Source organism: Centroberyx affinis, unplaced genomic scaffold, assembly GCF_046629955.1.
Source record: "Centroberyx affinis isolate AG114_WGS23_722 - 3 ecotype Tasmania unplaced genomic scaffold, CSIRO-AGI_Caff_v1 ptg004377l_1, whole genome shotgun sequence".
In the NCBI taxonomy this organism is placed as follows: Eukaryota; Metazoa; Chordata; class Actinopteri; order Beryciformes; family Berycidae; genus Centroberyx; species Centroberyx affinis.
Window position 1 is genome coordinate 10,923 of NW_027282070.1, and position 143,594 is coordinate 154,516.

The 143,594-nt window shown below is 41.4% G+C and overlaps 8 protein-coding genes across 14 annotated transcripts in view; 1 reads left to right on the forward strand and 7 right to left on the reverse strand.

The window, feature by feature from the left end:
* Positions 1-2,416: 2,416 nt before the first annotated feature.
* ccl36.1 (chemokine (C-C motif) ligand 36, duplicate 1) lies at positions 2,417-4,561 on the reverse strand. The gene is made up of 3 exons (XM_071543789.1): positions 4,373-4,561; positions 3,542-3,653; positions 2,417-2,839 (listed from the first exon to the last, which is right to left on the reverse strand). The coding sequence occupies exons 1-3, from the start codon at positions 4,443-4,445 to the stop codon at positions 2,743-2,745; spliced, it is 282 nt and encodes a 93-aa protein (XP_071399890.1). The 5' UTR covers positions 4,446-4,561; the 3' UTR covers positions 2,417-2,742.
* Positions 4,562-4,766: 205 nt separating this feature from the next.
* tbc1d14 (TBC1 domain family, member 14) lies at positions 4,767-52,180 on the reverse strand. 2 transcript variants are annotated; one of them, XM_071543787.1, is made up of 16 exons: positions 52,145-52,180; positions 51,658-51,814; positions 46,946-47,741; positions 34,223-34,346; positions 21,465-21,589; positions 20,055-20,137; positions 18,996-19,113; positions 17,773-17,879; positions 15,733-15,813; positions 15,372-15,460; positions 13,837-13,908; positions 12,093-12,221; positions 11,353-11,462; positions 9,944-10,202; positions 8,731-9,002; positions 4,767-5,153 (listed from the first exon to the last, which is right to left on the reverse strand). In XM_071543787.1, exons 2-15 carry the CDS (start codon positions 51,704-51,706, stop codon positions 8,946-8,948), a joined length of 2,199 nt encoding a protein of 732 aa, XP_071399888.1. In that variant the 5' UTR covers positions 51,707-51,814; positions 52,145-52,180; the 3' UTR covers positions 4,767-5,153; positions 8,731-8,945. The 2 variants fall into 2 exon arrangements, with proteins under 2 accessions (XP_071399888.1, XP_071399889.1); XM_071543788.1 differs by lacking the exons at positions 46,946-47,741; positions 51,658-51,814; positions 52,145-52,180 and adding an exon at positions 40,881-41,135 and having other exon boundaries at positions 4,769-5,153.
* A 1,630-nt stretch (positions 52,181-53,810) lies between these two features.
* kiaa0232 (KIAA0232 ortholog) lies at positions 53,811-73,316 on the reverse strand. 3 transcript variants are annotated; one of them, XR_011696852.1, is made up of 8 exons: positions 68,033-68,146; positions 64,752-65,334; positions 64,160-64,300; positions 62,223-62,292; positions 62,020-62,104; positions 58,538-61,860; positions 58,195-58,303; positions 53,811-57,161 (listed from the first exon to the last, which is right to left on the reverse strand). XR_011696852.1 is itself a non-coding variant. In XM_071543799.1 (8 exons), the coding sequence occupies exons 2-8, from the start codon at positions 64,986-64,988 to the stop codon at positions 57,145-57,147; spliced, it is 4,035 nt and encodes a 1,344-aa protein (XP_071399900.1). In that variant the 5' UTR covers positions 64,989-65,334; positions 73,285-73,316; the 3' UTR covers positions 53,811-57,144. The 3 variants fall into 3 exon arrangements, 2 of the variants coding, with proteins under 2 accessions (XP_071399900.1, XP_071399899.1); XM_071543799.1 differs by lacking the exon at positions 68,033-68,146 and adding an exon at positions 73,285-73,316 and having other exon boundaries at positions 58,485-61,860; XM_071543798.1 differs by having other exon boundaries at positions 58,485-61,860.
* A 15,197-nt stretch (positions 73,317-88,513) lies between these two features.
* Positions 88,514-89,685, reverse strand: LOC139664822 (protein S100-P-like). The gene is made up of 2 exons (XM_071543797.1): positions 89,488-89,685; positions 88,514-88,741 (listed from the first exon to the last, which is right to left on the reverse strand). The coding sequence occupies exons 1-2, from the start codon at positions 89,623-89,625 to the stop codon at positions 88,610-88,612; spliced, it is 270 nt and encodes an 89-aa protein (XP_071399898.1). The 5' UTR covers positions 89,626-89,685; the 3' UTR covers positions 88,514-88,609.
* A 4,182-nt stretch (positions 89,686-93,867) lies between these two features.
* LOC139664821 (protein S100-P-like) lies at positions 93,868-95,069 on the reverse strand. Its single transcript, XM_071543796.1, has 2 exons — positions 94,835-95,069; positions 93,868-94,142 (listed from the first exon to the last, which is right to left on the reverse strand). The coding sequence occupies exons 1-2, from the start codon at positions 94,973-94,975 to the stop codon at positions 94,002-94,004; spliced, it is 282 nt and encodes a 93-aa protein (XP_071399897.1). The 5' UTR covers positions 94,976-95,069; the 3' UTR covers positions 93,868-94,001.
* Positions 95,070-96,867: 1,798 nt separating this feature from the next.
* On the reverse strand, positions 96,868-117,224 carry LOC139664820 (uncharacterized). Of its 4 annotated transcripts, none has more exons than XM_071543794.1 (5): positions 117,152-117,224; positions 116,544-116,936; positions 101,816-101,929; positions 100,382-100,488; positions 96,868-97,100 (listed from the first exon to the last, which is right to left on the reverse strand). In XM_071543794.1, exons 1-5 carry the CDS (start codon positions 117,210-117,212, stop codon positions 97,020-97,022), a joined length of 756 nt encoding a protein of 251 aa, XP_071399895.1. In that variant the 5' UTR covers positions 117,213-117,224; the 3' UTR covers positions 96,868-97,019. The 4 variants fall into 4 exon arrangements, with proteins under 4 accessions (XP_071399895.1, XP_071399896.1, XP_071399894.1 ...); XM_071543795.1 differs by lacking the exons at positions 116,544-116,936; positions 117,152-117,224 and adding exons at positions 102,776-103,165; positions 103,885-103,987; XM_071543793.1 differs by lacking the exons at positions 96,868-97,100; positions 100,382-100,488; positions 101,816-101,929 and adding exons at positions 105,051-105,977; positions 114,502-114,565; positions 115,052-115,402 and having other exon boundaries at positions 116,540-116,936.
* Positions 117,225-124,910: 7,686 nt separating this feature from the next.
* LOC139664825 (uncharacterized) lies at positions 124,911-127,775 on the reverse strand. Its single transcript, XM_071543800.1, has 4 exons — positions 127,733-127,775; positions 127,081-127,467; positions 125,929-126,045; positions 124,911-125,817 (listed from the first exon to the last, which is right to left on the reverse strand). Exons 1-4 carry the CDS (start codon positions 127,773-127,775, stop codon positions 125,654-125,656), a joined length of 711 nt encoding a protein of 236 aa, XP_071399901.1. The 3' UTR covers positions 124,911-125,653.
* Positions 127,776-134,633: 6,858 nt separating this feature from the next.
* Positions 134,634-143,594, forward strand: part of LOC139664819 (equilibrative nucleoside transporter 2-like) — a 15,856-nt gene continuing 6,895 nt past the window's right edge. The window contains 4 exon segments of the mRNA XM_071543791.1: positions 134,634-134,790; positions 141,247-141,306; positions 141,555-141,636; positions 143,548-143,594. The exon segment at positions 143,548-143,594 is cut by the window's right edge and continues 99 nt beyond it. Of these exon segments, the coding sequence (XP_071399892.1) occupies positions 141,275-141,306; positions 141,555-141,636; positions 143,548-143,594 (161 nt within the window). The 5' untranslated portion in view covers positions 134,634-134,790; positions 141,247-141,274.

Consider the following 143,594-nt stretch of genomic DNA (forward strand, 5'->3'; position numbering starts at 1 on the left):
GAGGAAATACATTCATGACGAGTGAAAACGAGTCCAAATTTTTATAAAAACAATATTACAATTAAAATATTAAAATCGCTATTAAAATAGCCTATTTAATTCAAGCTCGCTGGGCCACTCGGAGGTTGCTTCTGGGCCGGATGTGGCCCGCGGGCCGCCAATTGAATAGGCCTGATATACAATATACAGCAGTGGTTCTCAACGTGGGGTTTGGGGACCACCAGGGGTCCTTGATGGGGTTCCAGGGGGTCCCCAGCAAATTGATGAATTGTTAAACTTCAGCATTATTTCATTTACAAGAAGTCAACCAAATTAGAGAATGTAGAAGAATGACTGTTCTGATCATAGTTTCTCTGTTATCTCTCTACCTACAACACAGATAGTCATGGAATTCTGGACAAAATCATATCTAACAATAAAAATATTCTCAGATTTAGGTAGAGAAAAAATCTTATCAAATGGGGGTCCGTTGCCCCAATGTGTACTAATTTAAGGGTCCTTGATATGAAAAAGGTTGAGAATCACTGCTACTGTTTGTAAAAAATATTACAACTTATCACAGATTAAAGGAAACTTCAGCACTTACATGGCTGCTGACTTTGGGCAGCGTTCATCAGTCAGGTAATACGACTGGATGAGCTTTTTGTTCACTCTCCTCGGGAAGAACTTGAGACAGCAATCAAGCACACCAACAGGAAAAGAACCAGAAGAACCAAAAGAACCAGAAGAACCAGAAGAACCAGAAGAACCAGAAGAACCAGCGATTCTGTTCGCTGGTTCTTGACTGGTCACCGGTGTTGACGTGGTTCCAGTTACTTTTTGATAGTTCACTCTTGGTGGCTGTGTCTCACGGTGTTGATCACTCAGTGTTGACGACTCGGTCAACTTTTCAGCTGCAGTTTGCTGACTTGTTGTTGGCCAGGCTGTCTGTGACTCAGACGTTGTCCAGTGAGACTCAGATAGCTCACCTATACAAAACTCCATCTCACCATTTGTTTGTTTCATGTCTGCAATGGAAAAAAAAAATAGGTTTCTCTGCCACTATCAGCTTGTTAGAACAGAACATAGCCACATCTACGACAGCTAAAGAAATAGATGCAGAGGCTTTACTCCTCAATTAAGTCAACTGTTATTATTATATTATTATTACATAAAGTTATTTAAAAGGATCAATTGCCACTAAAAGTTGACTTACTGGAAGAAGTTGTGTGTTGAAGTATGGTGGATACCATTAGGATTCCTACGACCCGAGGAGACATCCCCCTTAGCTGAGTTTCACAGGCTTTTACTTTAAAGAGACATTAAATAGATGGTATATTGATGAAGGGTTGGTATATATGCCAACACAGGATGTTGGGGCGGGACATAACGCAGGGAGGAATCATCTGTGACTGTATTATTGGTTGAAATTTTTATGTACGCCTACTGGTACGCTATTAAGTAACCACTAAAGATACACTGTTTTCCAGGAAGTAAAAGTAATGTCATTTTGATATAAAAATACAAGAAAAAAAATGGGGCATTTCTTGTTAAATAGGTGTATATTATGACATGGAAAATATGCTAAGAAGGTGAAAAAGTCATTTTTTATTTCATTGTGACTAAAAATCTCTCCTCTCCCTCTTGAACATAGCGACGTGGATGCTAGCTGGTTTTAGCTAACGTTAGCCACCATGTCGGGCTCAGTCCCAGTGGAGCTTGCCTGCCGTCTCTGGGGGAACTTATTAGGGACATGTTGCACAGCATGCATGTCCTTTTCAGCTTGTGAATTTCCTCAACTTTTGTTACTTTTTGTTACTTCAACAGCAAGATCGATGTTTATGTTCTCAGATGCTGCCATTGTGCACCCTGCAATACTTCCAGGCTTCTTGTTATCGCGCCATCATACTCTATATCCCGCCTACAGCAACTATCCAATCAGAGTGTTTGGATTCATTATTTCACCTACAGCAACTATCCAATCAGAGTGTTTGGATTCATTATTTCACCTACAGCAACTATCCAATCAGAGTGTACAATTAGAGAATGTAGACGAATGACTGTTTTGATCATAGTTTCTCTGTTATCTCTCTACCTACAATACAGATAGTCATGGAATTCTGGACAAAATCATATCTAACAATAAATATATTCTCAGATTTTGGTCAGAGACAAAATCTCATCAAATGGGGGTCTGTGGCCCTAATGTGGACTAAATTAGGGGTCCTTGATATAAAAGAAAAATAGATGTGACAGTGATTCATCTGAGCCGGTTCCAGCTGGACCCTCTTTAGTTTTTAATGATCTTATCTCTCCTGACCTCTACTTTACAGAGTCTGTTGCGTCAAAGCAGCAGTTTGTTCCAGACATCTTTCACAAACCTCAGAACATTTAAGAGCTCAGAGGACGAGAAAATTGAGAACTGAAATATCAAGAATGACGTTTACAAAACTGTTTATTAACAGCAGATTTAAAGGATCTACATCGTTTGCAACACAAAACATAAAAAAGGAATTACAAAAAGACATGATAAAGTTAGAGAAAGTGCCAGTCTATGCTCAAAATGATTTCTATATTCGTAAGCTCAATGCTGTTATTTACCTATTGCAAATTTGGAAATTCATACCAAAATCATGACCATATGACATCTAAAATGTTAAACATACATTTCACAGTATATGACCAGGTAAAGCGAAGAAAGCCAGTGTAACATTACGGAAGGAAGATTTCCTTTGAAAGGCTGCATTTTTTTCTCCATTTGTTTTAAAAGTCCTTTTCATCCAGACTCTTCATGATGCCCTGAACCCAGGAGAGACTGGGATCCACGCAGATGTGCTTCCGTTGCCTTACTGTCACCATACTGAAAGAACAAGAAAAAAAACATAATGCAACTGATAATTACAACATTAGAAGATATTAAGTAGAAATACTGGAATGAAAGTATGAAAATATATTAATTATAGCCTGTATGGAGAGTGTACACAATAAAAGCAGCAAAATATAGACAAAGATTTAAGAATAATATGAAAATATGGGCCTACCAAACATGAAATATATGCAGTATGGAAATAAATGAAAAATGATATATATATAAAAAAGATGCAATATATCACAAATGAAAATACACAAAGCAAATATATAAATTCAGAGCATATACACTATACAGCAGTGGTTCTCAACGTGGGGTCCGGGGACCAGCAGGGGTCCTTGAGGGAGTCCCAGGGGGTCCCCAGCAAATTGATGAATTGTTAAACTTCAGCATTATTTCATTTACAAGAAGTTAACACAATTAGAGAATGTAGAAGAATGACTGTTCTGATCTTAGTTTCTCTGTTATCTCTCTACCTACAACACAGATAGTCATGGAATTCTGGACAAAATCATATCTAACAATAAAAATATTCTCAGATTTAGGTAGAGAAAAAATCTCATCAAATGGGGGTCCGTTGCCCCAATGTGTACTAATTTAAGGGTCCTTGATATGAAAAAGGTTGAGAATCACTGCTACTGTTTGTAAAAACTATTCAACTTATCACAGATTAAAGGAAACTTCAGCACTTACATGGCTGCTGACTTTGGGCAGCGGTCATCGGTCATGTAATACGTCCGGATGTGCCTTTTGTTCACTCTCCTCGGGAAGAACTTGAAACAGCAGTCTTCCGGACCGTTTCCGTCTGAATAAAGGAAAATCCGGTCATATATTTGCAGGGTGTTTTTGAAAATTTGTATTTTTTTCCCAGCTATACTTCATCATATGAACTAGCAATGGTGAAAAGAAAATTTACATCAATTTGATTTTTTTTTATAAATTTCTATATTAAAAAATGCAAAAAAAAAAGGCTAATATGGTTTAATTAGCTAATATTGAAATGGAAAAACTCTGACAATGTAACTATGAATTAGAGACCATAACACTTCACTACAGCCCAAAAAGAATGTTTAGAAAAAATAGGGAAACATCTTTAAAAAAATGTATCAAATTTTGAATTTAGGCCAAAACGAGGGCTTAATGTGGCTAAATGACCTAAAATCAAAATAGAAAAATTCATATTTAATTCTGGCATCAGAGGGATACAAGGAGACACTGTGGGGAAAATTTCAAGTTAAAGGTAAATCAATAACATGGTGAAAAAACTATGACAAGATCCCCAATTGAAAATGAATGGAAATGATTGAGCTTAAATGTGGCTTAATCACTATATTAATTCATAAAAAAATCAAATTGATGTAAATTTTCTTCTTTTTTCACCATCGCTAGTTCTTATGGTGCCATATACCTGGGGAAAAAAAAAAAATTTTTTCACCAATGTTAAGTATTAAGTATTAACCCTTTCACACAAGTCTTTTAGAATGTCCCCAAGTGTCTAAACTACGAATCAAAAGGTCATCTCACTGTTGGCCGCGGCTGAGGAGAACAGCACGACTCCCAGGATGCACAGCAGCAGAAAGACGTGACCGGTCCGCATGATGATGATGAAGACGACGACGAAGAAGAAGAAGAAGAAGAAGAAGACCCGGACCGAGGCGACGACGACTTCTTCAGCCGCAAAACAAAAGAGCTTCTAAACAAAAGGCAGCAGGGTCTGTCGCTTATCAAGTCCAACAATCAAAAGGGAGAGGTGGTAGGATGGGGGTGTGGGGAGGGGGGGGGGGGGGGGAGGATTGTGGTTTCAACCTGCATGTGACAAAAACTTTCCACTCCGCTTCAGAAGGTTGAGAGATAAAAAAAGAAAAGAAAAAAACCAAAAAAAAACCTAAGTGGTATATTGCAGAGCAAATGCTGTTGTGGTTTAGCCCATAGTGGATCGATCTCACAGCTTTGGCTTTGTTATACTCAAGCATGACAGGGTAAAAAGTCAAAGACAAAGCTGCACTATCACACACCTCAATAAAAATTCTTAGTCATTGTGAAATATGATATTTTAAAAAGGACAAATCCACGGCTATCGGTGATGTACCTTGGTGGTGTATTTTTTCCCACAATAGGCCAGAAGGATTTTTCCTTTAAATCGCAACAAAGACGCACTGCGCTGTTCCTCTGGTTGAATATGTACAGCTCTTTATTTAATAAAACCACAGTTTATATACATTTCAAGTGAGATAGTCGCATGTTGACCCTTCTGCCGACTCCATTCATACCCATCGGTCCGGTCCTCTACAACAGAGATGGGTCTCTTGAAAAAAAAAAAAAAAAAAATCAGACGATGCAAAACAAAGAAAAGCTCAAGAAATTAAAGACATCCAGCAAATCAAACAGAACGATTAGCAACAATACATCTTCATATTCAAATATTTCTTTTTTTTTTTTTTTTTTAAACCACTGTGGATGGTACAGTATTAGGCCATTCTGTATTCCAATATGAATTTTGTGATAAAGGGGCCGGAATAAGCATGTAGTGTTGGTAGGGCTGGGCGGGGTCAATTCATACATACACCAGCCTTCCCTGTAACAGAGCAACTTACAGTTTCTCATTTTAGAAACGCCACATAAGACACTCGTACACATAAAACGCACACACACTTCTAACATTGCGAACTGGTCACTTCTGCTGGTCACCGTATTCACACACACACACACACACACACACACACACAAAGAAAATCTAACCATGGTGAACTAAAAGCGAGCAATGACGTTGTTAGGTATTTTAACGTGAGGCACAAATCAAAGGCTTATGTGCAAAAAGCTTTATTGCAGTACTGCGGTGCTTCACCACACTGGCGGGCGGGAGGGGGAGGGGGGGGGGGAGTGGGAGGAAGGAGTGCATCCAGAAAAGTGATCAGAAAGTCTGCTGCACAGGCTTGAGGTGAAGCAGACGCTCAAAAACACACACAGTACCGACCTTGTATTTGCAGCATAGTCTGCAAAACAGGAGAGTCTGTATGTTAGCAGCCCAAAAACTGGCCCGAGCCAAATTGATGATGCGTTTTTAACCGCCTGGAGGCTCTACAAACGAAAAGGGGCATTGCTACTTTTTTTTTTTTAGGAATAATCCTTCAGTACATTCACGAACACTTAGTGGGGATCTGGCCATTTAAGAGAAGAGAATCTGCTCTCTCATTACTGCGCCTTATACTTTAAACCCAAAGATGCTGTGTTTTTACTTCAGCTGTGGAAAACATGACTCCGGTCTTCTTCGTTACATGAGCCAAAAGGCATTTCAGAAAACATAGTGCAGCCCCTTCGGTTATTCAGTGGCGACGAGAGACGCTGAGGCAAAAAAAACGGAGAAGTCGCCGGTATCAGCCTTCAGATGGAGGGCGCAAAAAAGGAAAGAAAGCAGCTCTCCGTCCAGAGCGCTCCGTTGCACGCGAAATCAGTAGCACAACACAATTTGGTGAAGCAGCTTCACGACCAACAATATGCGTTCACACTGCGAGCAAAACAAGTCCATTCGTTTCTTATTGGCCGCGAAAGGTTGCCAAGGGTTGAACTTTTCATAGCTAGCGAAAGATTTCTGCGCTTCTTTGTTTTCCCATCGATGTGATTTGATTCCAGCCATTCAAAGCCTCCCACAGCTTTTATTTGAAAGACTGCAGGAATAAATGTCTCAAAAGCGATGCTTGCATCTAGGGCTGAACGATTTTGAAAAAATATCTAATTGCGATAATTTTGACTGATATTGCAATTGCGATATGATTTGCGATATTAGAGGGTAATGATCATTTTTACATTATTCTCATTTTCATTGAAAAACGTATTAAAATGATTATGGTGTGATTTTTGCGGGGATCTGTACCAAACAAAGATGTTTTCTTAAGTCTGTAGAATATGATGTGTAGGCCAGGACATCTCTGCAGCACCACAATATTTCATTTAAAATGGTATTTTGACACACATTTCACCTTTAACAAATATTGCACCTCCTGCAATTTGAAAATTGCAGTAGGCCATATTGCGATTTCGATAAAATTTCGATTAATTGTTCAGCCCTACTTGCATCTATCGTGGAGCCAATGGTAAGATGGCAACTGAGTTTTTTGTTTATTTTTCATGAATGCCATCTAATTAGTGCTTGATAGCTAGCTATGTTAACTGATCAAAACTATGTAACGTTATGAAAGGCAATACCAAAGCAGCGAAAAACACGATTTGCCACAGACAACTACACAGAGCCAATCTGAGCCTCTGGCCCCGCCCACAACTGGTACAGAACAGAGCGACCCATCAACTAAGTTGCTCACGGTGTGAACGCACAGTTAGGTTAGGTTAGGTAGGTTAGGTTAGGTTAGGTTAGGTAGGTTAGGTTAGGTAGGTTGGGTGGGCAGGGTCTCAGCAACGAGCCTTCATTTGACAGGAACATGGGGGAGAAAACGAGGCCCGTTTCGGTCCAATCGCGCTTTCCACAAATATTAAATAATCATACAAAGATGAGATTGTCTCCTAATAAAGACATTGCACTCACACCAAGACATCAGGAAACATAAAAACACCAAAGTAAAGAGCTGAAATGTACCCGAAACAAAAGGGAGGGAGGGTGGGGGATGTCGGTGTCTAATATACTGTGTGTTGTTGCGGTGTCAAACAGCAACAGGCACACACACTGAACAATCTCAGCATCTACTCCAGTTTCCTTCGACATAAATATACTGTAAAACATTTTTACAGGCAGCTTATGACCTCTTTTAAGAGGGTTAAAACATTTCATTAAAAGTAACATGGCGCTCTCAGAGACACTACAAAACTCGTTTTAGGTGGTTGACCTAAAAGAAGGTATGTGCGGTATTCTGCTGAACCTTCATGGATCTAAACTCCCAAGCCTCCTTTCAAGTGATGTTTTATTCATCCCGTAAATAGCAGCCTGAGGCTCATCCTTGGGGATAATTTACTTCATGGAATGGTGCGGAAAAACAAAAACAAAAAAAAAACAACCCAACAGGAGAACGACGTACACATGAAAACCACACTGAGGTCACGACAGGCAAGACAGCAAAGGCTAAAATCAAATCTCAGCATACCTGAAGGAATGACAAAGGATGGAGGGAAGGGAAAGGGGGGTAGATTGGGCAAACTGGAGACAAAGAAAGACATAGAGAGAGAGAGAGAGAGAGAGAGAGAGAAAGAGAGAGAGAGAGGCATGTTCCACTTGGCATTTCAATGATTCAATGAATGATTTTTGAGATCTATGCATGAATATGTCATCTTCTTATCATCATCCTGGGTTTCAGTGGAGAGTTTTAGTGTCCCATGATGGTCTAAATGCTGTTTCAGAGGCTTTTCCACCCTGACAAGCTTTCATCTGGGGGGAAACACTTCATCTTTGCAAATTTTTTGCCATGAAAATGGTCAAATACGATACTGAGTATCAGTGCAAAATGCCGGTTATTGTTCGATCCACAAAAAAAAAAAAAAAATATCTGTATCATTGCTCCAAAACCCATTTCGGTCAAAACAACAAAAATGAAATGACAAGCGGAACCGTTGAGCCAGAGAGGCAGAGAGAGAAGTGAGGGGAAGATGAGGAAAGAGAAGAGGAGGATCCAGTTAGGTCACTGGTTGGGTCTGTGGACACCCTGGGTCGGCCCGGGGGTTTCTGGGAGTGTGTGGTACATTCTTCAGCCTCTGCTCAGCTGCGGTCTCCGGGCCGCGGGCCGGGCCTCTGAACGGAGGAGGGGGGCGGCGGTGGTGGGAGTTTTATAAGGCCTCGTATTCCCTTTCGCCCGCCCCCCTCCTCATCGCTTACAGACCCCCCCCCCCCACCCACCCCACCCCCTCCAGGGTTCTGGTTTACCACAGCGACCGGGTCGAACCCGCCAAACCCAGAACCAGATGTGTCCCGGGTTCAACAAGGACCTCCCTTAGGTCTAGATTGGGTCTAGGTCCGTCGCGGTGGGTAGGCGTCCCGTACGGTCCGGTCCGGTCCGTAAGAAGGTCCGGTTCAGTTCCAGTTTCACGGAGGCTGGAGGGGGGAAACTGGTCGAGTCCTTCAGTGTGTGATGGTTTCGGTGGATCTTCTGATCTCAGCTCAGCGCTTCAGCACCGGGCTGCCTCGCTCCTGGTCCTTCTGTAAGGCCTGCAGAACCTGAGGAGACGAGGGGGAACACGAGTTCACAGGTATACCACACTGATCTGTATACATGAACAATGCATGCAGCAGGGGAGGGGTCCAAGTGTTAATCATACACCGATTTCAAGCCTCCAATATCCTATTTTTGGGATATAGGAGGGATGGGACAATATGATTATCTCACAATACGATGTGATAAATAAAAGTTCAACGACAACAAAGTCTGACTGTGCAGAATCATGTTTATTTCTGAGCCACAAATCTTTCTAGCATTGGCATTGGCGTGCTAGAATGTAAACAACGATTTAAAAAATGTCATTACAAAGTGACAATAAAATCAGCTTGTGAAATTGTGATGGTCAAGTGTCTCATTTGTGATTACTACAGTAGAATAAAATGGAGCTAATATCGCGATTCATTTTTCTGCCCCGACGATACGTATTGTCACATTTTTGTATTGTGATATATTGAATTTCGATATATCGTCCCATCCCAAATAGCAGGCATCACCTAGCATGGTTGAAATAATGGTGATGGTCCCAACTGGTGATGATTAGGGCTGCAACTAACGATTATTTTCATTGACGATTAATCTCTCGGTTATTTTCTCGATTAATCGATTAGTTGTTTGATCTATAAAATGCCAGAAAATGGTGAAAAATGTGGATCAGTGTTTCCCAAAGCCCAAGATGACGTCCTCAAATGTCTTGTTTTGTCCACAACCCAAAGATATTCAGTTTACTGTCATAGAGGAGTAAAGAAACCAGAAAATATTCACATTTAAGAAGCTGGAATCAGAGAATTTTGACTTATTTTTCTTAAAAAATTACTCAAACCGATTAATCGATTATCAAAATACTTGGCGATTAATTTAATAGTTGACAACTAATCGATTAATCGATTAAGCGTTGCAGCTCTAGTGATGATGATGACTTTCAACCGTCCGGTGAGCGTACCTGCCCCCACTTCCTGTTGCGGCTGGTCATGTGTACGGCGGCGATGTGCTGGAAGAGCTGCTCGGCGGGGACCAGGTCGGGCAGGCGGGTCAGGAACTGGGCCATGTGGATGAAGTCCATGCAGGTCAGCACTTCCTGGTAGAGGCGCAGCAGGCCCATCGCCGTGCGGAACAGGAACTCCTCGCCGTCTCGGCAGAACACGTCCCACACGCGGCACGCCAGGTCCAGCGGCAGCGACTTGCTGTACAGCGTGAAGATCCTGGAGGGAGGGAGGGAGAGAGAGAGAGAGAGAGAGAGAGGGAAGAAAGGAGAGACATGTCGGTTTTGTGTTAAGATGCTAAACAGAAAAAAAGAAGCGCAAATGCAAAATGGAGAAAAGAAACAATCACACTTCTGTTTTTTGGAATACTCTATCTGTATACTATCTATATACTGCAACGTTATTAAGTACTTTTACTTTACCACCATTCTAGACTTGCACTTACTAAAAGTTTTACTTACTAAAAGAGTTTTAAGTAATGGTCATTATAACATTTACAGGGAATCCCTTCCAGCATCAAAGGCATGATCACCTTTTGCTTTAAGATTTGACCCAAGAACAGCCAACAGAGACTGCTCAGAGGACCCAACAGTAAGGACACAACAACTTAAATCTTTTGTTTTAAGTACATCAACCAGAATGCCAGGTTTGTACGGCAGCTTTGTGCATCACAGCACCCAAAATTATTATAGAACTGCAAAAAACTGCCTGGATGACTGTTAATTTACCTGGACAGTCTGCCCTAATGTAATCAACACATGGGAAACATTGATTACTCTGTTGAAGTGCATCAGCTTGTGTAGCAGAAATGAAGAACACACACTCCCCTCATCTCTATAGTGAACTGTTCTAGACATTTCCACAGTAGGTGGGTAGAGACCACTGAGCTAGCCCCTTCCTACACAAACACACATACACACCCACACCCCCCCCATCCTGTGTTCTCAGAAACATCACACCTGACATTCTGAAACCATGACAAGCCGCACGTGGGTAAAAGTGTTAATGCTTCAAGATGAAGAGACAGGGCACTCGATGCACACGTGGACAGCACAACACTAGCTGACATTTTGGCTCCATATTGTTATTAATCTAGGTGTGAAATGACACAATGACTAGTGGTTAAAGTATTTGAGGCTATTTCCAGCCATATCATATGCACAGTTAAGGAACCGCAGCCCTTTTTGTACATGGTTCCCCTCATTTCAGTGTGCTAAAAAGTCTGCTATTTAATCTTGTAGTCCTTGTCTCATTTCTAAAATGTAAAAAGACAGAATGACACTCACATTCGAGAAGAGATAAGAGGAACAGTGGAGAAACGGGAAAAAAGGAAGAGTATTAAGAATGAGAGGAAGAGCGCCAGACTCACCAGTCGATTAAATAAATATCGGGGGTCAAGTTGTTTTTCTTGAAATGTGCAAAGAGCTTTGGTAGGTTTTCTTCAAAGAACACTTCAAATGCCGCAAAGTAAGTCAACATCTGTGGAGAGGGGAGAAGGTGGTCTCAGAGTGCGGCAAACACACACACACACACACACACACACAACCCACATGGTTCTGCTCAACATGCAGCACAGTGAGTCATCTACAGCGATGGACGACAGCGTGTAAACCTGAACAATATGTAAACAGCCTGTGGAGTGTGTGTGTGTGTGTGTGTGATGCGATGTGTGAGTGGTTGGTCAAGACTGTGGAAGCCCTCGTGTTTATATCTGTCAAAACAGAAAGTGGTGGTGATTTCTCGGGTTTCCACGTCAGACAGCAGAGAGTGTTGGTTTTAATTAGAACTGGCTATCGAAAAACAACACTCACAGCAATTCTATATGAACTGGTTTGGTATCGGTGTTGAAATGCATTGAAAAACACTGATAAGCTTCCAAATGTACAACTGTCAAAATTAGATACAAATTTTTCATCACGTTTATGAGCATTTATAATGAGGAAATCAATTGAGTGTGGTGTTATAGTGTTAAGAGAAGCAGATGGCATGTACAAATGTAACAGAAAGTGTTTTATGTATGTGTGCGTTCCAGTTTTTACGTGAGAGTGTGTTTGTGTGGTCGTGTGTGTGGTCGTGTGTGTGGTCGTGTGTGTGTGTGTGTGTACTGACAAGGCTGTGGTCGACTCTAAAGAAGGCCATCTGACAGGGCTTGTTGAGCAGGTTGGCAAAAGCTATGAAGGCATCGGCCGTGTCCAGGTTTAGGATCAGCACCGCCGCGATGAACGACATTCCCTGCACCTAAACACACACACACACACACACACAGTATGGACACACACATGGAAACACACAAAAAAGAATTGTAAGTCATTGTAAGAAACCATTTACCTATTTAAGTGAATGAATTTTGCAGAGCAGTGTCATTGATCCAGTGCTAAATTCACGCACTGTGTTTAATCTAACTTGAAGCCAGACAGTTTTTTGTTTTTTTTAACAACCCATCATGTTTTTTGGCCACTTAAAACAAGAAAACGGAACGCTGACACAGAGAGAACTTGTGCAAGCAGCTGCATACACACGAGTTCATGGGTTGGGGTCAGTGCAGGAAATAAACAGTCATTTCTTAACAAGTACACAGCGTGGGGCTGTGGCAAAGGAGCAGCAACGCAAACCACAGCATCTATAAGCACAGCATGGCGCTTCAGAAGCACAAACAGCAAGCCAATACCAAGCGCAATGTAAAGAGACACCTTGATGTTTAAAACATTTTGATTCAGGAAAGCCATCAAACTTTATTTATGCGCCGGTTTTAAATCACAGCGGTCTAATGAGAGGATTCCGGGCCGGCCGACAGCTGAGATGAGTTTTAAATTAGGTTTATGCTGCAGGCTCCAGGGTTTAATTAAAAACGCAGCAATGTGTCACAAAGTGCTTCACTATAACGAACACAGGCAGACACGGACGCAAACGTCAGGAGGAAGGTCAGGGCTGCAGAGGGAAACGCGAGGCTGAGAGCAGACAGAAATGAGTCACTTATGAGGAGGCTCATGGACGGCTTTTCCCCTTGGAGAGGAAAGAGGGGCGGAGGGACGGAAGGAAAGAGGTTGAGGTTTGTTAACCCGGTAAATCACCTGCACTCTTTGTAGCGCTGGGCGACACGTTTCACAGCACTGGGAGCGAATTAAATGCAGAACAAAGATATCTGCTTGTATCACTAGTGAGCCTTAAATCCAACTGTCAAACGAATTTTGACTGAACTTTTGAAATTAGATTAGAGTGAATGGATAGGCTTCCACCAATTGCAAACATTTCCATTGGTGTTTCTGTCAACAAAAAATAAATTCTTCTTCTCAAACTTTTTTTGGGCGATACTGAGGAAATGATATTGTAATTTGCAGTTTCATCAGCTTTTCTAATTGTATACATCATAATTTCTATAAAAATACTTGGATGGAAACCCAGCGGGTGCAGAAAAAGTTGGGTTTCTGTCAGTGATGATGTGTAAGGTCGGCGTCTGCTGCAACAACGCTGTTAAAATTCATAACAGTCCAGGCTCTGTTGCTCAAGGCCATTCATTTTAACAGCAACACCGGATGAAGTACAAAACCATTTGTCAGTTTCAAGGACGGAGACTCCAACTACTGTTGGTGAAATGAATGGGCCTCTATGACAGAAACTGTTTGTATCTGTCAGTGTTATGAACCTGTGGTGGCCATGCATACAAAACTAGAGCCATAAAACGCGATATTAAAAGTATAATAACTGAGTTGATGTATTAATGCGTGCTAAAGTATCACAATGGCATTTAATGCTTTGCTCAAGTGTATACTTCAATTAATAAGCCAGCGACAGTGACAGCAGAGAGGCTGTGTGTGTGTGTGTGTGTGTGTGTGTGTGTGTGTGTGTGACTTACGTAGCCGACGTCTGGCCGGTAACAAGTGTACGCTCCCAGGATGCTGTGCAGCACATCATAGTAGGGCCCGCCCTGATGGTACACACAGAGGAAATTAAGACAGTGGAACACACACACACACTCTCATCACTCAGAAATTCCACTGTCACATTTTACTTCGATGCGAGCCAACCTGAAGCAATGCCACCGCTCCTGACCTTCGCTGAAAATTAAATGAGTGGGCTTGTTGTTGGCTAAAATTAGCTCAAGTAATTTTGTTGTGAATTATGACGAACTTTCATGACCTTTGTGAAGGAAACACAGCAGAAAGTAATAGGATACAGCAAAGAAAATAGAATAAAAACAGAAGAAAAAAAATATATCAAATGGTGATCACTATTTTGTTTGTCTTGTTTATATTATGTTCAATTATTTTTTTCTTCTTTGCTGTATTCTACGATTTGCTGCGTGCAATATTATGCACTAAATAGCAATGGAAACACATTCATCAAATAAATTAACGTCTTGGCATGATCAGCTAGATAAATGGTTCAATTTCAGGTCAAAAGTGGCCTTGGACATCCTGAAATGTCTATAAAATATCTGTCCACTGAATCTGTCATTGAATGTTTAAGATGACAATTGTGGTTTTATGGCCAGTAAGTGTTGCATTAAAATATTGTCACCTGACACTAAACACACAACAACAACTTGCCCGATCCAAATCAATTCCTGAAATACTGTTTCTACTTTTTTTGTGCATGCGTTTTGTTCTTGCATTCAAGAAGCCTGTTTATTCGCCTCAACTAATCAAACTAATCCAGCTGCAAGACATCTGAATCAAACTAATCGCCACATTTCCTCCTTTTTTATTGGTATTGAACAGATTAAATCCAACCAAAGAGGTGGCAATATTAACAACATGAGAAAAAAAGAGGGATGTTTTATCTGAAAAGTTTATTTCCAGAGGGTATGAATGAGGACTTTACAGTCAAGAGTTTGTATCCTTTTACTTATTCTTTTAATTGATTTTTTTAAATCTATTTATTTCTTTTTTGTTCTGTAACCTTTTAAATGTTGTATCCTCCTGTGCCCTCTTGTCATAAGGGAATAGGAACCTGTGGGACCGCACTTTTGCTGAACACTTTACTGAATCTTGCTGGTAACTAGTGGGTAGGCTTTTGGTTTGTCACATGACCACATCCTCTGTTCCTGTATGTGTTAGTAATCTATTGGTCGTTACTCCCATTGTCTCTTATTCTACTGGTTGATTTTAGTGTGCTTATGTGTATATATATATATATAGGCTTTTAGATGTATTGTTTTACAAACCCTGACGAAGGCCACGAGCCGAAACGCACTGGTTTTTACTAATAAATATTTGTCCTCAGTACTGCAAGTGTTGCTGGAATCTATTCTTCTCCAGTGTTACCAGCCCAGTTGTGCCAGAATACTTTCATCATTATTATCTCATTCTTCGACAGTCAGATGGAAACACTGCTAGTGGTCCGATGGGAGAATATATTGTTGGCGGTGGCTGAGCTTCTCCCACTGACCTGCTGGAAGATACAGAGTTGGGGGAAAGTCCTGGAGATGTCCAGCTTGATCAGCTCCAGGCTCGACTCCCGGTCCGACGAACCGGCATCTGCCAAACCGGACGGGGAGAAAAGAAGAGAGGAGCACATTGAGAAACACGCAGGAAAAACAAAATAATTTACCATCTCTGACTACTGGATGCTGCGTATCAGCATGCTTGGAAACATACTGAAAGATGCAGATGTGATACCCAAGTAACATCAAAACGCACTTAAGATTTTATCTTTGCCTGTGATGAGTATAAATCAGATTGAGCGGTTGAACATTAAAGGAGAAAGCGAGAAAAGGCAAAGGAGAGAGGGGTTTCTGCTCTTCCTCTACCTTCAATTTCAGTCTCTGAGGCGAGCGCTGGCATGTTCTTCCACTTCTCTTTAGCCCGGGACAGGCAGATATTATACAGCTCTGCAGGGACACATAACAGTACGACAGCAGAGTCAATAGAAGATAAGGGGGAAGGAGAGAGGGTAAAAAACAGAGTAGAGAACATGATGACCTGACAACTATTGCCAGGCCTGGTGATTAAAGGATCTGGTTCTTTATACAACTCTCTAGAGCAGTGGCACTAATAGTGATTAAAGGATCCAGGTCTCCCTCTGCTGCAGCAGACATTCATTGTGTTAGAGTATGCTGACTCTAATGTGCTAATTTCCTGCTCTCTGCTTTGACCTGTGGCTGCCCTCTAGTGATGAGATGCTGGATCTACATAATGAGGTTTCTGCAACCTAACATGGAGCCGGGCACTCGCAGCACTGACCTCGTACTCACACCAACAGATTAATATTCATGGTGGAGAAAGGTGACTACAGGCCATGCTGAATAGGCTTTCTGAGCTTGCTGTGAGCTGAGCCGAGTGCTGCAGTTCAATATGAGCATGTATTTATTTATTTATTTATTTATTTTAGAAACAGCAAAAAATATATACATATTGGATTGATTCTGCCTGCTCGAGAATAACAGCAGAACTTTGAATACACAGGTTCATCTATTATTTCACTATACCAATCAATATTTAACTTGTATATTAAAAATGGTTAACAATAGAATGCTACATTATTATTAGTAGCATTAGTAGTAGTGAGAAAAAATAGCAGCAGTATTAGTAGCAGTAGTAATAGTAGTAGTAGCAGCAGTAGTAGTAATAGTAGTAATACTAGTAGTAGCAGTAATAGCAGCAGCAGTACTAGCTGTAGTAGCAGTGTTGGCAGTAGTAGTAGTATTAGTAGCAGTAGTAGTAATAGTAGTAATACTAGCAGTAGTAGCAGCAGCAATAGCAGTAGTAGCAGCAGTAGTAATAGCAGTACTAGCTGTAGTAGCAGTGCTGGCAGTAGTAGTAGTATTAGTAGCAGTAATAGTATTAAAACTGCTTCTAAACTAAACTAAATCTATCTAAACTGAAGGAATACTGTAACCGAGCTTCTACTAATGAAAAGAATGACCACTTTGAAGGGTGTGTGTGTGTGTGTGTGTGCGAGGGTGTGTGTAGAGTGCTAATGTGAGGGAATGTGCTCCATTTAAAAGGCTCAGTAGGATAGTGCCGTGTGGGCTAGCTCAGCAGTTAGCTAGCTTGTGAGCCGAGTGCTTATCTGCAAGTAGCCTTGAGGGTGTTGAGGAGCTTAAACACACACACACGCAGTTTGTGTGACTAGAAATTTAAAGTTGGTGTTCCTATTGAAAGTGGAGCATAAATTAGCTCCAACGAGTGAGTGTAAGGTATGTGTGTGTGTGTGTGTGTGTGTGTGTGTGTGTGTCCATCCTGAGTCAGAGAACTCATTGAAATGCTGCTCATTCCCTCTTGTACTGGGGAAGCATTGGACCATGTTCCTTCTTAATGGACACACTCTCCCTTCCTCTCCCATATATCTCACTGCCGTTGTTATTCAATTACAACGACTGAGACAAATTGGTACACCCATCTGTGTGTGTGTGTGTGTGTGTGTGCCTGTGCCTGTACACACATGTGCTCTGATGAAGGAGCCAATACAGCTTTGCTATACCAACTAAAAAATAGGCCACAATGGTGTATTTTTAAGTGACGGCTATAACAGAACAGAATAGAATACAACTTAATTATCCAACCTAGGCTAGAAAATAATGGTTGGCCTCATCCATGGCACAACAAAAACACAAAACGCAACATGCAGTAACATGACAGATGATAGTTAGTGCTAAACAGTACATGACAATCAAAGGATAACAGCAAATGCAGTTATGGTGATTCATTGAGCTTTGTTGAGCAGGTCGACTGCACTAGGCACATAGGACCTCTTAGATCTGACAAGCGTATTCTAAAACACACACTCTCCCTCAGACACACACACACACACACACACACACACACACACACACACACGCGGGGTGTACCGTGGGTGATGTTGAGGTCGTTGCCGACAGCCAGGCTCCAGACTTTGCCTCTGACACTGGGGGGGACGCCCTGCCACCACAGGTCTCTCACTCGCCGAGACGTACACCTGGGCAGGGGGGAGGACAGGAAGAGGTAAAGGAAATGAAGAGAGAGAGAATGAAGTTTCGCACCTTTTAGGGGACGTGTCAGGGCGTTTTCAAAACCTATAACCCGTTAGCTTTGGCCCGAATCGGCGGAGGGGTTGTTGCTTTGCCGCATTTACGCATCGGTTCAGTTACGTTTCATACAGCGGACCATAATTTATCACCCAAAGCCAGATGGTGGTTCCTTCACTGGTTAGAAATTTGGAACGGGAAAGGACTTCATCCAGGGAAAGACTCGTCCTTAACCCATAATGTACAATGCTTCATGCTGTTGGGTGGGATTACGGTCGGATCACAAAAGACCTCCACGGCTGGTTTGGAAACATACCGAGAAACTTTCCTCTCAGCAAGGTCTTGGTTGATTGGTTTGCATTGCTCTGTTCTCATACTGTATGAACCAAACTCAGGGCCAACAAAAGTATTAACTGCTCTAAACCAGCAAAGTGTAAAAATGCCCTTACAGACTCTGGGCTTTGTTGCAATCCATGCCGTGATTGTGCATGGTGGTTGATTTCTGAAGAAACAGTCACTCATCCAGTCATTTAGAAGTCAATCAGCTGAGCTAATATGAACAATGAAAGCGTCTAATCTGACGTGAAGTTTTCTTCAAAAGGAACCTGTCCCATTTTCAACATTTATTTTCGGCGACAGGTCCAGTCACATTCATGAATTTTAGCACACTGCCTTCAAATCACAAAGCAGGCAGGGAGGAGGGATACATTAATTTTTTTTTTTACTACCAATATCCATTTAGAGACCTAAACTATTGGCCAACACAGAGTAACAATCCAATCCACTATTATGTTGAACAATACAGACTCACACCACTAGTTTGGGATCATTTGACATTTGAATGGCGGGGAAATTGTCCAATACCTAAGCCTCCTACTGGCCCAAGACCCAACCAGTAACCGCATTGATAAATTCCTTGTGGCAACAGAGAACTAAAGTACGCTCCAAATTCTATTAAAACAAACTTTTCAATCAAAGGAAAGTGGCTCTTATTGGGGAAATCATTTGAAAATCAGTAGTGGTAGCCTACATCCCTAAACTCAGTCTTTGGGAGTGTCTGTACTCACAAGGTGCTCCAGTTAGGCAGGATCTCCTGGTTCCAGGTCTGGGCGGCTGTGCCGATGCTCTCCTCCAGCTTACACCTATCCTCCAGCTGCTTCTTCCTCTTCTGAGCCTCCTTCAACTCTACGGGGCGGGAGGGGGAAGAGGAAGAGATGGTTAGAGTGAGTAGAAAAAGAGGGGGAGAGAGAAGGGGTCAAGTCTCAACGAAGATTGCCAACAGTCAGTGAGAACTGAGAGAAGACCTGAGAGAAACCCAACTCGTCATCAAGTCATCAAGTGTATAAAAATCTGCAAAAGCCAGTCGTTAAGTGTATGATGTCCAGTCTTTTTACAGTCTGTCCAGTCCTGTAGTGTGTCCCCAGCTTTAGCGAAACGGGGAGAGAAAAAGAAATCGCAGGTAGTAGGTAATGTAACATTCCTATGCTGACTTCATATGTAACCTTTGACCCATATTTTAGTTTTAGTTTATCTGAACCTGTGAATTTCATGTGATTTTATATTGCTTTATATGGTTTTTTTGTACTGTAATGTTTGTTATGTGTTTTTTATCTTGTGCTGTGATCAGGGCGTCCTTGAAAAAGAGAACTTGCTCTCAATGGCCCTCCCTGAATAAATAAAGGTTTACATACATTTACACCTTAAGTGCCTAAAACTCAAGAATACTGAATGTGCTTCACCATTATCAGACTCAATTCTAAAGTAACATCTTCTCACATATCTGTAAGCTTGGAAGTCTCACAGATCATTGACCATGGGGCCTTGGCAAAATAATAACTTGTCTTCTAGAAGAAGCTGGTCACCTCTTATTACGCATCTCGGAAAAATGTTTCAGCCAGTTCAGTCATGTCTAAGGATTGAAAATGAGTGTTTTTCGTAGCCGGGATGGATGTCTGTGCTCAGCCTCTGATGATCCAAGTCTAAAACGGTTCCGATTCACCCTGGTGGCTGCGAGAACGGTTGCTAGGCGAGACGCGTTTACCGCGGTTCCTTTCCACGGTTTATCAGTGGAAGAGAGGAAGGGCAGTTATAATGCAGGGATGAAGGGAGCTGGAGCGGTTCCTCACCTCTCTTCTTGGCCTGGGCCACCATCTCTTCATACTGCTGTCTGTGTTTCTGTGCCTCCTCGGCTGGCTTGGCAGGCAGATTACTGCAACACACACACACACACACACACACACACACAGGGAAATGGGTGAGCAACTGAGTGTGTGTTTTCTGAGCTCTTTGTCTTGCATTATTCATGGTGACCAAGCTTGTGGGATATGAGGAGGGGAAAAACATTCACAGAGAGAGAGAGAGGGAGACGGGATGGGAGCCCTTCACTGACCTTGGCCTACTAGCCGATTGATTATGAGCTGAAGTCTATTCTCAGCTGTGCAGCCTCAATAAAACACACCACTTACTACACAGCTGCATGTCCCACTGTGGCTACAAAATGTATACTTCCCCCTTGACTTTTTGCACATTTTATTTCAAAATACATGTATTTGGAAAGCTATTCAAAGTACACAATAGGCAATTTTGTAACATATTCTGCATCTTTAGGTAATAGTAATGCATTTTGAATATTTTCTGCTGCAGAATGTAGAATACCTGTGTCACCTATTTGATTCCAGTTCTTGTGGTCTTACACTATCAGACTATACTTGTATATATATAGTGATGGAGGAATGATAGAGGGTACACTCTAATCTTACTAAAGAAATCAAAGACACTATACTTGTATGTACATTTCCATATATTTTTCAACATTTTTCAGTATGTTGATAGTGGGAGGTCACATGTGGCAAAGGGCATGAGGATTTGAACATACAGCCCATATCAGCACCATGTGGTATACACAAAGATACCCTGGTGTTTCCGCTGTAATTTTAGCATCAGTTCCATATCTGTCCCTGTTTTGTTCTTATGTTACCACTTATGGCTCCAGTACAGTTTGCTGTGCTAAAAACAACTTCCTTAGCTTACTTTATCACAATAAAAACATGAAATCTAAACACAAAGACAACACTTCTTTGTGTTCATGCTGTGGCAGAGCACCACAGCTGAACGAACACTAAAGCCCAGAATATCTTCAGAATGCAGAATGCTACAAAGCAGGGTAATGGAGCCAGGCTCAGGGAGGGCTATTAAACTTTCAGCAGTGCCTCTCTCCTACCGACGGCCCGTCTGTGATACAAACAAGGAGACAATACAAGCTGGAATAATACTGTATGGGGGGGCTAATGACCCAAGAGGGAGGGAGGGGAGGAGGGAATGAGGGGGAGATGGAGACGGAAAGATGGAGAGATAGACAGAAATAGACTTGTTTCTGCGGTCTGATATCCAAAACCCACTAGCAACGAGAGAGAAAAGAAAGAAGGTGAAAAATGTGGGATAGTATGATTGTAACGGCCCACAGACAGGGCTCAGCCTACCTGTAGGCCCACTAACAAGGGGTGTGTGTGTGCGTGTGTGTGTGTGTGTTTACGTACGCAGGTCTGTCCTCCAGTATAAGTGCGGTGGTGGAGAGGGGCTCAAAGTCCAGGTTTTTCCTCACACTCTGCCTGGGAGACGGTGGGTTGCCAGGTCCAGCTCTGCCACTCTTTGTTTCATATTCCTGACAACAAAACACAACACACACACACACACACATTAGACACAGCAATACACATATGGACAGAATGGCTTCTGGCACAGAACATCACTGAAGGCAACCGTAAGTAAAGCCAGCATTGAGAGGACCACAACATCCCACGCACCAAAGCCTAAAGCCCTTTTAAAATCAAGGGCATAGGATTCATTTGTTTCTTATAACATTGTGAAGATGTCATGATGGAAAAACACACACAGGCACGACAAACACATTACAACACATATGCAGGAAGTGTTGTAATGCAGGCCTCATTAAACCAAGACCATGTAGCATCTGTTGTACATACAGTGGATATCAAAAGTCTACACACCCTTTCGAATTAGAGTTTTTATTGCCTTTTATTGTCAGAAATTAGTAGCGTTTTGTTTTTAACCTCAATTCTGCTCGTTAATATATCCAAATGAAAGTGGAAAAAAAACAGATTAAATGGGTTTTCATTTCAGGTCTCAAGGCAAAGACAAAAACTGCATCCTCACAACTCATTTTGCGGCAAAAACAACAACAACTTTAAATTAAAATGCACAATTAAAGAGAAACCGACTCGCTTTTGAGGTCAGTTTCATCTGGGCTATGTTTAGTTTCACATTGCTGGCAATGAAGGGTCATACGTAGCAACAATATCCACACACACCACCCTCCCTCCCCCCACACACACACACACACACACACACAGTGAAAAGAGAAAATGTGTGGATTAGTTGCTCTATATTCCATTGCACACTACTCACAGCCAATAGAATATGCATGCAGATCCATAGCCGGGGAAAATTACCACGAGGGCAACAGATGACCTCAAAACTAATGCTGTGGCCAGACACATATTGTTAGAATTTAGAGAGGAGAGGAGAGGAGAGGAGAAATTGGAGTGGAAGGAAAAAACTGCAGAGAGGGATATGTTGCATTTTTGATTGCCTTTCTTCAGCACTGTTAAAGCAATGAAGACATTAGGTATGAGAAGAAGAGGATAGGAAAGGAGATGAGAGAAAAACACATTTAAACCATTTCATTGCCTCTAGAAAGTCTGTTTCAGACTGGAGTATGTACACACACACACACATACATACAGAAAAATCTCTTGACAACCTTGTGAGAAGGCTTCCTCTTGCCCCAGAGCATTTGTCAGCCAGGGTCTAATGAGTGTGTTATGCCTCCTCTACCATAGAGAGTGTGTAGGCCTATAGAGAGCGGAGGCCATGTGACACTCAAGCTGTTCAGAGCTGAGGCCACACAGGTGGTTAAACACAAGGCAAACTATCAGCTGACGTACAGGGTGTCTGTGGTGTGTGTGTGTGTGTGTGTGTGTGTGTGTGTGTGTGTGTGGTGGCCATAAGATTAAAGCTTGGAGCTTAAATCCACATCGGCATTAGGGACCAGACAGAGCACAAATAGGTCAGGGAAGACCTATAGAAGAGAGGTAGTCTAAAGATAGAGGGACAAGATCCTAGGCATTGCCCTACTAGTTAATTAGAAAGCTAAATAGGGCAAGTTCAATCTATGAGCACACACACACACAGACACACACACAGCCCACTGTCTCTCCAAAATGGCCTCCAGTGTGTGGAGCTGGTTAATAATGCAGGCTGGGGACTGCAAACGATCAGCTTAACACTTTACTGCACCAACAGGGACATTCTCATCGATTAGCCAGCACAAGCTACAATACAGGCAAGGAAAATCTATTAGTACAATAGGAGTCTGCGTGAATGTGTTCTCACAAGCACAATGCATGTATGTGAGCGATGAAGCCTAGGCAAATAATCTGGTCTGAGTGTTACGGTCCATTGTACTACAGCCTGGCTTCCATTGCCCTTGGGGGACAAATGAAAGTAATTGAATCCGGCTGAATTTTTAGACTGGACATCATAGGCAAAGGCAGTGGTTAAAGGGAGGGGGAGAGAGATAAAACGACATAAGTCTACCGTGAGAATAACAATAGTGATAGCCTTTATTCGTAGGGCACCTATGAAAACAGGTAGAAAGTGCTTTACGCGATGATTAACAATGTAATAAATAAAGCGTACACAGTGAAATAAAGAAGAAAAAGCGATGAAATACAAAGACTGAATGCAAAGAGTACTTAAATCATGAATAAAAACAGAAAAAAGCAGCAAAAAGCACCAGTGTTTTTAAAAGGAGAACGCAGAGTTGTCAGGTTGTCCCAGAGCCTAGAGAGCTCAGTCAGTCTTATAATGTTCAGCTTGGACTGTACAGGGTCTGAGAGGGGGTTAAAAGTTCAGAAATATCACTCGGTGCTAGTCTAAAACCTGCCTTAAAAGGTGATCAATAAACCGCACTGGTACACGATGAAGTGGAGCTAAAACGGGGGGAAACATGCCGTTTTTTCTAAGTTCTTCATGAATGAGTGACTGGAGTTAATAGGCTGTTTTGCTGGAGCAGGGCTTCAAAAGGGCGCTGCTGTAGGTGACGGCTCACAGCAGGGGGTTTAGTTTAATAAGAGGGGAGTAAACAGAAAGCAACAATCACTGGTACTTGCTCTCCTTATCGGGCCGAGAATAAAAGGGGAGGCCACGCCGGTAAAAAGAAAAAAAAGGAAAGAAAAGTAGTTGGCCACATTTCAAAGGGTTGAATCATAGCGAGCTGCTCGAGTGTGGTGGGGAAATAAAAAAAAAAAAAAGAGATAAGAGCAGAGCAGAATAACTAAAACATCTCTTGAGACCCGAGCTTCAAGGGGATAGAGGTTGGGAGGGGAAAAAAATGAGGGAAGATAAGACAGAGAAAGAAATGAAAGAGGGATGGTGGAGGAAGAGAATGAGAAAGAGGAGGAGAGGAGGATAGGCTGCTAATGGGAAAACCATTTCATCGTCCCCGGAGAATTGAGGTGATTCATAGGTAAGGCTGCACTGAGCACTGGGCTGCTGAGAGTAGACTGCTCCAAAGAGGGTGAGTCACCACTCTCTCATATATATATACACAGTATATGAGAGGGAGAGAGAGAGAGAGGGAGAGAGAGAGAGAGAGAGAGAGAGAGAGAGAGAGAGAGAGAGAGAGAGAGAGAGAGAGAGAGAGAGAGAGAGAGACATCACATCCCTTCCCCCTTCTCCCTCACGTCCCATCCATGCCCTCTCTTTCTTCCCCTCTTTCCATCCATCCAGCCATCCGTCCCTCCCTCCTTCCTCTCATCCCTTTGGCTCAGCGGTTTATGTACAGTAGCATTCTGTTGAGTATTATCGCCATGCTGCAGATTTGGCCCCAATCACCATCATGCTGAGCGGAGGACATATTTCATAGGATAATAAAACAGGGCTTATTGCTGACATGTAATTGCGATAATACCAAAGCTGAGTCTTAACCCCCCAAAACACACACATCAGATGTAGGAAAGCCCTTACTGGGGAAGCATCATCCATGCCATTTCTGGCCTCGACTAAACCACCTAGAAATATTGATTTTACTCAAAGGAACTGTGAGCCAGTTTGACTTTGGTCAATGTCAAATAGCTGTGTAACATAAGCAGTATGTCTGCAGGTTTTACAAAGGCAAAATTAGGGCCTTTCAAAAACAATAAAAAGGAAATATCAGAGAAAAGACACATGGAAATGTTGATTAATGCAAGTGTGACCAAAAACATGTTTGTCAAATCGTATGCTGTGTGGGTCAAACTTACTCTGATCAACTATAGGTGCAAATAATGTAATACAACCTAAGAAAATGAAACTGACTCTTGGTGAAACTACACAATTCATGTTCGTTTGCCTTAATTTGCGCTCTGCCTCGACTGAATGTATTGTGTCAATACCACTATATAGTTTCATACGGGCATCAAAAGGAAACATAATTAAAACATAAGCCTGTCATTAAATGTCAAAATAAATAAGACCTCAAATAACTGTATTTAAGACGTTTTAATACTTTTTAAGGTTGTGATTTTTGATAATTTAAGACTTTAAGGACCTGCAAATTCCCTTTTGCAGGTGCTTAGACTCTTTTGCAGGTGCTTAAAAGATAGTTTCACTTATGGGAATGCTGAGCAAGTTTGTGTTTGGTCAATATAAAGTAGCTGTGTGCCTGGGTTTACATTAACATAGGACTCAACAGGATATACTGCTGCTAGGTTTAGACAGTGTGCTCTTGAGGACAGAACTGCAGGTCGATAGTTAAAAGAAAGGTTATGTTTTGCAGCCTGGAAATGATTGGATACTGCTGAGAGGAGGAGGGGGGAGGAAGAGGAGAGCGGAAGCGAGGTGGGGGGGTGGGGCTGGGGGGGTGGTCTGGCATCCCTACAGCAGCACTGCAGGTACTCCCAACAAGGTGAAACAGAAGAAAGGAGGTGTGTGTGTGTGTGTGTGTGTGTGTGTGTGTGTGAAGCTACACTGGGATGTACCAGAGAAAATGTGGGTGAATGTGGTGCGAGTTAAGAGAAAAGCGGAGCTAGAAAGAAAGCGAAGCGAGTGGCGTTAAGGGAATCACAAGTGTGTATGAGTGTGTGTGTGTGTGTGTGTGTGTGTCGCGTGCCCCCTACAAGCATACATCCGTATCAGAAACACACCCGTCTTGGTAATGGGAGCAAACCGATCGCTCCCACTTCCGAAGGCGACGCCATGCGGGGAGGGGAAACACATTAACTGATTAGCAGCGTTGTCAAAACAATCACGCGGGACAGATGGTGTCGCGGCAAGACACTCGACCCGAATCCACTAAAAGCTAACCACAATTATATTCATCTGGCGCTCAGCACAATCCGGTACCGAGTTAGCACGGCGCTCGCACCGATACAGCTAGTCCTGCTGCTGAACCAGCACTGAGGCAGACTCGCCGTATCGCACGGACTCTGAATGAGTCCGAAAGCCGGCCAAGGCTAGGCGAGGCTAGATGCTAAATCGAACAGATAGAAATGGAGGGGGAAGGAAGGAGACTCTCCATTCACACTAATGTTAAAAGCCACAATTTCTTGTCTCTTCCTACTGAAGCTCTCATAACTTTTCCTGTATTCTAACATGTTTGCCTTGTCCTCTGTCACATGTTTTGTTGGTATTGTTAAGAAACAAATGCATGACCTTTAAAATCACAACAATGTGGCAGAATTCCTGGCCTGTTAGCATTCTGCGACCTTGAATCAAGTCACATTTCCATGGTCATGCAACAGAAACAAAGATATGTAACACTTGTGCTTCGAAACATTAACTGTGCAAAGGTGAGAAGCCCTTCCCGTCCCCTCACTTCCAGGAACGGAACTTTTTTTTTTTTTTTTCCTTTTAGCTGCTGGAATGGCAACCGTATCCCAGGGCAACTCGTCACCGGGGGAACCTGCTTTGTCACGCCGGCTTTCCAGTAAAGTTCTCTAATGTCCTGGTAATGATGCAAGAGCTCTCTGCGTGCCTGGCTGCACCGGCTGAATGACTAGCTGCCAGGCTGGCTGCTAATGGGACTTTAGGGTTTGAACTCAATATACCGGGAAGGAGTCGGGAGGGGTGACTTCAAGTCGTTTTCTGGATCGGGTGACAAAACCGGTCAAGTATCGGCGACGTAGCATGTGACATCCGGAGATGTAGCGGAGGGTAAAGCAACCTCATGTCAGTTAATTCACCTTTATATTTGTGGAATAGAGTTTACACTACACTTTCTGGATGGAATGAGGTAATTTCATAGTATACATGATAGTACGAGGATAGGTTCTTTTAAGGAATCTATGCATTTCTGAAACTAGAATTGAGTTTTGTTTATATTGATGGACGTTTCCCTTTTGATTATCACTAGCTGGAGGTCAGAGGTTACCCACCTTTTTATTTACCGCTACATCACTAGTCATGTGGCTATATCAGGGGCCAGTTGCATAAACATAGACCTAGTCTTAGACTTCAATGTGACCTTATGTCAAACTTAAGTAATAGACAGTCTTAATTAGCCTAGTCCAACCTAAGAATCTAAGATCAGTCTAAGGCTTAGACTAGTCTTAAACTAGCTTTATGCAACTGGGCCCAGGTCTATTTGTGAATGTTTTTTTATGGCCGTAAAAAGAAGACACACATGGGAACGCGGGGATACAAATAGGGGGAGACTGTTTCTGCGGGCCACGATTCACAAGAAACAAATTGTGACAGTGCAGATGAGACACACTGCTGGAGGCAAGTTAAGGGGATTTCCAGCAGGGACTAAACCACAGGAACTGCTACAATGTGCTATGAGGAACAAACGCTGTCTTGAAAAAAAAAAAAAACACACTGCTGTCACAACTGTTGGTAGAACTGTCCATCCGCGCGGCCTCGGATCATCGCCTGTGCGACACGGCCTCATGGAAATGCCACTTGGCTTCGGGATCATGTAAGCTGAATGATGAAATGGGCCGCAGCGGGGGTGCTTAGCCTGGTTTCACCGCATGCCAAACTCACGACTTTTAATTGAACGCTGCTGGAGGCAGTTCCAGGATATTTTGGAAAGCTCATTAACTATAGTACAAAGTGTGGATGAGTCAGTTGGCTTGTGTGTGTGTGTGTGTGTGTGTCTCAGCTTGTGTAATTATCTCAAATCACCTGACAGAGTTCAACGATCAGATTCATTATCGAAATTCCTCTGTCTCTCGCATCGGGTACCGCCTCAGACCCACTCGCCATTTCATTTAGAGTTTTACACATTTAGCTGATGCTCTTATCACGATTCCAGTGATATTCAATGACAGAAACAAGCTGATTGAAATATGTCATTATTTCTCAGCAAACTGAACTCGCAAGCATTATAGTTTAAAATCTCACCAGTATCCACAGTGCTGTTGTGGTGAAGCGTAAGAGAGCATCCATTAGTGTCACTTAGAAGTCGGAACACAATGTCAAGAAAGCAGCTTCTTCCGAGACAGGATAATCTGCAACAGCTAATGACACCTGAGATCTGATACAGTATCGTTGATCTGATGTGAGCTTTGAATACATTTGAATTCATTTCAAATGATATTTGAATTTGCATGTTTTTCATTTTCTGTGGTGTGTGTGTGTGTGTGTGTGTGTGTGTGAAGTGTGGGGGCACAGCTGGCCAATGGATGCTGTTCTCAAAAGCATAAAGGTCACTTTAGTTTCTCTCTGGGAGGGGACAAGACATAGTATCACTCCAGACAACACACACCGCACACTCACACACACACACACACAACAGCTCAAACCCTGACACTTAAATTACCGTTTCCACAAGGGGGCTGAATAGTATTTTGTCAGGAGGGCTGTACTGAAAAGGCTGAAACGGCAGCTTTGTTATACAATATTCACCAAAACAGACAAGACAGAAAACCCATCAGCACGGACCTGTTTTACAGAGAAAGAGAAAATAAACTGACTGCCATTGATTCGGCTGTCAAATGAGCTCAGTGTCTCCTTTAACTGCGTTGGGGGGGTGGGGGGGGGGGATAGCAGCGGCAGGAAATCCCTTGACACACTTTAAAAAAAAAAAAAAAAGCCACAATAGAATAGCGAGACCGCGCTGTCACACCGCTGCACGTGCTTCTGTTGTACTAAGCCTGGGGGGTGGGGGGGGGGGGGGGGTCATCATCAAACTTCAAACTAGGTGAAAACAAATAGAACTCGTCGCTCGGCAGCTAATCTTTCTGGAGGAAATGAACTGAGATAGAGACAATTGATGCCTCCCCCCCCCCCCCCACCTCCCCAACCTCCCCAACCTCATGCATAAAGGGGCTATTATGTGAAGTCCGAGCTGTCCTCTCCCTCTCTCTCTCTCTCTCTCTTTCTCGGTCTGACTCGCTCTATCAACCCCCGTCCGTTTCTGCCAGACGAGAGTGAGAGACAGTGGGTCGCCGAGCTCGCCCACTTGTCCTCACGTCCACACACACACACACACACACACACACGCACACACAGCGAAAGCTCACTCACCATGAACGCTGCAGTTCCGTTCAGACGGCACAGACCTCCGGTGTGGGGGGGAGGGGGGGGGGGTTCGTTTCTAAACCCTAGCCTAGCGTCATGGCTGCTCCCGAGGGCTCACTCCTGACAACGGGACACCCAGGAGCGAGACGAGGAGGAGGAGGAGGAGGTGGAAGAGGAAGAGGAAGAGGAGGGCATGGGGACAGCCAAACTGCCGACGGAGGGACACACCCCGCACTGGAAACGATGCAGCAGCAGCATGATACCCCTCTATCTCTCTGCCTCTCTCTCTCTCTCTCTCTCTCTCTCTCTCACTTTATCCCTGCCTCCCTCCCTCCCTCTCAGCAATGACGCTACACTGAGCAGCTCTGCATCAGGTCTATCGTTACTCTGTGTGTGTGTGTGTGTGTGTGTGTGTGTGTGTGTGTGTGTGTGTCAGCGAATCAGCACCGTCGCTGCGCTGAACGGAGCTCGGCGCTCTCCTATGCCCTGGCAGCCATTCTAATCGACCCCAGAGTGACGGATCCGGTATCAGCCCGCTGAGCCCTACTGCTCTCTTAATCTGCTCCAGTCAGGGCTTTGAAAGAACGGCAGAGGGTAATGTGCTGTTACAAGCTGTTCAGCTCATGTGAGGGTCCCCCCCCCCCACCCTCCATTCCCCCCCCCCCCTCCATTTTCCCCCCATTCTCCTCGTTTCTCTCTCTCTCTCTCTGCAGTAGTTGGCTTATCAACGCAGCAATGTGCTGTAATCAAGTCATTGTTTTCTTAAGCCCGGCTCTATGGGGATGGAGGGAGGAACCGGGTCAATGGGGGTAAGGTTAGACTGATATCGGTTTGTCGATATATGAGACAGACATGGAGCTTTTGTTAAAAATCGGCCAGCAAGTGTCGTCCACCTCTGATATGATGGATATGATTTTAATTAGGCTTGGGCGATATCCAAAGTTTAATATCGCGATACTGTCCTGCCAAAATATACCGATATGTACGTATGTTAAATATTTAAAATATACGTAAACATTTTTTGTGATCTAAGCAACACAATACAACATTTTGATCAGATTCCACACAAGTACAGTATGCATGAACACAGTTTTAGTATTATTTTTGTGAGAGTTTTAGTGCCCCATGATGGTCTAAATGCAGTTTCAGTCTTTTCCAATTCAGGAGGAAATACGGAATAATGGTCATTTTTTGGGCATGAAACTAGTCTAATTTAAAGATATTGAATATAAGCACAAAATATCAGCAATTGCCAGCTTCAATCCAAAAACATCAGTATCATTTGGTCTTCAAAATCCCTTATTTGTTGAACCCTACACAGGCTACAAGTGATTTTGCACTGAATTACACTCCCGCTGGGAACATTGTCTAATTTGAATTCAATATCAATCCCATAGTGCAGTAACTCAGACATGTCTGGGCTGCTGATGTGATTTACAGGCTTGGCGGGTAGCAGAACAATTACTTTCTTCAGCAGGCGGCCCTTCACTGTGGTTTGACCAGACAATACACTGTACGCCAGTGTGGCCTTTAGATATATTGGCCAGTCAGCACACGACGCAAAGTGGTGTAAATTTGAAAAATAAAAGCTTGGCGGCTGATTCACTGTGCCGCTCTCAAAAGAGAAAACCTTGGTGGTGAAAATACAGCGCGGCGTGTCTTGCAGCAGCTGAACAATAACCTAGGTAAATAAAGCATCACACACACACACATACACACACACACCTCTGCAGTGTACTGACCCCACCCACTGTCAGCAGCATCTACAGCGAGACAAAAGCCTGTAAGTCTAGCCTTGTTAACTGACCCTTGAGGCCCAATATAAGGTTACTACCGCAGATGAGATGGACTTAGAGGTGTGTGTGTGTGTGTGTGTGTGTGTGTGTGTGTGTGTGTGTTTGAGAAACAGCATTTGAATGCTAGGGTTCCGATTTCTGACCAGTCAAGCAGGGGAGAACGAAAATAATAAAGCAATTTGGGGGCATGTGTGTGCCATTCTATGCTAAAAGGCTCATATGTAAACCATAAGGATCGTACAATAACAGGCCTTCCAGCCGGGCTTTAGGGACAAAGAGCTCAGCAGAGAGGGCCGTGTCTCAGCCTGTCGGACACCCAGCTCCCAGGGCAAAACGGGAGCAAAATAACAGGCTCCTCTGGGCTCCGATTACATGTCGCCGTCTCCTTTCTTGGTTTGTTTCACCAGCAGGGAGCTCGCGTGCCTTCTGTTATTGAGCCCCGAGTCAGACACTTTCCTGTCTGACTTAAAAAATGCCCGACGCTATTGAGAATGCAGTCATTGAAGGAAGGCTGTTAGTTAGCTATCTAACATGGTGCACTGAAAGACCTTGACATTTACAATTTCAGCTTGCTGAGCAATGCCAACAAGCCGGTTTTCTGATGACCGCAGTGCCACTACTCAATGTTAGTCATATTGAGACAAGTGCACTGCAAAGAAAAATAATAGGATTCATGGACATTTTATAAGATGTGATGAGTGTTTTAAGTAGCACTTTCTTGCGCTATCCTCTGGGTTCAAATATAGCAAATTGTTTGTTTTATCATGCATTTTTTTCTCATGCATTTCCCAAATCGACACTTTGAAAATGTCAGAAGTAACCCAGTAAGTAGTCTACCCAAGTGTTAATTCTAGAGCACAAGTCAACTTTATCTTTCATCCAAAAGTCCACTGTGATTTAGTGGACACATCAAGGGTTTGACTGCCATTCAGGAAGCCATTGTGTACACACTGTCATTACTCTGAACAACCTGCTGAGGGAGAGTCTTTGTTAGAACCGAAGCTGGTTCAGGTAAATACATTTGCCGTGTCATATTTCAGCACTGTCCTTTCTATTATCTGTGTAAGAACAGAAAGATTGTTAGTTTGCCCTGTGGCGTTCTAAAAATAGCTGAAGAATGAAGATAAGCCTAAATGTCACTGATGGGGGAGTGTCACTGCTCCCGGCATTGTGCTCCCGGTATTTGAGAAGACAACCCAGACTGCACTGGCCCTGAACACCTGGAGAGAACATAATGAATCCTCCTTGGACCCACACACACACACACACACATTGCAGAGCTCTTTTCCAAGTCCTGGCTGTTATAGCAATTACATAACAGAGCCTCAGCCATCAGTTATGTGATCTGTCCTGAGCAAGAGTGATAATCACTGGCCTTCATGGTCCCATAGTGCAGTGATAGGAGGCAGCTCAAGCCCTGCTAAAAGGCATTATCGCATCAACAGCTGGGTGCTCATCCATTTGACCTTTGAACCCCAGCTGTTCCGGAGGACAGAACACAAGCTACTGAAGTGTCATTTGAATGGAATGCTTCCCACTTTAAAAACAGCTCAATTTGAAATCAAAAACACTTACAAAATAATATTCTTCTAAAATACACATTCAGGGTATCTGCTAGTTTTGAAGGTCTGTGTAATGCCGCCTGGTATTGAATTTAAGACCAATATAATCCAAGATAAAGAAAGCTGGCAAAACCAGCCTATTTCTAATTGAACATAGCAATTTAATTAAGAATAGGTAATAAGTTTAATTTAATGATTTAATTAATTTAACAGTAATCTGACATTTAGATTTAGTTTATTTTAAGACTTTCTCCAGATGTTTTTTTTCTTGTGTATACCCTGATATATTTGTGATCAGTTTGCTTGCCCAGCTGTCTAAAAAGCAATCCACTAAAGTGGGGACAGGCATCAAAGAGGCGATGTTACTCTGAAATGTGCATCATTTTCTCAGCATGGCGGAGATGGCCGTGATGTGTATAGGGCCAGCTGTATGCAACATGCCTGACCCTGAGGTCACAGGATCTATGCAGCAACATAACCCAAAGCTGACATGTTGTGCCAAGGCCACAAAGACATTCATCTGACACATAGGGAGGGCTCATTTTCCCGGACGGCTGGGCTATTCCTGGACCAACTGTTTCAAGTCAGTGAAGCCAGAAAAGTGTCTCCATGTTGTTGGGAATTGTAAAAGCTCTTCATATGTGGAATCAGGAGAGCAGAGATTTTAAAATGTTGTAGTAGAATTTATTTGGAAGGGGAAAAATAGATGATCCTTGGAGGACAAAGGACCATGGTTTACCGTCAGTTCTGTCTCATGGTCTCTCGGTGAAACTAGTAGTTATATTCTGTACCAAATAATAATAATAATAATACATCATTACTTGTCATATTTGGTTGTTTTGTCCAGTACATCCAGATATTCACACTATTTGTATTTTGTTTTTTCAAACTGCAGCCGCCTTTTTAACTTAAAAAACCTTTAAAACTTCAGCTTAGTAGCACATGAAGAGGAGGTGGGGGTTTAACACTACATAGGCAGCTGATTGAACTACCTCAATTTCGATTTTACCAGAGCGGTGGCTGCTTAAATGGGACCCTAAACATGGTATTCTGATGCTGAGCCCAACTTCTGGCCAACAAAAAAAAACTTTCCTTGCAGTCAAACAGACCAAATCTTAAGCAACAACATCTCGGTTTTTGATTCTTTGCTGAAAAATCTAAAATCTTGAAAAACCTGTGTCTGTATACTGAATTTCAGTAAGGTCAGTGGAGATATTACAGTCTTACTGAGAACACTGGAGTCGTATTGGGAGTGGGGCGAGCTGCAGTACCCCGCAATATGTATGAAGCAACAAGGAGAAAATCAAATCGGGTTGAAGGAGCTCAAATGAGGAGGTGTCTTCCATTTGTAGAATGACTAGCCTAATGCTCTGAACCCACAATATACACATTTTTAAGATTTTACCACACTACCTTCTGTATTTTCTTCGGGTCTTTGACGGGGCCTTCCCGTGGCGGGACTTTCCCGAACAGCTTCCAGCCTGGATCCCTCTGCTCCACTGGCCGACTATCCTTCACCTTCTTTGCAAACAGGTTCCTGAGAGAGAAGGAGGGACGGAGAGATCAGACAACAAAGAAAGAGATAAATCCAGACAGAACGGCACAGAAAGTGGAACACGGTCTACACTTGCTGCCTTCACTAGGTCGCTGCTGGGGCCCCCAGAGCTGCCACAACAGTGTCTGTATTTGTGTGTGTGTGTGTGTGTGTGTGTGTGTGTGTCCTCGCTACCAGTGTACTTGTGAGATAAGCTCACAGGAGGAATCTGTGGATTTAGGAACAAAGCCATGAAAGGCCGCCCAGGGAGCGTTTTAACAACCGAGCTGACATCATGTGAGACGGCAGGCTGATCTTGGTCACAGGGCTGATAATACAAGACACAGTAGTGATTGGGCCGTATAAGAATCAGAATAATGGAGACACTACCATGCTATAGGCAGAACTAATCCACCTTAATGCTTAACTAACAGGGTGAGAAAGAAGAAGCAACGTCACATCATGAAAGTGAAACTACATCACTGCCCTATGTGGCAGAATATGAACTTTTGATTTTGTTGTGCGATTTTCCATTCTAAATTATGAATGTGGCTGCATGCTCTGACTAAAAACTATACAAAAAAATAAAAATCGCATGAATGCCAAAATGGAGAGAGAGCAATCTGTATGGCGTGTTTAGCTTATATTTGCCCAGTGTTTAATTGCAAAGGGTTTAAGCTGCTGAAAAGCCTTCCGCTCTTCAATAGGCTTCTCCATACCATTAAGCCGGCTATTCCTTTCATTTATCCGTCGGTGCATTAGTGCGGTGTTGTCACAGAGCCGTTAGTGGGGATTTTAATTACAAGCCTGAATAGAGCCCAGCTGTGAAAAGACATGAATAAGCCTGGTCAGATAAAAGGCCTCGTCGGTCCCAGCTAGGTGACATAAAAAGGCAGGAGGACGAGCCTGTGAGAGTAAAGAGTCTGTTTTCCTGCTTTTTGCCTAAGAATTATCTGATCAATAAGGTTACTGCTGCACCCAGGTTCGACCTCTGGAGCCATCGATGGATACACAGTAATGATGAGGCGACTGGGCCTGGCAATTAGCTAAACTAATGATTTTACTCATCAATGAACAGGGAACATTTGCCATTTGTTGAATCCAAACCTTTAAGTGAGATGGACGGCTGTTTGGAAACCCTTATTTGGTCATTGCCCACACTGGGACAACTGCCAAGTGAACAGAAAGACCCAACAGCTTAATTGCTGGGTGTGATTTTAAGTGTGTTTATGTAAGCAGACTGAAGCCTCGAGTTAAACAAGTTGTGTTGAAACCACTCCAGTGTATCATCCACGGGACCCTAGAAAGGTGGAAGGGAGGTCTGAGTGAATAAGCCTCTTAGTCGGATTGGTCTGACCTTTGACCTGCTGACTCCCGCAGAAACCTGACCTGACCCCTTGCTGTTGCCTCCAGGGCAGTGATGACAGGAAACATGCTGCCATGTCCAAACACTACGCGGACATGAGTAGAAACCAGAGAAGTTGATAACGCCATCTGCATATTTCTGAACTCGTTTTGAAGACACCTGTCATCACTGGAGACATGCATAGCCTTCTGTTATGCCGACACATTAAATATCTTATTTTTGAGAGACGGAGGCAACAGAGAAAACACAAGTTCCGTTGTTGTGACTGCTTTGGAGAGCCAACCAAAAGGTTCATTTTTGTCCCTTACTATAAAATCAGGGCGCAGGACTATGGATTGGTCTCCTGTTTGTTCACTCATCCATCCATCATGTGATAGCTCAGACACCACTTATCGGATTTTGACAAAACTTGGGGAAATGATGCACCTCAGCACTGTGGCATCTTCAAAATTACACTGAGTGACTGAGTGCTACAGTACAGTCAAAACAAGATGACATATTAGTTACTGATTGGCCCAGAGAGGAAGCTGCGGCATTCATATCAATTACAAAGTTGCTAACAGAATGCTGAGGACGTCCTCTGCAGTGTCGGCAGTCTCCCATTTTTGTTTTTATTTCACAAAGTGATGCACACACTTTATTGTCTACCTCTAGCAGCAGCTACAGAGACATCTGTACATCTCTCTAGATACTGTCAGAGGCAGGCAATAAGCAACAAAAGTCACTTTGTGGAACAAGCAAACAAGCAATTCTATGCTTGTTGACATTCAAAGTGTGATTTTCAGATGCCATATTAAATTGGGCTACAGCTTATGGGAGGACAGCAATTCTGAAGGCACAGGAAAAGGAAAGCAATATTGGGTCAAGAGGACAGAGGAAAAGAAAACCTAATTGTCTAAGAAATGTCAATGGCCTTAAAATTCTACACACATTCTATCCCAGCAGATGTCTTTGATACAGTCTATTGTCAGGAGTAAAAATACACTAGCTGTATGTGAAACAACTTAATGGCCAAGACAGGCATGGGGGGGGGGGTGGGGAGGGGGCAGACTATGGTCTAGCTGATTAGGCAAAGCTGAGCAAAGGTAGATCCAAGAGTGGTTTGCTTTGGGTAAGTTATGCATTCTTTCCTTTCCTTGGTTTTAAAGTGATTGGTCAAACTCCAACTGAGATGGTAAAGGACCATAATCATTATCTGAAGCCTGATCTGCTGTGTTCCTCATTCTGGAGCTGCTGGGTGCAGAGACCTTCTGCAGTTGCAATGTTGGAGGCTAAGATGACATGGCAGGTTATGAAACTGTAACCACAGATACAGAAACCACAGTTCCACTATTGTATGTGAAGGCTGTAGCTTATCTAGATTTTGGGGTTATTTCCCAAGGCAACCAAAAAACAAATGACAACAGACTGACCCTTTCCTCACTTAACTACTGCATAAACAAGCAGTAAAAAGTGACACTTAACCTGGACCAAAACAAGTTTTAACTGAATAGCCCAACCAGTATGTTCACAATTCATGGACAATTTCCACTATCTGAGCTTTAGCCTGGGTGACAGAACATTTCTTTTAATGTAATCTACAGTAGGAACACGTCATTCTGGCTTCTCTGTTACGGTGGCACATGTCGTGTCACGGCACCTTGCTAAAGAGATTCCTGCCATGTTTTACACTCTGCCCCGCTGATAGCAGACTAACACCAAGCAAACAGTGGAAGGTATGTGTTAGTTTGCGGGTGACTCAAGAGTTTTTTGAAGTAGATGGTATGATGAAATGAGGAAAAGCACACACACAGAGATAGCAAGAAACCTCAAAAGAATGTCATGGCTGTGTGTTACGTTACGTTACAAAGACAGCGTATCTTATCTGAATCAAAGCACTGATGAAGCCTCTCTATGCTCTTTTCTCTAGATTTACCCTTCTTCAAATGCCAGGACTTTAACATGAGCAACAGTGTACTTGAGCTCTGTAAATGGAAATCAAATGGAAACTGTGCTTTCAGGTGGTGGCTCCAAGGACAAACAAATGAATCATGTCTGTTTGTTCTCGAGCAGAAGGACGTTCCTTATAAAATCCATGCGTGGACGCTAATCATGTTAGCCTTTTAGAATGAGATTTTATGGCTGCTGTGTTTATAATTAGCTTGCAGCTTCAGGCAGGGTCTAAGGTTTTATTGCAGTCGTGACGGGAGGCCAAGCTCTCTGGTGGTGAAGCAGTGTCATGGAAAACGCATAACGACGCAAAACAAAAAGGAACTGAGAGGCTGCTTGTATTCAAGTGGAACCAAGTAGAATACAGGTTCACCAGTAAATGACCCCAAACGACTCCAAAACACAAGGGTTTATGTGTATAAGGAGACTGATGTTGATATCCGATAACCTGCAGTTCCTTGTGTTTGGAAAGCCTAGAATAACAAGATGACTGATGCTCATATCCAGCTATTTCTTCATGTTTTCTTATCTGGTATGAACACCAGAGAAGGTAAATTACAGCAAAAAGCAGATACAAGTCCGTCATACTAACAGGGATACAGGGACTGGAACTGGATTTGTCACCAGAACTCCTACTACTTGTGAGTCCATGTGACGTTTGTTTACAAGTTCTGGTTCACTTGTAATTGGGCAGTGTGATATGGAGAGAATCAGTCATAATTACACATAAATGAATAAATAAATCTATTAATAAATACAAAACATTTAAATGATAACAATAATAATAATAAAATGTACATAACTCTGGAACAGTAAGCATAAATAAATGATTAAGATAATGCCTTACCAAGAAAGATTACCAACATAGTATTTATTTCCCCATTTATTTATTTCCCTGTTTACTTTCTGTATTTCTCCCTACTATGATAATGAGACTGTGTCAATCAAATGCATGTAGGTAGAACCAACTATTGGTCGGTCACGTGTTGCATTGCTTGACTGGATTTGCCTTACTTACCTGGCAACAAAACTTGGTCTGCAACAAACAATGTTGTTGTCGTCCATACCTTCACAATAAGGCTATAAGTTGGCCACTGCCAAGAAGACTGGCTAGGCCAATTGCTGTGATGATTAATGTTGTGATATCAAGAGAATTAAGAGATTTGGCTGCCGCTGCTGCAACAATGCTTCCCCTGATTACCTGCTTTTCCAGGTGGAGATGATCAATAACTTCAGTCTGCTGCTAGCTGTTACAGAGACAGAGGGAGTTCATTGGAATTTGGAAGAGGCTTCTACACAACTGTGCCTGATCTCATACAAAGTGTGGTTGGGTGTGTAGGTGTGATCACACCTTTAGTGGTTAAGAGAAACGGTCACGTGACCAGGAGGTTTTAGGTTCAATTCTTCTCAAGTCCACTCTTCTCTATTCCATAACCAGTAAAAAAACAAACAAACACAGGTTGTATTGTCTTTCTGTATTAGTAATGAAGAGTGTGAGAACTAGGGGTGAATTTCTATAACGGCTAGAATACCTTTCATGTCACAGCTTGCAGTGTTGCTCATGCAGAGGCAAAGCTTGTGATAGATGATTACGAATAAAGCCTAAGGCAAACACACAGTGTAGGATTGTCTAAATCACAAAGAATACCCAAATGATGTTACATATTTACCTCGTACCTAGCCAAAGACCTATGTGGAAAGTTAGATTAAAATATATTAGTCCAGACTAGTGTAGGTTTCTTGTGGCTGTTGTGTGTGGCTCAGACACCTGGAGAGCAACATGCTGCAATCATGCTCTCTGTCAAAAAAACAACACAACTGAAAGGAGAGCTGGTAGGGAAAGCTGACATTTGAATAAGGAAATATCTAATCAAAGTAACACAACACCACCGGGAGAAAAGGAGAGAGAGGAAAAAAAGAGTTAACATCAGCATTCCTTAAGCCTTATGACAAGGAAGGCATGGAAGAGAGGGAAGAGATTGAAATCTGATATTTGATACGAGAGGAGATAAACAACCAAAGGAGAGAAGTAGTTAGACTGATAGACAACCAGCAGAGTATTCGTCAATTACGCAATATACATGTAATCAAACAAACTGCATCATATCCATCATATCAGAGGTGGACGACACCGACTGGCCCATATCTGATTTTTAATAAAAGGCTAATATCATCCCAATATATCAGCAAAGCGATGGGTCTAACCCCAGGTGGGACAGTTGAATTGTAGCCGGCTGCATAGAAGCTCGCCTCTCCATTTAACTGTGAGCAGTGTTGAACTTAAGTAACCCTGTGAGCCACCATAAAAGAATGGACGACTCAAGACTGCTGAGTACAACCTTCACAGAGCAAACCTTGACATTAGGCCTCAACCCAAACACCAAAATCTCAACACTTTATTCCTTCATAGTCTGTTTTTTTGTAGCTAGAATTGGAAAAAAGCACCTTGCTTTGCATTTAGTCAAGGCCAAATATGTCAAAATGTGACAGTTGAATGGTCGCGGCTACGGAAGAGCGCTCAACTGGAACGGTTAGAAAGTCCAAAAGGACTGGTGGAGGTACTTGTTTGGATGTTGACTTCAAGTGGAAACCTTGCATTAGACTCGTTTGCAGGCGAGTCTCATGAGGATGTTGGGATTTCGCAAGCATGACTGACGTGTGCAAATGAAGCGTTGGAGTGTCACTGCAGTTCATATACTAGAATTAGCTTGGAAATGCCAAAGGACCCAGACCGAGAGCAGTAAACACAGAGTGCACCAAGTCCTCCGAGTCAAAAAGGACATCAGAGAGCAGGAGAGGACGTTCAGGACGCACTGCTGCTCCAGGCAATCTTTTATACTAGAAAGATAGAACACACTAATAGCAGGGTACAGTGTTACACTTAGTCCAACAGAAATGAAGCTACATAGCACCATATACGCCCATGTTATTCGAGTGCTAATCAAATCTTTCTCGCTCGCTTGCACATGTATACAAAACATTTTCAGGGCAGGAAACAAACTTTTTCCATCCACAGGCCACAGTGGCTAGTGAATGTGAAAACTCACTGAAAACTTAACTATTGTACCAAGAAAACAGATTTTTAGACCAGAAGCAAATTATGTCACCTGCTAAAGAGGCTGGTAGACAGCTTCACCAGCCACAGCTAAAACAAACTACAGTACCAGCAATTGTCTTGTGGCTGGAGTTTATTTCCCACCCTAAATAGTAAATTATCATGCTCAATTTTTGTTCTGGCATACCTGTCAATGTACAAGAGAAGTGAGGGGGTAGCCATCCTGCTGTCACCATAAACAAATCCACAGAATCAAAATCCTGAAAGAAACAGATTCCTAGAAGTGGAGCTTTCTCTCTCTATCTCCCCAAAAAAAGTTAAGAGAAAACAACGAGCGAAAACTCCTGATGATGGAAGGCAAAGCTCTCCTTCAGTCAAGATTCAAGTCCATAGTTCCTTTGGTTCTAGTTGCAGAGAGGAAAAAAGTGGGACGTCTAACAACACACACACACACACACACACACACACACGCAGCCGCGGGTTCGGGCAAACTGTGTGTTGTGTGAGAGATTGTAAAGCGACAGCCTGCTACTCAGCCTCCCCGCCTCCTGAGTGAAGGGGTTTGACTAAACAGACGGGAGGGGAGGAACGGGGGAGTGGGGCAGGAGTTTGCATGAAGGGCAGGGAGGGAATGAGTAACTTCCACATGTGAGGTAGTGGGGGGGGGGGGGATGTGACAGAGTGAAACTGCATTGCATTGAGTGGGAGGGTCCAGGGAGGCACTATGTCTAAGCTTGTAACAAGCAGCGGTAGGCTTGTCAACTAAGTAATACATTCCTCATTTCAAAAGTAATATTTTTACATAATTTACTAATCCTGGGGAGCAGCCATTTGCTATGCTACTCATTTCATTACTGTTCTGTTACACCCTGGAGATTGCATCCTCTTTTACCTTCAAAAATTGCTTGTGTTTCTGTGTGAATGATCAGGGATACCAAACAGTGTTGAAGTCCTTGTTTCTTGCTGTTCTTTTACTCAGTAAAAAAGGAAAGTAGTGGGAACACTTCTGTCATTTCTCATCTAAACTGGCTTAGTGTGAGAGGACAACGTCAAATTATGAGGAAAATGAATCAATAGATCAGGGATGGGGCAAAGTGTTTGGATATTTACAGGGGGTGGTGACAAAGGTAACAAATTATTGTAATATTGGTGAAATTGAAACAGTAATTTGATACTTTTCATTACTGGAAAAGGTAATGATATTACTGTAACATGTTACGGTGTATTTTTATATTTTTTAACATGTTGCTAACCAACTCTGGTAACAGGTGCTTAAAACCTTGAAGAAAACCTTGAACCTCTCTCTCAACCTGGCACACACACACGCACAAACACGAGTCATAAAACAACATTGCAGGTGTCGGGTTACAGCTGCGAGTGAAGGGAATTTTCACCCAGCTGCCTGATCAAAACAAAACAAAAAGTGTGACGAGGCTCTACGAAATCCCCCTGAACCCCCCCCCCCCCCCCCCCCATCCGACTCCGAACTGGGGGAAACACGGTGCCTCAACAGAAAGGGGAATCGGGCAAGAAAGTGAGAGGAAATGAAAGCAGTACTTGGTGGAAAACTTTTTTTTAAATATGGCTTCACGTGATGAGGGTGGGCTGAATGGGAAAACAAACTTAGAATCACTTAAGGGAACTTGAAACTGCTCCGTGAACTTCAGCCCTCAATTTCAATATACTGTACAATTTTCAAGGTTATTACAGGGTGTAGCATGGATTCATTATAATTCAAGCGCAAAACTACATTAATTGTATGTAAATGTGACTTGATAGACAAGAGCAATGCTTTTGCAGAGGAACTCACTGCAAAATGATTTAAAGCTGAAAGCTGGTGGTCTCTCAGTGAGTTTTTACTGCTAATTACATCTATTGTGGCAGACTCAAGGAGTCGTCATCTTTGCTTTGTTTGGTCAAGATTAAAACAGGTTAGGCCTATGAGCATACTGCTCTGATACTGGACCATTACCTGTTGGTGTACTTAGAAAATTTCACTTGTATAGGAAGTTTGTTCTAAGACTTTATTTTGACTGTATTTTGATTTCATACATTGCTTTACCCTACTCATTATATCCCCGAAATAAGTTTCGGGGATATTATGGATTCACCCCACCCGCCGCCACAGATCCTTCGTGTGAACACAATAACCTGAACAGTCTTTATAAGAATCTTTTAAAATTTGGTATGGACATTGATGACCCCTAGAGGAAGAACTCTATTGATTTTGATGTGTTTACAATGGGCCTGATGGTGGCGCTATAATTAAAGGTCAAAAATAATAAAAAGTTTAAAGGGCTGTATCTCCCACACCGTTTGTCCGATTTACATGAAACTAGGTACACATGTCCACCTAACTGTACTCTGCAAATCTGCCATAAGGACCCTCAAGGTCCGCCTGGAAAATTTGAGATATTCTGAATTATTTAAAAAACACATTTTAACATCTCCTACACCGTTTGACCGATTATGACCAAGATTTTGACCAAAATCGGTCAGTAGCATCTATGGTCCTACGCTCTTTAAATTTTGTTAATAAATTGCTGGTATCTACTGTAGTTTTGAAGATATTAACTCTTAAAGTTGTGAAGGAGGCGTGGCCTATAAGCTAAATTGTTATAACTTTGTGATAGATGGTCCAATCATCATGAAACTTAGACAACATGTTCAGATATAATGAATGAACAAGTGTGCAAAGCCATTCAAATATTGACCAATAGGGGGCACCACAAAGGCCAGAAAACTGCATCTCCTAATCCAATAGGTGAATTGCATGAAATTCACTACACATGCTCTAGGACCACGTTCTAGTCAAAATCTGAAGTTTGGTGTCATTAGTGAAAGTGGGCGTGGCCTATGACATTTTGGCTTATAACTCAAACAGAATTTCACCAATCGCTATGAAACTTGGCAATCATGTTCCAACCTTTATGTGGAACATGCACACCAATTTCCATACAGATCTCACCGGATTTTGCCCAACAACAGCATTTTGAGTGTACAGCTAGACACAGTAAAGCCAACACAAAGTTGGATATTGACACCTTTTAACTTGCTATTACATTGTTCAGTATCAGAACCTGATAGCTTGGGGCCTGATGGCTCAACAGCCTAATATGACAAAATTGACAGTAATCTTAATGCAAACTTCCACGTTTCAGCTCTGGCTGCTGTACTGGCATGAACCCAGCCATCGCCGCTAGCTGCTATATTTAATTAATAGTTAAATGCATTGTTGAGCATTAAAAAAATAGTTAAGGTACATACCCTTTATTATTGGGGAATGAATTGAATGGCTTTTTATTACATTTGACTTCATGGGGCCTTCGAGGATTGGGGAATTTTAGAGATATACCCTTGCTGTTGGGTGCCTAGTTCTTCTATGTGACTTTGTATTCTGACTTTGTATATTGTTGAATGTTCTTTTGGTGCTGCTTTCTTGGCCACATCTCCCTTGAAAAAGTTTCTTTAAAAAAGGAAGAATTCACCCTTGAACACTCAAAAAAGGCAGAGAAACCAATTTCTCCACCGACAGCAGCCTCAATAGACCGGCATACATTGCAGCCACAAGACATGTTGCATTTTGAGTAAGGAGCATGCGATCAAAAATACAAACAACTTACAGCTGAATGATCACACTTTCAATCCATTTCTATGCCCATACGCCCACCTTTGAGTGAAAGCTAGCAAGTTCACGCCCCTTCTCTGGAGGTGGTTGAAAGTCATTTTGGGAAATATAGGAAATAATAACTGAAGTAGAAGCAGAAGAAGCAGGGTGAGGGAAAGTGGGTAACCCAAAAGTAAACTACAACACTCGAAGGGTGGATTTGTCCTTTAATTTCAATGGTTCTAACCTGGTTAAATAAAGGGTAAATAAAGGAAAAAAAGTAAAAAAATAACAAAAATTTTGCTGGCCCTAGTGACACTGTCAGAGTGGTGTTATTTACTGGTGGGTGAGCGGTGGCTGGGCCACAGCTGGCCGAATCACTGATGTAATCACAGACAGGACGAGGTGGGAATGTGGACGGGACAGGATTAATCACTGAAGGGTAAACTACTGTTTCCCCCAGCTGCTCCGCCACAAATAGACATGACACTTAACTATTTGAGAGGAAGAGAAACACGCCCCCAATCACACACACAGAATTGGGGAGTAACACATTACAGCTTTCTCCTTACCAAAAATCTGTTCAACAGTTATCAGATTACAATACATTTAAAAATAATGAGTAATGAGGCTACTTGTTAGATAACTTGTTAGAAACATGTATCAATGGGAAAAAAGGCAATTTCATACTGAGATTGTGCGCCAATATCCTTTCATGCATAATTATTCCTTACCATGACTGTAGATGACACTATATAATAAGACTACGTAACCTCCCATTTCTGCATACATAAGCATACACGCCCACATGCACTCATGCACACACACACACACACACAAAGCATGTGAGTCATTGGGTAGGGATGAAGTTGTACAAAGGTTAAGAGAAAGTAATGCGGGTTACTGTCAAGGTAGTGATTCTTGGACTTCAGAGCTGCATAAAAAAGGCAAACCAAGTATTTCATCTATTCATCAACTTGAACTTTTACCTCAGCATTCTTAAAAACAGAAATCCATTACTCCCCTAGTGCACCTTTGACAGAATATAAATAGCGATAGTGATTCATGCACAACGAAATGTATTGGCAATTTCGGAGTGGATTTTCACTCTTACCGCAAGTGTTCTCAGACAGCACTCAACTACTCAACTGAAGCACAAGTAAGTGCAGTCGACTCAGCCTGCACTCAATGCTCTTGTGCACTGTACTGCAGATGAGTGCTGTATGTAGCCTGCGAACCATATGGTTAAGTGTAGCCTTGGCGCCTTAAAAAGGTATGGTTTGTGTAAGCAACGTACAAATTTGAGGTCCATTAAACCAGGTTTATAGGTCTGCTGTGTTTACATTATGTGTACATGTATACACAAAGCCATGGGTAGACCTCCATTAGTGCCTCTGTGTATAGTTTCCAAAGATGTTTTATAACCCAAAGTAAAGGCCAAGCTATGAAAACATAACCCTTTGAACCAGGTTTTATTGGGTGTGTTTGGGCATTGGTCTCTGAGCTTTCCTGCTATTGTTTTGGGACAATTAGGGTTAAGCAGTGAATTCACTGAAGCAATACTGCAGCAAAAAACATATATAGCCTTAAGCCTTAAGACTATGCTTCAGTAACTCAATGTTATGGCATGTTGAGCAAAGCAAAAGGTTATGTTATGGGCAAGTTGTATGTACCTTAGTGGTCGGAGGTTGGGTGTGTACTGTCTTGGCCAAGCGAGATTTGTAAAGCAACCTTGAGCAATACCTTCTTTTGTAAGACCATGATAAAGTTAGGCCCTCAACAAAGAGTCCCTGAAGAGGGAAGAAGTACAGAATACAAACTTACAACCCACTGAGGTGGACCAGAATCAAAGGTTTTCAATTCAAAAATGCCCATTAAAGGATAGGCTAATTCCTGTTCCATGTTATGCTCAGATGGTGTAATGTTCAGACAGACATAGAAACATTTAACAAATGTTAATGCAAAATATATGTGAGCCATATAGGCAAGCAAAGAAAGTGTTTGTTATTTCTTTGTCAACTAAATTGAATAACTTTGTTTAATGGAAAATGAGGACGATAGATTGTTTTTTATTTGAAACTCTTAAGTTCGATTGCTCTATGACTATGACTGTCATTTGATTAACATCAGTGGTGGCTAAATTTTGCAGGTAGGTATATGGCTAACGCCGCATTTTCATCAATGGAACTCCCACAAAGAAAATAAGTTACTTACGAATTAAAAATCAACCATAAACAAACTGCAGCAGATATTGCTCGCTTTTCCTAAGTACAATGTATTGTGCTTAGGCAATTCTAACTTATCATTGTCATTTTTATTAGGCTATCTTGGACTGCCAACATCAGTGGATTCCACGCCACATTTGCCGCCTGTGATAACACAGAATGCAATTCGTGACACCAAATGAGATATTGGAACCTACAAAAAAAATCCCGCGGGTCATTGTAATTACCACTAGGAGGCTGATGGGAATGTTTTTTCCCCCCAAGTCGCCAGCTCGTATTTACAGTAAATATAACGTTAACATGGCACAATGCCCGAGAAAGAGAACAGAAACACGCATTCCAGTTTCACTCAAGCTAAACATCCATGTAAATGAGATGCGATCAGCTAAGACAGTTACTCAAAGCCATAGTTGAAGTTACCTGTTGAAGAAGCTGGCCAGTGGTCCCAGTCTCTTTTGTCTGCCGTCTTCTTCCTGATGCGCGACACCCGAACCTGGACGCCGCCGCACGGGGCTCCAGAAGTCCCGCGGGTCTCCCGGCGTCGACGACAGCGTCACGTCCGAGAAGTGGGCGGCGCCGCTGTCGTCGGTCTCCAAGGTGACGATGGCGCTGGAGTCGGAGGTCACCATGAAATCCAAGATGTCCTCGTTGGAGACCGAAAGCGTGGCCGACAGCTCGGTGCTCATGCTCGACACGCTGCACACCGAGATGTCGTCGCTGCGGTTCAAGGCTCCGCCCCCCACGCCCGTCCCCATGGCGACGGACGACCTGGGGACGGGACTGAAGAGGCGGATCGAGTCGTAGCCGCTGCGGGGGAAGGTAGAGGACTTGCGGATGGCGTTGCTGTCGGCTGGCTCGTCCAGAGGAAGTGTCGCTGGAGAGTTGTGACCTCCGCCTCCGTCCCCCGGGCGCTGGGGGCCGTGGAGGAGGGGCTCCGGATGGTTGATCTCCAGGGTCGGGATGCCCGAGTCCTGGGAGGCCATGCTGTGGCTGTCCTGGTCCAGGTCTGCTTGGCTCTTCTGGGGGCTGCTGTAGTAGATGGGCGTAGGGGAGCAGGACGGCTTGTAGCTGGGCAGGACAGGCTGGCTGCAGGGGCTCGTGCCGGGTTCATGGTGCTGGTGGTCGGTGTGGTTGTGGAGGTCAGGGGCGGGCAGTGTCGTGGCCGTCTGGTCTTTCACTACTGAGCCGTTCTCCATTATGGCTCCTCCAGACACACCTTGGATAGGACATGGAACAGGGAAATTCAACTTGATGAATACATATGAATACTGACAATTCCTGCCTTCACCTTCTTTTCAGTTGCATCCTTCCCCTTTGTTTTTAATCTATGTACCGGGGACTGTACAGAAACTGTACTTGATGGACCATGACCTCTTTTAGACAACACATTCCCACAGCATTACTAGATTGATAAGCTGTGAAAAAATGCATATACTGTGCATATAGTGCATATACTAATAGGACAGGACATCCGAGTACCTGGAGCAATTGCTGTTAAATTTCTGTGTGTGGTGGGGTGTCTGCAGATTGGGTGTATTTCAATTGCCAAATTGTGCTTGTATTCCATTCTAACATTAAAAAGGTCTTAACTCTTAAATTGAACTTCATGAAACTTGCGGACACCCTTGAGTGGCAGTGAATAGTGAATGTATACGAGTGATACAACAGCAACAAGTAAACAAATTTCTTAACCCTTTTTTATTGTGTGAATGCTGTAAGAAGCCCTTTCCCATAGAAAGTGAAATATTAAAACAAGTATTTCTGTAGCCCCCAGTAGCTTGTGCATCAACTCTGACCGATTACTCTTTTTTTATAGATTATTTTCTACCCCTCTCCATCACAGAAATCCACCTTGTTTTTCTGATGAGACTATTCTTATGTATGCCAACTGCTCGCTGTTGTAGTGTGCTTATGCAACAGTAAAGAGGGTACAAAAATAAAATGCTGGAAACAATCAGACCAGAATCAGCCATTAAGAAATTTGGCAGAAGTTAATAAAACAATTCATTACATGATTGTGCAAATTTTTACCTGGGCTATTTGAGGGGAAATGAGTGATGAATGATCGATGAGCTTAAAGCTTGCGTTAAATGTCTTTTAATTAACTGAGATAGATCATTTCCATCCCTAGACACAATGATAAATTGCGACGGCCCATTTCAAGGGAGTATAATAATAGTGGAATTATTTCCTTGCATACAGTAAGGCAGGGAATTGATTTTTAGATCGACTTTATGGCCTGTTTAAAACCAGGGACAGTGGTGGAAAGACTGTGCGAAGATAAAAGTTTTGCCAAGTTAATAATCTGACCTTCATCTAATAATAACTGAGGATGACAAATCGGTAAGTGGAGCCTGGGTAGGCTATTAAGGTGACAAGATTCCTCCAACACTTTTGGCCCACAAACCATAGTCAGCTTAAGTGCCTTCACCAGAAATAAAAGGGATATATCACCTGCCATACCATCTCCTTGAAAAAGGAAATATCACTCAATTAAAAATTCATTTTTAATACTTCAAAATGAGCTTTCTCCTGAATCAGAAACTGTATTGGCTATCCCCAGAAAAATCTCCCTGGGTGCGTCATTTCTTTCCCAGTTCACTCACAAACACATCAAAGTTTTGAGTCTCAGCTTGGGCCGAGAAACAAAGTTCCTCATGTTTATTCCTAGATCATAAGAATGGCATACAGGGATTCTTACATTTGAGTGGTATTCACCTTTAAAAAGCTACTTCTCATAGGCCAGAATATTAGACAAGACAGACAAAGGAAGTCCAGAGGGGTGAAAGATGATCCAGCAGTAACCAGGCTGTAACTGGAGTCCGTACTGAAATGTGAACTGGTCTGCATCATGCCTACTCCTTAACACCAGCTTGGAAGCTAAGCAGCTAGCGTGCAACTATACGAGTTCCTGAGAGATTTGAGGGGAAGAGGGAGAAATTATAACCCCTTCAGTTATCCACTTCAAATACAAATAAAATCCATGTTACAAAATGAGAAATCCATTCTAAAGCACATAGACGAAATAGGAGATTTGCAATGGCGGAAGTGCTTTGGGTTTTAATAGGGCGTACTGTCTATGCTTGCAGACAGTAAGGGCTTTGATCACACACACAGTCTTTTCATGATGAGTTTCAATGGAGTTTCCAAAGTGTAGGACAACAGATATCCATGCACAGCTCGGGGAGTTGCTTCCTGACTGCACCACCTGCTGCTTGGAGCTGGATATGAAGCAAACCTCCAGAGAAATAGATATTTTAATTCAGCTTCTTCATCCAAGTTGAATTTGAGGTCTCTACAAGCAGAGCTAAGGGTGTCATTGACTTGTACTTGTCAGTGTAACTCAAAGCCACTGGTACATTTCTTTAGCAACTCTCCTCTCACATAAGGTTAAGGTGCAGTAATTGAGAGCATGTTAGAATGGCAAAAGGGTAAAAACATAAAAGTGGCAAAACCTTACCTACCAAACTAAATGAAATGGAAAGGTCAAACCCTATCCTAAGACCTAGTTCTTTCCAAATGACTGAAATACAAAGCCAAGGACTTAGCTAAGCTCTAAACCCTGACCAGCAGGTTGTCATGTGAGCCTGGTAGACTTTGTCCCAAAACAGAGCTACAGGTTGTTCCAATGCTACTGTGAATATAAATAACTACAACCAGAGACAGCCACAAAATGTAGTAACTAATTATTATTATGAATTACTGCAGATGTATTTTGTTATATCTCTTGCTTTCACTGATTTGGTAAAAGGTATTTTGGAAAATATTTTTGTAAAATAATAGTTAAATACCATGCCACTTATAATGCCACTATAAATCTTCCCCATCATCCTTAAAACTTGTTAGCCATTGACATTGGCTGTGAAGTCTAGTCCATATTAACTGGCACAGACCTACATGTTTTTGTCCCCCCCCCCCCCCCCCCCCATCATGAAAAAGACGTTCCAAACACTTACATATGGTTCCATATTGCATACCATGAATCTGAATCCCAACTGAAACACACTTGTGTGACATCCTTTTTACATACACATATAATTGCCTGCTTAACTGCACCACTCATTTGAATAGACAAGAAAATCCGGCCCTGTCACATAGTCGTTACACCATTATCAATAGGCCACACAAGCTCACGCAACATCCACGTAATTCCAGGTTAGACAAAAGACATGATTTATTTCAGTGTGTGAATTTTAAATGTGATCTTTGAATGTGGGAAAAGCGCTTCAGTAATTTTGGGATGGCTCTCTCTGCACTCCAAAATTGGCAGTTACATATGGGTCAATTGTATAGTACAGTGAGTGGAGTGAAAGGGGGGGCCAGCAAAATGAGGAAGAGTTTAATTTCACTATTACTTCACTCACTATAAGTCAGCCCAGTGACAAAATGTGTAAGGATGACTGTTTGGATCATAAGTTTTACTGCTGATGTCACTCCACCTACAGTATAGACAATTATGCAATTCTCTATTAAAATTAGAACAACAAAAATATTTTCAGATGGCAAAAGCATATCTCTTTAGGGGTGCTTGAAATGAAAGTGTTTGTGAATTCCTTGGTTTAGGTACAATAGGACCAACTGCATCGCTTGTATGGATAAAACACTGCGCCAATGTCTATTAAAAAATCTGACAGTTTACTGTGGCCTTGCATACCAACAAAGGTACATACACCACCTAATATATAAATGAAGACTTTTCTGAATAGATAGGAGCCACTCTTCAATTCGGCATACATATAATCCATCAAGCATCACTTTTGTTTCATTACAATTTAAACTTCTGGTATTCCCACAATCTTCTTCCACCTAAATACATCTTGGTGGGCGGCAGCGAGCAGTGTAAACCAACTATAAAAGTTGAAATATGTATTGAAACAGGTGCCGCTTGGTGGATTATATGTATGCCGAATTGATAACTGCCCATTAACGATTCTTAAAATTTGATTAGTCATAATTTACCGATATGCGAGGCCACATTAAGATGCCGGTTTTTGAATGGAGTTTGGCGTGACGTTATCTTCATACCGGGGAGAACGCCACGTATCGGGGCAAGCAGAGTCTATGTGTGTGTGAGTAATGCATATTTATGTAGGATACACACACTGACTGAGACAGTATATCGAGTAGCCTACCACACTGGCTTCCTCTCCGGTCCTGGGTGTCCTGCGTCGTGTTCGCCATGCTGCCTGTTGATGCTACAGGTGGGCGGCAGGTAGCCAACCGGAGCGGTCCATGATGATGCTCTGACTACTGCTGCACCACCATCACCTCCCTGCCTTCTCAACGTACCTTGGTGCACGTAAACAATAACAGAACAGTGTCATTTCATGTGATAAACACGCCAATTCGCTGTAAGAGAGCTGACGTGACGGCTAAAACAAACGCCACTTCGAACCGGACTTGCTCGCCAAGTGCACTTGTCCGTTGACGCCAACTGATTTACCAGCGCTTCCTCAAGTGTAGCCGAATTGAATACAGAAGGCGAGAGACATTTTTTTTTTTTTTTTTTTTTTTGCTGTAACAACACCACTACGGCAGACGAAACACTTCTTCAGTGTTCGGAATTATACGTATCAAAACACTTGGTAAGTTTATTTGGTATCGTTAACACCAACATACCTGTCTCGACGCTTCCGCCGCCATTTTAAAACAAACTTATACCCAGAGTGCGGTGTAATCGAGCCAAGAATGTTCACAGTGTCGATGGATTCACCTGTCTGGACCTGAAGGCATTAATAATCGACCTTGCATTCTGAGCTGCAGCAAGAGAAAAGTACCTACCTAAAATCTCAACACATGGGCACATTTTGGTAAGAAAAGTGAACATTTCCTTTCAGCTACCTATTTTAAGCTAATTTTTAAAACAAATAATCATTGTCTTGATATTTCTTTAACCATTTATTGACTATTGTTCAGCCATAGACTGTAAATAGACTGTTTTAGACTGTTTGTGAAGGCTGATACGCTACGAAATAGATTAAAGCTGCCGATATTTTGAGTCAACTTGAAATATTTTTAAAATTAACTGTATTCATGCCGGAAAATTACATGCATTCAGTGTTTCCCACAGAACGTTATTCTTGGAAAAGCCTCTGAAACAGCATTTAGCCCAACATTAGATAATACAACTAATTATTTTAGGTGGCTTGGCAGCTCCTGACCCACCTCACCTCTTCAATAGTAGGGAACTTTGGGATATATTACTTCCTCTAACTGAAGGATTCATTCACAAAACAAATTACAAACAAATTAATAAAATAAAACATGAAAAGGAAATAAAATATTTACTTTATTTTTGTTTTGCTGTGGCCAGGGAGGAACCTCCACCATATCTATGGTGGACGACATATCAGATATTAAATAGGCCTAATATTGCTCCAATGTAGACAAACAGATATCGTTCTAACCATAGTATCGGCATTACTAGAAAGTTTGCCCTACTATTTGGCTATCTAGAGAAAAACTTAAAGCATAACAAATGCACAAGTGATGCTAGTAGGCTATCGCTATTCTAGGGCAAGGTCAATCACGCAAAAGCCTTTTGATGGATGTGGTAGTGAGCCTATAAAATATTGCACAACACCTATGTTTTGAATAATAAATAATGTATATTCTAGGGTTAGACCGATATATCAGGCCGATATTTGCCTTAAATATTGGCCAGTCATGGGAACCATTGCTGACATGGAGGTTCCTCCCTGACTACAGCTACATAAAAAGTATAAATATTGCAATTCAATTTGATTTACTTTGCATTATATTTAACTGTATTTTAATTGCTTTATTTTTTGTAAATTAGTCCTAATGGAGGCCCAGTTTCCATGGTAATGGTGGTGGTAATGCTCTGAAAAAAATAATTAGTCTGGGTTTGAATGTAAAGTTGTAGTGACACATGGTCTAAATACTATTTCAGAGGCTTTTCCACCTTGCCAATTACAAATAAAAAACTACTGGGGGGCACTGATGACTTTTTTTGGCATTAAAATTGGAGAAAAAAATAAGATATTAAATATTGGCACAAAATATCTGCTATCAGCAGCTGCAACAAAAAAATATCAGTCAACCTTGATATGTAGGTACTATATAATAAACAAGTATTGGCTCCTTCTACTACCCTCTACCCTTCTACTGTACATGGTTCCTCAGTCAGAAGGCATTGGTTGATGCTACTGCAGCACCATCCTGCCCTCTAGTGTCAAAATGTGTGGCTGCATATACAAACACACAAACTACATTACAGTAAAGCGCTGTAGACAGGCAATTGCACAGGCTGATGTTTGGTTTATTCCTTTATTAGATGTTAAGAAACTCCACAATGAAACAAAATAATTTACTCAGGGTGTACATGAAATTAGAACAACACAACCACTTGGGACAGATGGGGTTTAGGAGCGTAGAGGTGGGGCGGGGAGGGAGGGAGGGAGGGAGGAGAGGTAATGAAGGGGCATCATCTAGGGAATGAAGAGACGAGGAAAACTCAAGTTTTCAGTGTTGGATATGTTCTTCAGACCACAGTGCAATCAAAACTCAACGATGTTAGACCCTGTCAGTGTTGTTCCAAATGCATACCCTCAAACTGAATGCATTTTCTCGTCGAACATATTTCAAAACACAGCCTGACAATGGAAGAATCAGATGGAGAAAGGTGTGATGCGTTCCTTTCAACTCCCATGTAAGTGCTTTTTTGTGACTCCGCTTCTTACACACGTTCACTGACAGATACACACACGCACACAGTCACAAAATATTCTTTCAATCACTGATTTAACCTCACTTGTATTTTTTGAAACCAAAATATTTTGGTTTTTCCAACATAAAGAGATGGAGTGTGATGTTTGCATGCTGCTTTTTAGAGACATTCCATGGTTTATTTTTTTTTCTCTCAGCTGTCCCTCACTCAAAAGTAATTTACATGCAAAATTAATTGAATGACTTGTCTCCATATACTCTTGAATGTTTTAAGTTTACATGCGCCAAGGTATTGCATAGAACTGAGGGCTCTTGAATTCCCCTCCACATTGCTTATGCAATCTACAATGGCTTGGTTTGCTCTAAAACTAGCTCTAAATTAATTACTTTACAGTAAACTCTGTGTTTTGCTTGGAAATAATAATTCCTGTCGATAATTTACGCTCTACAATCAAATAAAGATTTTGCATTAATGCTTGAATGCACTGTCACAGATTTGAGTGTAGTTTATGCAGTATGCTTGTATTAAAGGATTCCTGAGTGTTTGACAACTGTCAAAGAAAGATAAAGAAACCCTGAAGTTGGAGTTGCCTTTCATTCATGTTTCAGTTTTACACAACAGTTGACCAAAGCTAAACACTTAGTTGGGTGGAGGGGGGGGCAGACATTTGAGGTCCTTTATCAGGTAAATTGGCATTGGATCGATCAAACCTTTAGGACATTACCATCTTCACATTTTCAAATGAGGAAACCATTTCAAAAGCCGTGTTCACAATGGAGACACCTTGACCTGCGACAGTGCATTACAGCAAGTCTGCTCACACTGCTAACAGACACGTTTTTACCGCCCAATGAATGCATTACAAATGGTGGGATGGTGATTTTTTTTTTTTGTTATCTGTGCTTTAGTTTCATGGCATCATGCGGCAAAAACGTTACCCTGCTATTGCCCTCATAACCTGTTCAAAAAATACTGAAGTTAAATGGGGAAAGCAGAAACAATGAACGAACAGCAGGGTTTACAAGACGTGCAAGAAGAAATGCACAATGCATTTATCTGCAGATGTGTTAACTCAATTTAATTGTCAATGCACAGGCCTCAAAAAACGATCAGTCCAACCACACCTCGAGGGTTTTATAACAGAAATTTGTTCAGGTGCATTTCAAATTTAGGGGGCACAAATGCATTTGCATTTTTGTAAATGTACGTTTTTGCATACATTCACATTTCTCTGAGATAAAGTTCTAGCACACTCATTTTGAACCAGTGTCTTTACAAGTTCAATGCAGACACAGACACACATACACACACACACACACACACACACACTGTGAGACATTACTGGATATTTCAACAAGTTATATTGTAAACCAAAAAATAAAAACACACCTCAAAAGAAAAAAAAAAAAAAAGCATTTGTACCTTAGTGTAATTATGCCATGTTTTTGGTTTGACCATTTTTTTTCTCCTTTCGATTTGTTATACATATTTAGTTGCATCTTCACTGACTTTAAAATCAGTGATGCCCTTATCCTTCCACTTGGGGACTCTTGAACTATTAACTGAAAGAATATGTAGAAATGTGAGGTTTAAATACCTGTAAGTACTTCTGGTGTTACAGGCCTGACAACTAAAAAGTTAAGAGAGTTACCTTAAAACAAAAACCAAGCTGCGTTAAGCAAGAACCGCGATCAGCCAAACTTTTTTTTTTTTTCTTCTTTTCACAATTTCGCAAAAGATATTAATGGATTCTGACTCTGTCTGGACTACAAACAAAACTAGGCTATAGCATCTACTCATCACAGCCATATTATGGAACTGCAACTTCAAAAGATTTTTTTGAACATATTCATAGCACCAATTGTTTGTACCATAGAAATTACAAAAACAAATGTTTCATTCAATTGCAACACATAGGTGTCTGCAGAAATGGCTGTAGTCATGTCTTTTTGTGATGGGCCTTAACCCCCAAAATGCAAACTTTTTTTTCTTCTTTTCATTCTTTTACAGCATTGCATTTAAGTAGATTTTTATTAGTATTTTTTGCCAACAAAACTCCTTATGATTTCCTTTTTTTGGGTTATTTTTTTTTTTTTTTTTTGCCTCACAAACCATACTATGTCTACTACTAGCTTTTGAAAGACTATCACCATTCAAAATCAGACTCATTTATAATAACTTTTCACACATGGGGAATTTACGTATTTTTAGAAGAAAGCTGCACACATTCTCTACTTCACATTCAGAAAGGCATCCAAGCTATTCAAATTAACTCAAATTCTTACACAACAACTCAAAAACCTCAACATCCTTATATTGTCTTTCTGAACAGAAGATGGAAAATAGAGGATGCAATAGCAGTTGTTTCATACAACATTATGAACCGCTGCATCACAGTTAGGTCACAGAAATTGCTGCAGGTTTAACTAGAAAAAGAGGAGTGAGACTTGCTGGACGAACATACATGCACAACCATTCAGACACCACCAACTACCAGTATCCTAGTTCAAAAGCAAAAAAGGTGGGAAGAAAACTGACAAGGATAGAACAAAAGATTGTCCCTAATACCTAACTGTGAGTCTTGAATGAGGACCAATGTACAGAAGAATCAACTGAAACAAATTCTAAAACGCCTAAAATGCGTGTCCGCACATGGCATCACTCAAAGACATGGAGAACATATTTTTTGAGTTTTCCTATTTTCGCTCACTTTTTGTTGATCTGATTGTTGATTACACAAGGTTTAAGTTAGTAAATGAAAATCAGCAGGGTTAGGGGTGGGTTGTGGAGGGGTGTCTCCTCAGAACAGTAGCCTACGGTAGGTTTTCCAGCTCTGAGATGCCCCTGAATCTTTGCTGGTAGAGGTCCAGTCACAAAGGGAGAGGCACTTTCCTCTCGACAACAGGCGTCCTCTGCAAAACTGGAGTATTCAAATGTTGCTGCTCCCTGGACAGAAACATAAAGCAAAATGGTGAGATTGTTGCACAAGGAAACAGTCAAAGTTATAATCCACAACTACATTTTTTAAAATAATTTGGATATCTTTGGTGATAAGCGGTCATTACTGCGGTGTTTTGCACTGCATCACTTTGCAGAAGTGTCACCAGTACAACAGCATCTGCCACACTCCCAAACAAACAAGCATGGGCTGTTCTGAGACTACAAAACAATGTGATAACTGTTTAGTTCCATTTTTATTGCATTATTACTGCTCATGCTAACCCAGTTCTTCTGCTATTTATTCAAAACAGAAAAGTAAAACACATCACTTCCTCTGCGCCAGATGATTTTTCCCCCAGGAAAGATCTACCCTACACCAGGTGTTTAAAACAGCAAATGTAAAACCTTTTATGAACTGGATATACTGTAGGTTGAATCACTATAGTGTTCTATCAATCAGTGATAGAGAGAAGCAAAATTGACATCTATTTATATGAAAATGTAGTGGATTGTTAGTTTTAAGTGATGCCTCAGAACAAACATCTACATGCCAATTTGTCTTAAAAGTGCAATAAGTGAGATTTTTTACTGCCCCATAACACAAAATTACCATATTATATCTGCAGGGGGCTGACAGGGTTGTTGATCAATACTAATGACTCAAAAATTACTCGGACAGGTGCTGAGATTTCTGGCTTTCAAAACTCACTTTCCAGCCCGTACTCTGTTTTGGGAAAAAAAACTGTTGTTGCAATTCCTACTGGCCACAGACAGAGGTCGACAAGTCCTGTGTTACATAATGCCCCTTTAACACTTAGTGCAATCTAGGAGGTGATCAGTCTTGGCAGATTTGTTCGGATTTCATGACAGAAGCTAAATGACAGAAACATATACTGACTGATTTGATGAGCAACATACTAACAAGCTACAGTTGATGTGTTTAAGAAAAGGAAGTATACTGAATAAAATGGTGAATGGTAAATATGACGTAAAATGTGTTTTTGGAGAGGTATTCAAATATGCTTATGTGCATGTTTACCTGTACATTGAGATCCAGGGAAAAGGGGGGAACAGAGTGTGTTCTGCCACCAGCACTCATCTTGCTGGTTGCCAGTTCCTCCCTGTCCGCTTATGTTCAACAGAGGGAACTAAACAAGACAAAAAAAGAGAAGTAGTTAGTGTGTCTTTCAGAAAACAGAGGCGAGAGGCGGAACCCATTTTACAGCTGATGCTAAACACCATGAAATACTGCATGGTTATATTTTTGCTCAATGCTCTTGCACACTGAACAGACCACAATTAGGATGCCAATTTTTTATTAATTCTCACCTCTGGCACATCTCCAACAAAGTCATAAGCAATCCCATACTTGGGGATCTGACCTGCTGGTGCACATAAGCAGGTCTCCTTTTCTCCTGAAGATTCCTCCTTTTGAATCTTGTTGACTGAGACGTCCACCTGCCCGTCTGCAGTCGATGCGGTTGCCGCCTTTTCGCAGTCTAAGCAAATCTCTTGCTCAGCAATTGGCAGGAGGGTACTGGAGCCCTCCTGTGAATCCAGAGAGGTCTGGGCACTCTTCTCCATGCCAGACTTCTTTAATCTGGGTAAGAATTTACCAGATTCCAGTTCTGACTTCCCATAATAAGGGCCCTCACATTCTGCATCCTCCTCCAGAGGTTTGAGGTCTGCCTGAGGATCATCAAAGACGTCCACCGGCGCCAGGACGGGAAAACTCATCTCCTCTTTCTCGGACTCGGCCTCTGAATCACTTCCCCCACCAGGAGACAACTCTGAGGCCGATATTGGTCGGAAATGAGTCCTGGGGGAAATGCGGATGGCCCTATACTGCGTCCGGTTGATGCCATATATTCGTGGGTGGAAGGCTTCATTCTCAGAGTCCGAGCAGAGTATAGATTTGGGTTTGAACCCTGGGCTGAATGAAGCCATGTCCTCAGGCTCAAAAGAACACTCGACATGGAGGACTTGAGAGAAGGGATTGTTCAGGTTGAAGGACGCAAACGGGTATTCTAAACCTTGCTCCTCACTGTGCAAGCCTCCGTAGGATCCAAGTAAATCTTCATGGAAGATGAAAGAAAATCCCTTATTCAATCCGTCTCCACCTGCTCTAATGGCCTGGTCACTCTGCCCAAAGGAAACAAGAGGCCTCCACAGGGGCCTATGCCCAGGGGCAAAGCAGCTGCCGGTGTTCATGAACACATCTGTGCCGGTGATGGTAAGCATGTCTGAGCTGGAGGCAGATGCGGCTGCAGCGGCACACTGTAGCAGGCTACCTTGCGTTTCACTGGGCGGCACAACGGCCCAGTTCTTATCACCGCTTAGCGTCTTCAACTCTCCATACACCCCTCCTAGGATGAACGATGTACTCTCCTTGTCAGGGTTCATGTCCCAGGGCTTGGACGGAGTCATGTAGTCCCCAGCACCATCTATCTTGGAGAGCTTGTTTTTGGCTAAGCCCTGCTCTTCTTTCTTGCCTTCCCAAAGGTGATACTCTGACCGCTGCACTGCCTTTTTCTGAGGTCCCTGAATTGGACCTCCTTTAGCCTGCACCTCAAGACAGCTGCAGCGGTAACTGCTTGACTCGTCTGAGAATAGCCCCTCAGTTGGCTTTTCTGCTCCTTGCCTTGACATGACAGAATCACCATCTCCAATTGCAGTCCAAATGTCCTTTATTATCCCTGAGCTGTAATCATCACTCTGTTGGTTTGTGTTGTCCGAAAACATGCCAGTGTTGTACTGTTTGCTCTCATCCTCTTCCAATGCTATGCCACAAATGGACTCCAATTTAGATTTCTTGGTGAAGGTCTGATTGGATGCCGTACTAACATTGGTCTCCTCACACTGACGGCCAGTGTCTTCCTGCAAAAAATCCAGGATTTCATCCTCTAGATAGGTACCAGAGAGAGGAGGGATTATACAATCAATCTCTTCATTGCCAATTTGAGCAGGATCCTCTGTTTGAATATTTCCTTGCTCATTGTCTGAACGTGTCTCCTCCGAATGCGACCACGGACTGCAAGTTCGCGTTGAAAGGTTAGAACAGTGTTCAGTTTCGTCAAAGGCACTATTTTTGGTCCATATTAGCAAACGAGACTGTTTATTAGAATGTGGATCGAGACAGCTACTTGAATCTGTGTTGTTTTCGTGACCAACGGTGAGTGAGTCGCGGGGAAAAGGTAAAGTGGGGCTATCGTACTGCAGCTCAAAAAGAGAGAAGCAGGACGAGTTCAAACCAGGTGGTTCACTGGTGGCTTCAGGAAGATGTGGCTCCTCCAGATTTCCAGATAGCTTGCTCAGGGTGAACGAAACACTGTCAAGGGGGGAGAGCCGACTGGGGGAGTCTCCTACAAAGCTTTCTCCATCTATATCTTCTGAACTAGAGGGTGAATAACATCCCCAGACTTGAGCCATGTTTTCAAGATCCTGCATTAAGAATCCAACAGATCCCGAAGCTTCCTGCGAGTCTGCCCTTATTGCACTTTCCCCTTCCCGCTCAAAGCCATCTAACACTAAACAACATTCTGCCTCAAGGTCTCTTTGCTCTTTGCTTTTCTGTCGAATCATGCTCAAGATCCGACTCTCTTGTATCGAGTCTGAGGCACTAGTATCCAATATGGATTGATAAATATCAACTTCATAGAAGTGAGTGAATTCAGACAGATGCTTGTCATCTAAATCTCTACTATCCTCTGGCTGAGGGCAGCTTGAGGTCCCAGTGAGTTCAGCAGCTTCATCTTCTGCTTCGCCAGGCCCTTCCACAAAGTGTCCATCCACAAATGAGCCTGCTGCTAGGTACGCCCTCTGGTAGTTATCATTGGCAATGCAGATTCCCTGTATTCTCTCAGGTAACCTCTCCATGTCAGTGGACAAGGCGAAGCCATCAGGAGAGTCCACCTTGCTTCGATATTTTGTTTCCAGCTTGCTTTGTCTGCTGCTGAAAGGTACAAAATACTCTGTAATGGGCTCAGTGTACCAAAGTGGCTCCTCCATGTACTCCTTTTTGTTTCTGGCCTCAACTCCGGACTCTTTTGCTTCCACCCAGCCTGGATCTTTACGAATCTCCTTCAGCGGTCTCTTCCCCTTTTTGTAAAGCTGTGGTTTGGCAGGGCCTCCAGTGGCACTACTGCTGCTCCCTCCTGTAATCCTTCTCTCCTCTTTGTCGATAACCTTTAGAGCCAGCTTCACCTGCCCGCTGTTGCGCCCTCTCTTACTCTTTCCAGCCTCCCTGGACTTGTGCCTGATTCTAACTGCCTTGCTGCTGGACGATTTTGAGTCACCTTGGTTCCCGCTTGAGCTTGAGCCTGCCTCGCTAGAGCCAGAAGACCAGGATCGGGGCCGGTACTTGCCCTCAGATCTGTGCCTTGTCTGTCTCTTTGAGTGGACGGCAGATCTGTCCTCCGCTGTTGCACCACCATGGTATCGGTTTTCTTTCTCCTTCTTGCTGCGTCGTTGCTGGCCTCTCTCGTTGGTTGCAGTAGTGGTGGGACCACATGCCTCAAGGTTTCTCTCCTTCGCAGCCTCACCCTCACTGTTGCAATCTTTTGGGGAGGAGGTGTCTGTGCTGGTCTGTGGGGCTGCAGAGGACGATGAACTGGAGTATGCACAGGCCTTCGCCTTGTTCCACACCGTCATGATCTCTTGGAGACAAACAGGTTTCTCTGACAAAGGAGGAAAGGCTTCATAATACCTAAAGCCACAATGAGAGAAAAACTTGATTAAAATGCATTATTAATAATAATAGCATGGTGCAAATGAACAAATGTATGTGTTAATAATAGTATGGTTCAAATGAGCCCTGTAGCCCAATCATTGAAATTCATAGATACATTATGACCATGATGCTTACATTTCCACCTGGTCCTTTGAAGAGGGGGACTCAGCTCGCTCCGGAGACTGAGAGCCATCAGATTTCTTCCGAATCTGTTTTTCCTCTGTAAAGTACAATATCATTACATATTAGGAGAGTTATTATTCAGTTTTTTTTTTCTGTTACTAGTTTGCACTGAAAAGTTTAGCCCTAAATATGGTAATAACGGGAATCAACCAAACCTTTCTGTTTGTTTTGGATGTCCTTGAGTTTGGAGCAAAGCTCCTCAACCAGGCTCTCAATTCCAGAGTTCTGCACAGATGAAAAAGAACAGATTTATGAGATATTGTCCCGTTGGCCCATATATAGCATTTTCAACCAATTACAAAATCTACTTTCTTTAAATACTGTGAACCAACACAGAGAATTAGAGTACACAGAGTACATTTCATGATGCCAACAAATTTAGCCATGGTGGTGTTTCCTACAAAACACTGTCGGAAAGAAAATCTTTGTTACATCTTTTCAGCATCAAAAGAGTATTGTCCTAGGACTAGGCCTATATTGATGGCATCGATTGCATTTAATTTAATAATGTGAAATTATTATTTCCTGTTCAACTCCTAACTTTTGTTTTTGCCAAAATCAACCCAGACTTATGCCAAAATATACAGTATAGTAGCCTAAAGTATGAGCAAAGTATGTGTTCCCAACATCAACTTTGACCCCAATATAAAATGAAAGAATGAAAGGCAGAGGGTTGACACAAGTCATACCAGCTGACTTGTGAGACCTTAGGCATGTTCTACCATGACTGTGTTATATTTAGCTATGGGGCAGAAATGCCTTCAAAAAAAAAAAAAGAAAAAAAAAAATCAGACTAAGTACAAGTGATTGCCTCACTACGTTATTTTAACACTTCTGAAGCATTGAACATTTACCACATGTCCTATCTGCCCTACTGCCTTCCTTAAATTGAGCAATGTGATACATGAAAAGAAAAAAACATCATCTGTTTATATGTAAACAACAAGGCTGGGAAAGAACTAAGACAACCATGTTCAAACGCCTGCTCAGACCAAGGCACTGTCAGAGCAAATACCCTCAAGAGGATAGCCATCCACTATATAGCTTATCCTAAGTACCAGCCCTGCCAGAATCTTTTAGCTCACTCATTTCCTGTTCACTCTTCCAGAAAATAATATTCCTTACCATGCCACCCTGTGAAAAGCAAAGCAAAGTTTTCTCCCCTGCCCTGTGTTTCCTCTTGCATCATTGTGCTAATGCCGGTCAGCTGACAGCCGACCGACTCTGCTGCTCACTGCTGCAATCCCGTGCAGCGTGTGCTGGTTAAAAAATAGACCGCAGAGTCCAGTCCCCAGAGAGGAGCTCAACACTCCTCCTCTTGCCTTGCAGACCCTTCCCCCTTCCCACCTCCAGCTCTACGTTGTCCCATTCTCCACTACAGCCTGCCTCTCATACTACTGCCAGCCACAGAGGAGAATGTCAGCAACTCCCTCTGTTGCTTTTTTATTCACAAAAAAAGGCATGGAATACAATCTACTACTGTTGCATATGCTTACATGCAAAGGACATTCTTTGAAGGTCATACATTACAAGTGAGAACAGTATTGGTTTATGTCAAGGAAACAACTTTTTACTGCTGACCTTAATATAACCTTTCCGCTGAAAACTAATTGAAGGTGTGGCAACCCAGCCAAATGAGGTGACCAGACAATGACTATAAAGGTCTTGCCTTGTTGAAGGCTTTACTCTCTCACATGGGCTTGGCTTTATCCAATGTCTATTCACCGTGATTTATGCAATTAATATGTGCATGACTGCACCTTCATAATCAACAAGGCATACTTACAGTAACAAATTCCTGACACAGATAATTAAACAAATTACACACCCATGCTTTCTGTATTCTGAATGCATTTCATTCAAAAGTTTTATACAAGATGGGGCATGCCAAATAGTTCCAGCTTTAATGAGTAATGACCATAGTTTGCATGCCTCCAAAGAAGAAAAGGGGTTCAATTTAATGAGTAATTTTGGGAAGAGACCACACACCACAGAAATAGAAAACACTTTGAGTAACACCAATCCTCATACCATATACAGAGACATTAATGAGAATCAATTGGTTGCAACACTGGGGCAGAATGATGCTTACTTCATCAGATGCAGAACGGAGGCATTGCACAGCGGCTTGCTTCTTCATTTCCTCTAGACTCAGGTCTGTCCCTCCTTTCCTCTTACTCTTGCCCCATTTCTTCCCAGTTCCCTTCTCCCAACCCAAGAAGATGTCATTTTCCTGTCAAATACAGACAACAGTCATTCACCAATAATATACTATGGAACAGAAAAGGCATGGGCAAAGCTAGATAATCAAAATCATGACTGCATTACTTAAAATATGTATATTATATACTATATGTTCATAACATTTCAATTTAATGTAACATAATAATATGAACACAAACGGTAAAAAATGTGATAATGAATGGGAGAAATGAAGGAAGGAGGAATTAGCCAGTGCTACCAGTGGAATAATGTGAAATAAAGTCCTTAGATCATTGTGAACTTCTCCTGACAAAATGGCATGTTCCACTATCTAGGGCAATGTGATATTCCTTGTCCAACCTTTTCTTGAATGTTGTCACATGCCCACTGATTTGACAATGCAAAACAATATCAACTGGGCAATCATTTTCCATGCCACGTGATTTGACTGAAAATGTTTCCCTATGGTTATTGGAACTAACCTGGTCCTGCAGGTCGTAGTCATAACTGTCATGCAGGAGAAGGCTGAGGACATAGCGGGTGTAAATCATGGCGTCGATCCCGCACTTCTCCAGCTCCTGGCCAAGCCAGCTTTGTACTGGACCCAGCGACTGGAGCAGGGACATCTCTGAGGCAGGCAGGGGGCCCACTGGGGGGTAGGGGCAAGAGAGGTTTTCAGGAGGAGCAGGACCGTCTGAATCGGTGCTCACTGGACGCATGGGACCTCAGGTGTTGGCCATTCTCAGGTGGAGCGGCATTGTGACGGGTGGTTACTGTAGGGCGGTTGGTGGGAAAGGGTGTGGAGAGAGGACGAGGCAGAGCCTATCTGGAAGGTGGGGGTATCACTCCAGCAGGATGCACTGAAGGGGCTCTACATGGGGAGGCATGTAGATGTTCTTTTTTCCTTTTCTCTTTTTTATTGCTTTGAGCAAAAAAGGGGACTTTACTCGTCAGGCATGGCTTATGCTGATGAAAGATATCAGCTGGTGAGCAAAACACAAGTCGTGTTTGCGTCTCAGTTGGAGGGGTCCATTTTGGGGCTACGTCTTACTTCACCGGCACAACCTGAAACAGAGCAAACAAACATGCATCAGTTTCTCTGAAATACTTTCAATGTCGAAAGCAGGTATCCCACAGCACTAAGATATAGTCAAAGACCTCATTCATAAAAAACCCACAGAGCCAAACATAACAGCAAGAAACAAGGCCAATTTGTAAAAAAATAAAAATTGGCCAAGGCATGTATTCAGTTTTCGGCAATGGAAATCATACTATTTTCCATTATTTTAAATAGGAAATAGATAGGATGACAAATCTTGTGACAGATCCTGCTACAGCAGAGAAGTTTTGCTCTTTGTCCCAAAGGATGGCTTTTAATGACTGTTGATAGTGCTGCTAACGGACACCAGCAAGCTAATGGGCTCCTGAGAGAGCATGGGCTCTGCATATAATGCAGACAGCAGCCACCAACATGACACATAATGGTGGTAAGCCCTCTTTACAAGTAACAATGAGCAGGATACCAAGAATTACCACTCTGCTGACCTGCCACAGTACTACACCCCAACCAGAGGCTTGGATTTTAACCAGTGAGGGGCTGGGCAATAATTATTGTATATTGTCTTTCAGCGGATTCATATTGTGATGACATTGTGATATCGTGATACACAATTCTGTTGTCTTAATTGATAACAAGTACAATTGTATTTAAAGGGTGACAAAATAAGGTAAGAAACATTTTAAGTAATATTTGAAAAAATTTCAACCAAACCTTTTCTTCTTCTTTTTCAATTGACATCACACTTAACATTACTATGCAGTTCAATGTGATGAGCATCAATTTGATTATTTAACATGTAATTTTGCATGTTGTAGCCTATATAGTTAGAAAAAAAATCCTTATATTATTATCTTGATATTGATTTCAACCAGCCCTACTGTGGTGTTGTAGGCCTATATTTCCCTCAAAATACTGCAGACTTGAAAGCAAACTCTAGGATTTATGTGCAAGTATATAAAATATCCAAGTTATTCAAGTCAGTCTGTGTAACACCCCCATGGTTAAATAAATGCAATGTAAATGAAGTGAGTGAAGTAAGAAGAGAAGTAAGTGACAGCAGCAGTGGTCATGAACAGGTCTTTCTGAAAGATCTGGATGACAGCCAGGCTGGTTTTCAACAGTGTGCAGGTACTCTTCTTCCTCTACAGAAACTTTACTGATTACTCCCTCTATCACAGTCATAAAGCAACAGCTGCAAAGTTTCAATCGGGAGCCATAAAGCCAAAGAATATGTCCTGGATTAGCACTCATGACAGTACAGCAACAAGCAAACTCCAGCCGGTGACATGACTGTGTGGGCAATAGGCAGTCAAACAGACGCTTGCTGTCAAGTGCATGTGTTTCATATGGCAGCAGTGGATTAGGGAACCAACGTGAAGAGCAAATGGAGGCTGCACCGATGTGATTGGCTGGCCCTCTCGTCACTCAACAGTGGCATATTATAGGCTACCCGTTATAGTCGTCAAAAGGGCACGATAAGGAGCTTTGCAGTACGTGACCATATCAGTTCAACAGTCAATCCGATTGCACAGAACAACAATATTCTGTCAGTATAATACGTCCAAATGGACCAAATTTGAAAGGTTAGCTTCATCGGTAACTGCTAAATATGGCTGACCAGTGACTACAACCCAGCTGTTTCTTGTGTGCACACTAGCCCCGGCAGCTAGCTGCTGACTGTAATACACACATGCCAACTTTATCTTGCGATCTGCGATTATAAAAGACAGTTTGTCTGGCAAGGAAAGGAGCAACAGAATACACTTTGTTTAAAGTAACTTAGTTGTACTTTACGATGGACGTGTCGTTACGCTTAACTAACTTATTTTTATTATCATCTGACATTAACGTCAACTCGCTGGGCTTCGAGTCCGGTAATGCAACTAGGGAACAGCAGGTTACGGTATTTGGGATTTTGATTAGCGTTCGTCGCTAGTGTTAATTTATCATCTACCCAGCGAGGTGGAGACAGATGAAATGTTTACTGCATTCACAAATAGTATTAATGTAAGCTAGCTAGCGTTGGCTGCTTCACTTACCAAGCGGATGGCAAGGTTAGCTGGACCACCGACCTTTAGCTAATGAGCTAAGTTAGCCAAGTTAGCTACTGAGGACAGCTTGCCTGCTGTCATTGAACAATTTGCTTTATCTTTTATGATATTCTACCTAACTGACATCTCCCAGATAAGACAAGACAGAAGAATTTGTATTTTAATGAATAATGTATTTAATCAGACGTCGCGTAGTTAGATAACGTTATGTGTGCGGGCAGGTGAACGTAGGCTGCTGCTATGGTGAAATTAGAGCACTGACTGTTCCCCATTAAATGGCTAGCTAACATTAGCATGCTAGCCAAATCCAAATAACATTGAGACATTTATTCAAACCGAAAACAGACCATATGTAATTGTATACGTCGATAAACAAAATTGAACACATGTGTCTTATTCATATTCAAACTAACGTTAGCTAGCTAGCTAACGTTAGCGCATACGCTACGCTAGTTGTTGTTGTGACCAAGGGGAGGAGGAGCGGCTGCCCCGGCAGGCTATCTGGGGACTGTCAGACGTTTTTCCTTCAAAAATGTGCGCCATATCGTCCGACAGTGAAGCAGTGAGCTGACTAAAAATGAAACACCAAACGAGAAAATAAAACATAATACTACGAAATAAAAACTCCCATTCGGTTCGCTGAATTTCCTACCTGCCGTTGCTTGAAGTAAAGAGGAGCAGCGAAGGGGGAGCGGTTACTTCTCTCCCGCTGCCGTTCCGAGCTCGAGCTCCGGAATCCGCTGCGGTAGCATCGCGTATCATGGACGCCGACAGAAATGGCGCTGTTTTCACAACCAGCGCTTCTTCAACAGCGTCAAGGAAACTGGAGACATTCCGGCTCAAGCAGGAAGGTCATTCCTCGACGACACATTACGTCTAGAGCCAATATGTCTGCTATTGAAAGCCGGTTTCATTCAGAGAAACACTGCTAATGCGCCTCCCTCCGCGTTCGTATCCAAGCAACAAGGCAAACCTCCGCCGTCCTGTTCGTAGTGGGTTTGATTCCTCCGCTAGAGTATTGCATCAGAAGCCCAAATAGTACTTTCATTATTTCTTCTCAGATTTAAGTGAGTAAGGGATTGAGTAGATTTGATGCTGTCATAAATTAGTGAGTGGAATTAGTAAAAAAAAAAACAACGAAATTTCTTAATTAAATAACTCTTTTCCCTCCCCTCGTTTGTTTTATGAATGAAATGTAATATAACCAGGTTGTACATCAAACAATAAAACAGTTGGTAAAAATTGTTTATTCCTACTATATCCATTTTTCTCTGAACTTTCTCTATCATTCGAACTGCATTTTGTTAAGCATTTCCCACATTACACTTTTTAGTTTCAACTAAGTTCATACTATTACGTGCTACACACTTGGAAAAGTCACAAGTAAACTGAGTTGTAGGAGTCAAAAAAGTGGCAAAAATTAGATTTGATCATTAAATGTTCATGTAAGATTTTTTTCTTCCTATTTAATAACTGGATTAGCAGCAGAAGGTATTGACACATATCTACCATTACAGGGAATTATTCTGTATGGCTGCTATTTCGGGGAATTAGAGGATACACACACACACACACACACCTCTTCATTATTGGTAAGGACAATGCATCCATTCAGGCATGTGCACAAATAGGATCCGACTGACAAACACCTGCACTCTATCAGAAAGTGTCCTTTCCGTGGTATTGATTTATGATTTGAACAAGTGTAGTACCAATGGAAAGAGTAGCTTCTGATCTAACTGATGTCTCTGTTGGATCAAAGCAGAATATTACTGGAGCTCTCAGCAGACACCCTACCCCCTTATCTTGCTTAACTCTGACCTTTCTTACACTTTTTCTTGTCTAAACCCAATTACTACTACTACTACTACTACTTTTACTACTGCTACTACTACTATTACTACTACTACTACTATTACTGCTGTTACTACTAGTATTACTACTACTGATACTACTACTGCTACTACCACCATTACTACTACTACTATTATACTACTACTACTACTACTAGTACTACTATGACTACCAGTGCTACTACTACTGGTACTGCTGCTATTAATAATATGGGGGGGAGGGGGTCTTTTCTTTGGATTGACCACCTGCCCTCCCATCACAATGTGGGTTCATAATGTGGCACACTTCATCTGTCCTCTGACCCCAGGGTTCGTGACCTATGGAAATAGGTTGAGTCAAGCCCTATTGACCAGCTGTTTGACCCCCCCCCCACACACACACACACACACACACACACACCCTCCCTGCTGTGTCACCAGGAGTAATATTGTCTCTGAGTGTGTGTGTGACAGAGAGAGAGAGAGAGAGAGAGAGAGGGAGAGAGGGAGGGAGGGAGGGAGAGGGAGTGTGTGGTGTGGCGTGTGTGTGCGTGCGAGAGAGAGAGTGTGTGTGGTGTGTGTGTGTGTGTGTGTGAGAGAGAGAGAGAGAGAGAGAAAGCAGGAACAAGAGAGGGAGTGGAGGGAGTGTGTGTGTGTGTGTGTGTGTGAGAGAGAGAGAGCAATAAATTGTGCGTCATTGGCTCCATATGTACGTGTGTGGTCCGTGGGATTGAAGTCAGACAGCATTGCATTATATTTCTAACTATGTTCACATATCTAATTATGTTCTATTCATATTTTCTCATTCTATTCTAGCCGCCAGGTCCCTCAAGGACAGAAAACTAGACTATTATTGAGTTCTTTATCTGAAAGTAGAGCTCTGCAGCCGACGGCCAAACACATATTGACTCTCTAACACAGAGGCCCGGTCGATGAGGAAGTTGTGTGGCTTTTTTACCATCAATGTACACACACTGCAAAAAGATATCCATCTTAACAAGTCATTTAGTCCGGTGCTGAGCCTTAAAGGAATAGTTCACCCAAAAATGAAAATTCTGTCATCATCTACTCCCCCTCATGCCAGTTGAAACACAGGTGAAGTTTGTCCATATAACACACAGGGAGGTTGCCAGCACAACTCCATAGCAGCCTTCTCCAAAACAACTGAAGTCAGTGGGGACCAGTTCTTCAGAGTTCCAAAAAGACCTACAGTATATTTACACCATCATTTAGTGCAAATCTTAACTACAGCTGATTGATTTGCAACAAATAATGGTGTATAGGTCTTTCTATTCACAGTGTGATTGTTTGGCTGTTTTTGTTTTGGAACTCTAAAGAACAGGTCCCCATTGACTTCAGTTGTTTTGGAGAAGGCTGCTACCAAGTTGTGCTGGCAGCCTCCCTGTGTGTTATATGGACTAACAAACTTCACCTGTGTTTCATTTGGCATGAGGGTGAGGAGATGATGACAGAATTTTCATTTTTGGGTGAACTATTCCTTTAAAATCTTACTTTTCTTAAAACAAGTGAAGAAATCGGGCCAGTAGGGTGAGACAATGCCACTTGTTTCTGACACAGTTCCCCCCCTCTTTGGAGAATTTAATTGACAATATTGTGAAATACGGCGTATCAATCCACTAGTCGCTTCATGTGAGGCAGCTCATTTGCATTGGAAACAAGTGGAGCCGTCGCTTCCCATTGGCCGATTCTTTTCACTCAAGAAAAGTACGATTTTGAGACTCAATACCAGACTAAATGACTTGCTAAGATGGATATTTTTTGCAGTGTGTGCTGAAAAAAAACAAAAACACAGGACTTCCTCATTGACCAGGAGGGTTCTGCTTTGAGAATTTCTGGAGTGAACAAGTGACAAGTCTTGAAACAAAGCAGGATAAGGCAGATTATTTGAGTTGTATCAAGATATTGTCACTTGATTCGTGAAAATCTAATGAAACATGCTGTTCTGCACTGGAAACAAGTGACATGATCTCACCCCGTTGCAAAATTATTCCTTTTTTGTAGATTTTAAGGCTCATTACCGGACTAAACGACTTGCCTTTTTTTTTTTATTATCTCTCGTCTACTCAGTTCTCTCTCTCTCTCTCTCTCTCTCTCTGTGTGTTTCTGTCTTTCCTGTCACTGATACTATCTCATTTGAACTTCAAGCCGGCGAACGCACAACATTCAGTGAGTTGACATTTCGAAAAGCAACATCTCAATTTTGCCGTCTTGAACCCCCCACCCACCCACCCACACACACACACACACACACACACACACACACACACACACCTCCAACGGCTTCTCATTTGCCGGCGTTAATTGAAAGTCAATTCGGAGCAGATGGCGAAGTTGGAAAATTCCCCATAATCCTCTCCTATGGGGGTGGGGGGGGTATGTCAGGCCTCTGGGTGATTTAATGGTAGTGAGAGTGAAACGTCTCTCAGAGTGTTTCAGGTCATGCACATCTTTGCACTTTGGGAGCTTGGATTTCTAAGGTTCTATCAGACTTTTTTTTTTATTATCAAAATTGAGTTATCCGCATATTCATGATGTTTGAATGTGACTTCATGCTTGTGCGGTGTTATTTAAAAAAAAAAAAAAACAGAACCTTTCGGGGGTTTAATATTTAAAAAAAAAAAAAAAAAAGATTTTGCCAGATGGGATGTCAAATCTGTGATGCTCAGCACTGCACTCCACCCAGATAGAACCTTGGAACTCCCAGCTCATGATTTGCCTCCCGGGTTAATCCCGTTTCGGTCATAGGTCAGGAGTTAGATAAGGTTAGACATGTGGTACACACACCAGCTTGTTTACATTTTGTCCATGTCCTGAAAAAAACCTCATGTCCTCATGGGGCCTTTTTTGTTTTGTGTATCACAGATATTGTTCCACAAACTCTTTTTTTTTTTTTTTGCCCACAAAGGGCCAGTTAATGTCAGTCAAAATGCATGGGAACGCTAAAAAAAACCTAGCCGGCATGGGACTCAAGTACGCTTCAGATGATATGGGGTTTTGGATGGAAGCTGCCAATAGCCAATATTTTTCAATTTGACTGTTTTCATGCCAAAACATATAGTAGTATTCAGTGTTTCCACTCAGAATTGTGTTCTTGGCAGGGTGGAAAAGCCTCTGAAACAGCATTTAGACCATCATGGGACACTAAAACTCTCCACTGAAACCCAGGAAAATAATAATAAAACATATTTATTCATATCTGTGTGGAATCTGATCAAAATATCTCATTAGAATCAGCTCAGGTTAAGGTCTTCTCATACACAACCAGTGTAATATTGATCATTCTACAATTCTACAATAAATATGTAATGAAACTGCATCATATCATATGATTTTTTAATAAAAGGCCAATATCAGGAAAGCAATATAGCAGTTTTTCTATCTTGCTGGTCAGAGTTTATTTCAGGACAGTGAAAATGAATAACATGGCAGACTTTTAAAATTTTATTTTGAACCGCAGCCCCGATTCTGTTTCAGACGTAAATGGTTTTTTTTTGTTGTTGTTGTGGTCATGCTGTAACCAGGCAGTCACATGTCGATTCTAGCCTCCTGACACACTTTACAGCGCGCTAATCCTTTCACAGAACCGCAAATGTCTCCCATTCAAGAAGACCAATCACACACTGCCGTCTTTATCCAAGCGGCCAATCGCTGTCCTCCGGGAACAACGACGTCCCGCCCCAAACAAATCCATATGTTTGCGGTTCCTCTTTTCCTGTCGCTGAAGCTGTTCAACCTGTTTACCGCTGTCTGCACTCTGTCTGGACTGTGTGTGTGTGTGTGTGTGTGTGTGTGTCTCTCTCTCTCTCCACATGTGTGTGTATGTGCCTAACATACGTGCACGATTTCTTCAGCAGGAAATCATCTGTCCGAGTGTTTTTTTTTTTTCTTTCTTTCTTTCTTTCTTTCTGTGCTTGTAGTTACACAACACATCCATCACCCTCGCTTGGCACTTAACCTGTGGGCATGAAGAAAAGGGAAAAAAAAAAAAAAAACCCAGCCACAAACATAAAACAAGTCTTTTGAATATAATGAATGAGTGAACGTATTTTACCTGCAGCGCCGATAACCTCCGCTGACTCTCCCACATTCCTCCGCTTTGCTTGTTATTGGAGTCGTGCTACGTCTTGCAGAGAGGGGGGGGGGGGGGGGGGGGGGAACCGCACTGAAAACTCTTAAAATATCACAGAGAAGGGAAGAGGGGGGGGGGAGTGTTGCGTCGGGCAAATACACAGGCCCACTTCTTGTTTTGTCGAATACAATTTTGGCCCCCGAAATTTGTCGATCTCCTCCGATTTCGACGCATTTCTCTATCCGCTGCATTTTCGAAAAAAAAAAAAAGGCCAGGCGCTCCCACTCCTCTGTGCCTCTTCTGTCTCCCTTGTTTTCACATGATCCTCATATGATTCTGATCAATAGGGAATCTTTCTCTCCCCCCTTCGAGGCCTCGTTTGGATGCCGCCGTGCTAAAATCCGCATCGACGTTGCAAGTCCAGCGCCGCGACTTGTGAGAGCGCACACACTTCTGTGAAAAAACAAAACACAACATACTGTGTCTTTTTAAATGTTTGACATGTTTATTGGTCTGCATATGTTGTATAGAGGCCATTCTTATGTAAAATTCTGCTTTTATTCAGTTTTTAGAAATATAAGAAACTCAACTCAACAAAGAGAATCTGTTCTGTCAAATGAGTGGTGATCATTAAATAGCGACTCCACACCAAGGTTTCTATAGTTTGGGATTTTTCATTAGCTTTTACTTTTAAATAGTTTTAGATTTTTATTTCAATTTCGTTTTAGTTATAGTTATTTAGTGTCCTCTACCTTTGCTGTATAGTTTGTTTTCTTTTTTGTAATATTGTTCACGTGTTTGTGGAATCTGCCTATACAATTAACAGTCAGCTCTGACTGACTGACTGCACCTGTGTCATGGCCTTGTCCATTTATATGCTTCCAAACCATGAGCCTAGTAACAGCACTGATCAAAGTCTTGTTTGACTGAAACGTTTGCACCTCACACCTCACCGCACTTTTTGGCTGGACCGCAACAGCGGAGCCAGCCCTACAAACACGAATGTCTGTCACTGACTGACTGACTGACTGAGTGACTGAGTGATCAAGTTACACCATTGGTCGGCCGTGGCACGTGGCACATCATAGGATCACAGAGCCAGAAATTTCAGTTTCGTTTTCTCCGCCGTCTAGTTTCTCCGCTGAGATCAGGAGCCCGTTTCTCCCACACAGTAAGCAGGCTGACCAATATCATGCATGTAAGCTGAAGCTAAAGTAGAATCTATACAATTATATCATATCACCGTTTATGTCGATGCATATGCGCAAGCTCAGTCCACCTGAAGTCCTCTGTTCTGAGAGAGACACAAACAAGCATGGAGGTTTCATCACACCGAGGGCTTATTGCCGACCTTCCCGAAGTTTCCCGGGGCCACGGTTCCGGCCAGTGCCGCTAGCTGGGCGCCGATTTGTTCCCGATGATCCGGCCGAGATTTTGGCCGGGGTCCCGACGACGATGCGCCCCCGGTGTCCGGCGACAGCGTTTTCGGCACCGATGGGTAACAGAGCGCCTGGCGCTTGGATCGGCAGGATCAATGCGGGCCGTGGGCGCGGTGGAGAGGACAGCGGTGGAGAGAGAGACGGGACGCGCTGGAACGATCAGTATGGATGTATGGACTATTATTCTGTATTAGCAGTCTACAGCGGAGTTAGGTACACCATTGGTCGGCCGTGGCACGTGGCACACTCATACACGGTCCAGCCATATACTAGGTTTTGACCTAGTCTTGTTTCACTAAAGTATGGAATAAATCCAGAAGGCATTCATCTCAATGTGATGACTGCTCTTTGAGGCTTCTGGTCCTCCTGTTTTTTTTGTGTGTGGGTAGTATTATTATTTCTATGATTTTTCTTACCTATGCACCAAATATAAGACATTTTTTGGTTTTTGCTGGCAAAGTACTTTGCGTCTCTTTTTTGCAAATTTAGTTTTAGTTATCAGTGTGGGTTTGGTAATTTTAGTTCAGTTTATTTATTTATTTTTAGTATTTAAAGGTTAGCTAGCTAGCTAACAGCTAGCTACGCAACAAGCAACGCTAACAATGGTAGCTAGCTGTCAGCTCACGACATACACTCGCTCTGACCAGGGGCCCGTTCCATAAAGCGCGCTAAGAAAAGTGGGGATTAAAGTCCAAAACCTGACTTGAATGAACCGAATCAACTGAAAATGAGTCAGACTAACCGAAAGAAGCCTGGCTTATTTGGTAAACTCGCTTTATGGAACAGGGCTCAGAACTCTAGTTGCTCTGTTTTAGAGTTTGGGACGCTACCGCAGCCAGCGTGGCTTTTAGATATAAAATGATTTAGCAGTGGTTTTGGTTACAAGCGGACACACCCACTACCAAGAGGCTGACACCCAGAAACGTCGAACATTCAGAAATTAGAAAATCCAGGCAGAAGGCAGGGTCTCTGCAGACACACACTGTCACACACTACCAATGAGCCAATGATTGAGTAGGATCATTTTTGGATTTATAGTTTATGCCATTTCAAGGGGGAAAATCCTGGTCAGTATGCCTTTAAGATATGGTGATATCTTCAATTCAGAGCAGGTATTTTGATGTGTTTGTAACCAATATGTTTGCAACAGGTACTGTGTAATACAAACGGTAAATCATACATTCTTTATTTTTCCAATGTATTTACAAGAATTTTTCAATTATCGTTCAGCAAACACGCTGACATTTCATTCTCTTTTTAGCCCTGCACATAAACAAAAAGATGAAAACTAAAAAAATTCACTTCTTGATTGGACGGATTTCAGTAATTCTTTAGTGAGGGAGCCAATCCGGACCAAGTCTGCTGTGATGCGTTTACTGGAGTTAGTCTGAAACTGTGTAGAACCTATTAAATGTGAAATATGGCAGTGCAAATCCATCCAGATTTGCACTGCCATATTTCACATTTAATAGGTTCCTCAATACTTTTACTTAAGTACAAATCTCAGTAAGACAACTGCCTTTGCCACAATACTACTCAATTCACCTTTATGTTATGCAGTGTACTTCTACCACCACTAGTAGCTCTTATTTCTAGGTCACTGAGTTCCTTCTACACAAGGTCACTGAGTGCATGCAGCCCGTTAAATTCTCTGTCTGTCTTCACTTCTGTAAAATAAGTAAAATTCCTGGGTAAAAGGTCTATGATCTGTCTGGCTTCAGCAGAACTCCTTAGTTCTCAGTCTCAAAGTTAATGTGCTTGTTGCCGATTCCCCTTGTGACTCAGTCACTCCAGCAGAAAGATCAATCAGTAGATCAATCAATACACATCAATCAGTCTGACAGCTTATGGTAGTCGCTCTCTTCCTATTCATACACAGAACCACTGGTGAACTAGCACTAACAATGAACACTTCCCCTTTTTGGTATTGTATTGAAAGATGCACTCATGCAACTCATTCCCATCATTTCCCATCATTTGATGCTATCTGACTGTTGAGATTTGCGTATTGTGAGCACAGGAGAAATGGCGTGTGACTGTGCTGATCACGATCTTCACCCTCCAGGACCACGGCATACCGCAGCCGCGTCCAAAATAATAACCTCATTTGTTATACAGCAACTCTTTGGGCTTGTTGGGTGGGTTAATTATTGAATCCAGAAGCTGCTCACTGTCATGTGAAAAGTCTTTTACATCAGTGATTCTCAAACTTTTTCATATCAAGGACCCCAAATTTAGTCCACATGAGGACCACGGACCCCCATTTGATGAGATTTTGTCTCTCGAACCTGAATCTGTGAATATTTTTATTGCTAGATATGATTTTGTCCCGAATTCCATGACTGTCTGTATTGTAGGTAGAAAGATAACAGTGAAACTATGATCAAAACAGTCATTCTTCTACATTCTCTAATTGTGTTATCTTCTTGTAAATGAAATAATGGTGAAGTTTAACAAACAGTTTGCTGGGGACCACCTGGAACCCCCTCAAGGACCCCTGGTGGTCCCCGGACCCCGTGTTGAGAACCACTGATTTACATGTTCCAATGATTTACGCCTCCCAGTTTGAAGCGAGTCGACTTCATCTCAAGTGTCGAGCCTCTCACAACGAGAGGAAACCCGAAGGCATTCGGAGCACTGAAGGATTTCTATTGGTGCTAATGGCTTTGGATGAATTCAGACATGTGCTGCCCGGTGATGTAAGGGCGAGCTATCTCTGACAGTGTGTAAATGTGTCTGCACTGAAGGCCTTTTCTAGGGCTGCTGGCGATAAAGGAGGACAAAGTCTCCTTGTCATGTGGTTCACTGTGTCTGTGAGCGCATGTGTGTGTGTGTGTGTGTGTGTGTGTGTGTGGTGGGTGTGTGTGAGTGAGTGAACGGGAGAATAAGATAGAGAGCGGGCTTGTTTGCATCTGGGAGTGCGCAAACAGTGCTACTTTTAATTACGTCACGAGCGGCCGCTGTGAAAACCAGGAAGAGCGGCCTGGATTACGTCATCCGGTCACAGTCTACCCACAGAGAGCCTGTTGTCACAATGTGCTCTCAATGCAAATACCGTCACCTCTCGTCCCTCTGTCAACCAGAAGATCAAAGACGGCTGATAGCGGTCGGTTCAGCGGGTTTACGAAGTGCTCGGAAACTTTTAACGAGATTCTGCAGTTTACTCCGTTTGCCCTCTTTGATCGGAAGGGGCCATCGCCACCGTTTCTACCCACTTTGGCTGTAGATGTTCTGCTGAGAAGTCTTTTAAGAGATAGGATCAGGGATGTAATGGAGCGTAAACCCACCTAAACTGAATTCCCCCACCTTTTTGTTTGCAGAATAGAGTTAACTCACCTTTTAAGGCTGACTTTCTGAATCTTTATGAGGTAAATTCATAGCAAGTAGCAACAAACTCATGTAAGATATATAAGGATATGGTCTTTACAGGGAAAAAAGCATAAATCAACACTTCTGAAACTATTAGGGGTGGGATGATATGCTGATATGTATCTCACAATACGATTTGCGATATGGGGTTTCTGAACCACAAATCTTTATAGCAATGGCATTGGCTTGCTAGAATGTAAACAACAATTTAAAAATGTCATTACAAAGTGCAAATAATATAATTTGGATGGAGAGCTTGTGAAATTGTGATGGTCAAGCCGTTTCATTTATGATTACTACAGCAGAATAAAATTGAGCTAATTTTGCGATTAATTTTTCTGCTCCACTATACGTATTGTCACTTTTTTGTATTGCGATATATTGAATTTCGATATATTGTCCCATCCCTAGAAACTATAACTGATTTGTATTGTTTATGTTGGTGGTTGTTTTATGATGATCATCTTTATTATTTACATCTACCTAATTTAACTTTTTAACACTTATTTAAACACTTATTTTTGAAACTCGAAAGACATTATATAACTTGAATGAAAGCCACATGTGACAGATTCCAAGAGAATACCACAAGGCTTTGGTGCTTTAGTCGCTAACAGTGGACAATGATCTGATGACCTGATCCTCGAAATTTCAAATAATTACGTCGTCCCCCACGAATGATGCAGGCACCCCTTTGGCCAATCGGCAACAAGATGCATCATTTTGTCAAGTTTCATCAAAATGGGGCCAGTGGTGTAGCAGTTATGGCCTTTCAATGATTGCAAATTTGACCTTTAAATATAGCGCCCCCATTTGGCCATTCAGTATAATTCTTTAAACGCTGGAACACAGTGCAAAGATGCATCATTCCTCCAAATGTCGTCAAAATCGGACCAGTGGTGTCTGAGATATTAGGTTTAACAGATGGAGTATTATGTGAACTGAGACCTCTTTCCATATTTACATAGGAGTTATAAGGGGGGTATGCAAAAATAAACTTAATTACTTCACTTAAGTACAACATAAAGTTGATATAACTCTTAGCATGGACAATATGCGTTGTCCAGAGAGTTCCTGGACAATGATCTAATCACACTGTGAGCCTGTTTATCATGTGTGTAGGTCAAAGGTGACAGCAGACCAGACACCGTTGTCTGGTATGAATGATGGCTGTTTTGTTTGTTTTCCCTCACTATCAGACTTAAGAGTCTTTTAGGGCAGCTCAGTCATGTTGATAAGGGCGACACGCGCATTATATCAGTTAACACGCACACACACATTGAGAAAGTCGTCTGGTTGTGGAGACAGTGACGCTCGATGGGGCTGATAAAACAGCGTCAATACTCTGGATTCTGTCTCTTTCCTCTGTGTGATAGCAGGTCGGCGGTGGGGACAGGACTTCGGCCTGCAAGGCAAACAAATACTAGGATCCTGTTTGGCAGAAGTGGCCGCCGTCACATTAAGTTAAAAGGAATTTGTGGTATGGGAGGAACTCTACGGTATGCTGTTTAAGCCCTGGCAACTGTTTGTCAGCCTTTACACAAAGCTGCCTCCACACAGACAGAGACAGTCAGCAGGTCGTTCTTGGTAGACAGGTTTTAGGGTAAAGGGTAATGGCGTGTCCGCAGCCTAAATTTGCTTGCTTTGTTTTGCAAATGATCCTCATGTTCTAGTCCTCCTTTGCAAAGCAAATCGACACATAATTGATGCCAGTCACGTGGAATTATAAAGACTCACGCCGCAGCTATTTCTAATACAAGGAAACGCCTCACATAGTTTTGGCTACAGTAGTTTAACAGGGCACACATCAGTATAGTCAGACTCTGGGTTCACATGGAGCCTAAGGCTACGTTCACACTGCAGCCGAGAGTGTCCCAATTCTGATTTTTTTGCCCATGTGACACGTCTGATCTGGACCACATGGTGTGTGCAACAAAATCGGATCCCGAGGCAAGAGACTTGTATTGGAACACTCAAATCAGGACTTGTTTGTGTTGCCATGACAATAAGTAAATATTACATCATTCACCTGAGACAATTGCCATAATTTGAACGCCACGGCAACTTGGCTGAGCCTGCGTTAGCATGGAGGACAATAAGATGCAACAATGGAAAGAAAGCAAAACAGCTGACTTGATTGGCATTTGGGGAGACGCCTCAATTCAGTCAAAACTGAAAAGCACATACTGTAATTGAAATGTGTTGAAAGAAGCAGGAGAAGTGCAGATACAAAAATGGATGTGACGTCTTTTGTTGGTGTCACTCTCCACATGCGTCTCTTTCCAACATCACTGTCAGTTTATACTGGCATCAGATATGGAGTACATCCTAGAATAGATATGAACACTCATCCAAAAAAATCAGATATGAGCAGAAATTTGGAATCGAGCAAGAAGGCCTGTGGTGTGAATTGAGCCTCATATTTGATTAATAATTTGAATAATAGCCCAATCAGAATAGAATTCCTCACCTAAGCACCTAACCGACAGCACAGACGAGCCAAATAAAGCTTTGTTTGGTAAGAAAGGTGTGGTAGAAACTATTGCTAATTCATTCAATGGGGGAAAAGTAGCAGCTAATAGCAATGTAAACATTTAACAGACTTTGTAACAGACTTCTTTCTTTGGTTGGAATACAATATATTTTTCTCCGCATGTTTTTCCACTTAAAGGAAGTGACGCCAATGAGTTTCTGGGAAAGTCTTAACAGTATGATAGAATGCAGGTCTATGTCAAAAAAAGTTTTATTCTCATACATGCATACAAACGCACGCCTTATCAGATCACTTTATTTAGCATTCACGTAAACAGTTCATTAGGCGTCTTCACTCGGAAAGAATACATTCGCAGTGTTAAAATACTGTGCATGTAACCGAAGCCGGTGACAGCTGACTGTGTGGCTTTGAAGTAGAGAGGCTAACAATAGAACACAAAGATGTTACGTGATGCCGCGGTGAGTGGTGAAAGCCTGGGAAAAGACATTACATTAGCTTGTAACACTGCCCTTGGGGGACTACACAGGCCTCACTATTAGTGCTCAAGTAAGAAGGGAGGGGACCACATTTTTTTCTTGTGGGGTTACACAGGTCAAAACAGCAGGCAGAGTCAAATTATTCCTCCACTAACCTGGTGACACTTGTAACACAGCAGAGTACAACAGCCAGGGTTGTAGTGGAGGGTAAACCCGCCCAAACCCAGTTTACCCAACTATGTATCTGCAAAATGAAATAAAATAGAGAGTCGGGTTCTAAGCCAATGACCCTGGGAGTGGAAACTGAGCAGAGATGACTCTTGGTACTACTTTTTTGAGCAATGATTTGGTCAAAAACGTTTTTTCAAGAAGCGAACAACTTGACCATTCACTTATCTGCAAACTATTTTTGACAGTTAAAAAAGTTGAATTCCAATCCAGACATTGGTGTCATTATTTAGAGATAGCTAAATAATCATCAGTCAGTCAGTCAGTTATCTGTCGCTTCATGACATGATGCGCTTCGTGAGATGGCCTCTAGAGGGCGTCTTTGACAAACTAATTTACAGACATCCACATCTTCTGCTGCCCTACAAATGTTCATGGTAGGTAGCGTTATGACCTGTGGTATTTAAATTGCGTTAGTGGGATTAGATAATTTAACCACCAATCGTGTCACGCTAGCTGCGTGTTGCATTAACAGATAAAAAAAAGATAAGGTTGGTGTTTTTCAGTTGCCTGGTAGCTAGTTAACATTGGCTATCGTTAATTAACTGTTACCCAGCTAGCTTAGTTTCCATTCACCGATGTAAGGTAGCTAGCTGCTGCTACTGGCTGATGATGGGGCAAAAAAATAGCAATCTGATAGAAAAACCAGCATAGACCAGCATAGGTGGTTACCAGCATGACCAGCATAATGAATGCTGGTTACACCATGCCGCAAGCATGCCAGCATATGTTGTGTTTTGACACTGGCATCCCTAGCCCCGTTGGGACCGGCACTACACTGCGTGGGTGCCAGTCCCCGGGGCGTTCCATTATAAACCGTGCAGATAAAATCTTTCATGTGGGTAAGGTTTCCAGACCAAAATTTGCCAATATAAGCTTTCTGTAATCCTTGAACCCTTTTCTGTTACATGAGTAAACCATATTGTGTGAAAACATCTGCAATTAAGTGTAAAATCTCACCTTTGTGTGGCTTCTCCCAATTGTTTTCATATGAATGTCTGAAACATGGCCGCTACTCTGTTTCAGACAAAGCATGCCAAGGAACCGCTTCAGAGCAATCCCGTGAAGTTTTGAAGTATGGTGTTTTAAGGCTACATTAGATTATTAGATTTGCTGTGGATGCAGGCTTCAGCTGTAATGCTGATGCGGTCTGTTGGCGTCTTTGCTTGGCTGGAGAAGCCTATAGTCCAGACAGCTGTGAGTGATCTCATCTCTCCATGGTCACTTTCTGAAAAGTGGTTTATTTTCCATATTCATTTTTGGTTTCAATTATGAATTATCATCATGGACTCATGAGAAGTCCTAAACACCCAGATGTTATTTTTCTGTCTATTTTAACCTCCACATCAACCTTTTCACAACGTCCATGTTTGCTTACCGTTATCTTCTGGGTTTGATTTTCCTACCAAATAGCACGCCAATGCTATGTGTCAGCCGTCTTTCAAGTCACGGATGTGATGTACCAGCATGTGAACGCACCAGAAGACATTAGACTTTTCAAAACAAGTAACTTTGACAAAAATAAAGCCGGATGCGATGTTGACTGTGATGGATTACCTAACTGAAGCAAGTTTCAAATCTCTGCAAGTTGACTTTCATACTGTACTGAAATGAATGGAAATGAATGGCTGCCTGGAAAGTAGGAAAAACGCATTCAAACATCTAAAAAAGTATGGTATGCTTTGGGAAATAGTCGGTAGTAATGTTAAGTATACGTGAATTGTAATAAATGGGTGAAAACATACAAAAAACACTTATGTTAATTTCAAGTCAGTTGATGCAAAATTATTCTTTTTCATGCAACATTATTCAGATGTCTTAATTTGCGTGAATTAGCTTTAGGCAATTCTCTCATGAAAGAGTTGCCACAGCTTAATCTTTTAGTCTTTTTTTTTAGATGAATCCATAGGAGTTGAGGAGTCCTACAATTTGAAGAGTCAAAATCAGAATTGACTCCAGAGAAATAGGTAGGTAGTATCAAACTGATGTAAGTTATCTGAGGATCAGGTCTTTTAAAGGATAAGTTTGGCGATTTTGGACCTTAATATAATTTGTCTCTTACATACCTGTAGTACTTGGACCCACAGAGAATATTGGCTCCAGAGTCAGCTGTCATTTGAAACAGCGAGCTCCATTGCTAGGCCTCTTGCTGCTAACAATGAGTCCAAATGGGGCTTGTTAAAATATTTTCACAGGAGAGTTGAGAGTAAACATGACACAATTCCGCCAGTACGCACATTTTGACTAATCAGGAAATCACTGACAATTTTTCTCTGCCGCAGCGCAGACTGCTGTGGGGTGAAAGTGCGTAGAAGACTGGTAGAAGACTATCCACTGAGTCGAAATGGTCAAGTCAAGTCAAGTCAAATTTATTTATACAGCACATTTCATACACAGGGCAACACAATGTGCTTTACATAAAGACAATACAGTATGCATATGCAATATGCATCAACAAGTGTTAGTGCAGTTACACAAGAATCAGTGCAGAATATGCCAATGTCAAAATATACAAAACACACACACACAGACTCACACACACACACACACACACATACACATTAAGAACTAAGCCATAGATTGTTGTGAAAAGTAAGGTTTTTAACCTGGTTTTAAAGGTGTTCAGTGTGGGGGCCTCTCTCAGGTCCTCAGGCAGGGCGTTCCATCTACTTGGGGCATAAATACAAAAGGCAGCATCCCCTGCTTTGGAGTTAGTACGAGGGACGGTTAAAAGGTGCGTTGCTGCTACTTTCCGGGCTGTGGATATAAATAAGTCGGTTGGTCGCCATATCGTTTACAGACTGGCTTTTTTGGAGATATTTTGACAAACCCACTAGCAGCAAGAGGCTACGGAGCTCGCGGTTTCAACTGACAGCCGGCTCGGGAGCCAATATTCTCTGTGGGTCCAAGTGCTACAGGTACTGTATGTAAGAGACAAATTATATATACGTAGATCCAAAATCGCCAAACTTATCCTTTAAGGAGAAAAAAAGCATAAATGCGTTGTTTCTTTTATCGGTGGATGTTTGCCTTATGATGATCACCAACTGGAGCTCATAGTTTACCCGCCTCTTTATTTACCACTACATCGCTGATGACCGCTGTCAAAGGTTGAGATTTGACACCTTCATGTGCAAACAACCCATGATTCAAGCAGTCATGAGTCACGTAGCCTTTCGATAGTCCTGGACCTACTGCGGTCGTTCAGCGCAAAAAACCCCGGTGACATCCCATGACACCCACCAAGACATGAAAACACAGTGGCGTGAAAGCTCCGAGACAAAGGGCGGCAGTGTGTTCAGCCTGTTTCTGCTGCTGAACGTCAGGCCACGAGACGGGCCGGACACCCCGGCACACAGAGTTCATATGACCAGAGGAGACGTGTGGCTTTAACACAAAATTAGGTATTCATGACTGGCCTACCCCCCCCCCCCACACCCCCCTACCCCCCTTCACGTGGATGGAGCTGAGAGGTGTGTGTATGTGTGTGTGTGTGTGTGCGTGCAGTGTTAACCTCTGACCACAAATCTCCTGCACTAACACAGGGTTCAACACTAGAAGCCTACATGTGGAGAAAATAGGATACTAGCCACCATTTGAAAATAGTGACACATTGCTTTTATAAAATGATTGTTGCAATGACCGTGATTTTCCCTTTAAGTAGATCCTGTCCAAGTGTTTCCTATGGCCTCTATGGAGCCGAGCCAATGTTTGGGCTTTGATCACATGTATAGACATGACCCCAGGGCCTGACAACAATGACAATGCATATAGTTTGTGTGTATTGGCATTTTGTTCAGGCTTAATATATTCTAATAATATAGTAATAAAATATGTTATAAGGTGGAAGATGAGATGTGTAAAATACAGTAACAGAATAGAAGATAATACAATGATAATGATTACTATGGACAGTGTGCGCGTGTATGTCTGTCTACACCTTTATTTTGTGTTGGCCTCAGATTTTAAAACTGTAACAATATAAGATGTAATATAACATAATGTAATGATAACCAGTAGAGAAACAGGGATGGTGTGTGTGCTTATGTGCACCTGCATTTTGTTTAGGATCAATAGATTACTATATAGTAATATGTGATATTATATAATATAACATGACATAATCTAACCTGTAACATTGTATTTATTTGTTTTTGAAGTGATCACTTGAAGTCACACTATTCTTTGGAAAACCTCTATTCAATCTATCTATTGGATTTGTGCCATTTTGAATTTGATATAATATAACAAATGTATGCTATCTATAAAATACAGGATAAAAATAGAAGAGAATAAAATGCTATTCACTATGGACTGTGTGTGTGAGTGTGTGTGGGTGCGCACCTGTATTTTGTAATAGGTTATAATAACATTGTAAACATAGATTATACAATATGTCGTAATAATACATATAATAACACATAATAAATGATATATATCATATATAATAATATAAGATCCTTCAAATCACGATGGATGGTGTGTGTGTGTGTGTGTGTGTGTGTGTGAGAAAAGAGAGAGAGAATCAGCTGCTTCTACCCCCCTCCCCCCCCGACACACACACAACCACACACACACCACCACCTTACCCACAACATACAGTACATACTCCACCTCCTGTCCCCCTTTCCCTTTTCACCTGTATCTCCTGACTCCAGAGCCCACGTCCTCCTCCCCTCTGAACCCTAATCCCCCTATAAGCCTCTGTAATGCCCCGGAGAGAGAGAGAGAGAGAGACAGACAGACAGAGAGAGAGAGAGGAGAGTGTGAGCTTAATGACCTTGCAAGCCGATTACAGGCCGGCCACGTTTCCCAAACAGCCCTGCGAGGCCTCAGACGGCGCAGCGCGGCCTGCGACTCAAATCAAGCTGTATTCTCATGATGATGGTGAGGATCCGTCTCATCCTGCTTGCCTGAACCTCTGCATCTTACCATGCCACGCTGGTTTGAACCCTTCCCGTGAAAACCTGAACTTGAGCCTCCATCAGGTTCTCTGTATGTGAAATGGGGAGTGTATGTGCCACAAGAGGGCAGCATAGCCGTTCTGTAATTACTACACAACTGTCCCGGCTGGAGAAAGTGTGTTACTCGGACAGTGCTCCCTGGTGGTTAGACAGACCTAAAGACAGTTCAGTATCACAGCAGTGGATTAGCAGGGAGCCTGGTGCCTGCGATCAGGGGATTACTGGACTACCTGTTTCCCTTTCCACGTCTCTGAATTTCCGTATCCCAGTGTTGTTTTTGGGCTGCCTGGCACCCTCGGTTGAATTAGGTGTGCATGCAGAGCGGTGCAAACATCAAATACACACAGGCTCCATCTAGAATATCGCTTTCTACTGGATCTGTTGTGGGTTTCACCATTCAAGGGTTTGTTGCCAGGTTCTGCCGGGACTTTAACACCTACTCGAGTTAGAAATAGCCCCTGAGACGTTTGCAAAACCCTGAAGTTACGAGGTTTTCACCAGATATGAAAAAAACAAGAAGACTTGATTGATTGTTGATTTGTAACAGGGCTTCTTGCCCTACTTAGTCTACTTAGTCTAGTGATTGTTCGAACATGAATGAGACTTATTGACCGGTGGCTCCTTATTCTGAAATGATTTGGAAGAATACGCCATCTTCCATCTGGAATGAGACTTTTCAGTACCTGCTGCCACCCGTACTGATACATGCATTTACATATTCTCAACCACAGTAGCGTGCAAAGATGAAGCATAATCTAGTTTGTTTCCTTCATATCCTTATGTTCTTCTCATTTGGTATATTTTATATAATTTTCACTCATTTTTCTTTGTCTGTTCCACAGCTGTTAATTTGCACACCCTCACAATGTAGTAATCTATACTTTTTTCATACTTTCCATTTATACATTTCTTCTCAACATGTTCTAGTGTTATATATAACATTTTATATATAGATATATATATATCCACCATTTTGTTGTGAAAACCTCTAAAATAAAATCTCCAAAATGACTTTTCAGGAACAAAGAAAATGTTGTTTACCTTGACCACCGTGCAGACGAGAGTTACAAGGTTTTCACACAACAACAGCGACTTGCATGTAGTGCTGGAACCCTATTGTTTTTGCTGTTGTTTTTGCTGTCCTCTTTCAAATTTGCATAAAGGTTATTGATAGGCCAAATGGTTTGGCCTTTATCGACCAATAAACCTTTAATGAAACACGCCCTAACACTAAATTGGTCATAACTCATTGACCATTCATCTAATCAAGCTAAAATCTGAAACACATGTTGAGTAGTGTTGCTTGAACACGGCCTCAAAAGCATTTTGAGCTGTACCACTAGTGGGAGTGACAAATGCAAAAAGTTTTTATCTCATAAATGACTGCATAGATTTTAATGACATTATTTACACATATTCTAGGATCATGTCCAAGTCGATCCAATAAATTTGGTCATGATTGATGAAAGTGGGCATGGCTTATTGCATAATAACCAATAACAAAATCGCCATACCTTAATTAGTAAATAGCCCAAAAACTATAATGATATCTTGAAAACTGAGCGTACAGTAGATGGAAATGTGCAGCTGCAAATAGTTTGAGAAATTGACAATGTGATATGTTCAACACAAAACGATGTCTGGACTCTCAAGGTGACGTATGTAAAGCCATGTGTAAATTGATTGATGTGGGGCATTAATACAGTTATAACATTCTGTCTGAGGCTTTAAATATGGGTTGGACTATCACCTATGACCTATCACTTGTCTCTTTGTTTTGTTTCCCCACTGTGGCACACCAAAGTGGAAGTTGGCAGAGTGTTTAAGCTCAGGGGCCGTATCCACAAACATTCTGAGAATCCTCTCAGAGAGCTCTTATCTTAGCATAAAATGTGAATAGCTTTTATCTTTACTAGGATTTAGTCTTACTTTTAAGGGGAAATTCTTAGAAAACATCATCACTCTTAAGAGTTTTCTTAGAATTTCACCGCTAGGACCAACTCTTAGTACTGGGACGCTTTGAGGATACGGCTGATTGGCATCACTGATTAGGGAGTGGCCAGACGTTTCAAAAAATTGCCACTTGCGGCTATATTTTATATTCTGTTTTCTTTGCCGTAACCTATTAACATTTCCTGCTGCAACAATCCAATTTCACTGTGATGAATATGATGATCATTAAAGTTTCATTTTACCTTATCTAATTTTACCCGAGTCACATAATTCATAACCGTATACATGTAGATAGATCATTTTATTCAGCCATTCAGAAAACAGCAATTTTTTTGTAGAACAAGCTGCAGTCTGTCGGCCCCGCCCTAGGATGCGGTGTGTCTTCTACAACATTTTGTAGAAGGTGCAGGTGAGTTTAGATATCAGGATCATAAACTCGCTGAAGTTGACCTCAGAATCTCCATCCTCATCCAGATCTTGTATCAGTTTGTCCACCTCCTCCTGGTTTTTCCCACCCTGCACAGGGGAACAAAACAGCATGGATGCTACTGGTAAACCTCAACCCTGAAGCAGGATGTTGGGGCAGGACTGTTCCAAAGTGTTCATCAGTTCAAAATGCTTTGTGTCTAATCTTGAGTTGTCACAAATTTTGGATTTTTCAAAATGAACAAATTCCAGCCATCGGGACGCAACCATGGAGTGTTGGGAAAAGGAAACTGGGTTTTCGGGAATGAACACCCACAAATGCACCGCCGCACCATGTTGCCACTCTGTCACTTTCAAAGTTGTGAAGTTGCAGGGTTCATATGATGGGAGGGGTGGAGGGGGCCAAATCTATTACTGGTTGGAATTTTTATGTACGCCTACAGGTACACGATGAAGTAAGAACTAAAAATACACAATATTTCAGGAAATTAAAGAAATGATTTGATATAAAAATACAAGAAAATAAAAATGTTCTACTTTTTTTTTGGCATTTCCTGTTAAATAGGTGTTATGATATGGAGAAACAAGGTGAAAAATTCATCTTTCATTTTGACCTCAACAATATGCCATTTGGTGGATGCTTTTGTCCAAAGCACCATGAGTTCATGCATTTTCAGCCCCAGTAGGACTCAAGCCTCTAACCCTGGCAGTGGAAATGTTCTATCTGTTGAGCGGGCACATGCATAGGAAATTCAGTGCATCAAATAATAGAGTACAATTAAGCGCAGTTATCATCTTTGTCAGTACAGTTACTCATCACCTATGGTGTACAGTACCATGAGATATGAAGGGATTTCCTCCTCGAACAGGGTCTTCACCTCCTTTTTGGTCAGGGTCTTGACAGTGCCTTCGGCTTTAGCGTATTCATTAAAAACCTCAATCAGGGACATCATGCTTTGCGATATCCTGCCCATGGTTGCTGCTGGAGATGTTGGTAAAACGGTAAAAACGAAAATGAAAGGCTGATGCTGGTTGAACAGAAGAGGAGAGACAACTCCTTTTATACCCGCTGTGTGAAAGCTGGGTTTGGTTCAAAGATTTAAATAAAACTGGTTGTTAAATGACAAACAGGTAATACCAGTTTAGGTATTTGGTCTGGGTGGTGGCTCCAACTGTGGCAACACAACTTACACTTCACTTTACATGATGCATGTTACTTAAAGTAATTGAATGTAAATATTTTAGCACTCTGAAGATTCAATTGGGGTACCTTGTCAGATAATGTAATGTATTCATTTGTTCAACCCTGTGCTGAACTTAGTTTTATGTTTTGCATGCTTGTATGTGTGTGAGAGAGGAGCAGTTAATGTGTGGTGGTTAAAACCTTTTTCAAGCCATAGGCACGTAGTTATGCACTGTAGGATGTAGGATGCACAGTTAGCATTTGATGTCATTCAGGAGAATTTATATCATCTCAAGCTTGTGTTAAACGCTGACAAGACAAAGCGCATGGTTTTCTCAAATGCAAACTCTGAGAATTCAGAATTCATGTCAAAATCAAATTGTAATATTAAATGATCAACCAATAGAGCTAGTCAACTCATATAAATATCTGGGGATCTGGATTGACAACAAGTTAAATTATTCAAAACACACTGAGACCCTGGTGAAGAAAGTTAAATTAAGAATTGTTTTTTCTTTTAGGAACAAAGTGTGTTTCTCCCCTAAGGCTAGAAAAGAACTGGTTCCAACAACTTTTCTTTCAGTTCTTGATTACGGAGATTCTGTCTACATGTATGCCTCTGCTACAAGCTTAAAAGCTTTGGATTCTGTTTATCATGCAGCACTCAGATTTGTAACAAATGCAAAACCGTTAACACATCACTGCGATCTATACAGTGCTGTTAAATGGACATCTTTACCCTCCCACAGGCTGAAACACTGCTACATCCTTGTATACAAGGCCATTATTGGTCAAATGCCTGCTTATTTGGCTTCACTTTTAGCATACCAAGAAAGTAGATATAATTTTCTCACTTTTCTCACTACCAAAGGTAATTTAGCTATCACGCTCCCTGGCCTTGGGATTTTCTTCAAGAGTCTGAAACTGCAGGTTTTCGTCACTCTCTCAGATTTTACATCCATGATAGCTGATTACATCCCAAATCAATGTATCTGCTTTGCGAACAAAACATAAACTGAGTCGCTCTGTGATCCTCTGGCTGGAAAAAATCCTTTTAGGGCAGTTTCATGGGTGGGGGGTCTGGTCAAGTGGTGGATTCAAATTTTTTGATCCAGGCCTGGGCTTGATCCCTGCCCTGATTCCGCTGTATTTTAATATGATTATGTATATTTGTATCTAATTTTGTATGTATTATAATGTGTCATTGCTGCTAGCACTGCCATTTCTTGGACCAGTTCTCTCTTGAAAAAGAGATTGCATCTCAATGAGACAACCTGGTAAAATAAAGGTTAAATAAAATAGTGGCATGCACTCACTCTACAGGTGGAGAGTTACAGGTATAGTTGTTCAGATCACTGTAGTGTCTTTCTGGAGCCTTTAACACTCTTTATGACTCTTAAACTGGCTGACTCACTGGGTCGAGTGACTTCTGAAATGTCTAGAGGTTTTGCGTAGAACATTTTCATTGAAAGGAATGTGCATCAAGGAGGAATTCTGTCAGGTCACTTTGACTTGTCGGAAGAACCAGTCTGGTCTCAGGAAATGACTTAACCAAAGTGTTTTAGTTGCCTAATCTTAAATGTTAGCTAACTTTTTCACGTGACGAACACGTGAAAATGGTGTGTACGATTCCTATTGTCACATAATGCTTCCATGGTGGAGGAGCGTAATAATAAGATAAGATAGACTTTATTGTCCTGAAGGAAATTGGTCTTGGACACATACAGTGCCTACTGTATAAAAAACAATCAGAATACAAATACAAAAACATAAATACATACATACATACACAAACTGTGTATGTATGTATGTAACAAGAGATGTACATGCATACTGTAAAACAGCATTGCAAGACTCAGACCCTGACTTGGGTGTTATTTAGGGCTTTGATGGACAGGGGGACAAAGGAGTTCTTAAACCGATTGAGCCTGCACTGGGGGACTCTGAAGCGTCTGCCTGAGGGCAGAAGCTGGTACTCAGAGTGGAGGACATGGGTGGGGGTCTGAAATAATCTTCTGGGCCTGTCTGATGATTGTTTCATCAAAGACAGCCTGGAGTGTGGGATGCTGCCTGACTCCCTCTGTGTGAGGCGGGTAATCTGGGCTTTCAGCTGTACACCGAGGTTGCCGAACCAGGCTGAGGTGCCATACCGCAGGATGCTCTCAACTACAGCATGGTAGAAGAGGAGCAACACTTTCTGGTTGACGCCAAAGACCCTCAGCCTACGAAGGAAGTGTAGCTGCTGCTGGACCCTGGTGCAGACATTTTCTACCTGAACACTCCATGTCAGTTTATTGTCAATGTGTATGCCCAGGTATCTGTAAGAGTCAACCTGAGTGGTCTCCAATGGCTTTGGGGTCAAACACCATCTACTCCGATCTTCACATTATTTGTGTCCACCACATGTAATCTGCGTTTCAGAGTTCATGCTTATTTCACAAAATGTTGTGAGACTGTGTTGGCAAAACTTAAAACAAATCTGTTTATACTTCCACCGTCACACCCGAGTCACATAATACATAACAACCATATACATGTAGATAGGCTATTTTGTTCAGCCATTGTTGGAAAACCATTTTTTTATGTTTTTATTCCCTGTACTAACAAAAACAAGCTGCAGTGCGTTGGTCGATGAGGTCGTATTAATAATAATAATCCGCCTCCTGGTCTGTCTGTCAGTTTGTAGTGTGGGTGTGGCTCCCTCTCTCCCCCAGCTCCTGCTTCACCTACACACCTGAAACTCATCACTAATCACCCATCCCCACAGTATATTTAATAATAATAATGAATTGTATTTATATAGCACAATTTAAAATACAATGAAATCTCAAGGTGCTCACTTGTCGTGGAAGGCGCAGGTGAGAAAGCTGATCATGGCCATAAACTTAACCTGACCGAAGTTCACCAAGATTTTTTTTTAGATAAAAGGACAACTCCTTTTATATCCACTGTGTGAAAGCTGTTTGATTCAATGATAAAAAAAAAAAAAAACTGTGGATGTTAAATTATTTCCAAACAGTCAGGTTAATACCAGTTTAGGTATTTGATCTGGGTGGTGGCTCCGATTGTGGCAACACAACCTCAGTCTCCCAAAACCAAAATGTGCATTAGTCATTTGTTTTGAGATGTTTTTGTTCGTATTGATTTAAGTGGAGTTGCCCTCTTTAACAGAGGCTGACATGTAATCATTTGGATTACAAGTCATTTATTTTGATGTAAATGTGCATCAAGGAGGAATTCTGTCAGGTCACTTTGACTTGTCGGAAGAACCAGTCTGGTCTCAGGAAATGACTTAACCCTAACCTTAACCAAAGTGTTTTAGTTGCCTGGCTGGCTTCCTGTGTGTCAAAGGATAGACTTTAAAATCCTATTACTAGTCTATAAAGCACTAAATGGTCTCGGGCCCAAATACATTTCTGATTTGCTTGCACGTTATGAAGCAGCCAGACCCCTCAGGTCATCTGGGACAGGTTTACTCAGTGTTCCCAGGATCAAAACAAAGCAAGGTGAAGCAGCTTTTAGTTTCTATGCTCCCCACCTGTGAACAAGCTTCCTGAGGTCTGCTAAAACTGTCAGCTCATTTAAATCAGGGCTTAAAACATTATTGTTTACTGTGGCTTTCCAATAAATTAAATACGTAACTTCTTTTTAATCTTTAACTATTTATTTGCTTGTTTTTGTTTTTATTGTCTTTTAAATGCAATTTTAATGTCATCTTAATGTCCTATTTTCAATGTATTTCTATGCCTTTGTAAAGCACTTTGAATTGCCTTGTGTCTGAATGGTGCTATATAAAGAAAATTGCCTTGCCTTGCCTTGCCTAACCTTAAACGTTAGCTAACTTTTTCACGTGACGAACACGTGAAAATAGCGTGTTCGATTCCTATTGTCACAAAATGCTTCCATGGTGGTGGAGTGTAATCTTCACCACCACCACATGTAATCTGCATGTCAGAGTTCATGCTCATTGCACAAAATGTTGTGAGACTGTGTTGGCAAAACTTACCGAGTCACATAATACATAACAACCATATACATGTAGATAGACTATTTTATTCAGGCATTGTTGTAAAACAGAGATTTTGTTGTTTTTTTGTTCCCTGTACTAACATGAAACAAAAACAAGCTGCGGCCTGTCGGTCCCGCCCCAGGATGAGGTCGTACTGCTCACTTCTGTTGATCAAATCCGTGGGCGGCGCAGGTGAGTGCACCGACCATGTGCATAAACTCAGTGAAGTCGACCTCAGCGTTTCCATCATGGTCCATAGCTCTCAGCAGTTCGTCCACCTCACCCTGGTCCTTCGCACCCTGCACAGGGGAACAAAACAGCATTAACAGAGTACTATTGGATGCTATTGGTAAACCTCAACCCTGAAGCAGGATGTTGGGGCAGGACTGTTCCAAAGTGTTCAGCACTTCAAAATGCTTTGTGCCTAATCTTGAGTTGTCGCAAATTTTGGATTTTTCAAACCATGGCGTCTTAGGAAAAGGAAACAGGGTTTTCACCGCTGCACCATGTTGCCACTCCTGTCACTTTCAAAGTTGTGAAGTTGCAGCTTTCATAGGAGCGGCAGGGAGGGGATTGTTCCAAAATCTGATGGCGTTAATGGTTGGTATTTTATGTCCGCCTACTAGTGATGTGCAGGTCAGCTCTGGAGCCAGACACAAACCCTACAATGAACATGTGAAATAAGAATTGTCAAAGCCTGGAGTAATTAGAAATGTTTATGGAAATCGCTGGAACTGTTTTACTTTGTTGTGTAATGGAATGGGAATGAATAAGTCCTGTGTCTGATCAGCAGAGTGAAACAAGCATTGCCAAGTCTTTTGTTCATTTTCAAAGTTGTGAATTAAAGTGTGGGGTTAAATATATGCCTATAAGGCCTATAGGCTTAGTGCAGCACATGCATAGGAAATTCAGCGCATCAAATAATTAGAGTACAATTAAGTGCAGTCATCATCTTTGTCAGTAGTTACCCATCACCTATGGTGTACAGTACCTCGAGAAATGCAGGCAGCTCCTTCTTGTACAGCTCCATCACCTCGTTTTTGGTCAGGGTCTTGGGATTGCCCTCGGCTGAAGCGTATTCTTTAAAAGTCTCCAGCAGGAGGACCATGGCTGTCTGTAACTTCATATCCATGCTGCTGGATGTTGGTAAAACGGTAAAGATGAAAATGGAAGGCTGACGGCGGTCGACAGAGCAGTAAGAGAGGTGTAGCGTGTGAACAGAAGAGGAGAGACAACTCCTTTTATACCTGCTGTGTGAAAGCTGGGTTGGTTCAATGATAAAAAAACAACTATGGCTGTATGGAACAGGTAATACCAGTTGAGGTGTTTGATCTGGGTGGTGGCTCCGATTGTGGCAACACAACATCAGTCTCACAAAACCAAAATGTGCATTAGTCATTTGTTTTGAGATGTTTTTGTTCGTATTGATTTCAGTGGAGTTGCCCTCTTTAACAGAGGCTGACATGTAATCATTTGGATTGTAACTGAATTATTTTGATGTAAAACCAAAAAAAAAAAAATCCTATCTATGTAAGTGAGCTTGGTTTCAAATGCAACACAGTCATACTGCATTGGTTGCCACTTTGAGTATGATCTCTAGATTTGCCCAATACTAACACATGACTTTAACACAGTGTCACTCCATCTGTGGGTGGTTGTGTGCACTGCTGAGTTTCTTTGGGCATGAACCACAAGCAAAGCTATGAAAACTTAGGAAGTGAGTGAGTGTGTGAAAGCACATGTCTGTGTGTGTGTGTGTGTGTGTGTGTGTGTGTTTACATGCATGTGTATGTGTGCATGTTTCTGTTCTCTCTGGTCCCCTGGCCTAGTTTCCTGGTAGCAGTGCTCCGTTCTGTTGAGAGCGTCTATCTGGCCACAGAGCTCAACAGCAGTGCTGCTCTGTCTGCAACAGATCACATCAAACACAATGGGAGCCATTCTAAAACTTACCACACTCCGCTCCTATATTACTGCAGGATTTCCCAAGCTTTTCATCTTGGGTGTGGGGCAAAAGTTACTGGCAGTACAGCACGCACTTACAAACTGGGATTTCTGCAATAGCTACATCTTTACTTTACATGATGCAATGCATCCTAGTTGAAGTATTGAGTGTAAATGTTTTAGCATTCTGAAGATTCAATTGGGGCCTTGTCAGATAATGTAATGCATTCATTTGTTCAACCCTGTGCTGAACTTTTGCATGCATGTATGATAGTGTGAGAAAGGAACAGTCGCAGTGTGGTGGTTAACACCTTTTTCAAGCATGCAGTCACTCTACATGTGAAGAGTAACCGGTATGACTTTGTTCAGATCACTGTAGGAGTGTCTTTCTGGAGCCTTCAACACTCTTTAGGACTCTTAAACTGGCTGACTCATTGGGTCAAGTGACTTCGTATTGTGAAAATTCTTCTATAGTACTGGGCTAATATTTATCAAGCAAAGCAAACTAGCTGTGCAGGGGCCAGCTGTTATTTTCAGATTATGACTTTCAGATTAAAGAGATGACCCGGGGGTGACCCTGGATGACCGTGTTGGCAAAACTTACAGCGAATGTGTTCACAGTCAGAGTCAGTTAAACAGTATTTACTGTTGCAGACCCTCCGTATCAGTTTTGCGTGCCTTGTGGGCTGAACATGCGCAAGAGGAGGCCGGGGAGAAACGACTTCGACCTTCACAGACGCCGTTTCCATTTCCTGTCATTGACCTATTATGTCGAGCGACCTTATCACCACAGTTTCCACTCAGCGTCCTTGTCATGATCTGAAGTCATTGTGAAACCTGCATTCTTTGCTCTGAAATCAATATCTCTCACTAGTGTGGACTCATTGAGAAGCTGCCATGGGGTTTTGAAGGCTTATTTCCACTTTAATCTTACTGATTTGCTGGTAGTGTGATCAAGTCAAACCAATTGTCTTGATTCTCTAGGCCCTGTGTCTGATACAAACACATTTCTGTCTGTAAAGGCACACACGCATACACACACACTCACATACTGGCCTCATTGAAAAGACCCCAGACCACAACGATGGTTAATGCTGAGTTTATAGAAAAATAGCAGATATTTACACTGGTATATAGCCATTTACAACTGTATACATGCAGCTTAAGGTAAAAGAAAATAAATGTATATACATGCAGAAAAGGCAAAGATAGAAAATACTGGGGCACTGAAGATTTCATTTAGCAGATCCACTTCCACTGCCTTTGTCCTCCACACGCTCAAAGTAGTCGAAGGATTCATACACTGGCACTTGACACTAAAAGAGAGAGAGAGAGAGAGAGAGAGAGAGATTGCGTAAAGATCACTGCATGCACTGTATGTATCTCTATCAGTACAGTATATCAGATACAGGCTCATGTCAAACAAGGGTAATGCTAAATATGTGCAATATATGTATAATATAAGCATTAGGCACAATTGCTCATAAACAGGCTATCACAACAGGCTTGTGTCATATAATGAGAAGGTGCATTCAAGCCGTGACACGCCTGTGTTGGCACTATTTGTTGCCAATCCAGTCCAGTGGCATGTTGGGACGATTATGGCATAAACCAACAAGGGTGGAACTAATTACATTCACCCACGTTCCTGTAACTGAGTAGCTTTTTTGTTTACTTGTACTTTTTAGAGTGTTTCTTAAAGTCCGTCATTTTACTTTTACTTAAATACATTTTTACTTTAGTATTGTACTTGGCTACATTTTAAATCACATCACATTTTGTGGCTCTCCATAAGCATCAGAAACTGGACCATCGTGAATTGACAAATTGTGAAGCCACTCACAGTGAACAGTCAACACGTTTGGTTCGTTTTACAGCAAAGTTTGCCAGCTGGCCAGTGTTTGGACCTTCAGGCCAATCACAGTGCTTAAAAAAATTGGAAGACTCCATCCAACTGGGAACAGGGCCACATTAAACAAACACACAATCAAATGACAAGTGCAGACAGTTTAATCTGAGCCGCGGAGCTGAGTTTCATCCCAATGTGAATTAAACTTGTAGACAGTCATGTCATGCTTATTTTCACATGAACCGTCTTTGTAACTGAAATTACTATAGTGCAAAGTTTGCTACCTAGCATGACAAGGAGATGTTTGATTGACTGTAACGTTAGCTAATTATGTTGCAGTGGTGTATCATATATCATGTTCGAGTTAATCTGAATATAGTCATTTAAAAAGTCTCCTCTAAACAGCCATGAGTCTCAGAACGTCTGAATACATGCACCGCTCTGTTTAACAGAGCCAAATGGAGGCAGGAGGATCAGCCTCAGGTGAGTGGAGACAGGCCAGCAGGTGATTCGTTGATGTAGAAAGTTAATAAAGACGAAAAATCCCTCATCCTAACCCTGTTCATGCCATATTATAAAAGCAATAATACACAATAATATTCAGTTGTGCATTCATTTAGAACAAGAGTTGGCTTAGGTGTGTAAAGAAAAGAAACCTAAGCCAACTTGGACTGGACGCACTAAACCAAACAGGACCCAACCCTCATTCTCTGGCTGACAAAGGTGGAGCCATAGTGTGTTTTGGATACGGGAAAACATGTTGAGGAATGTGAGCGACAGGTGGCAGATGAAAGCTTCTACGCACGTTTACCTTGTGACCCTACCTTGACCTACAACACCACACACAAACATCAAAGCTATATTGAATGCAGTACAGAATAACGTTATTGATGAACCAACAAGTGCACCCACGTTACCCAACTCCCCAAGATACACAGGACCGTTCCATCCTCCATACAAGATCCAAGTGGCTTTTTAAGATCTCTCATGGACATTGAAGTACCTGAACATTGATATTTGGTTTCATTTGATGTGTAGTCTCTATACACGGTAATCCCCCATGATGTAGGCATTGAGCGCTGTTCTCATTTTGTAGATCTGAGATAAGACCGAACCCCTCGCACTTCTTTTTTGAACACCCTGATGGAGTTAGTACTCACTGAGAATTATTTCAGGTTTAATAAAGAATTATTTTTACAGACCAGTGGAACAGCTATGGGAACCCGAATGGCCCCTAGTTACGTTAACCTACATCTAACCTACAACCCATACTGTAAAAATCTGTTGCTGTGCAAACGTTTTATTGATGACATCTTTATTCTCTATACGGGTGATTTGTCTTCATTGAAGGACTTTCATCAATATGTGAATTCTGTTACAGGACATCTACAGTTCACCATGGAATACAGTGAGAATATTCTGGACTTTTTGGATGTCAGAATAACTAAAACAGGTGCCTCCCTCAGTACAGACCTTTAACTGTGATTGATGGACAGAGGATGTACAGCCATGTAGCAACTAACAATGTAAAAACTGATGAATAATACACCAATGGATAATGGCTAATGCAACTTCCAAAATGTAATAAAATGCCCCTCTAAATAGGTCAAAATGTAATAAAACCTGCAATGAAGGGATATATAACATATTTTTAACTGATGTAATAATAATATTACTCAAGTTATTGCATTCCTCTTAGTCTTACAAGTTGTCACATTATTAGTCAATATTATTATTGCATCATCAGTAAAAAAAAAATATGTTGCACCCCTTATGAAGTCGTAATAGTCAGCTAATGTAACAATGGGATGTTATTACATTATCTGTAAATAAATCACATTAACAGGTTTTACTAGATTTTCAACCCATTTGGAGGGATATTTTATTACATTTTAGCAAGTTATTACATTATCTGTCAGTAATTATGTTATCGGGTGCTACAAACTAACTAACCCATCGGTGTTAATTTTGCTGAAGAAAAAGTTTGATGAAAAATATTTGTCAACAACCTTAGTTTACTGGACCAAAATGATTTGCATCAACAAAAATACTGAAAGACTAAAATCCCTTATCAGACTGAAGGACTTTCAATTTGATGTTTTTTTGTTGTTGTTTTTTAAACATATATTTGGTTATTTGGTGCTTTTGCCTTTAGATGGAGAGTAAAGACATTTTCTACACTTTTCACCACCTCTCAGCCTCCCTTCATCCCTCCTCAGCTCACACACACTATTATATTTAGCGGCCATTTAAACATTATAAGATGGAATTTGATTTTACACACTAAAATTGGATTGAATTAGTATGACCAAATCTAGGAAACACTAAAACAGACTAAAACAAAACTGAAAATGGCTTGAAAAATTAACACTGGCCGCCACTCATCTGTGTCACTCAACTGTTGACTGTTAGTTGTGCATTCAGTAATGAAATCCCCTCAGAGGTTTCGAGTTGTGCATCTATGCATGTGTGCATGGTGCACTGCTTAAGTGTGCTTTTCATTGTGTACTGTATACATGCGTATGTGTGTGTGTGTGTGTGTGTGTGTGTGTGTGTGTGTGTCTGTATTTCGTCTATCAGACTCAACACAATAGATAGCGTGAAGTATCACATCAAAAGGCAGAATGCATGTTCCTTTAAAAAAAAAAAAAAGACTCCTCCAAGCTAATTCCAATAAAAAAAAAACATGGTCTTTACTGACAAAAAGGAACCACAACTCCTGCCTTTCGGTGAAGTCTTTGGACTCACCCATTGCGAAGAGCCCCTGGAGGAGCTGGTGCTGTGTCCGTCCACCTCCGCCTGCTCAGAGTCAACATGGGGAACTTCGTAGATCACCCTGGCCGCTCGCGCCGAACCTGTGGACCCAGCACACACGCATACACACAGCAAGAATAAGGTTGATTTGTTATACAGACAACGTGTTGAGGACACGAATTGTGTTGTTTATTTTATGTTTATGTTTATTTGCACATTTTTTTAAACAGAAAAAAAACAGACAAAGAAAAAGTAAAATCAAAATAAAATTACATGTGCAGATGAGATAGAAACCCTCTATGGGCTTATCTAAAAACCTCACCTAAAAGAGAGAAAAAAAAAAAATATATATAAAATAAAATAGAAAAAAATAATGATACAAAATAAAAGTATCAATTCACATGCATATCTTACACATGCTTAATCACATTGTAAAAACTAGAATAATATAGGCTGCTATAAATAACAAAGAAAAAAATAAGGTTAAAAACAAGAATCAAAATTATTCGATACAAAATCTTTTTGACATCAAAGCACTTTTGAGTCTCATTTTGTATATAGACAAAGACAAAGAATCAGTCAATAGGTACAAGTTCGTGTTCCATAATTGGACTCCACGGTATCTTAACGAGTTCTGTCCTCGGGATGTATGATACATTGGTAAGTAAAGGTTATTGTTTTGTATAGTTGTATGAGAGCACGTATACTATTTCAGGAGACCAGGCTGTATTAGGGCTACTACACTGCTACTACTACTACTGCTACTACTACTACTACCACTGCTACTACTACTGCCACTACTACTACTACTACTACTGCTACTACTACTATACTACCACTGCTACTACTACTACTACTACTACTACTACAACTACTACTACTACTGCTACTACTACTACTACTCCTACTGCTACTACTACTACCACCACTGCTAGTATTACTGCTACTGCAACTATCACCACCACCACCACTACTACTACTACTGCTACTACTACTGCTACTACTGTTACTACTACTACAACTGAACGTACCATTAGACTACCTCCACATTAATACTACTATAACACAGAGAGACAAAATGTCAGAGTCTTGAGCTCAGACCTTCAAAGGTGGAGCTTTCATATCATTTCTCAGCCCCAACATTCGGGATCTTGCAGCCATATTTCTCCCTCAATGGGCCAGTAGCCTTTTTTCTTTTTAAAGAGAATTATAACTCATTTCTGCTTTAAGACATTACACAATGGAGACTGTACAGGGAAAATGGGAGTCCAACTAATTAGAAACTGAGGCCACTCCAATTTTTCTCGTCTCCTAGAAGCCTTGATGTCATGAGCACACGGCCTGCACCTTAACTTACCGGGACATTCCATCGATTCAGTTTCTGATGCTTGAATAATAATTTCAATTTCAATTTTTTTTTTTTTTTACCTCGTCTCCTCTTCAGAGTCCAAAAGCAGATGATGGCGATGAGGAACACCGAAGCCACAACAGCCAGCGAAACCGTTACTGGAAGTGGTACAGCAGGCTTACTTTCAGGAGAAGCTTGTACGTATTTTGGAAAAAAAAAAAAAAAAAAAAGATTTTTAATTATATTCATGCTGATAGTAGTATGATTAGTTTAAGATCTAGTCTGCATCATTGGTGATTGATTTTCACCCCCCAAAACTTGACTCATAGTATTTTAGTATTTTCCCTGAAATGTGATTTGGATAACATCAAAAAAGGCAGAACCCCAAAAATTACAACTTGTAATAAATGATGAATGGCAATTAAATCTGAATGATATTTTCATCTTGCTTTAGTTTTCCCTTTAAAAAAAAGAAAAAAAAAGAGAGAATAAATCTCAACTGAGGATCGACCAATTTTCAAGGCTGATACAATACCAATATTTTTGGATCAAAGCTGCTGCTAGCTGATATTTTGAGTTATTTAGATCTTTAAATATGCTACACAGGAGAAAAATCTGGGTCCCACAACAGGAGCAACCACAAAAATGGGCTACAAGTACAAAATGGACATGACATTTCAGTTAAGTTCGACCTTTTGGTGTGATGAAAGCCTTCTTCGCCAAAATTTACTGTTTTTAATATTCTCTAGTTAAATAAACATTTCTTTTAATGAAGAGACAGTGGCAGCCATCAATTTTGTACTTTTTTTTTTTTTTTTTTTATGTGACCAAAGTATTAGTTTTTTATCCCCCAGAATTTTACACTGGGTGGACAAACCTCTGAAACAGCATTTAGACCACAGGACACTAAAACATTGAAATATGTAATCAATCAAACGGCATCATATCCATCATATCAGAGTTGAACCACACCGAGTGGATAGAGTCTAACCCTCACAGCAACACTTTGTATATGTTGTCACTGGTGTTTTGTCACCTACCATTGGTTGGTTTTTTGGTTGGTTGGTTGGCTGTGTTGTGTCTGGCTGTAACTGTGATGACAGTACCGTTTCCTTGGGCCTGGTAGTACTGTGGTATCTCCACAATCACCTTGCAGATGTATCTACCCGATTCATTTCTCATGATATTTGAAAAGGTCAGATTTAAACAGTTACACTTCTTCTTCAGAGATCCCTGACACTGGCTGTTATTGATGGTTTCAGTCTTAAAGCTTGTACTCTCATTACTAATTGTTGTTTGATTTTTCAGCCAGTTAACTCTCCCTTTTGTCATTTTCACATCCCAGCAGCAGTCTATCCGGACAGTCTCCCCCTCCTTGATGGTGACATCAGGAGACTGAGTCACGACAAGTTTGTTTTCAGATGAAACACCTAAGAAAAGACAGAATGAAAAACGATTCCTTAGTTCATTACCAGACCATACTTACAGTTCAATGGCTAAACTTCGACAACACACAGATGTTTTGACAAGATTCAGCAAAATCAATGTGACGATTTTTGTGCGGTCATATATGACATATTTAAAATCAATCAGTGATTTAACAACTCGATAGTCATGATGCTGTACATGGAATATATGAATACACTGTTCTCACGTTTTTTGGCATATTTCAATTTCACTTTCAGGTGCAAAGGAATGAAAGTATTGTACTGTAAGTGATTTTCTTCATCCTGTTTTACCACACGCAAGACCGATGAACAAACTCATTCAAAACAGTGATTCAAACTACTGAAAGATGTAGGTTCAAATCATGAAATATACAAAATAATAATATTTGCAAAAACCCAGTGCCATCATATTTGCAGTTGAAAGCTTTTTGATGGTATAACATGAGCAATAATATATTTTATGCATAATATAGCCATTCTGTATGCATTCATTTGATGTTTGCTTTATCAATAGAGGCCTACTGAGTTTGGCATAGAGCTCATTATACTGTCACAGCACCAATACAGCTATATAATGAGGAATACCTTTGTTATAATCTTGACATTTAAGATTTGTAGTTATTTTTTAGCATAATTCCACTCATTTTAACACATCTTTGAAACATCAGTCATTTGAAAGTCAAAGATGTGTTTGTACTCACTCCATGATGAGGGGGCAGACAGAGAGGCGAGAAGCAGACTGCTCAGTAGAAGCTTCATCATTCCACAATGATTCAACACTGACTTCTGCCACTCTTAAGAGCGAAGGCCCTCCCACTGGGCACGCACACACATACACACATGCATGTCTTCGGAGTTTATGTGAAATTTTCGTCGAGAAGTGTTGAAACCACAGGCTCTGTTCCTTCCCTCTTCCGACAAACACAAGGCAGTGAGTTTGTTTCCCCTCTCTGCTCTTCTCCTATGTAAAGCTTGAAGAAAGGATATTTGCTTGTGTTCTGCCTCACAATCGCTGACAAAAGATCCTTTTATGTTGATACAAGATTGAAATACATAACAGAACAAAAAATGCAGCTTCGCCAACGGATTTGATGGAGGGGCCACAGGCCATAAGCTAAAGAGTCTAATGCAGAGGGGAGCTGCATTACAAAATCAGTCTTTGTATCAAAGAAATACACAAAAGATTGTTTATAGAATGCACCAAGTTTTTTTGGGAGATTGGCCCGTTGGTCAACCTGTGATGAGAATGTAGACACCACAATCATCCATGTGTTCCCAGTAGATATTTGGCTCCAGTGTTCCATGCTAACACTTTAGCATACTGTATGTTGAGTGATAGTAGGTTCCATGCTAACACTTTAGCATACTGTATGTAGAGTGATAGTAGGTTCCATGCTAACACTTTATAGCAATATAGTAGGCACCATGCTAACACTTTAGCATACAGTATGTTGAGTAATAGTAACAATTGGCACCATGCTAACACTTTAGCATACAGTATGTTGAGTGATAGGCTCCATGCTAACACTTTAACATGCAGTATGAGTAGTAGGCTCCATGTTAACACATAGGCTACACTGTGTTGAGTTAGGCCACTAGGATTATCTAAACCTGGGACAAACTGTAGTGGATTGCCAGCCAGAGTTTAGTTGACAATTTTAACGTTTAAGATTTTTAAGGTCAATCCCCCACATGGATACATGATTCAGTGCTCCATACACTCTGCCATGAACCCACATAGCATAAATCTGAACCACCAAGCAGAATGCAAACAAATATTCAAAGCAATAATCAGAGCGACGATGCAAACACAGGGAAGTTCAATATAAATCAGTGTATTGGAGGTACAATGAAAACCACCCACAAAAGAAAAATGTCCTTTACAGGCAAGTCCAAATAATCAACCAAACCAGATGTTACTCACCAAAAATAAAGAGTTCAGAGTTCAACAAAAAAACACCACTCTTCGGGGATTCAACAATAAACAACAAAAGTTAGAAATTCAGTTTGTGCACTTCAGTTTAGTTCTCAAATCTGTTCCGAGTAAACCCTCTTCCCAAACAAATCAAAAAAGGATCTCTGGAAATGTTATCAATTCAGTTCAGTTCACTTTACTTTTTCCCCCACGAGCAAGTTCTTTCCTGGAGACTACACAAATCTGATACTTTACATTTTATCCTTTCCCCTCTCTGTCTTCCATTCATGCTCTCTTTCAAAAGACAGACACAAAGACAAGGAAAAACCTTCCGTTGACTTTATTTCAGAATGATTCTGCCAAACCAAGGATGACGTTCAGCGTGTGTCTGTTTTTGCTCTTCACTCCTTCATGTTGCCTCTGTCTCGACTCCTTGGCTGCTCTCCTACGCCAAATGTCATTGGTGTTTCTGTGTTGTGGGACATTGATAAACAGGAAATCACACATGGTGGTTTCTGACAAGACGGCACAGGAAATGTCCTCTGGTGTTTTCACTGGAACAGAGAAACACTGCTCTAATTTTACAATAGCTATAATATGCTATATCATATGCCGTCTCAATTAAGGCTTCCTTTGAGAGAAAATCTTTAGATGTTCAATATGCACCCAGGACTTCCTTGTCTTGTGCTGATGGAACAGTGCATGAGATTTCAGACCAAGACAATGAAATCATCAGATGCGGTTTTCTTCCCCTCCCTCCTCACTTCCTCTCTCCTTCCTGTTCGCTGTTGTGCACTTCCTGCGTGGGCGCCTCTTCCACCAGGCATGATCCATCTACTGCATCGTCTTCTATTCCCCTCACACCTCCTTCCTCTTCACCTTCATCTCCTCTCTGGGCTGAAGTGGGTTCATTTCTAGGAGCTGCTGAAACAGGAAAGTCATAATACCATGTATGCTCTTAATGCACACAGTTATCAGTTGTTTATGCTGTAACACATGGAGTGAACATGGAATTGTACCTGGTTTGTGTTGCTGAGGTTTGATCCCTCTTCTGTTGAGGTAGAGGAAGGTTAGAAGAAGGGTGAGGAAGGGCAGATAGCGGAGGACAGAAATCAACACTTCCTCCCACTCTGGACCTGAAATTCATCCACAGAGACAGTTGGTCAATTACTATCACCAAGAACCCTTAAAAGAGAGGTTTACTTCAGTTCACTTTTAGTGTACTTATTTTAAACTAAAAAAAAAAAAATGAGCAAGTATACTTTTATTTTTCTTTGTCGTACTTGTAAAAGGTACACTTGAGAATAGTATTCTTAAAGTTATACATTTAGATTTGTTGAATTTTGCAAAAAGATACTGAGAATAGTATAGGCATACACTTACTTAATGATACTAGAAGTATACTTAAACTACAGCAACTTGTTGCAACTTAAGTATTCTTAAAGTATTCTTTAAGTAGCCTTAATCAAACTTAAGCCTTACTTAAGCAGCCAAACAGTATGCAGTAAGTGTGGCATGGTTGCTCAATAGTTAGCAGTGTTGCCTCATAGCCAGAGGGTCCTAGGTTCTCCCTGACTTCTGGCATGCTGGGTAGATTTTAGTACACTTTTAGTATTTGTGTGAGTCAACTAGTATACTGAACCCTCGGTTCAGTATACTAGTTGGGGTTATGTGCCTTTGCTCAAGGCAGTTCACCACTACTGGCCTGCGAACTGTATTGGGGATCAAACCAGCAAACTTTTGGCAAATAGGAAGCCTCCCTGTGGTGAAGAAGAGGATGTGAGTTGGGGAAGCCACATCTTTAGATGCATTTTACCTATAGAAATAGAGCAAATGCCTTTTCGGAGACTTATTTCAATTTATAAGGCAGTATCACCACTGCAGTTTATGGCCTTTGTCTATAAGGGCGACTAAACGGAAGTGGCTGTGCTCTGCTGTGGCCTGTCAGTGTGACGTTAGAGAAAAACAGGAAGGCCATCACCACAAACCACCAAACCTTGAGACAATCTGTTACTTTAGTCTTAGTCTTACATCTACAGCATCGCTTTAAGAGTTCACTACTTCTGAACTGTCCACCATTTTGCTATATCAGAGACAAAGGGTCAGGTCAATTGATTTGACTCGAGCAAAGTGCAGGCCAAACTGTAAACTCTACAGGCTGATCATAATGAAAATAAGGTTAAACTAAACTAGGGAGGAGTGCAATCAAAGTATATCAAAAATATCTAACAAATATTTAACACTACTGCATAAATGTACAATAAAAAAAAAGACTGGGATATGTGGGAATTTTTGCCAAGCTATTTATACATTTACCACATCGCTGATAAATGTACAAACTGACCGGTCCGTTGATGTGTACATGGACCATTTTTTCCACATAAACCATAACACATACATACAAAGCACAGTGCATCACTGATACACACTTCATACTGTACAATACTGAAAGGTTCAGTTCCTGGATGGGAACACCAGAGGGCAAAAAACACCAGTTTAATTCATTTCAGTAAGGGAAATGTGAATTTGTAGATAAATTTACAGCAGCACGCCCATTTGCACATTGTGTATATTACTGTTAATTCACATAATCTGCTTCTAAAGTCTTCACATAACCCTCATTGTTCTGCATACTAATGATATTTTCATAATGATTGCACTGTTTCATTCTGTGTACATACTGATATATTTAGAATTCTATTATGTTTAAACACAAATTTATTGAACATGTTTAAAATTTAGTAATCCATATAATAGTAAGCAATCGTGACTGTTATTAATATCTGTAAGTATCAACTGTAAGTAACAACTGTAACTTAATCCATATGTGGAAATGATCCATACTTTTACTCCATATTTCCACCCATACAGTCCACTGCTTTATTGCTTATTGTATGTTTTAATTTTGTGCTTATATTGTATGTATTCTATTACTTTTGCTCCTGCAGATACCTACATTCTCCACGAAGATCAATAGAGTTTCATCTTTTCCTATCTTTAATGTTGGGGGTCTAGGAATTGAAGCTTATTCTAATGTTGCACTCATTAAGTAACTCTGGATAAGAGTGTCAGCTAAATGTCTTAAATATAATGTAATATAAATGTAATATGAAACCATACACAATGTTTGTCAAAGTCCAACTTTTCGGGAATTAGGCCTATATATTTACAGTGTATATCAAGTTCCTATTCACTGCAGAGGCTACAGCCTGGCTAAAGACTATTGTTGCTTTCTTTCACATTAAAAAAGGAATTATCTGGACAAAGCCAAGCTTATACTGGAGAACTCATTACTGTAAATATAGTCTTATAGTCTTAGAGTGGACCAACAAGGATTAACAGCATTAAATCATAGTTTAGCTGTTAACTCTGTTGCACCAAACTTTAAACCTAGTTTAAGGCTGGATTGCACCAACGTGGTTTAAATCAATCTAATTTCAGTTGTAATCAGTTTAGCAAACCTTGGTTTAAAATGAGTTAATCCAGATTTAAAATTAACCAGAGCTGTGTTGCACAATTTAAATGTAACCTCAGTTGAACAAGATTTCAACTAAATTTAAATTAATTAAATCAAATTAAAATAATAATTAATTCATAAAATTGAAATAATTTAAACCAAGATCACATAATTGGTTAACAAAAAAGCAAGCACTCAAAAGTGGGCGATATGCCTGACAAAAAAATGTATCAAAAGGGAAAAAAGCCTACTTGTTTGCTGTTAAATTTTAAGTTTACGTTTAAAATGAATGGCTGATCAAAGTTTAAATTAGAGTTTAAAGTTTTGGAGCAACATGATTAAATTAAATCTAAGTTTAAAGTAAAAACTAAACTGAGATTTAAAGTAAGGTTTAAATTTAACCCTGTGCTTAGTCTTAAACTAGGTTTTAAGTTTGGTGCAACAGAATTAACTGCTAAACTATGATTTAATCCAGTTTAAAATTGTATTCTTTAAGTAGCAGTTTAGTTTAATCTAAGCCAAGGTGAACCATCATAGTATGTGTGTTTCGTTATATTTTATTTGGCCGGCTTCTCATACTCCTGCTTCCCCATCATAATTTCCCTTGGACGGTGAACTTATTTAAGACAATGTCCTCTTCCCACATTAGGTATACACTTGGAAAAGTCACAGGATAGCAGTCACACAATATGGATGATGATGATGATGATGATGATGCCTCATGAAGTGGAGTAGGTAAGTACACTGTTAGAAGGTGGAGTAAGGAGACAGCAGTTATCAGGCTTTGAAACACCATAAGCAGTGCTATGCAGCCTTTATAACACTGGGATTGGTGTTTAGGGGGTGCTCAAGTGCTCAAAACACTAATATTAGTGTTCGGGAGCACTTTAAATATGTATTTGTGTGTATACGTGTGCACAAGATACATTTCGTTCCCTTGATTTAGTTAAAAGATTGGCTTAATTCGTGTGCACGGAATACATGTTGTTCTCTCAAACTGTTTTTTGCATTCCCACAATTTCATAATTCATGCACACAAAAGAATTATTACGTTCCCACAATTAAAATGGCAGTTATCGGTTATTCCAAGCCGAGCTGTTGATTTCAACCAATTCTGAAAACATGTTGCCTTTTTTCTGTTACCTTTTCTTTTGATTTACTGTTAACACACCCAGGGCAACGCCACATTTCAAAAGAAATCACCACTGACATATGTAATCAATCAAACTGCATCATATCCATCATATCACTGGTGGACCACACTGACTAGATAGAGTCTAATCCTCATGGCCACGCTTTGTATATGTTGTCACTGGTGTTTTGTCACCTACCATTGGCTGGTTGGTTGGCTGTGTTGTGTCTGGCTGTAACTGTGATGACAGTACCCTTCCCTTGGACCTCGTTTAGCAGTGGTATCTCTACAATCACCTTGCAGATGTATCTACCCGAATCATTTCTCATGATATTTGAAAAGGTCAGATTTGAACAGTTACACTCTTCCTTCTTCAGAGATCCCTGACACTGGTGATCATAGGTGATTATAGTCTTAAAAAATGTACTCTTATTATTAATGTTTGTTTGAGTTTTCAGCCAGTTAACTCTCCCTTTTGCCATGTTCAAATCCCAGCAGCAGTCTATCTGGACAGTCTCCCCCTCCTTGATGGTGACATCAGGAGACTGGGTCACGACAAATTTGTTTTCAGATGAAACACCTAAGAGACAGAACGATAAACGTAAGTACATAAGTGCATTACCAGACCATACGTATATCAGCTCAATGACATAGAGTTTTGATCATACATGACATGTTTAAAATCAATCACAGCGATTTAATCTGATTTTGGATTCCACTCATTTTGACACATCAGTCATTTGAAAATCTAAGATGTGTTTGTACTCACTCCATGATGAGAGGGCAGACAGAGAGGCGAGAAGCAGACTGCTCAGTAGAAGCTTCATCATTCCACAATGATTCAACACTGACTTCTGCCACTCATCTCTTTAGAGCTTAGTCCCTCCCACTGGGCACACACACACACACACACACACACACACACCCACGGAAAGCACCACCTTGTATTCAAGTTCATGTGAAATGTGTGCAGAGAAGTGTTAAAAACCACAGGCTTTGTTCCATCCCGTTCAGATGAGTAGAAGGCAGTGAGGTTCTAATGGTTGAGTTTCAAAAGTTTGTTTTCCCCTCTCTGCTCTTCTCCTAGATAAAGCTTGAGGAAAGGATATTTGCCTCTCTTCTGCTTCACAATCACTGATGAAAGTCCCTTATTGACCAGCATCCCCCATTGATCAACTTACCTCCTAAGTGATGAGAGCATAGACACTGGAGACAGGTGTCCAAGGCGCCATCTTGGTAACGTCCCCTGAGCGGTAAGATTGTGACAAACAGGACAAGACTCCCATGTCTTTCAATGGAGGGTCATCTATATCTTAAGTTCTGACATACATATTATCATTTACATTTCATATTTAGGAACACTGACAAATTGTATACAACACGGAGTGTTAAGTTCAAGTTCAATTTCAAGTTTGTTTATTGATATAGCCCTGTATCACAAGCATGTCTCTGGGGACTTTACAGTGAATGAACCTAACTAGATCTAACTAAACAAAAATCAGTGGTGAACAAAATGATATACAAGCATAGCGAAAAGACAAGACAAGAGCAGATTTTAGCAAGACAAACAATCTACCTATTCTACATAGCCTAAACTACCCAGCAACCCCAGCCTTAGACCCTAACTGCACACAAGGAAAAACTCCCAAGAAAAACCCTAGAAAAAAACAACCTCACCTCCTGATTTCCCCGTTTCTCCCTAGTCTTGTCTGTGTGTGTTGTGCTTGTGCTCCTGTAGGTCCGGTGTCCTCCACTTGGTGTCCCCAGTGTGTCCATCAGCTCTCTTGGTGGCACAGGTGTTTCCAGTCTTCTCTCAATCAGCCCAGCTCCTCCCTGCACCAGCTGTCCTAAATTCACCATTAGGTTGTGTAGTGTGTGTATATACTATGCCAGTCACTTTTCCCTCAGTCCTTGCCAGATTGTCTAGTGTGCCTTTGAACTGTTGATTCTGGAATCTTCCCAGGTTCCATTGGTATTGGGTTTTCCCTGGTTCAAGAAGCATAATCCTCATATTGACTGGTGTACTGGCACCATCATTGGATGGAGCTCGGCCTGCCATGCTCTTTGTCTCCGCTCTGCTCTGTCCATGCCTCTGTGAATGTACAGTGCAATGCCTACCACCTGGTGCGCATTCAGAGAAGGGGATGAGTGGAAGACCGCGTTCAATACACCCAGTGGCCACTACGAGTACCTGGTCATGCCGTTTGGCCTCACCAGTGCTCCTGCTGTTTTCCAGGCTCTGGTAAACTACGTCCTAACAGACATGATTAACAAGTTTGTTTTTGTGTACCTTGACGATATTCAGATTTTTCTCCCAGTCTGTTGAAGAATGTCCGCCATGTGCGTCAAGTGCTGCAGAGGTTGTTGGAGAACCAACTGTATCTAAAGGCAGAGAAATGTGAGTTCCATGTCAGTCAGGTCAGTCATTCAGTCAGTCAGGTAATGCTTAGTGAGATGATGCGCTTTGTCAGATGGCCTCTAGAGGGCGTTTTTCACTGTGAGATGCAGTGTTTCCCATACAGAGGCACAAAATCAGAAGTTGGTCACTAAATGGATCTAAATCATTCTCTAATGCACCTGATGTCACGTCATGTCTGTAATTTGGAGATGTACAGACAGCACACCAGCAGCATTAAAATACTGTTAAAATCAGAAATCAACAAGGTGGCAAGTTGAACAACTGGCTCAATTTACCCCGTGGTTCAACTTATCCCATAGCCACCTTTTTTATTTATTTATTTATTTTTAAAGTCTAGTTCACTGCTAACCTTTTGCTATTTTATTCATGTAGTTTTAGTCCTTGGTAGTAGACCAACATTTATTGTATACATGTTTGAATATAGCTAAATTGGTATTGAGACATTGGTATTGAAACAGCCATTTAAAAAATTAATGTAAAAAATGTACTTTTTGTTGCAAAAAACAGTTTTATGAGCATATATGTACTTATAACTTATCTTATGTGGCAGGTTTCATCGCAACCATGTTGAAATAGAAGTCTTTGGTCACATGACACATAGGGGCTCATTCATAAAACTTACCGGCAGGTTTAGCGTGATGTTAGGGGCAGATACCGTCACGGTAGGGTGCTTCCTCATTCATAAACGTGAAATATCGGGATGTTCTTTGCGTTACTGTTTTCTTCGACCCCTGTTAATCATTTACATATTGGGAAAGTGTTCATAAAAGCACACCACGCCGCAAAAATACCACCTGTTCTAGTCAGATGGTATATTGTAGAAATTAATGTTAATTAATGAAAATGAATGTAAATTATGTAAAAATCAGGAGATAAAGTCACATTAATTATCATTGGAAACGTGAAAATGTTTAATAAATATGACTCGCACACTGGCTCTGATTGCAGTAGTAAATGCCAGTTTCCATCTGATTTTGATTCAGTTTATCATGATAAAAAAGAAGATGACCATACGCACATCCCATAAACTTTTTAGCAGCTGCTGGAGTGAAGTAGAGCTATAAGTAGAGTATTTAAGAATGAGAACGCTGCACATTGCTGCCAATGCTCCCATATATTTATCTTACAAAGGTTCATAGGTCTTCATGAGGTCACGATCACCACCAGCCAATTTATAGTTTCAGTAAGTGACATCATAAACATTCAGTTCATCATGGCCAACATTGCATTTACAGCAGCAGAGGTGACTGAGGAAGAAGAGGTTCGTCTGCCGTTCTAACGCGCCTCTGCTGCCCGTTGACACATAGGCGGATAGGTGTTACATATGTAAAGCTTAATTAACATGTTGGTTTTGATTGGCTGTCACCTGGGCTACAGCTGAGGATAACACAGTGGTAATGTGGCTCCGTCACGGTATTCATGGGTGTGATAAATTTATGAATCAGTTTTATGAATGAGCCCCATAGTATTTAACATTGCTAGGATACAGGAGGTGGCTCAACTTACCCCGCTCTCCCTTCTGTCTCTGCTCCAGCCCTCCATGCTAACACAATAGTAGGCACCATGTTAACACTTTAGCATACAGTATGTTGAGTGATCGTAGCCTACACTCCATGCTAACACTTTGGAAATGGTACGCTCCATGCTAACACTTTAGCATGTATACAGTATTTCAATTTATCCTCTCTTTAAGACACAAAGACAAGGAAAGGCCTTCCAGAACTGACTTTATTTCAAAATGATTCTGACAAACCAAGGATGACTTTGATAATTCAGTGTGTGTCTGTGTTTTTGCCCTTCACTCCTTCATGCCTCTCTTATGTCAAATGTCGTTGGTGTTTTGGTGTTGTGGACATTGATATAAAGGAAATCACATGTGGTTTCTGACAAGACTGCACAGGAAATGTCCTCTGGTGTTTTCACTGGAACAGAGTTCACTGCTCTAATATTGTAGCTACTATAGCCTAAGATATATAGGCTAATGGATGAGAGACACTGGCTTTTAAAGAAAACAGAATAATAATGTACAATATGCTATGTTTCACTAAATCCTAGATTTGCTTGTGTGAATTATGCAAAGCTAATGAATTGTCAGGAAGATGAGTGCAGAGGAACAAGACTTAACCAACACTGAGCTCCCTCTTTATATCTTCCACAAAGCCCAGATAGGCTTTCGAGTGTCTACAGTCATTTGTGTTGTACGATTGAAAACAGCAGGACAACCCTTGGGACTTCCTTGTCTTGTGCTGATGGAACAGTGCATGAGATTTCAGACCAAGGCAATGAACTCATCAGATGCGGTTTTCTTCCCCTTCCTCTCTCCTTCCTGTTCGCTGTTGTGCACTTCCTGCATGGGCGCCTCTTCCACCAGGGATGATCCATCTATCCTCTTCACCTTCATCTCCTCTCTGGGCTGGACTGGAAACAGACAGAAATCAACACTTCCTCCCACTCTGGACCTGAAATTCATCCACAGAGACAGTTGGTCAATTACTATCACCAAGAACCCTTAAAAGAGAACTTTACTTCAGTTCACTTTTAGTATACTTATTTTAAACTAAAAAATGAGCAAGTCTACTTTTATTTTTCTTTGTTGTGCTTGGAAAAGGTACACTTGAGACTAGTATTCTTAAAGTTATACTTGTACTTGTAGACTTGTTGAATACTTAAATTACAGCAACTTGTTGCAACTTAAGTATTCTTAAAGTATTCTTTAAGTAGCCTTAATCATACTTAGGCCTTACATAAGCATGCAGAACAGTATGCAATAAGCGATTCTCTCCCTAACTGATCTCCCATTGGTTTACACTTTTGAATGATCCCTCCCTGCATTATGTCCCGCCCCAACATCCTGTTTCAACAGGAAATACATTTCTGTCTAAAGCACGTTGATTTCTGGTTTAACACACGCTCAGTTCTGAGTGAAACATTTTATCCCCCGCTACCATCTAGTCTGTGTGAGAGTAGAATATGTTTGGTCCTGATCCATGGTGGCTGGACTGAGGCTCTGGTAGGTGGAGTCTGGCTCGGATCTGGAGGCTGGAGCACAGTTCTCATAGGTGACACTCTCCAGGTTTCCGGTGTCTGAGTTTCCCCTGGTGTTCGAACCATCACTTTCCCTCTTTGTCTTCCATTTGTAGAGCAGCAGTAGACTGACAGCCAGCAGCACAACAACAACAACAACAACAGTCACACGCACAACCAAAACCTGAAAGTCACTTGTCTCATTTGGACAGGATGAATCATCTCTGGTTGTTGTTGAAAGCAGGTCAGCTGTTGGACTGCAGCGCTCCCGGCTACCTGGAGGTATGAAAGCTACAGTGAAGTGATGACATTTTGAACACAAGGCTACAGAAGAAGATTAGGGCCACATGAAAGATTTGAGTTCTGAGATTAATCTCCGAATTCTAACTTTAATCTCAGAACCCAAATACATTTTTCACATGTGGCTCTAATCCTCTTCCGCACAAGGCCCAGGTTGAAAACAACCAGAATTATCAGGCATCTGATCTGAGCTTTTTTTATTTCTTTTTTTTTATTTTACATAAGAGCTTAAGACAATTGAACCAAATACTTCAGTTTCAATAACCAATGAAATGCACAATCTGGATTTTTAGGCCATATAATTTTGGGAAAATTTTCACATTCATTCTTTAAGAGTTTGATTTTTAGAAGGAGACCAAGGCTTTTAGAGCATTCTAACCCACTGTATATCACATTAGCCTGTTTTCTATATTGTTTTTCAAATATTATTAATGTCAAAAAAAAGGTTATACCCACAAAATACAGCAAATGCAATTAAAAAAATTGTTTTCCTGTATGCTGTTGATATTTGTGTCAATAGCTCAGTCAGTCAAGTCAAGGGAGCACAGCATACACCCATTCCTATTTTTTCATTTTTGACGCTGGGGCTACCCAGTTGTTTAGGCTTTAGGTTTGCATTGAGGATTCTGCCTTTAACTATGATAGATAGCTCAGACATTATAAATCATTTCCTTTTTCCAACTAAGCTTGTATATATTTTTTAAAGCTGTCTTTTTTTCTTTTTTTTTTTTTTACATTTTTGCCTTCACTGGACAGATCAAAGCAAAGAGAGACAGGAAAGACCGGTAGGTTTTGAACCCAGGACGTCTAAGACAGACCACTGAGCCACCGGGCAGCCCTTCATTTTACTTCTTTATGTGAATTAGTAAACTTCAAGTATTCCAAGCTGAGCCATTGATTTCAACCATCTCTGAAAACATCATGCCTTTTCTTTAGATTTACTGTTAACACACCCAGGGCAACGCCACATTTAAAAAGAAATCACCATTGACATATGTAATCAATCAAACTGCATCATATCCATCATATCAGAGTTGAACCACACCGAGTGGATAGAGTCTAACCCTCACAGCAACACTTTGTATATGTTGTCACTGGTGTTTTGTCACCTACCCTTGGTTGGTTGGTTGGTTGGTTGGTTGGCTGTGTTGTGTCTGGCTGTAACTGTGATGACAGTACCGTTTCCTTGTGCCTGGTAGTACTGTGGTATCTCCACAATCACCTTGCAGATGTATCTACCCGATTCATTTCTCATGATATTTGAAAAGGTCAGATTTAAACAGTTACACTTCTTCTTCTTCAGAGATCCCTGACACTGGCCGTTATTGATGGTTATAGTCTTAAAGCCTGTAGTCTCATTACTAACTGTTGTTTGATTTTTCAGCCAGTTAACTGTCCCTTTTATGATGTTCACATCCCAGCAGCAGTCTATCCGGACAGTCTCCCCCTCCTTGATGGTGACATCAGGAGACTGGGTCACGACAAATTTGTTTTCAGATGAAACACCTAAGAGACAGAACGATAAACGATTCATTAGTTCATTACCAGACCATACGTACATCAGCTCAATGACATGAAGTTTTTCACAAGATTCAACAAAATCGCTGTGAGGGTTTTTATGTTTTATGTTTAAAATAAATCACAGTGATATAATCTGATTTTGGATTCCACTCATTTTGACACATCAGTCATTTGAAAGTCAAAGATGTGTTTGTACTCACTCCATGATGAGGGGGCAGACAGAGAGGCGAGAAGCAGACTGCTCAGTAGAAGCTTCATCATTCCACAATGATTCAACACTGACTTCTGCCACGCTTAAGAGCGAAGTCCCTCCCACTGGGCACGCACACATGAAAAGCATCATCTTGTCTTCGGGTTCATGTGAAATGTGTGTAGAAAAAGAAGTGTTAAAAACCACAGCCTTTGTTCCATCCCGTTCAGATGAGTAGAAGGCAGTGAGGTTCTAAAAGTTGAGTTTCAAAAGTTTGTTTTCTCCTCTCTGCTCTTCTCCTAGATAAAGCTTGAAGAAAAGATATTTGCTTCTGATCTGCTTCACAATCACTGATGAAAGTCCCGAGTGAACTGAGCAGTAATTTTTTGACAAACAAGACAAAACTCCTATCATATCATATTTATCATTTATCATATCTATCATGTCATATTTATTAAACATTTTCACGTTTCCAATGATAATTAATCCCCTAGGACACAATGTGACTTTATCTATTGATTTTTAAATAATTGACATTCATTTTCATTAGTTAACGTTTTGTGCTTTTATGAATCGCATTCCCAATATGTAAATGATCAACAGGGGTGGAAGAACGGGGAAAACGGTAACGCTAATAATGTCCCGATATTTCACGTTTATGAATGAGGAAGCACCCTACCATGACCGTATCTGTCCCTAACATCACGCTAAACCTGCCGGTAAGTTTTATGAATGAGCTCCATAGTGTTTATCATTGCTAGGATACAGGATACTCAACCTACCCACTGGCTCAACTCACCCCGCTCTCCCCTACTGTGTCTGCTCCAGCCCTCCATGCTAACACAATAGTAGGCACCATGCTAACACTTTAGCATACAGTATGTTGAGTGATAGTAGGTTCCATGCTAACACTTTAGCATACAGTATGTTGAGTAATAGTAGGCACCATGCTAACACTTTAGCATATAGTACTCAGTATCCAGTATTTCCATTTATCCTCTCTTTACGAAAGGCAGACACAAAGACAAGGAAAGACCTTCCAGAGTTGACTTTATTTCAAAATGATTCTGACAAACTAAGGATGACTTGTGTGTGTCTGTATTTTTGCCCTTCACTCCTTCATGCCTCTCTTATGTCAAATGTCGTTGGTGTTTTGGTGTTGTGGACATTGATATAAAGGAAATCACATGTGGTTTCTGACAAGACTGCACAGGAAATGTCCTCTGGTGTTTTCACTGGAACAGAGAAACACTGCTGTAATATAATAGCTATAATATATAGGCTAATGGATGAGAGACACTGGCCTTTAAAGAAAACACAGAATAATAACTTACAATATAGCCTACTATATGTTTCATGTTTCACAAAATCCTAGTTTTGCTTGTACAAATTATGCAAACCTAATGAATTGTCAGGAAGATGAGTGCAGAGGAACAAGACCTAACCAACACTGAGCTCCCTCTTTATATCTTCCACAAAACCCAGATTACCTTTGATATAAATACTGACTATAGAGGCTTTCGAGTGTCTACAGTCATTTGTGTTTGAAAACAGCAGGACAACCCTTGGGACTTCCTTGTCTTGTGCTGATGGAACAGTGCATGAGATTTCAGACCAAGACAATGAAATCATCAGATGCGGTTTTCTTCCCCTCCCTCCTCACTTCCTCTCTCCTTCCTGTTCGCTGTTGTGCACTTCCTGCGTGGGCGCCTCTTCCACCAGGCATGATCCATCTACTGCATCGTCTTCGGAAACAGACAGAAGTCAACACTTCCTCCCACTCTGAGAGGTTTGAGAAGTTTACTTCAGTTCACTTTTAGTATACTTATTTTAAACTAAAAAATGAGCAAGTATACTTTTATTTTGGAGTGGAGTCTGGCTCGGATCTGGAGGCTGGAGCACAGTTCTCATAGGTGACTCTCCAGGTTTCCGGTGTCTGAGTTTCCCCTGGTGTTCGAACCATCACTTTCCCTCTTTGTCTTCCATTTGTAGAGCAGCAGTAGACTGACAGCCAGCAGCACAACAACAACAACAACAACAGTCACACGCACAACCAAAACCTGAAAGTCACTTGTCTCATTTGGACAGGATGAATCATCTCTGGTTGTTGTTGAAAGCAGGTCAGCTGTTGGACTGCAGCGCTCCCGGCTACCTGGAGGTATGAAAGCTACAGTGAAGTGATGACATTTTGAACACAAGGCTACAGAAGAAGATTAGGGCCACATGAAAAATTTGAGTTCTGAGATTAATCTCCGAATTCTAACTTTAATCTCAGAACCCAAATACATTTTTCACATGTGGCTCTAATCCTCTTCCGCACAAGGCCCAGGTTGAAAACAACCAGAATTATCAGGCATCACTGTCTACAGTATACATAACAAATGTAGGCGACTAACATTACTTCTTCGGTTTTATCTTTTTTTTTTATTTCTTTTTTTTTATTTTACATAAGAGCTTAAGACAATTGAACCAAATACTTCAGTTTCAATAACCAATGACATGCACAATCTGGATTTTTAGGCCATATAATTTTGGAAAAATTTTCACATTCATTCTTTAAGAGTTTGATTTTTAGAAGGAGACCAAGGCTTTTAGAGCATTCTAACCCACTGTATATCACATTAGCCTGTTTTCTATATTGTTTTTCAAATATTAATGTCAAAAAAAAGGTTATACCCACAAAATACAGCAAATGCAATTAAAAAAATTGTTTTCCTGTATGCTGCTGATATTTGTGTCAATAGCTCAGTCAGTCAAGTCAAGGGAGCACAGCATACACCCATTCCTATTTTTTCATTTTTGACGCTGGGGCTACCCAGTTGTTTAGGCTTTAGGTTTGCATTGAGGATTCTGCCTTTAACTATGATAGATAGCTCAGACATTATAAATCATTTCCTTTTTCCAACTAAGCTTGTATATATTTTTTAAAGCTGTCTTTTTTTCTTTTTTTTTTTTTTACATTTTTGCCTTCACTGGACAGATCAAACCAAAGAGAGACAGGAAAGACCGGTGGGTTTTGAACCCAGGACGTCTAAGACAGACCACTGAGCCACCGGGCAGCCCTTCATTTTACTTCTTTGTGTGAATTAGTAAACTTCAAGTATTCCAAGCTGAGCCATTGATTTCAACCATCTCTGAAAACATCATGCCTTTTCTTTAGATTTACTGTTAACACACCCAGGGCAACGCCACATTTAAAAAGAAATCACCATTGACATATGTAATCAATCAAACTGCATCATATCCATCATATCAGAGTTGAACCACACCGAGTGGATAGAGTCTAACCCTCACAGCAACACTTTGTATATGTTGCCACTGGTGTTTTGTCACCTACCCTTGGTTGGTTGGTTGGCTGTGTTGTGTCTGGCTGTAACTGTGATGACAGTACCCTTCCCTTGGCCCTCGTTTAGCAGTGGCATCTCCACAGTCACCTTGCAGATGTATCTACCCGATTCATTTCTCATGATATTTGAAAAGGTCAGATTTAAACAGTTACACTTCTTCTTCTTCAGAGATCCCTGACACTGGCCGTTATTGATGGTTTCAGTCTTAAAGCTTGTACTCTCATTACTAATTGTTGTTTGATTTTTCAGCCAGTTAACTCTCCCTTTTGTGATGTTCACATCCCAGCAGCAGTCTATCCGGACAGTCTCCCCCTCCTTGATGGTGACATCAGGAGACTGGGTCACGACAAGTTTGTTTTCAGATGAAACACCTAAGAGACAGAACGATAAACGATTCATTAGTTCATTACCAGACCATACGTACATCAGCTCAATGACATGAAGTTTTTCACAAGATTCAACAAAATCGCTGTGAGGGTTTTTATGTTTTATGTTTCACTAAACTTTCTCCTCTAAGCAATAACTCATCCTTTGAATACCATGCAATCATGGTTACCGCTCCTGTCAAATTATTTGTGGTTATCATATATCGCCCACCAGGGCTACTGGGGAACTTTGTTGTTGAACTGGACATGCTACTCTCAGCTATTCCTGAAGATGGCACCCCACTGATTGTCATGGGGGACATGAATCTCTACCTTGACAAACCCCAAGCGGCTGACTTCCTTACACTACTGTCCTCATTTGACCTCAAACTGGTCTCCACCGCTCCCACACACAAAGCGGGCAATACACTCGATCTGATTTTGACTCGGAACTGTTCCACGGCAAATCTGACTGTCACTCCCCTACATCTGTCAGACCACTTCTTTGTTCAATTCATGGTTTCCTTGCCGGAACATCCTCACGTTCCGCCGCAAATGGTCTCCTTCAGACGGAACCTCCGGTCCCTCACACCGGCTCGGCTCTCCGATGAGGTCACGGCTACCATGCCCCCTCATAATGAGTTCTCCTCACTCCATGTCAATGAGGCTACAGACACACTCTGCTCCTCACTAGCTGTCTCTCTAGACAATCTCTGCCCACTCTCATCTAAACCTGCTCGTAAAACCCCCACTAGCCCATGGCTCACCGGTGTCATCAAAGAGCAACGGGCGGGGCTCAGAGCAGCGGAGAGAAAATGGCGCAAATCCAGTGATCCCACTGACCTCACTGACTATCAAACTCTCTTGTCGGCATTCTCCTCCCATCTAAAAAATGCCAAGACCACTTACTACCAGGATAAAATCAGCAGCGCCAAGGACGCTCGCAAATTATTTTCAGCTTTTAACTCACTCCTCAAACCTCCACCACCCCCACCCTCAAGTTTGCTCACGGCTGACCTCTTTGCATCCTTCTTTACTGATAAGGTTTCTACCATCAGTAATCAGTTCTCTGAGCCTGACCAACTCAGTCTGCTGCCACCTGCTAACAGGACCTCACTCCTGTCCTTCTCCCATCTCACTGAAGAGCAAGTCTCCAAACTACTACTTGACTCTCGTCCCACTACCTGTCCGTTGGACCCCATACCCTCCAACCTCCTGCAGGCCATCTCTCCCACACTTATCCCTGCAGTCACGCACATCATCAACTCCTCACTCTCAGCGGGTGTGTTCCCCACTGCTTTCAAGCAAGCCCGGGTTACCCCGCTACTAAAGAAACCTACACTCAACCCATCGCAGGTTGATAATTACAGGCCGGTTTCACTACTCACCTTTCTTTCCAAAACACTTGAGCGGGCGGTCTTTAATCAAGTCTCTGAATTCCTTTCTGAGAACAACCTGTATGATCCCAACCAGTCTGGCTTCAAACGCGGACACTCTACCGAGACTGCGCTCTTGTCTGTAGTAGAAACACTGCGATCAGCTAGAGCTGCCGGTCAGTCCTCTGTCCTACTGCTACTTGACCTATCGGCCGCCTTTGACACGGTGAACCACCAAATCCTCCTCTCCACACTCGCTGAGCTCGGCTTCTCAGGATCTACCCTCTGCTGGTTTGAGTCCTACCTCTCAGGGAGATCCTTCAGAGTGTCTTGGAGAGGGGAAGTGTCTAAATCCCACTACTTGTCCACAGGGGTACCTCAAGGGTCAGTGCTTGGACCCCTTCTCTTTTCATTATACACCACCTCATTGGGTGCAGTGATCCGCTCACATGGCTTCTCTTATCATTCATATGCTGACGATACCCAGCTCCTCCTGTCGTTCCCGCCAGACGACCCCACAGTCTCGGCGCGGACATCGGCATGCCTCGCCGACATCTCGGCTTGGATGAAGGAACGCCACCTTCAGCTTAACTTGTCAAAGACTGAGCTCCTTGTCATCCCAGCCAGTCCCTCTATACAACAACAAATCAGCATCCAGCTCGAATCAACTGAGCTCATACCCACAAAGTCTGCCAGAAACTTGGGTGTCATGATTGATGACCAGCTAACCTTCAAGGAGCATGTGACTTCTGTTACTCGGTCATGCCGATTTGCTCTATACAATATCAGGAAGATCAGACCCTACCTGTCTGAGCATGCAGCACAACTCCTGGTACAGGCTCTTGTAATATCACGCCTTGACTACTGCAACTCCTTACTGGCAGGGCTCCCGGCCTGTACTTTCAAACCTCTGCAGATGATCCAGAACGCGGCGGCGCGTCTGGTCTTCAACCAGCCCAAAAGAGCACATGTCACGCCGCTATTCATATCCCTCCACTGGCTCCCAGTTGCTGCCCGCATCAAGTTCAAGTCCTTGATGCTCGCCTACAAATCAATAACCAAAACGGCTCCGACCTACCTGAACTCCCTCATTCAGGTCTACGCTCCCTCCCGCTCACTACGCTCTGCCATGGAGCGGCGCCTGGTGCTGCCACCTCAGCAAGGCCCTAAGTCTCTAGCCAGACTCTTCTCTTCTGTGGTCCCCCGGTGGTGGAACGAGTTGCCAAACTCCATTCGATCCGCAGAATCCCTCTCTATCCTTAAGAAAAGGCTAAAGACCCAGCTCTTTAGCGAATACCTCCTTTCATAAAAAAAAAAAAAAAAAAAAAAAAAAAAAAAAATTTTTGATGCACTCTACGCATTACCTCATAGCACTACCTTGTAGCACTCCCTCGTAGCACCTATGTCCTGTTGGACCAGAACTTAGCTTGTTGCACTGTCTCGTAGCACCTTTGTCCTGTTGGACCAGAACTTAGTTCTATAGCACTTACTCTCGTTGTTCTCTCCTATCTAGAAACTTGCTTGTGTTGTATGCAAATCTCATGTGTAAGTCGCTTTGGATAAAAGCGTCTGCCAAATGTGAAATTGTAAATTGTAAATTGTAATGTTTAAAATAAATCACAGTGATATAATCTGATTTTGGATTCCACTCATTTTGACACATCAGTCATTTGAAAGTCAAAGATGTGTTTGTACTCACTCCATGATGAGGGGGCAGACAGAGAGGCGAGAAGCAGACTGCTCAGTAGAAGCTTCATCATTCCACAATGATTCAACACTGACTTCTGCCACTCTTAAGGGCGAAGGCCCTCCCACTGGGCACGCACACATGAAAAGCATCATCTTGTCTTCGGGTTCATGTGAAATGTGTGTAGAAAAAGAAGTGTTATAAACCACAGCCTTTGTTCCATCCCGTTCAGATGAGTAGAAGGCAGTGAGGTTCTAAAAGTTGAGTTTCAAAAGTTTGTTTTCCCCTCTCTGCTCTTCTCCTAGATAAAGCTTGAAGAAAAGATATTTGCTTCTGATCTGCTTCACAATCACTGATGAAAGTCCCGAGTGAACTGAGCAGTAATTTTTTGACAAACAAGACAAAACTCCTATCATATCATATTTATCATTTATCATATCTATCATGTCATATTTATTAAACATTTTCACGTTTCCAATGATAATTAATCCCCTAGGACACAATGTGACTTTATCTATTGATTTTTAAATAATTGACATTCATTTTCATTAGTTAACGTTTTGTGCTTTTATGAATCGCATTCCCAATATGTAAATGATCAACAGGGGTGGAAGAACGGGGAAAACGGTAACGCTAATAATGTCCCGATATTTCACGTTTATGAATGAGGCAGCACCCTACCGTGACGGTATCTGTCCCTAACATCACGCTAAACCTGCCGGTAAGTTTTATGAATGAGCTCCATAGTGTTTATCATTGCTAGGATACAGGATACTCAACTTACCCACTGGCTCAACTCACCCCGCTCTCCCCTACTGTGTCTGCTCCAGCCCTCCATGCTAACACAATAGTAGGCACCATGCTAACACTTTAGCATACAGTATGTTGAGTGATAGTAGGTTCCATGCTAACACAATAGTAGGCACCATGCTAACACTTTAGCATACAGTATGTTGAGCGATAGTAGGTTCCATGCTAACACTTTAGCATACAGTATGTTGAGTAATAGTAGGCACCATGCTAACACTTTAGCATATAGTACTCAGTATCCAGTATTTCCATTTATCCTCTCTTGACGAAAGGCAGACACAAAGACAAGGAAAGACCTTCCAGAGTTGACTTTATTTCAAAATGATTCTGACAAACTAAGGATGACTTGTGTGTGTCTGTATTTTTGCCCTTCACTCCTTCATGCCTCTCTTATGTGAAATGTCGTTGGTGTTTTGGTGTTTTGGTGTTGTGGACATTGATATAAAGGAAATCACATGTGGTTTCTGACAAGACTGCACAGGAAATGTCCTCTGGTGTTTTCACTGGAACAGAGAAACACTGCTGTAATATAATAGCTATAATATATAGGCTAATGGATGAGAGACACTGGCCTTTAAAGAAAACACAGAATAATAACTTACAATATAGCCTACTATATGTTTCATGTTTCACAAAATCCTAGTTTTGCTTGTACAAATTATGCAAACCTAATGAATTGTCAGGAAGATGAGTGCAGAGGAACAAGACCTAACCAACACTGAGCTCCCTCTTTATATCTTCCACAAAATCCAGATTACCTTTGATATAAATACTGACTATAGAGGCTTTCGAGTGTCTACAGTCATTTGTGTTTGAAAACAGCAGGTCAACCCTTGGGACTTCCTTGTCTTGTGCTGATGGAACAGTGCATGAGATTTCAGACCAAGGCAATGAAATCATCAGATGCGGTTTTCTTCCCCTCCCTCCTCACTTCCTCTCTCCTTCCTGTTCGCTGTTGTGCACTTCCTGCGTGGGCGCCTCTTCCACCAGGCATGATCCATCTACTGCATCGTCTTCTATTTCCCTCACACCTCCTTCCTCTTCACCTTCATCTCCTCCCTGGGCTGAAGTGGGTTCATTTCTAGGAGCTGCTGAAACAGGAATGCACCGATCGATCAAAGTCATAATACCATGTATGCTCTTAATGAATACAGTTATCAGTTGTTTATGCTGTAACACATGGAGTGAACATGGAATTGTACCTGGTTTGTGTTGCTGAGGTTTGATCCCTCTTCTGTTGAGGTAGAGGAAGGTTAGAAGAAGGGTGAGGAAGGGCAGATAGCGGAGGACAGAAATCAACACTTCCTCCCACTCTGGACCTGAAATTCATCCACAGAGACAGTTGGTCAATTACTATCACCAAGAACCCTTAAAAGAGAACTTTACTTCAGTTCACTTTTAGTATACTTATTTTAAACTAAAAAATGAGCAAGTATACTTTTATTTTTCTTTGTTGTGCTTGCAAAATGTACACTTGAGAATAATATTCTTAAAGTTATACTTGTAGACTTGTTGAATACTTTATACTTTTGCAAAAAGGTATTGAGGATATTATACTTAGGCTTATACTTTTATTGATACTACAAGCATACTTAAAGTACAGTAGTATTCTTAAAGTATACTTTAAGTATACTGAAGCCTTAATCATACTTAAGCCTTACTTCAGCACCCTAACAGTATGTAATTAGTGTGGCATGCTGGCTCAGTAGTTAGCAGTGTTGCCTCATAGCCAGAGGGTCCTAGGTTCTGCAAGATAGTACTTGCAGTTTACCCAGAAGTATTTGTTTGAGTCAACTAGTATACTTAAAGTATACAGATATATCCCATCAAATATGCTGTAGTAATGTTCTTTGAGTTAACTTTAAGTATATTTACAAGTATACTTTTATAAACTAAAAAGTGGGCCAAGTTAGTCCCAAAGATTAACACAAAAGCATACTTATAGTTCCCCAAATTTAGTGTACTTTTTTATACTTAAGTATACTTTAAAAAGTAAACTTAAAGTATATTACTTCTTTGTAAGGGCATTCTATGGGGAAACCTCTTTTGAAATGAGCTACTGGCTCCAAACAAGGAACCACATAAGCTTGCTATGTGGTGTTCAAAGTGAAAAGTATTCACCTCCCTTGACTTTATGCAGATATTGTTGTGCTGCTAAAATTAGTTCAAGATAGATTTATTTGGGTTTTTTGGTCCAAATAAATGTACAGTATATTGAACTGATTTTGTAGTACAGGAAAACGTGTAAAAAGTAGAAGGAGATGAATACATTCCTTAGCCACTGTATGTATCTTTAATGTAATGCATGTGCTTCCTGAATTCCAATGACTCATTGGAGGATTTGAGGATCGTACTTGATTGTGCTGGTCCTTCCTCGCTTTCCTGTGGCTTCACCTCAAGACTGGTCCCGGCACCTTTGCCTTGCCGAAACTCTGGTATCTCCACAGTAACCATGCAGACGTATTTCCCTGCATCCTTTAGGGCAACCTTTTGGATATGGAGGTGACTCTCATTAAGATCGAAGACGAGGTCCTTCTTCAGAAGACGTTCCTCCTCTGGCAGTGCAGGGGCTTCTTTGAGCCAGCGTACCTCGACCCTGGATCTGTTGTGTTGGCCGCTCCAGAGGCAGCTGATGCGCACCGGTTCCCCAACCACGGCCCGGATACTCAGAGGGGACTGGGAGACTGAGAAACTGCTACCAGAGGCTTGTCCATGGGAGACAGACGTACCCAATCTGACACCTTAACAGAGCCATCAGTGAAAAAACAGAAATTTTTTATCACTAATCCAACAGATTAAATTATGTCAGAAAGCAATTTTTAAATTAAACTTCAAAAATATTATTTTGTAGCACACTTTTTCATTCAAGTACCAAACAGCTGACTTTGCATTTATAAATCATGTGCATTTTTTCACTTGATAGTTGTTCTGCAACAGCAGGTGGCTTTCTACATCTGTATTCACAAAGTGTTGAAAACACAGCCGTAATCAAAGGAAATATCTTACCGGTCCAAACCAATGTCAAGATAAAAGCGTCGAGCAGCAGCATCTCTTGCAGCACAGTGCAGATTGATACAACGATGGCTTGATGCCTCTTTTATGTGTGAACATCAGCCACTCAGGGAAAGTGACGCCTGCTGATGTTAACACACTCTTTCTTTACAAAGACCAGGTGTAAAACATGTGTCAGAGTAGGATGCAGTCCTCGCCAACACATTGCTACTTGATACTGAAGCACTATATTGAGGTGGCTTGCTCTGAAACAAGGACCTCTGCTCTCCCCAGGAGTCTTTATAATCTATATACAGTATATATTCCAAATATCTGTGGGAGTGAATATTATATATGCACATGTATGGTTTATTTTTTACAAAGTAAGATAAAGCTACACCTGGGGATACAAAAATGTATCTGTCCTTTGCATGATATCACATCCTGGATTTTTACTGTTACTAGTGTTTGCTAGTTTCCAGTGCCTTTGGAGTGCCCTTTGGAGCAGGGTGATACACACGTACATCTGGGTTATGTGCCTTTGCTCAAGGCAGTTCACCAGGACTGGGTCCTGGGGATCAAACCAGCAGCCTTTTGGCAACTAGGAAGCCTCCCTCTGGTGAAGAAGAGGATGTGAGTTGGTGAAGCCACATCTTTAGATGCATTTTATCTATAGAGCAAGAGCAGATGCCCATTCAGAGACTTATTTCAATTTGTAAGGCAGTATCACCACTGCAGTTTATGGCATTTGTCTATAAGGGCGACTAAACGGAAGTGGCTGTGCTCTGCTGTGGCCTGTCAGTGTGATGTTAGAGAAAAACAGGAAGGCCATCACCACAAACCACCAAACCTTGAGATGATCTATTACTTTAGTCTTAGTCTTACATCTACAGGATCACTTTAAGAGTCCACTACTTCTGAACTGTCAACCAATCTTTCTGTATGTGACAAAGAACAACAAAACAGAAAAACAAACATGCTTAACAATTGCTTTGATTTATGTCGATAATCTCACATAAGGCAATTTATTGGACAATGGTAGATTCCCTTCACCTCACCATTCACTTTCCATGATTTCCATGAAACTGTCTTTATTTAACTTAATCTATTTTTATTAAATAACTAATAGGCTCAATGTTAATTTTTCTAACAGCCTTTACTTGTATGACTCTTTTTTTGTGTCACAGTTTTAGAAAATGTTGTGAAATTAGCACAAATTCTGAAACGCAGATTAGGTGTTGTGTACACAAATTATGTGAACATTGCATTCCTCCACTACAAATTGGATTATGTGACAGTATAGCACTAATTGGACACGTCATTTTCACCTGTTTGTCACTTGAAAAGGTTGGATAATGGTTAAGTAAAACAATTTGGTTAAGGTTAGGGTAAGGGTTTTGGTCATGGTTAAATACAAAAAGCTTTCTCTTAAAATTTTAACTTTATTCACAGCACAAAACTTTCTTAGCATGAGTTGGGAAATGAACCTGGATCATCAGAGTTGAAGGTAAATGTATACACCCATCCACTGCATCCTTACTTTCCACTGCACTATTTCAATGTCAAACTACTGCCTGTTTCTAGTCGTGTCTCCTTCACATAATTCTTTCATTGGAAAACCTATTTCTCTCACTTTAGATGCAGAGCATGTATTTGCATTTCAAGACAATGAGCTCATTTCATGAACTGTTTGGAGACCAGGCTTGTGTTTGGACTGGGCTGCCCTCTTCTGGATGATGCTGACACCTCAGACTACAGATAAAAGATCCACACTCAGGCTCATGATGGGATATCTTAGCCAGATTTTGGATCAGAGGTACTGCCTTCCAGTTTCCATGGATAAATTTAAAGTGGTAATCCGTGAGTTCCCGGTTTGTAATATGAGATCAGCTGTCAATCAAACAGTGTGTCCAGTACTGTGACGTCTTTTTCCTTGGATTTCCTGTTGATGCAGTTTGAGTTTTTCTTCTCTTTGTCTGCCATGGTGCTATCGCTGCTCATGCTAACTACCCAGCTCTTCTTCTGTTTATTAAAAAAACAAAACAATGAATATCACTTCCTGTGCACCAGAGGATTTTTACCAGACACAGGGGGAGTTTAGAACAGGAAATGTAAAAGCTTTCATGAGCTGGATATACAGTAGATTCAATCACTATTGTGTTATATAAGTTGACAATAGACAGCAGCATAATGAAACATTTATTTACATGAAACTGTTTATGATTAGGAATTAAATCAAATAACATTTGAGAGAGAGGGGAAAGCACAGCTGAGTTATTTGTGCTGAGTTACAGCTGAGTTAGTTAATTAAAATTAATATTCCACAGGGCAGCAGTCATGTCATGCCTCTAGGACCCAAAATACATTAAATGCATATTGTCAGTGTCGGGTAAAAACCTTGTATCTCCAAAATGTCAACTTTTAAGGAGCAAGAAAAACAGCCTGCTTTCTAGCTTGATGGCCATGTATTTCTGAGTTCACCCAATGGGTTTTGAAAGTGTTTCATAAGCCCAAGACGTCGGAGAAGTTCCTCAACCCATAGAGGATCATGTAATCCTTCAGTTAACGTGAAAACATGAAAATTACCAAAATTTGAGTTATTGGAACGATTTGTTATTGTGTATGTGGAAAAATGGTCAATGTACACATGTGCCGGTCAGTTTGTACATTTACCGACAGTGTGCACATATATACTGTACATGGAGCAGTCAGTTTGTCTGCAAACAAACCGGTAAATGTAAATACTTTTCACATGAACCCGAGCATGTGCAAATAAACCAGGATATGTGGAAATTTTTGGTGAGCTGTATGTACATTTACCACATCGCTGGTAAATGTACAAACTGACCGGTCCACGTATACATGAACCACACTGTCGGTAAATGCATAAATTGGCGTTTTTCCAAACCGTAACACATACATACAAAGCACAGTGCATCACTGATACACACTTCATACTGTACAATACTGAAAGGTTCAGTTCCTGGATGGGAACACCAGAGGGCAAAAAACACCAGTTTAATTCATTTGAGGAAGGGAAATGTGAATTTGTAGATACATTTACAGAACTACGCCTATTTCACATTGTGTATATTACTGTTAATTCACATACTCTTCTTCACTTTTCACATAACCCTCTCATTGTTCTGCATACTAATGATATTTTCATAATGATTCCACTGTTTCATTCTGTGTACATACTGATTTGTAATTCTGTTACATTTAAACACACATTTATATATATTGAACATGTTTAAATGTAGTAATCTATATATAAGTAAGCAATCGTGACTGTTATTAATATCTGTAAGTATCAACTGTAAGTAACCGTAACAACTGTAATTGAATCCGTGTATGCAAATGATACTTTCCTCCCATATTTCCACCCATACAGTTTGCTTTACATGTTGAAATTTTCAGCAGCATGTTTGTATAACCCCACAATTGTTAATGTTCTATTTTATTGCTTCATTATTTCTATTACTTGCTTTATTACTGCTTTATTGCTTATTGTGTATTTTGTTTTTTGCTTATATTCTATGCATCCTATTACTTTTGCAGCTGCAGATACCTAATTTCATGTGGATCAATAGAGTTTCATCTTTTCTTATCTTCAATGTTGGGGGTCTAGGAATTGAAGCTTATTCTACTGTAGCACTCATTAAGTCACTCTAGTGTCAGCTAAATGCCTTAAATATAATGTAATATAAATGGAATATAAAACCATATACAATGTTTGGCTCAGTCAAATTAATTATTCAAATGAAGATTTAAAGGGCTACTTTTTGGGAGTTTGGCCCATTGGTCACCTTACGCAATATGTGACCGAGGATTGGCACCAAAAACATCTCATCACAATCTCTGTGCTAACGCTTTAGCATGCAGCATGTTAAAGGATAAGGCTGGTGTTTTTTTAATGGATTTCTTACCGTCAACAAATCCTAAAAATAACTAAATCAGCAATGATTTTGCCCAATGAAGCCACGTCCCAGCAGCCATAGAACTCCATTGTATTAAAAAAACAATTAAAAACACGTCAAAGAGCCATGCCGTTGCTCTGGGCAACATATTTCTTCATCACCATGCACCGGGCCAGCCGACTTTTTCCTCAAACAACTTAATAAGCCGACTGTAAACACGTTTGTGATCTCAGGAAAGTAGTTCCGTAGCACAGAAAATAGTCCCCGGCGTAATGAAGAATTTGTTCCCATTTGAATTTGATTTGGTAATAACTACAACAGCCTGACTTTTTGTGGTAACAGTTAGCGATTTTTAAAATTGAAACTATGTCTTTGTGAGCTGTATGTGTTTGTGACTTCCGGGTTGACGGCTAAAAACGATACGTGGGAAGTCAGAAAGTAACGGGAGTAGAGCAAATGCATTGTTGATTTTGTTATCTACATAGGATTTGTTGATAAGCAATGCATTAAAAAACACCAGCCTTATCCTTTAAGTAATTGTTGGTGTCTAGCATTATGCTAAAAGTGAGAAAATGAGAACTTGTAGCAGCTCTAAGGCTGGATGGTTAGTTAGATATTTGGGAGGCTTCTTCCTTAATGTTTCCTCGGTGTCATAAGTTCCTTTAGACAGTGAACTTTTTAAGACAATGTCCTCTTCCCACAAGAGGTATACACTTGAAAAAGTCAGAGTATGGTTTACAGAATATGGATGATGATGATGATGATGATGATGCCGCCTCATGAAGTGGAGTGGGTAAGAAGCCTGTCCTCCACCACTTGGATGCAAGCCTGGATGCTCAGTGATATTTACATGGACAGATACAGAAGGCTACATGGGGGATCCATCCATTTATTTTTAATGTCAGGTGCCACAGGCAAAAATAGAGAATAGACAGATGGTAGTCTATTTCCATTTTTGTTCATGTATAGGTTCCTATGGGAATATTATACAATATTATAGTGATTTCTTTGTAGGGTTGCGTCATGGCTTGTACTCATAATGTTATTTAAAGTAGGCCTATAATTACTTTCCAGAGGGGGAGTGTTTCCACATGTTATAAGTAACAGACAAGCAGACAAAGCCTGTTGATCCTATGTTAGACCCGTGATATATTTCTGCTTGAGTAAGTTCTATTCTTCTGTCACTGCTGAAAACAGGAAATAAACTGACACACACTATGAAGGAAGGGCGTCGATAGTGTGTCAGTCAAGATAATTCACCTCCTGTTATAGAATGGTAAGCTTAGACCCGGAAATCACCTTGCACATGCGTACTACTGTCTAAAATGAGATCATTAATGTATAGTGAGCTAGCAAAATGCCTAACTAATATGTACAACAGCTAATTATTCACCGTTCATAAATATTCATTACTGATATCAGACGCCACCAGACCACGCATGTGCGAAGCAGGAACACTTGCCAAACTGCTAAAGTGTTTTGAACAAATTTAAAGACATATCTAGGCCTCACAACGCTACGAGAAGCTTAAACATTAGGTTGTTTAGCTGAATCAAACACAGATATTGAACTGAACACGAGACCATCTCAGTGACCCCCAGCTAAAACAGGAACAGCTGAGTATTTAACCGACGGCCGAAGTTCGCAGGAGTGAAACCTCTCGCTTCACCTGCTGCAGGCATCACCTTCACGGAAATAACAGCGGAAGAGGCACGGTTCTGCTTTCAAAATAAAAGCGTGAAATTTTCCACTCCTTTTTGAACAGGACTTTTTTGAAAAAATAAATTAATAAACAAATTCCCTCTTAAATATATAATTCATATGTCGAAGCATATTTAAGCATGTATTTTTGGTATATTATATTGTATGCTGCATTCATACTGTAACCTCCCCCCAATGATGCTGTTCATTCATGACAGTTGCTATGACACATAACTATGGTATTTGCTCAGACATGATCATAAATAAAAAATTAAAAAAACATTTTAAAAAGCATTCAAATAATTTTAATAAAAACATATGCTACAAACATGAAATGTCCCATAATTATAGATTTACCCTATACATGTTTACAATATGCTGTGCTTAATTTATCTTGAGTAAACTTCAGTGTCTGTCCTAATTTTATCATTCCAAACCTTTACGGTCTATGTTCCAGAGTAGTATTTTCTTTCTTCATTTCTCTTTCCTTTTTAAGTACTCCTATCACTGTCTGGCCAACCCCTTATTTTGATACTTCTATTTTACTTGTTTTGCCCCATTGTGTTAAGGGTTTTTAAATACAAAACACAGAGGTGGGGACACGAGTCACATGACTTGGACTCGCATCAGACTTGAAATCCAATTTTAAATGCTTGAGACTTGACTTGAAGCATGAAGAGAAGACTTGAGATTTGACCTGACTTGGGTTTTGGTGACTTGGGACTTGATTCTCACTTGTAATTTGATGACTTGAAAAGGTTTCTAAAGTCTTGACTTGAGATCTTGTGTTTGTGTAAATGACTTCGATTGAAAGTGATGAGATTTGCTCCAGCAGACGACTGAATTTAAATTCTGTTTTCTGAATTTGTATGGAATGACTGAATTTATTGAAGTTGAAACTGATTATAGAAATCAAACTCATGATGCTCTTACCAACTTGTTATCCTTTTAAAACCATATTGCATTGAAAAGTCCTAGATATTTAGTTTTCTTTAAGATATTAAATTGATACTGGACGCTTGATTTGTTCTGACTTGACTTGCTGTTAGACTTGAGACTTGACATTAATGACATGGACTTGACTTGGACTTGTGCCTCAAGACTTGGACTTCGGACTCTTGCAAAGTTGACTTGGTCACACCTCTGACCAAACAACAAACAAACGAGAAAAACAAAAAAATTCGTTCGTTGACAAGGGTTTTATTTTGAAGGTCATGACCGGAAGTGCTTCTACCTTGTGGAAATTACACTTAACGTAGAAACCAAACTGATTTACATTGTGGCCATTTGTGGATTACTGGTGTTCTCGCCACGTGTAGCGACGAAGAACACATATCTATTTTTGTTTCCTTCATATCGTCAGTTTTGACTTCGCAGCGATATCAAATTGACTCGTATTTACAGCCGGAGCATAATGAAAATACAGTAACTAGACCAGAACATCTTTCCAAGGTGAGTTTGTGGTCACACTCCTAGATAACGCTAGCAAACAGCTCACCTAACGTTATCAGGCGGTGATGTTGTTATGCTAGCTCTGTCTTGTTAATATCATCATGTTAGACTGTGTTATCCCCGCCGGTCTCTAAACGAAGAGCTGACGATTCACTCCTTCACCGACAATGGTTTAATGAAACGACAGCGCCTCTCGTTTCATGCTTGGTCTCTTACCACGAAATATGGATTCCAGAGATTATAAACGAGTTATAGACCTTTTTAAACTCTTACCAGAATGATAAATACATGCATGAGCTTCCTTTGAGTGTTTTCTCTCTGGCGCATCGTGCTCCTTCGGACACTGGCCAGAACAGGTGTATCCCCAAATGTCCAATTGTTATATATGGCAACAAAGCTATTTTTTTTTATTTTTTTTTACATCATTGCCTTATTATATGATTTGTCATTTTATATTCAGTTATAAGATGATGTGTAGACTAACAATTGGCTGGGGAAAAAATCCTTTTGGCACGGGGGACATGTGGAGTGAGTTTATAGCGACCATGTAGTGCTTTGATAGTATTTTATTATGCTATAACTATAATAAAAACATTTATCTGTGTTGTGTCTGTAGCACTCAATAGTGAGGTTACTGACCTTACAGTACTTCATGGTATTACTTTAATGTTACTATAGGGACCAATGCATCTATTCTACTCTATTCTACTCCTAATAGTAAGTTTATAGTGACCTTATATTATGATATTCCTATAGGGATGTACAGTCTCTGTGATATTTCAATAGTATCCTAACTTGATTATAGGATTACTTTAGTTCCTTTTCTTAACATGTGGCCAATTTCCTGGTGCCTCTGTCTGGATTAATTGTAACAGAGGGGAATGTGTGGATAGGGTGCTGTGGGTGCCATGCAACATGGCACCTGCCATCTGCTGAGCACATGGACTGTCCGAGTCAGTCTGGATTACTGACAGGACCAATAATCTGCCACCAGATGACTCACTAGTGAAACAAAAGCCCTACAGGGTTTTATCATCATCATCATCATCATCATCATCATCATCAAGGGTTAATGAGAATTAGGATCTGTCGTCACCTGGAACAAAGAGAGCGGATAAGAGGGAAATGGAAGCTTTAGGGAACAAAAGCCTAGCTGACTAACCCAGTGGTTCCCAAACTGGGGTCCAGGGACCTCCATGGGTCCTTGAGGTGGTTTCCTGGGGGTCCTCAGCAAAACAAAAACCCACCAGTTATTTTTTGATGAAGGGGTGTAATTTACTTTTTGTCTGTACCTACTTTCCCCCAAGCTGCCCCTAGTGATTCCCTACATTTCCCAGAATGCCTTTTCGACAAACCCCCGGAGAATGCCGCGTGAACTTGAACTTCAGAACAGCTATCTCATCCATGACATCCTCAAACGCAAATGGAACAGGTTAGATTTTGCTTCGTCACGCCTTTTAGCTAGCTTGCCAACCAGTTTGTAAACACTTGGGCGTGTCTATGATCTCAGCCACACTCTTACTCAAAACACTTCTATCTTGTGGCTGCATTACATTCTTGTCGGTTGCGGCTGCTGTCTCTTCCTCTTCTAGGATGGATTTCTCCCTGTTCGATTGTTCAATGCTGGTGCAAAATGGAGAATCGAGAAGGAAGCCCTCGCTCTTTGATTCTGAGTGACTGACACCAACACCTGCTTACCGTTGTTTTAGATGCTTTAGGGGGCATTTTTCCTTTTTAATTTGACTAAAAGTTAGGAGAAAATGTAGAAGATTGACTAGTTTCACGGGACAAAATCCTTACCAAATGTGTGTGTGTAGGCTCTAAAGCGTATCGATCTGGGGGTCATTGACATGGGGGAAAAAGTTTGGGAACCCCTGGCCTGGATTAACTGATGCCACTTTCGACAGGCTCATCAGTTATACCTGTACAATATAGGGACTTGATTTGATCCGGCTATTAAGCAGGCCTACCTCAAACCAGGTGACGCAAATCAAACTGCTATCATTGATCTCAAGAGTCAGGGTGTGGCGGGTGTAGACGATATCCATTGGTGATATCCAGTTTTGTTTTGGCCGTGGGACAGAAGGGGGGGGGGGAGGGGTGGCAATCTATTTTTGTGTGTATTTCTGTGTTATCCGCAGCGGGGGGACAACACTTCGTTGCATCTTAAAAGTCTTTGGAAAGACGCTGATGTATCTCAGCATAAAAACCTGTTTTTTAAGAAACAGGAAGGGTTTGAAAACGAAACGGAGTGAAATGTGTGTATTTGAAATATAATCAGTTACAGTGGATTGAGTAAGACTTGGCTCGGAATAGTTGTTTGTGTAGAAAAGAGAGCAAGGATTGCCATAGGGCAGAGAGAGTTTTTTTTTTCAATGAGAAGAGAGACACACTCACACACAGAGTGTCCAGTGTTGCTGGGACCAGCAGTATATTTCCAGCCTCCTGTGTGGCAGCTGGCTGTTTATCCTCCACACTTCCCTCCTCCGGGCTGAACGCCTTCCAGCATTGACGAGGATGTGAGTACCAGCTTTCCTCACAGGAGTTGTAATCTCGCTCCTAAATACGTTCTACACTCTTACGACAGTGTTATCCAGGCTGCGATTGTTGCTTCTGCGTTTTAAAATTAGCTAAATGTTTAGAAAGCTGGGTTCGAAGTGAATGGAGATCTGAAGATTTTACTGCGTTGGTGGTAAAAGCAGCCTTCAAAGGTCAATGTGTCTATAAAATGCCGCCTCAGTCGTGTTAGTTAGGACATAAAGATTTTACTCACGTTTTGCATGTGTGCCTTGGTGACAAAGGAGGTCACTTTCACTTCAAACAATGAGACCACTTATTCAGCGAGGCCTATACATTTTGTTGGTGACAGAAGGGGGGTTGGAAATACTCTAAAAATAATGGAGGAGATGGAGAAAAGGACAGGATTCATGCTGGGGAAAAAAACTAAAGCTTTTTCGAAAATCTTTGTCACATTTGGCAGTGCTACCTCAGGATTTTTCAGGATTTTCCAGAAATCTTTATAAGCTTCCTCAGGCCATTAGAGACTGTGTGTTTGCTTCCATCAGACACCTCTAACTTGTTCCCAACCTTGCAGAGGGCAACTTTACACTTACGCATTGTTGTCTTTGTCTTAAGTCTGTTTGCAATCTCTTACATCACCTGGTCCTATGACTGTTCACTTTGACAGCAAACCAGTAGCTGTTTTCACTTATGATCATAAACATATCTTAAGTCGATTAGGTCAGGCTATTAGTGAGATTATACAAGCAGACATTCCCAGTGACAGAGTGGCGCTTAAAAGACCTCTTGTGACTCTGTTATGAACGGCGTCTTTTATCCCACAGGCTCATGTTTTGAGTCCCCCCCACTTAGACTTACTGCTGAAGGTCTCTGCCATGTTACAAAGACCCAGAAACACAAGCTAAAACGCCCGAAGCAAACCTCATTCCAAAGCCTCTGGAGCTGTTTGTCTGTTCGACTTGTTTTCTTAGAGCTCAGTCAGGCTATGTGCAAAATGTTCTTTCTTTCGTCTTGTGCAGTGCGAGACCAAACCACTTGGCTTACCCCAAGCTGTTTTCCATTGATTTTAATCAAAGGAGCTACAGTATATTAACAGAGCGTTTAGTGCTTTAGAAGAAGCGGGCGGTCAGCTGATTGAATTCTAGCCAAGCCCTGTAAATGTCTTATTCACTCCTCTTGTGTCTTTTTTTTTTTTTCTTATCGCTGTCTGTCCACTCTTCCTGATTTTATGGCATTTAGCCTAGACATCATGTTTCCCTTGTCTATGATTTACCAGCACTCCCTCATTATCGGTGCCGCTCGGCTGCTCAAAACACGCCGTCTAGTTGGGATGTAATGACTTTTGACCGGGCCCGTTCGCTAGGCGGCCACGCTTTGAAATACACGCCCATAAAGTATATTATTAAAGAGCGTCGCGCTTCACTTGACATGCGAGAAGAAGCCGCGCAAATCGTCAAAATCTTATCGGAGAGAGAAAAGAGGCTTGTGATTTAGGTCGTATGCCGTGGAGGTGGCTCACTTCTCAGATAGTGTAAAAACTCTGTGATCCGTGAAATTAAGGAAATGCATAACAGCGAGGGGCATGTTACAATTTACAATTTACAGTTTCCCATTTGGCAGACGCTTTTATCCAAAGCGACGTACACATCAGATTTTCATACAACACAAGCAAGGTTCTAGTCAGGAGAGAACTAGAGAGTAAGTGCCATAAAGCTAAGTACTGGTCCAACAGGACATAGGTGCTATGAGGCAATGCATACAGTGCATAGAGGCAAATAAATAATTTTTTTTTTTTTTTTTTTTTTTTTTTTCTTTGGTTGGTTTGGGAGTGTGTTTGACACAACTGAAATGTATTTTTCCACATTGTATGTTCTCATGTCTCATTATATAAGCTGTTTGTCCATATGGGCAGATCTCTTGATTGTAGTACAGTCTGAGAATGCCACAGCTGCGTTTGGGTCTGCTTACGTGCGTCTGTGCGTGTTGCTCCTGCCTTTGTTTGTAGAAACAAGGTGTCGATGCCAAGTTACTACCAACAGTAACAGGAGAGGGGACTAGCTAGGTGACTAAACACTCAGACCTTAGTCATTGTCCTTTCAGACAAGCGGTAAACGGATGGAAACGCATAACCTTGCTGAGAAGAAAATGATGGCGTCAATGGAAAAAAAACCCTCAGGCCACATCCTCAAAGGCTGTAACGGACACACTGTCTTTTTTTCTTAATTTGTTTCCTGTGTTTGACTACCGCCAAGTTCTTAGTTCTTAGTTAATCCAAGTTCTTTCAACCTGACCCTTATTGTCCTGGTTTTTGCCGCCGTGATGATTGATTGTGTTCAAATACACACCCACAGGGCAAACACACTCCCACTACAGTTGAACTCAAAAAGCGATTTAAAACACGTCCTTTCAACACAATAACACTCACACTGCAGTGGGACCTTCCTGCATCCATCTTTCAGACTGTCCACCGCCTGAAACTTGCGTAGATATGTTATATTAACTAATGTTAAAATAAATTTTAACTAACTGTTGGAGCTTGCTTTGGCCCTTGAGTGTGAACTGGACCTACGTCACGCTCTGCCGTGAAATAACTGACGAAATTTTGAACACAATCGATCATCATGATGACAGAAGCTAGGAAAATAAGGCCCAGGTTGAAAATAACCGGAATTATCCTTTTAAGTTAAAAGCAAATAATCTTTCAGTGTATCGGTGTGTGTGTAAGAAAGGAGTTGTCGAGTAATTTGAGGTAAGGAACTAGTACTGATTCCTAAAGTAGGACAAGCAGAAGTGTGTGAGTCAATCCCCAGTTATCCTCGTCTGGCCTGCTTCTCCCCTCAGCACGTCAAAACATGCAGGATGGCCATATTTTCCCTCTTTAATCTACAAGCTGGATCTGCAGTGGTTTTTCCCACTCACAGCTTTGCCAGTGGCCTTATAACAGGCAACAGGACTCTTCTGTTATCACGGCAAAGCCCTCATGGAATTAACTAACCGTCACCCAGATAGCCGGAGCAGCTGGGTCAATACCCCATTTGGCTCTGTTGGTGAGTTTGCGCCTGTGTGTGTGTGTGTGTGTGTATGTGTTTGATTCTTTTTTTTTTTGTACCCCGCACACTGAGTGAATTGATGGGTCTATATGTGTGTACACAGGGAGTGAACTCTCAGATTCTTTTTTTTTTATAGAGTATTTTATTTTGGTTTTTCAAAAAGTATACAAAACATCAACAGCCACACAATGACAATACAAAAACATTCACAGTACATTACAGACATCTCAAAAATAATTCAACAGACAAATGAGAGATAGGTTAGCCTTAACCACAGTAGAATATTCTTTTTCAACACTAGTGTGGTGAGAATAGAGATAGACCATACAGAAGATCATTCAATCATGTGAGATGGGAGATTCTCCATGTAGTCGATAAAAGGTTGCCATACTTTATAGAAAAGATGTATCTTATTCCTTAGTGAACTCTCAGATTCTTGACTAATCTACACACTAAAGGGGGGGGGGGGGGGGGGGGGGAGTACTGGGGCCTCAGGGTGCCGCCTCCTGTGCCAAAGCCTCATTGGAAAATCATTGGGACTGACCAAACGTATTCAGGTCATCGGACTGGGAACCGCTCCATGCGCTGCTGGCCTGGCGTCTCTCTCTCTCCATTCATGCTCACCTCCATAATATAACAGGGTCGCAGGAGAATGTAATGTGATATTTGATACACATACCGCACCGGTGTGGTACTATATATCTAGCACTTGCTTTGGACCGCCTCCTCGCAGCCTCCTGCCAGAATGTAACGGGATTCCTGGGATCTGTAAGTAGCGGGGAAACCTTGGCAGACGAGTGTCCCCGGGACAAAAAACAAAAACGACACGCTCCCTGTGCACTGTGGAGATGCTGCTGACGTTTCCTCTCTCCTGTTGCCCTTGCAGTTTCACCAGAAGAAGCTCCTACATCAGCATGAAGGGACGGACGGACTCCCCGCAGGACCGGTGAGTCGACCCGACATCTGACGAAACTAGAGAGTCTCACTTCCTGTTTCCTACTCTCAGCCACAGTTTCGTGTTTGGTTACTGCTTACAAGAAAACGTGTTTTAAAAATGTCTTTTCAGTTCTTTAAAAAAGAAGCAGAGTATCAATATTTAACACATATATAACACTCTATATTGATGTTTAGCAGCGTTTTGAGGAAGTAGTGATGGGTTATTGGAACAATAATAATCTTTCTTCCTGTCTGCAGTGCTTGCTTGGTGGGAATCATTTTCTTCATTCTGGGCTTGGGAACGCTGCTGCCATGGAACTTCTTCATGACTGCCTCCATGGTAAAAAAAACAAACCCAAAACAAAATCTGACTCATTATCTGCTCCTTCTGCTGAATTGTTTCCAGAGTGCTTACAGACCACTACACTAGATCTGCAACGATTAATCAATTAATCGATTAGTTGTCAACTATTAAATTAGTCACCAACTATTTTGACAATCGATTAATCGGTTTGAGTAATTTTTTAAGAAAAATAAGTCAAAATTCTCTGATTCCAGCTTCTTAAATGTGAATATTTTCTGGTTTCTTTACTCCTCTATGACAGTAAACTGAATATCTTTGGGTTGTGGACAAAACAAGACATTTGAGGACGTCATCTTGGGCTTTGGGAAACACTGATCCACATTTTTCACTATTTTCTGACATTTTATAGATCAAACAACTAATCGATTAATCGGGAAAATAATCGACAGATTAATCCACAATGAAAATAATCGTTAGTTGCAGCCCTACACTACACTGCACGAATACTCTCCACAAGATGTGTAATGGTTGGTTCAGTGTCTGGTTCAGACTTTTTTCCAAATCAAAGCCCTACAGATCTACACAGATCTATCTTGAAAGAGTGATTTGTCGGCCCGTAACCCCAAGGGCCAAAACCTTCTCAGACTTCTTAAAGAGTCACATGCTGGACCCAAGCCAATGCAGATCACTTTGCTCGTTTGAGGGGATTAGCTGGGTTTAGGCGCAGTAAGCCGTTTTATGTAATTCAGGAAAATGTCAAGAATATCTGTTAACGGCTGCATGCACATGTAATGTAAGCATACAGTATGGATAGGATTAGTCAGGTTGGAAGTATGTGGCCAGGATGTAAACGTGTTTTGGTAGCGTGTACGCACGTGCATGCATGTCTTCAGGTGTCTCTTTTTCACATACATGTTACATTCCCGTCCTTTAGGGAACTCCATGATCCACAGTGCGTTTATAAGCAAGTTTATTCCACTGTAAACATTGACACTACACGGCCTTAGCTATTTTTCAACTGCTCCACAGTGGAGGACGGTGCTACACAGGACCGGCCACCATCACAACACACTTTGTTCTCAAGCCCAAAAAAGCAAACGACAAAGCAGTATTATTATTATATTATTTAGCATGGTGACATCATATCTCTTCATTAGATGTTTCTGTTGGATCTCTGCTCTAATTAGCTAGCTTACGCCTCTCTATTGTGAAAATGCGGCTTTATTATTTATGTCAACTACAGTAGAGGCCACTGTAAACTGAGCCAAACCTGAGACCTGTTGATGCTGCAGTGTGTTGATAGAGGTGCTTTATTATAAACTGCTAGAGTATGTGTTCTCTTATGATCATCAATGGTGTGACCTAATTCTAATTAATTTGCATACGTGAAGAGGATTATGGGCGTTGTGTGAAAATTCACAGCCGAGGTGTGAAAATGTATAGTTAGTTCAGTTTTTCAAAATAGAACTGCCTTTTATTGATGAGATCGCGCTCAGTAAAGAACAGAAATGCTGCTGCTGCTAGAAATTGTAATGTGATGTAGTTTGATAGCATCCAGGTACAGATGAGTAACCCTAACTCTAACCTGACTGACCTGCATTTGCCTTTTGAAGACCAAGGCGCTGTAGTGATAGTGCTGTGGTAACAATTACCAACACAAATGGAAATAGACTATGCACAAGCTAGGGTGTGTCTATGTAGCAGGTTTATGTCATATTCACTTGGTTGGTACATTTGCTCCTGGCCTTATGTGCTAAGATGTTACATAACATTACAACCTTGAATCATTAGGTTGAAACTCATTTAACCCTGGACATACTTGAGTACTTTCACTCTTCTTCACCGCAGTACATGTTCATATTTAGCCTTTTAGTCAAGTAGCGGGGTGCAGGATACTAATTTGACAGTGGTTGTCTAATGTCTGTCTTGTTTCCTCTGGGTTTCTAGTATTTCCAGGGCCGTCTGAACACGACAGAATGGAGCAACGGCACGGC

What these genes read in the sequence shown, in the direction of transcription:
- ccl36.1 (XM_071543789.1), bottom strand. Translation starts at nt 4,445, where the DNA reads ATGCGGACCGGTCACGTCTTTCTGCTGCTGTGCATCCTGGGAGTCGTG. An exon ending in CTCCTCAGCCGCGGCCAACA is followed by an intron (nt 3,654 to 4,372) that starts GTGAGATGACCT and finishes TCCTTTATTCAG; the next exon opens with ACGGAAACGGTCCGGAAGAC. An exon ending in TGCCCAAAGTCAGCAGCCAT is followed by an intron (nt 2,840 to 3,541) that starts GTAAGTGCTGAA and finishes TTGTTCTTTCAG; the next exon opens with TATGGTGACAGTAAGGCAAC.
- tbc1d14 (XM_071543787.1), bottom strand. Translation starts at nt 51,706, where the DNA reads ATGGCGAACACGACGCAGGACACCCAGGACCGGAGAGGAAGCCAGTGT. An exon ending in CCGGAGAGGAAGCCAGTGTG is followed by an intron (nt 47,742 to 51,657) that starts GTAGGCTACTCG and finishes GTCCTATCCAAG; the next exon opens with GTGTGTCTGGAGGAGCCATA. An exon ending in GCAACAGGAAGTGGGGGCAG is followed by an intron (nt 9,003 to 9,943) that starts GTACGCTCACCG and finishes TCGTCTCCTCAG; the next exon opens with GTTCTGCAGGCCTTACAGAA.
- kiaa0232 (XM_071543799.1), bottom strand. Translation starts at nt 64,988, where the DNA reads ATGCGTCCAGTGAGCACCGATTCAGACGGTCCTGCTCCTCCTGAAAAC. An exon ending in CATCCAAAACAAACAGAAAG is followed by an intron (nt 62,105 to 62,222) that starts GTTTGGTTGATT and finishes TGTACTTTACAG; the next exon opens with AGGAAAAACAGATTCGGAAG. An exon ending in TCAAAGGACCAGGTGGAAAT is followed by an intron (nt 61,861 to 62,019) that starts GTAAGCATCATG and finishes TTGTGGCTTTAG; the next exon opens with GTATTATGAAGCCTTTCCTC.
- LOC139664822 (XM_071543797.1), bottom strand. Translation starts at nt 89,625, where the DNA reads ATGGGCAGGATATCGCAAAGCATGATGTCCCTGATTGAGGTTTTTAAT. An exon ending in AAATCCCTTCATATCTCATG is followed by an intron (nt 88,742 to 89,487) that starts GTACTGTACACC and finishes TCCCCTGTGCAG; the next exon opens with GGTGGGAAAAACCAGGAGGA.
- LOC139664821 (XM_071543796.1), bottom strand. Translation starts at nt 94,975, where the DNA reads ATGGATATGAAGTTACAGACAGCCATGGTCCTCCTGCTGGAGACTTTT. An exon ending in AGCTGCCTGCATTTCTCGAG is followed by an intron (nt 94,143 to 94,834) that starts GTACTGTACACC and finishes TCCCCTGTGCAG; the next exon opens with GGTGCGAAGGACCAGGGTGA.
- LOC139664820 (XM_071543792.1), bottom strand. Translation starts at nt 117,212, where the DNA reads ATGATGAAGCTTCTACTGAGCAGTCTGCTTCTCGCCTCTCTGTCTGCC. An exon ending in GTCTGCCCCCTCATCATGGA is followed by an intron (nt 116,937 to 117,151) that starts GTGAGTACAAAC and finishes TCTGTCTCTTAG; the next exon opens with GTGTTTCATCTGAAAACAAA. An exon ending in AACCAACCAACCAAGGGTAG is followed by an intron (nt 115,403 to 116,539) that starts GTGACAAAACAC and finishes ACCTCCAGGTAG; the next exon opens with CCGGGAGCGCTGCAGTCCAA.
- LOC139664825 (XM_071543800.1), bottom strand. Translation starts at nt 127,775, where the DNA reads ATGCTGCTGCTCGACGCTTTTATCTTGACATTGGTTTGGACCG. An exon ending in GGAAGGACCAGCACAATCAA is followed by an intron (nt 126,046 to 127,080) that starts GTACGATCCTCA and finishes GATGAATTTCAG; the next exon opens with GTCCAGAGTGGGAGGAAGTG. An exon ending in ACCTCAGCAACACAAACCAG is followed by an intron (nt 125,818 to 125,928) that starts GTACAATTCCAT and finishes TTCCTGTTTCAG; the next exon opens with CAGCTCCTAGAAATGAACCC.